We start from the raw sequence: 121896 nt of genomic DNA on the forward strand, positions 1-121896 counted from the left end.
GTATCTCATATACGCGTGAGAGAATATGAGTGGCAATTAATAAATTAAGGAAATGTAATCATTATTTGTCTTTGTTTTTTTTCAAAGAGAATGTAAGAGATGACATTTAAAACATCTTACTAATATTATAAACTAGTTTTTACCCGCGACTCCGTCCGCACGGAATAAAAAAAAAAAAAAAAACTGGTTAAAAATTATCCTATGTCCTTTTCCTGGTTCTAAGCTACCTGCCCACCAATTTTCAGTCAAATCGATTCAGCCGTTCTTGAGTTATAAATAGTGTAACTAACACGACTTTCTTTTATATATATAAAGATGTGAATTTTTAGATCGATGGATGTTTGTTAGAAGGTATCACCAGAACGGATCTCGCTGACATTAGGCATAGATGTAGAACATAGACTGGAAGAACGCATTGACTACTAAGTTTTTTTTTTTTAATTCCGTGCAGACAAAGTTTAGGGCAACATCCAGTAATATCAATACAAAATTGTCGGCTGTGGCATTACGAAATTAGGGTTACTATATGAATCATAATTTAGAAAACACCTAAATAAACAGGGAGGGATAAGATAAATATTTAAATAAACAATTGATGACAGGGCCTTTTAATAATTCATGAAATAATACTACGGACCTTCGTTACGGAATTGCTTTGTCAAAATGAAAAACGATGCGCGCTCAAAGGTGTCGAATGGGCGGGAAAATTGACAGCTGTCAAATGTGGATTAATTCGCGGGAGCGCTACGCATGAGTAAACGTATTGAATGGTTAAATTGGTTGTAACATTTTATATTGTAAAGGTTTATATTGGATTGAATAGAGTCATTGAATACAAAAATTTATATATTAAAGCTAATTTAAATCTTTGTAAACTAACAACATGCCAAAGAAAATTCACCAAAAATGTTAGTTTTATTGTAACAAATTTAATTTCTATTTATTTGTTTATAGTGAAATTAACTTCACTAATCACACTAATAATCTACAGTTATTTTTTTATTTTTTTAAAAATTCTTAAACAAATCCATTTTTAATAAAAACAAAAATTTTAATTAAAATAGTTTTTCTAATTTGACCATTGGAATAAATTTGAAGTGAAATCTTTATTCGATTGTCATCGAAGGAGATGTCGACCATAAAATTTTACACCGTCGTGAGAGACGTGCTATACAGAAGTCGATGAAGGCATATCATCCGCTCCAGATGCAACTCTACATATGCTGACCACGATCCTAAGAAATGTGGGACCGATATAGAGAGAGAAATCTTTATACATTTCTCGCGATACAAGCTTCGCTCAGTGCGAGGATACTAATCACTAATAAACCGACCTTTTGTGTTCACAAATAGTGTTTCTTAGCGTACAGTGTATGATTTAAACTCAATTTTTTAGATTGATTAACTATTAAGGTACTAAATAAATCGGTTTGTAAGGTATGTTGCACACCTACTTAAATTATTTGACTTATATTAATCTATAATAAAACTAACCAATCACGAACCTCCATTACCCGCTGACTACAATATACACGGACGCCATCCTTACAAATTTGGTGTCAGAAGTGGGATCCCAGGAAAATCCATGAGTACTGGGATCTGTTAGGTGTAGGCGTCGCGAAATCTCCACTCGTCTGCACCATTATTCGTTGGTTCCGTGATGTAAGGTCCTTTTTTTTTTAAAAAAAATGACACGCTTTGCTAACTGCTAATTTATTTAGAAACAATATTACATTGGACTACTGAAAATTGACTGTTGTGAATTGACTGCGCGCTGTATTGCAGCGAGTCGGACAATTTAAACATTTAATGACGTCAATGACGTTTAAGGGGTTTCTGCAAATGTGGCAGTTATGCCCTATCGTCAATTGTTCATAACAGAACGCTATTGTTTAGTAGACTATCGAATGCATTTCGTTTTATACAATGTTCGAATCTCAAGGATTGTATATTGGATTCGTCTGTTAGTGAAACACTTTTGCCTTTTTTAATTTTAAAAAAGGTTATTTTATTAAGACTTTAGCAAATTCCCATCCTGCCCTCACGAGCTCTATTAACCGTGTAATTAACACTTTCGAAGCCATTTTCCACTCGTTAAGCTTTTTCGGGGCGAGAATAAATTAATTTAAAGCGATCATTATCTTTTTATTCTATTTAATAAATAAATAATTCTTTAAGAATGAAATTTTTATTTTTTGTATAATTTTTTATTTATATTATTTTTTGAGAAATAATAAGTTACTAGATGTCGCCTGCGACTCCGTCTTCGCTTGATAACAAAAAAACACAATTAGTTGCCTATGTGTGTTGTTTCAAACTATGTTCTACATCTTTTCCAAATTTTATCGAGATCCGTTCAGCCGTTCTGGAGTCACCTTCAAATAGACATCCATCCATCCAACATTAGCATTTATAGTATAAGTATGAAGTATGATGTAATTTATTAGTAGAAATAAAAAAAAACTATCTTGTACTATTTGTAAAATAAATTTTATTTAAAAAAAAATATACAGTACACACCGAAATGTCTTTGTACGAACACTATTCTTTCTGGATTCATCCGTAGATATTAATATCGCAATTTTTGTCATACTCTATTCTTACCTTAAAGTTCTTCGTACACACGGCAACATAAAATTTGTATTAGAATAGTCTCGAAGCGACTAACACAATAGAATACCATGGAATTTCGTATAAAACGCGTCGGATACATTTCTATCTGTCATCCCCAAAGACAGTCGCTTGCAACCTGTTTGTCAAGGTCGTTGTGAGAAAAGTTGATGGAATTTTCAAGATGGCGGAACAAATTTATACAATTTATATGTACGTATATAATTGCTATGCCTCTACTGATTGAAGAATGACTGACTTACGTTGTAGAATCAACGTTGCAGCTCTCGCGCAACGCGACTCTCGCGACGCGACCTTGCTATAACGTTGCGATGTGTACGAAGACCCTAACAGTGCGTACATTCAACTCTGAGATTTGCTCTTGCATTTTAATTTAGTATTTTCTCCTCGAACACGCCTTTAGTAAAATGTATAACTCCAAAAACAATAAATTTTTCCAGTCGAGTAAAAGCGCAGTAAACTTTCCTCATCGACAATGTATTTAGAGCGGCAGGTTGTATAATTTAGTGGGTAGTCGTGAATTATTCAAATATTCTTAGAAACTGGTGCTTATACGCTATAGTTTAGATGCAAATTCTAAGAAATCAACTTTACGAAACAGTCATTTAAACAGCGTTGAATATAACTTGACATTATAACTACACTAGCATTGTTTCCCGGTTTTGTTCATCGGAAACTCATAATTAACCTACGTTGTGGCTAAGTAGAATATAAGTTAACCATTCTTATCACTAAATAACAAGTCTAGTTTAATCACCCCGCACTTCAAGTGGATTATTAAAACAGTATGTACTAAAACTGCTGTAACTGACGCAGTGATGCAAAGGCTTTTGCAGAATATCAGCGCTTATTTCTGAAAAGTAATAAGCACAATGCTGAGTAAAGGCCTTGTCCATTCAGCATTGCCAACCTAGTAGGAATTTTGATTTTTTATACTTGTTAATATGTACAGGTCTGTTCCTTTTTTTATAGTTTTTGTGTTTTTCCCTCCTTTCAGCATGTTTTTTTTACATTATTATTGTTTGCTTATTAAATAAGTTTATTATTATTATTAAAATGTTTATGTAGAAATGTGTAATAATTTTATAAAAGGTAGTTTTAGTTTTCTTAGATGGCAGCACTGCTCGACCCCGCCACTCTTTTGTGACAACTTCCGGCGAATGGATTGAGAGTGGTGGGGTTGAAACAGCGTTTGATTATTGAGTCAGGAGCTCGGCCAGTCGTTGGATATCCGTCGATGTGATAAGTCGTCTAGTAGAATTGACCGTTAGAAATGTTGAAAATGGAATAAAGGTATTCACTGTGCAATGAATTGGAGTTTTTCTTGACATTTCAGAAGTGGGATATAAAAATCCAGGTATGAACGCCCTCAGAATTTTAAATACTAATTTACATTTAAAAAAAAAAATTACTTTAAAGTACAAAGTAGCTATAACGCTTGTTAATTTTTTTATTTTTATTTTTTTATTTTATTTTCGATACTGCACAAATATGACACTGTCATACTGCATTTGATCACGGCTATTTTCCAAAAATACAAATTATGCATATCTTCTATATATCTATATATATAAAAGAAAGTCGTGTTAGTTACACTATTTATAACTCAAGAACGGCTGAATCGATTTGACTGAAAATTGATGGGCAGGTAGCTTAGAACCAGGAAAAGGACATAGGATAATTTTTACCCCGTTTTCTATTTTTTATTCCGCGCGGACGGAGTCGCGGGTAAAAGCTAGTGTTACAAAGACTTTTTATTGAGATCATTATTTACGTCATTATTAAAAATATTTATTTAATGACTTATTGATTTATAAGTATCGAATGTGATTTTAACTCGTATTTTCACTTTACTTTATTTATATTTATGCTACCTATTTTGAATTCTTTAGAATTTAAAACGTTTTACGGGATATTTGGAAATTGAATATGGGTAATGATTTCATAGTTATACAAGCGAGACCCCCCCAGGGAAATAAATAATAGAGGTTTCTATTTTATTATGTATGAAACTTTATTTGTGTGTGAAGCATTTACTTACTTTTTATTTTTTTTGTATTTATGTCTATTGAAATTACTCGCTTCGAACGATTAAACAGTGGAGAAATATCATGTTTTTGGGATACCGATTGAGCGAACAATGAATGTTCGCTGGATAATGATTGAGCGAACAATGATGTACGCTGGATATTGATTGAGCGGGCAATAATGCTCGCTGCACTGTAAGAATCGACTGAACTTAATGACTGAGTGAACAATGATGCTCGCTGGACTATAAGAAACGACTGAACTTAATGATTGAGTGAGCAATGATGCTCGCTGGACCGTAGGAAACGAATGACTTTAAATTTGACTGAGACTGAACTTTGATGTAAATAAGAGAGATTGAGACATGATTCCAGGGATTTAATACATTTAGATATGACGTCAGACGATGACTAAGTTGGAGGTACGCTACCTACAACTCCACCAAAGAAGCGTAAGTACGCAAAACGGAGGAAAGTAAAGAGGAAAAGAGCTCCTTCGACGTCATCTACTTCGACGTCGTCAAGTGAGAACAAAAGTAAATGTGTGTATGTAAGGACGCTTGTTGGGATGAATGTGTATTGATGTATGATTGCGTGTGTGTGTATGTTTATGTACGTTTATAAAAGTAAAGTTCTATGTTTGTATCAAGGATTAAAAGGTTCTATACAATTAAATCAATGAGTATAATATGAAATAATATCTTTTGCATTTGAAAGAGGTAAGATTGGGCTTAAGAAGTATGAAAATTTTCCGGAAAACGTAGTATGAACTCTTGGCACTTCACATATATTATGTGCGGAGCGTTGAATGAAGATTAGCTCGTGATTGTATGTAATTGATGAGTGATGATGAAGGATAAGAGCCGGTATATATAGTTGCCTTACTGTAAGAACTTTACATTCCCTGTACAGGTTAGCTGTTGGATATCTGTATGGGCGGTTTGTGCTGCATTTTAGTATACCGCGTTGGGCTCTCTCGAGTGGAAAAAGATTTATTTTATTTGAACCTCCCCAAGACGAAATACAATAACTTAGCACAGACTGACATAGGGAGTAATATAACATTTTAATGATGTCTTTTATATGCACAAACCCTGATGTTTTGAAAACTGCAGTTAATTTTCTGATTCGCTGAGTTAATTCATTACGCTAAGATATCTAATTGAGGTAACTTTTTGTATGGTCTGGCATTTAAACATGATATTCGGGAACCTGTTTTGGCAGGTAGATGAGGTGTGTGCAAGTAGAAAGAGGGACTCGAAATTCTGCGGATTCTTAATGGAAAATGTTACATGCTTTGTTTTTTCTATATTTAATGTTAATCTATTATTTCTGAGCCACATTGAGATGTTGTTAAACGCTCCTTGGGCTGATGCAAAAGTCTCAGGCCAGGTGTCTCCTTGGACAACTAAAACTGTATCATCAGCATAAGTGATCATGATACCGCGATCGACTGGGAGGTTGCAAAGCTCGTTTATATAAACTAGAAAGAGGGTAGGCCCTAGTATACTGTCCTGCAGAACACCACAGCTAACAGTTAAGGGGTCACTTATATGAGGTCCTATCTTTATGCTCTGTGTCCTATCCGAGAGGTAGTCTTTGAAAAGGTTAAGTTGAACATTTTTGATTCCTTGTTTTTAAGACCTTCTAACTTGTTTAAAAGTAGCGGTATTGGCACAGTGTCAAAGGCCTTTGCAAGATTTAGAAATAGAGCAATACTCTTCTTTCTGATAGTTTTTGGCGACATATTATGTTAATGTTAGTACAGCATTTGAAGTAGACCTATTTCTTCGGAAGCCAAATGGATTTTTAGAGAACATGTTGTTGTGTTCTAGATAACTGACCAATCTATTGTTAATTATCTTTTCAAAAACCTTCGATAAATATGTTAATATGGAATTGGGCCTGTAGTTACCAACAATCATTTTATCATCACTTTTGTGCATAGGTATTTTTTGCCATGTTTAAGAGATTTAGGAAAGACTCTTGACTGTAGGGAAAGATTAACAATGTGTGTTATGACTGGTGCAAGTAAGTAACTATTTTGGCGTAGTACAGCGGAGGGAATATTGTCCCAGCCCATGGAGCTATCGATTTTTAACGCGTTAATGGTGTTCAGAATTTCAGGTATATCGGCATCTGTTAGGATCACGGAATTTAGTGTTGTATTAGTTGGCTGTAGACTATTACTTATATCAGTGTCGGGAGCAATATTTTCTGCGAGAGCTTTACCTATATTAACAAAATAACTATTCACATCGTTGACTGCTTTTTTTATAGTTGGTTATTTTCTAGAAGATCTTGTGATACCTTGGGAATTGTTTTAAAATGTGTAATTTCGTTTATGATTCGCCACGTTATTTTCATATTTTTCGCTTTACTAGCTTCCCTCAGACGTTCTATTTCATAATTGGCTTTTGCTTTTCTAAGAAGGGTTTTACAGTGATTTCTATAACGTTTATATGTCTCAATAAAAATAAAATTAACAGGTTGATTTCGTAATTTCATATGCATTCGATCTCTATTTTTCATGCACCTTAATAGTCCTGTCAAGATCCAGAGTTTTTTTTTAGTGTCTGGTAATTGGTTTAGATATATTATCTAAAAGATAGTTTGTGGCCAAGTTACAATCAGTAGTAATAAATATTTTTGAGAGGTCTGATGCTTTGATTGTTTCAGAAACTTCTTTTTAATTAGTCTTGGTAACAGTGATAGTGAAAAAGGGTTTTGTTTGGTTAGTATCCATGACTAGGAAGGAATATGGTATCGTGGTCGGTGAGAGCATTTTGAACATTATGTTCATATCACCTGTTATTACGATGTTTTTTTTTATAATTCTTACATGAGATTAATAGTTCTTCTAATGATTTAAGGAATGGTATTACATTATGAAATGATTGCGATCTGTTAATGGACTTTAGGATAATACCATTTTTTTATTTGTTAATACAGGTAGCATCTGAAAGTTTATGTTCAAAGGAATCAGTGTAAATAGTTTTTAGTGTATATCATTATGCCATCGTTTTGGTTTTTTTTTAAATTCTAGACTACTAGTATTGTACCCCTTTATTTAAGGGATACATAAAGAATTGTTAAACCAGCATTCTAATAAAATAATGGTGCCAGGACTTATTGCTATTCTGGAAAGAAGTAATAGGAAACCGTTAAAATTGCACAATATACTCTTTATATTCTGTGTTGAGAGAGTTGAGAGTTGAATTCTTTAGATGTGCAGGTTTGTGCCTTAGATGGTACAATGTTGTCGATGTTATCATTAATTATTGAGATTGTGTGGTACATTATTTGTATGTCGGATATAATTAAGGGTACATTAGTACTCCTACAAAAAAAAATGAATGGATATAAGTACTACGCTTAGGGCTGTTTGTTTTGTAAAACATCAGAGTGCCTTAGTATGTGTATACATAATACGACATATTAATAGAGGTTTAAATTGATAAAACGTATGTTTTGATTTTGTAAACAAAATTCGTGCTTCGTTATTAAGTAACAATAACAGTTTTCATGAAGTTGACACTATTGGAGGAATGATGTTGTATTTTTATTGTCATGAGTTTTAATAATGTTAGTTGATAGTGTGAAATTGATATTTATGTATATCATTGTATATAAGATATTGTAGATTAGTAATATGACACGTATATTGCAACTTTTATTGTAACTTTTCATAAATTTAGTGTACATGAGTAATATATAATGTTCTCGAATGGTAGTAGTAATAGGCCGTACAGTGTGTTGATGTTTACACAGTACCAGTATTTACAAATTAAGCAACCGTAATATGGAACATTAATTTCAAGGTTAGCATACTTGTATGATAAAGAAATTGGAGAACTAAGGTGAATTTTATAAGTATGCCTGGCATTGTACACTTCTATGATGCGGTGGTAGTATGTGTGATAAGAGTAAGTTGATTGTTGGCAGTTAATTGTATTATTTTGGGAGTGTTGATTTTTATGTTTTAGTAAAGTGTGTCTACATATTACATTTATAAAATGAACAAGCAAGATAACATTATGGACGGAATATGTTATACAAATGTGTTTAAATATTGTACTACGTAGAATATTTTATTTTGTGTCCGTAATGAATGTAGTTGATCTTAGTTTTTAATGACAATGCCCCTTCTGTTTTTCGTAAAAGTATTTTACCATTTTTAACCCAGCTGTGAGCGTATTTTTCTGCCTCTGCTAATTCTCTGGCGAGAAAATGTACTCTTCTAATTTTTGTTAATCTCTTTTAATCTTTATAACATGTAAACTGGAATGACTTCTCCGACGAAAGGAAGTTGCTTGGAGTTTAGTTCGTCAGTTCTGTTTTTTCTGTGCTTTTGACAGACGCTAGCACATCCATTTCAGTCCAAGTATTGATAAATTCGACAACGACTGTAGACGTTGTGGAGTCGGCTCATTCTCCTCAATTTGAATATCCAAAGTATTAGTTAGGCACTCAAAAGTTTGTAGGAGATTGGATTTGGATTCTGCTTGTTTACCAGAGACGTTTCTTATTTCAACGGCTGTTTTTAGAGGAAAACGTTCCAAAGTATCTAATCGCTCTTCAAGTAGCGATGTCCGTTTTTCCAGATCGCCTCCTCAGCTAACGTAGATAACTTACCTTCAATGTTTTTTAATTGGTCCGTTAGGAAGTCTAGACTTTCATCAAGCTCTTGGTTAGATTGATCGACTTGCGATTTTAAATCTTTCATAAGAGCTTCTACTTGAGTCTCTAATAATTATTACGTAGGTTGAATACTTTTATGAGGAAAATAGATACTTTTATACCGTTTTATAATATTGTATTATAGTTATATTGTTAAATTAAATTAAGATTTTATTATGTTGGCTTCAAAATTATAATAAGTAACTTAAGTTTTAGTGTGCCAGGAGGCTACACATTTCGTAGGATGGCCGAATGTAATAATTTTATAAAAGGTAGTTTTAGTTTTCTTAGATGGCAGCACTGCTCGACCCCGCCACTCTTTTGTGACAACTTCCGGCGAATGGATTGAGAGTGGTGGGGTTGAAACAGCGTTTGATTATTGAGTCAGGAGCTCGGCCAGTCGTTGGATATCCGTCGATGTGATAAGTCGTCTAGTAGAATTGACCGTTAGAAATGTTGAAAATGGAATAAAGGTATTCACTGTGCAATTAATTGGAGTTTTTCTTGACAAATGTATATCTCCGGCTATAAATTATTTACTTAAATCTCTTTGATCAAAACATAAACTAAATATAGAACAATACACTATTGTAGAGTATGTACACATCCCGCTAACCGCAATAGAGATAGGGCGGCGGAAGATCAAACGGTTCACAGCTTCCGAAGTGTTAACCACTCGTAACATCCCGTCGGAACTTATTCATTATATATTGTTGTATATTATAGTTTGTAATGTACTTTAAAGATTCACAATATCTTTAAAATGATAAACAAAGAAAGATAACACTTTTTAATGGTTTAATACTTTTTGATGCTTTCAAAGTGACAAAATTTAATTTTTTTAATTTCAGGGATTGTAAAAAGGTTTATTCATTTTATTATTTAATTATTAATTTAAGGAGAAATGTTGTATTTGTTTCTTTTATTTATCAGAAACGCAAATACGTTTTTATTGATGAAGATTACCGTTATAAACATATTAGTGGCAGAGTCCGCAGCATTAGTCGCTGCACGAATCACTTAATAGGTGCAATAACACGACCACAGAGAAAACACGCTTCAATTGTCCTGAGGCCATGTTTGATAGATTTAGTCCTCTTCCCCTTCTCAGGCTTTCAAGTAAAGGATCCAAACGCAATTAACTGCCTAGTATTGAAGCATATTTAAAAAAGACATAGTTTAAAACATTATCTGATGAAAAAGTAGTTACTAACCTCTTTGTTTAAAGTAAAATGACCACCTAAACTGGTCAAACATGTATGAAGAAATATTAGGTACCCTATTACAGGTAGCTATCACACGTGACTCCGTCCGAGCGGTATTAAAAAAAAAATTAGTAGCCTATGTGTACCAGACTATGTTCTATATTTATGCCAAATTTCATAGAGATTCGTTTAGCCGTTGTGGAGATACCTTCTAAAAAACATTCGCCTAACCATTCTCAAATCCCAACAAATCCCATTGCGATACTAGTAAGCTACAGAAGTCCATCTGACGTCAGATTAAGCCGCAGCGACCTGCGCGGTGGCTATTGTTACAACTTATCTGTGCAACATGACTTATGAAAACAATTAGGGTATGCATCCACTAAAGCGAAATTTAACTAAAAGGAATAAAAGCACTTACTTCAATTCACTTGGATACAGCGGTGATATACTTTAGCGCAGGGATCCCCAAACTATATTGGACAAGTGACCCCCTTTCCCAAAATGAACTGTTACCTCAGACCCCCATGGCCAAATTACCTACATTTAAGATCAATTATTATTATTATTATTTTTCATTCTGACTCAATAGAAGAAGACAGAGTGAAAATTAGGAATGCTTTAAGTTCAATATCGACCCTTTGGGAATCCCTGCTTTAGCGGGTAAAGTAGTAAATGTAAAGTTGAGGGTTTGCAAGTTGTAGAACTATTTTGCTGGTTTCGGACCGGCTTTTGGTTATCCAAAACCAGCAAAATTTTGAAGGGAGTACTAGAGAAAGTTGAGGAATCTCTTACCCCTTGATATAGCGTAGTGAAAATAGATACCATCAAAGGAATTTAATCACCAGCAAAATGCACATTCAAATATCTTCGTACTTCACGATCTATCATTTTTCGAAATTATTTCTTCGTTTATTATTGGAAAAAGTTCACTCAATTTAAGACAATTCCATATCAAAAACAATAAACATACAAACAATTTTTTTCATTCAATCAAAAATACAATAAAATAAGCATTGTTTACTTAAAGAAAAATTTTAATCAAGTTCATAATATTATCATTATTTTACAGGAAATGATATTTCGCGAAACAATCGCGACCCACTTGAAAACTTGTTTCCAGTTTGTCGGCTGAAATTTAATTAAAAAGCCTCGCAGGCAATACGACATGGATCGCTGGCTGTTATTAAATATAACACGGTGCTTCGATACCAATACTCTGAGTTAAACAAATTAAAAAAAAACGTTGTCACATTAAACATGGTTTTAACTTCGACGAAAGATAACAAATGCTTGTTAAAATAATAATCTTACTAATATTTTAAATGCGAAAGTTTAGATGTATGGATGGATGTTTGATTGAAGGTATCTACGGAACTGCTTAATGGATTTTAATGAAATTTGGCACAGATGTAGAACAAACTCAGGAAGAACACATAGACTCTATAAGATTTTTTTTAATTCCGGACGGACGGAGTTCGGACGACAGCTCGTTATTAAATAAATAAAGTTAATATTGCTGTGAGTTCCCACTGCTGAAATATTCAAACAAAAAGTACAAAAAAAAACATTATATAATTAATATTACAGATTCAATAAAAGTTCAGATGTACACAACTCACGCCTGTAACCCAGAGGGGTAGGAATTGATCACGGACCCCATTTGGCGTGGTCAAACGAACCTCCGCAATTCACTTTTCGTCATTCCTGAAGACGAACCGTCGCAGTCTTTTTCTCCCGAGAATTTACACATATGTGAGGGTTGTATCGCGATGTTTTCCTTCACCGTACGAACGTCGGATAAATGTACATATGTAAAATGAAAATCGAACCCAGGACCCAGGATTACAAGTTAAGTGCTTAATCCCTGAGCCACCGACGCTCTCAGGTTCAGATGTAGTATAATATTATCACAACTGAAGTATTTACCAACTCGATTATTTGCAATACAAACATTTACAATAATAAACGACTTAATAACAGACATTTGTAATAATATCTCGGTGTGCCCCTGGCCGTTTATTGCTTTCTGTAACAGCTAAACTTTGCCTATAATTTCCACAAGGGGACAAAATTATTGACATAAGTATTGAACTTTGATTATTTAGTATTAATATTATATTTAGGCAGGTCAAAATAATAAATAAATTAAACATTGACTTTTAAAAGACAAGACCTATGAAGCGCGCGCAAATCTCTGTGTCAAATAAAGTGAAAAATAAATTCGAAAATTGCATGCTTGTATACGTCCATAAAGACGTTCCAATTTCACGTAAGTGACAGCATAACATGCCCACGTGTGATTGTGAGCGGCAGAATTGATTTAGTACAACGGCTACACTTTGCATATAGTCCGTTTTTCTTTATTCAAAGTATTCACTATGTGCCGTAGAAGACGGGTTCAGGACCCGCGGCACAACCTGCCTTAGACTACGCGTTTCAGTGGATGGCGTAATATTTTAAATAGATGAAGTGGCACTTACCAACTCGATGCCCCATTCACCGTCTGCAGATGCCTAGTCACTCTGTCGGTGTCAATCGAGTCAAATAAGTCACAGTCAAATACTCTATAGGCGCCAGCGACGCTGCACTATTGCACCCGATGAACCGCTTCCCGTCAGCCTGCTATAGACGCGTCATTATCGAACCACATGCAGAACCTAATATCCTAGAGACTGTGTACGCTAGGAACCCGACACATCCAATATGTAACAATTTTCGAGTAACTTCCATCGACTCCTGATGTTGACTTTTCGAACTCTTCCAACTCTTCTGTCTTCCCCGCACAAGTCGATGCCGGCCCCAAAGGCCCCGCGACCGACCGTAGTGGTGAGGAATTTCAATCTACATTACACCTACATTAAACCTGTAGCCGCCAAATATAAAAGTATAGTTCAACATTGAAGACAACGAACCACAGTACATCTGTACCGAACACACTAAATGTTTTTTTAGATTTTTCTCGCCGTTAAATTTTTATTTTGCTTGAAAGTCGACAGCCCTGGTTAATGTGTACCAATAACCGTTGATAAGCAGTTAATCCAACAATCCAGCGCTACGGCGCTACCGTAGCTATTACCGGCGTCTGATACCGCTGCACGGAAGCGCTTCATCCGCTGCGACTTCCGACATTGGGTTTATCAGTTGATATTACGTTGGAAATGTTCGAACTTCTAAAGCTAGGTGCTTAGTCATGTGTTAAATACACGCTTGTGTTTTTCATAGAAAACGAGGGGTCAAAGGAATGTACTAGCTGTCGCCCGTGACTCCGTCCACGCGGAATTTAAAAAGAAACATAAGAAGTAGCCTATGTGTTCTTCCAGACTATATTCTACATTTGTACCACATTTCATCATGATCCATTGAGCCGTTCCAAACCTACATATACCTTCAAACCAAAAAACTCGCCTCAAGTGGAAATAATTCCGCGTTTAGTCTGATGAGTTTGCGTCCACGAGGCCTAATTTTAGTCCTGTTTCCCTACCAACCTTTTTAATAAGAAAGTGGTAAACATCGAATAAATCATCGTTTGCCAACTCCTTTTAACTAAACTAACTAACTAGGGTGAGGCAGTGACCCAAAGTGGGCCTTGGCCTCCGACAACAAAAGTCTCCACTTTCTCCGATCCTGCGCCGTCCCGACCCAGTCTCGGACCTATAGGTCCCGAAGATCCCTACCACCTCCTTTTATAAAAAAAATACTAACCGACTGAATGACTATGACAATATAACTTAAATATTAAGGTGAATATACACTAGATTATTTTCTCAAGCATTTATATGTAATGTAACGTTCTTACGAATGATATAATATGATTAAAAGCATAGTTTCCAAAGCACGTCTGGTTCGTGAAAGTGTGATACACTAGAACATATCATAGAGCGGCTTGTTGTTTTTACAAGTAAATGCTCTAGTCTATAACCACCTTTAAATTGTGAATTTTTGAAGTACAAGCAATATATCAGCAAAGGTAACCCGGACTTCATATATTTTAATAAGTTGACGAGGGTTCATCTCTGAGTTATATCTCATTCTCGGGATCCAGAGGACTAAAGGCTAAGATACAATACATCTGGGTATTCCCTACAAGTGTTTTATTACTTAAATTATATTGAATACAGTGGACCTAGCACGAATATTTGTGACAATCATCTTCGTTTTATCATCGTCAATTATTTCAAAATTAGTGTTAAGATTTTTGATGTACTTTTAAATTTTTTTTAATTCCTCGACTTCGACATTGTATAATTGTATAATTTAAATTATTTTGACCATTGGTATTTCATTTATAATACATACTAGCTATCGCCCGCGACTCCATCCGCGCGGAATTAAAAAAAAAACCTAATAAGTAGCCTTTGTGTATTTTATTTTTATTTTTATTATTTTTATACCCGATGCACATTTCAACAAGGGGATTACATCATTAACTTCATACAAACCACAAATATTTCCAACCAGAAATCTATAATTCTAATTCTATAAAAGTCAATTTATCTTGAAATATGACTAATTTAAATTTTTAATAACATCTTTATCTTGAACTTTGACATAAACTAAATAAAAATTGCCCATATTCGCTTTTTATTATGTTACATTTACCACACTAATATCGTGCAGCTCTTTGGTTGTAGGTAATTGTAAGCTTGTAGTTTTTAATATCAAACAACTCTCTTACTGAAACCCTTTAAGATCTTTAGCATATTAATACGTACTTATTTATTATTATTAGTACTATTTAAGTGGTCATCCATTGTTCGAAATATAAACGCAAATAATAATCAAATATTTATCTATATTAATTAAAACTAATTGTATCCACTTCTTCTCCACGTTAACTTTCAAACACATTCTTCCGTTCGCGCGATGTCCATAAAAAGGCATACAAAGTTTACCCTCCATATCTGTCTATATCTATATAAAAGAAAGTCGTGTTAGTTACACTATTTATAACTCAAGATCGGTCGAACTGATTTAGCTGAAAATTTATGGGAAGGTAGCTTAGAACTAGGAGACGGACATAGGAACTTTTTATCTTGTGTGCATTTTTATATTCCGCGCGGACGAAGTCGCGGGTAAAAGCTAGTCTGTATATATAAAAGAAAGTCTTGTTAGTTACACTATTTATAACTCAAGAACGGCTGAATCGATTTGACTGAAAATTGGTGGGCAGGTAGCTTAGAACCAGGAAACGGACATAGGATAATTTTTACCACGTTTTCGATTTTTTATTCCGCGCGGACGGAGTCGCAGGTAAAAGCTAGTTTATGTATAAAGTTAGGGTAGTTTCATTAGTCGATAACTCGGTGTTTAAACAGCATGCAGTCACCGAATATCAGCTAACAAATAAAGAAAACGATCGGTCGATGTAATCGTGTTGTTTGGGAACTCAGTTGACGAGTATAATGTTCAGTACGGAAAAGTAAGGACATCCAACGCATGCGGCGCTAACGACTGATGGAAACGGTTCTCGCATACAAGCTCTATGACATGCGTGAACAAGAAATCTCTCGCAAAATTTCTATATGTATAACGGCCGTGTTATTGACTAATGTAACTGCGACCTTAGCGTCGAATTCATTGTCATCATTTACGTTTTATTAAAAAAAAGAATCAATGCAACCAAAGATTAATCAACGTCGCTGGACTCAGATATCTTAGTTTCTAGATATCTCAATTATTTCTTATTCCTTATCAATCTCTTACTAACTTAAGATAACACCAAGTTGTTATAACTTTAATGAAATACTAAGCTTCAGAATATCTCAATCTTCAGTGCAAGTAAATCTTTTGAATCGTAAAATAAAAGTTAAGTTTGCTGAGCTTAAAATCTGTATAAATTAAAACAATTCTAGTATTTTAGTAAAGGCAAAGTGCATAATTGTTTTATTTAGTATCCTATATAAATTGTTAACTGTTCAACTTTCAACAAGGGTTAAAACGCAAAGAAGACAGGCATGAAGTGGAAACTCGTCCGCGTTTCGCCTGATGAGTGCACCGGAAGCCTAATTTTGGTCCACTGCCTTTTACCACCCTTTTCTTATAAGGAAAGGATGGTTAGGTGCAGTGGTTTTGACGGAGGTCGGGTCGCGTAGGAAAGAGAAATATTTTATTTCTGCGCGTCCCCTCCTCTGTCAATTAAAGGTAGGCAACGCATCTGCAATTGCGGGTGTCTATGAGCAGTAGTCGCTTCGCTGTTTCGGCGAATCAGATGGCTGCTTGCTCGTTTGCCACCATATAATTATGATATTTAAAAAAAACAGTTTTAATTTTTTTTTTACTGAGCGAACAAAATATTTTTCACTCATGAAAGTCGTTAAATTCATTAAAATTAAAAACATTAAAACTATACAAATTACATAATATACTTACATCTAACTGGATCATAATATAATTTATGAAAACTTATGACACGTTGTTTCGTCAAACTTGATTAATGTGATACGAAAACTTAAGGCATTTTCTATTAATTTTCCAGCCAAGTTTGCGTCGTGGAGACAACTTTAACTGGAATTATTATTTCAAGAACTACTTAAGTTGATTTACCTAAGTTTATATTGCGGAGGTGTTCGTGCACACCTTCTAATATGAATTCCCAAGTAAGTAAAGGCATATACACTACACACGTGCTATAAATTATTACAAGATAAAGGTGTGTACGCACTGCTTTATAAATATAAAGGGGTTAACAGATTTGAATGTTTAAATCGATGGAGTAAATTTAAGAGATGAATGGATTCAGTGTAATCTGACAAGATTAAGAAAGCATTTACGATCGTAATTACCAATGATAGAGATCTTTGAAAACCTGTAAAAAAGGTATCCCTTCTTTTAAAAAATTAAAAATAATAAAATTAAAAATCAAAGAATGTAAAATTGACATCTCATAAAATTAAAAAACATATAATAACTTGTCTTCATTTATAAACAGTAAATTGAAAATACTTTTCACAAAATTATAACGTTCACTTAAAATAATAATCAATTTTTCCTTTTGAAATGTCAGTGGATTTTACCTGTGCACAATTTTTTCAATTACAACTGTGTCACTTGCAGACAACTCATCGCCTTTGTGCAATTTAAATGAAGCTCACTGAAAACAAAACCTTAAACGAATCGAATTAATTAGTAAAAACTTTAATAAAATATTTATCATTCATTTTATTACATTAAGTAAACTCCAAAACATGCAATGTGAACTCGTTTAAAAATATTAAAATAACCTTTTTTTAAATAAAACTTTTTTGTGAATATTTTTTTTTTACTTAAGCACAAAATTATGATCACTGGCAACGATGGCCGTCGATGCTCACCTCACTGATGCCGCCGCTTGATTACCTAATATATATAATTATATATTTCATTTTTAATATTATATAATTCGTTTTTGTCTCAAATATATATAATAGGCACCTTTTATATCACAAAGTGTCAGTGTTCTTTTTATATTATTTTGAAGTTACGCAGACAACAATAAAAACCATATTCAAAATTATCAATTATTGTTTGTGTAATCTATATATATATAAAAGAAAGTCGTGTTAGTTACACTATTTATAACTCAAGAACGGCTGAATCGATTTGACTGAAATTTGGTGGGCAGGTAGCTTAGAACCAGGAAAAGGACATAGGATTTTTACCCCGTTTTCTATTTTTTTATTCCGCGCGGACGGAGTCACGGGTAAAAGCTAGTTACTTATAAATTATAATTTGAGACTCATGTATGTTTCCAAATTATAGAGCGTCAATAAATCGAACATTTTGCTCGTCACTCAATACGACTAAAACGTAAATAAATCAATTCATATAACGAGAAATAACGACGATGTGTAATGGATTACTAAATCAACAATAAACAACAAACTAAGATCTTAAACTTTTGAAGAAAGCATTACATTTAAACTCTTTGTTGACCTAATTTTTTTACATCGTCACACTTTGTGGGTTTTACGACTTTCCCAGTTCCCTGGTCTGTGAACTGTAAACAAAGTTTGTAGTGGTCCCCCTGCGGTGGACAGAAATTGCCGTCGGATTTGGATGTTCACCCCAACTTTATTAATAAAGGCTTTGCATTGCGGCAGTACCAGTTCTGATCTTTTGCCTAAACTGCAAAGCTTTTTGTGTTAAAATGTACGGTTTTAATTATATCGTTTTAATTTACTTTAAGCCTACATTGTCTCACTGCAAGGCAAAGGCTTTTCGTTCATTATTCCCTATCGATTTTTACGAGTAACTTACTAGTGTTAAAAAACTAATTTATTTGTTTAATAAATTAAATAAACTTTTTTAATGCAGTTTAAACGATAAAAGATTAATAATACTTTTTTATTAATAAAAAAATTACGTCAAGAGATTGTGTTGCCACTACCGGAACTAATGGATATTTAGTTAGATAATGCATAAATGTCAAAGCGTATTAAAACAAATTGAACGTGCACATCCTGTAATTATAATTTATATTGATGAAATAATTTAATCAACATAATCTGTAATTACTTCGATATATTCTCATTTATGTTATGTTGACGATAAATTTTACCGCGACCCGAAATTTAATCATTGAAAGATAATGAACGTGTTTACAAAGCCGAATGGTACTTACAGATTTGTTAATTAAATTTCTAGATACACTTTCAATTTCAATAACTTTTTGTGTACTAATGGTAATTAATTTTGCTTACATTTACATTTACATACATATAGCTTACATTTACATACATATAGTTCAGACATTTCTAATTAATGTTTAATTATTATCAATAAAATAAGTATTATACATATATATATATATATATATATATATATATATATATATATATATATAAGATATTTGATGCAAAAGTATTTTAAAAGAATTAAATTAACAGTGAAATAATGAATTTAACTCTACTTCATAATAATCCTCGCTGTAGTATAAACCCAAACCGAACGTAAACAAACAAAAATGTCAGACGTTCCGCAATGACCGATGGAAAGAGACTGCCACGAGCAGCAGCGCACACTTCCTTATAAAACCTTTTGTGAGACTACCCTCAACAGTCCTAACAATATATATATTTTGGTTTTATAAAAAAAATCCGTTTCATTATAATGGATTCGTTTTCATTCGCTGAGTGACACAAAGGTACATTCAGTTGGGCTACATGTTTTTTTTTATAAATATTTAAACCATTTATTTACAGGTAGTTACACAAATTTTTCGCCATTAGTAAAACAACATTTAATTAAATTAAAATAACCAATGTACAAGAATGTACATAGTCGAAATATAAATTCCAACATAAAATATAATGTCAAAACATATTTCATATTCCGACGGTACTCAAACTAAACGAAACATACGTCCACGGAGCGGCATAGAGATTGCAAATTAACTTGTAAACCAAGTTAACGTCAGAAAACTGGCACGACCTGGTTTACAATTCAACATCTGATGCAGTTGGGAAATTGACGTCTGACGTTACGTATACGATAAAGTATGTAAGACACAAACGAAAGCGAACTAAAAGAAAGCTAGCAAAAGCAAACAGACTGCAATATTAGTTTCGGTTTCACGTAGCGAAAATCTATACAAGTTACATTTATAAAACTTCTCGATAGCTTCGCTTCAAGTTCGCTTTAATGGATCTGTGTTACAGGCGCAAAATCGAACTTCGCTTCAATTTCGGTTCGCTTTCGCGGCAACGGCTCGCTCGTTACACTAGTTTCTGTTAAGTTTTCGTACGCTCGTTCGTATTCCAATAAAATTTATACCAATATTTTTTCTAATTTTAAAATTAAAATATTACGTGCGTTGAACATTTAAATACATTAAAAAGAACTTTAGCACGCAACTTCGACGTCGGAATAAAAAAAAATCTAGTAATAAATATAGCCTAAGTTACACAGTGATAATGCAGCTTTCTAATGGCAAAAGAATTTTTAAAATCAGCCTAGTAGTTTTTGAGTTTATTCGTCACATACAACAATTCATAAAATGTTTCCTCTTTTTAATATTGGTACGGATAATACCACAGGTGGGCACAGTTAATCGAAAAGTTAACTTCGTTAATCGTTAATTCGTTAATTAAAAAATTAACTTCGTTAATCGTTAAAGCGTTAAATTCTCGAAAATTTAACGCAAGTTAAAGTTAATCGTTAACAGTTAACCATACCAAAATTATACATACTAATTTCACACTTATGTGGCGACACTTGTTTTAAATAGTTATTTGACTATACTTTCTATAACACATAAGTATTGAGACAAGTATGAATGCAGTATAGTATGTTTCATTACGAATGCGGAATACCTGTCATTGCAAAGAGTTCCGACAAATGTCTACCCGAGTCGAGGCACAGCCGAAGGTGAGGGTTGACAGTTGGAACAAGTTGTAATGACAGTTTCACACGTGTACTAAACAACTATTTTTGATACAGTTGCGAAAAAATGAAGCAATTTAATAGAATAATAAAAACACAATAAACTCAACAAACTAAAATGTTTGGAAAATGGAGCCAACCGTAAAAGAATACAAACAATTTTTTTTTGTTTTCTTCGCTCATTCTGGGTAGGCAAAGGGAACTATGCCCTAACAGTCAAGTCTTCAGTAGGTAATTTTTATTGATATGAAATGAAAATGAAATTTAATGAGATGAAATAAATTGAAACCTAACCTAATTCATTGAATCAAATCATTAAATCTGATATTGTAACAAATTAGGAGCTTCTTTTTAGAAATATTTGCATGAATCATAAAAACTTCATTTTTTTTTGTAAAAACTTCGCGGTTTGTTTTTCTTTTCAACAGACATTATTTTGACAGTTGGGAAAGAGAACGCCTCGTGCGTTCTCTTTCCCAACTTTGGAATAGCTAAAGAAAAAGCACGAGTAAAAAAGTGTTTTATTACGAAGAGCGTTCGGAATGTGGACATACTCGACATACTCGTGCTTTTATATACTCGTAATGAAATATACTATTCTATTTGATTTTGTCCTGTTGTTCACGTCTTTCCCGGACGCTCTGATGCATCACACTTGCACGCGAACTTCACATATATCAATAATCAACTCGTTCGTTCACCATTAGAGTCGCCGACAGTCGCCCAACATAGTTGAACTTAGGAGAGTGGCGTGGCGCGTAATTTAAACAAAATGACAGCACGTCTCTAAGATTCAAAATTAACGATTAACGGACTTTTATTAACGGAAGTTGAGTTTAACGGAAGTTAACAAAAGCGTTAACACTTTTTGAAGTTAACTTAAAAGTTAATCCGTTAAGCAAAATGTTAACTTCGTTAATTAACGATTAACGGATTAACGAGTTAATGCCCAGCTCTGGATAATACACTAAGGAAGTACAAAACAATAGTTAATTTATAAAGCAAAAAAAATGAAATAAAATAAAACCCACTTAAAAGCAATTACCTGAAAGCTTGTTACCTAAGCTTTCAAGCTCTCGACGGAAGCTGCACGCACGAACGGAACATGTTTATTTTGCTCTACAGTTTGAACGGTTCAAGTTTTTAATAGACTGATAGTATGTTTCACTAACTCGTTAATAACACAGGAGACCTGCGGCGTTGTAATGCTGAAGTTTACATATGTACATACATTAATCCGACGTTCGTATGGTGAAGGAAAACATCGTGATGCAACCCGCACATATGTGTGAATTCCCAGGAGAAAAAGACAACGACGCGGCTCGCCACCCGTCACTTTCCGTCTTCCAAAATGGCGAAAAATGGATTGCGGAGTTTAATTTGGCCTCACCAAATGGAGGTCCGTGATCTCTGCCTACCCCTCTGAGTTACAGGCGTGAGTTGTGTAAATCATAATTAAGGTTAATTAATAATATTATTAATTGATGTTTCAAATATAATGTCAATAAACGTCACAATGCAAACAAATACTATCATTAAAACTGAAAAATATTTTTATTTAATGATTTTAATGAAATTTTTATTTTTCATTAAAAAATGTGATGAAAAAAAAGAATAGTTCTGTTACTTTCTTAAATGTAACTTATAACATAACATTTTATTAATCGCTAATTATAATATGATGTGAGATTTTATTGCATTTAATATTATGAATGACGGTCTTTTATAAATTTTATAGGTAAAAAGTACTACTGTAAAATTCATTACCTCTATCGTATAATTTAAAGTTTAGGTATAGCGAGGTCGGCAGCTAAACAAATATGACCCAGCGAGAGTCGAGGTAGTGGAACGTTTAATATTATTACAGGTTTTAACATGATTGCTTTGGTAAAGTAAAACCTGACCAAGTTTCATTAAAAGCATTATAAATTTAATGTTTTTATGTGTATCTAACCAGGGCAGATTTTGATTACCATTTTGGTAGGATATTCTAAGGACGATGGAATGTTTGGATAAGAAAGAAAATAAAAAAATGAAAATTATCTATCATTCTAAAGACATGTTGCGTTCATTTAATTTGTGGCATAATATTCATTATAAAATGCCATGATTCCGCTTAAAACAATTAAAAAATTTATATGTAAAAGTATTTTCTTTTATATAATCACTAGCTGTCGCCCGCGACTCTGTCCGCGCGCAGTTAAAAAATGGGGGGGGGGGGTATGAAAAATAGATGTTGGCGGATTCTCAGACCTACTGAATATGCTCACAAAATTTCATGAGAATCGGTCAAGCCGTTTCGGAGGAGTACGGGAACGAACATTGTGACACGAGAATTTTATATATTAGATGTAATCTTATATATAAGAACCATATATAGTTACCATACTCCTCCGAAACGGCTTGACCCATTTTTATGAAATTTTATATGCATATTCAGTAGGTCTGAGAATCGGTCACTGTCTATTTTTGATACACCTAAATGATAAGGTTGTCAACCGGTAGCATTTTTCTTTTTTTTGTTTTATACGGGAAAAAAACGTTTGCCAAGTCAGCTAGTTATTTAATAAAATGCCAGTATTATGAAAAAACATATAACCTTAATTTTATTTCGGTAGGTAAATAAAATATTAAATAAGCTACTCAAACAAGACCTTTATGTATTTATATCTATCCTTCATCCGCACGCTTCATACCTGAACTTCTAAAAGTTTCAAACATGTATTGAAAATTCAATAGAGCCCCAGGCAGTGGATGGTCGTATGTTTACTATTTCATACGATACAGCCTTGCCTTGTTGACATCAATACTTTGACCTTTAAGTGACAGGACTTGTCAAGCTCACATACCTCTCTGTCAAATGTAAACGATACAATAAGCAAGTATAGTCCGACAAGGCTGCCTGAAACCGTGGGAGTAAAACATACTAAAGACTCCGTCCGCGCGGAATAAAAAAAATAGAAAACTTTGCCTAGTCCATTTCTATACAGTCAAAGTATCAATACCTCAGGTGCTTTTATATGTACGGACGTCCGTTACTTTAAAATGTAGGCAGTTTCCATACGTTCGTATCAACCAATAGTCTAACAGCTCAACAAAACTCAAGTTTTCAAGGTCACAGATTGTAATAACTGAAGCTAATTATTATTTCTATTCCGACCAAAGAGATTCAAATACAATGCTAGTTATAGAGCGGACGTTACGAGTCCCTTTAAACATTTTAAACATAATCACATGTAATCGTCACTACCTATATCTGTTACAAGTCAAACGAGACAACTAAAGCTGTACGGGTATACTTTTGAGAGTATGTTTGGTTCACAATGTCCTGTCTATCCAAATGTATATATAGTCAAGTACAATGAAAATGAGAAATGTTATTTTCACATTTCGATGGCGATTTTAAATATATTTAGGGTTGAAATTACAAATATATTTGTTTTTAATAAGTCCTTTATAAAGATAAAACTGTTCCGACTGGTTTATTTTTTTATTTTTGTTAAATGATTCTTAATCTCTCATCTATATATATAAAAGAAAGTCGTGTTAGTTACACTATTTATAACTCAAGAACGGCTGAATTGATTTGACTGAAAATCGGTGGGCAGGTAGCTTAGAACCAGGAAACGGACATAGGATAATTTTTACCCCGTTTCTATTTTTTATTCCGCGCGGACGGAGTCGCGGGTAAAAGCTAGTTTCCCATAAAAATCTGACACAACAATTTGTCTGTACGGCGTTGTAAAGCTACGGTTAGATACAAAATAATTCAAGCTTGTTATTTATTTTGTTAACCCTACATTTCACGTCCCTGGAAAGCGACAGAATGGGTTAACCGACAAAAACATGCAGCCGACACAAAAATAATAAAACCATATTTCAAAACGAGTAGGCACCGTGTTACAAAAACATTTTTGAAATGTTGCTTTATAAAATGTGGTGAAATATTTGAACTACGCGTAAATGTGAACATAGTTTGTATTACGCCAAAAAAATACTGTAAGACACTGTTTAGTTTTAACCCTTTGACCGCCGCTGGTTGATATTATGTATTTAGTATATATGTACTTGTAATATGATATACACACACTATAAAAAGGAACATAGAAGCAAGCATGTTTAAAACTTGTTGATCGTTTTTATTTGACGAAGGGAATGCGTTTGACAGATCCTGTCTCTTAAATGTCAAAGAAATGTACCAAGAATGTGCGAAGAATTTGAAATTTTGTGCTCCATAGTATTTATTAATATTTCCAAGTTACTTATTGTTTCAAAGACATACTGTATTGTAAATTAGAGCTTGTTTGTGTACTGTATGTAGTGAAGTAAACAAAAGTGGTAATTAGTGCAGAATTCGTGAGTAACAAGTTAAAACGTTTTTAAAGTGATTCGATGTTTTGACAACCGGAGTATAATACAGCGCACCGTATAGCGCTCGCATCTACCCTCACTCAACGCTAGTTGGAATGCTCCCGATCATACAATAGTGTTGTGCAGTCTTATATATCGACATTTATTTATTTAAAATAAAATAATAATGGCATCAATTAATAAATGCCATGGTTGCAAAATTTCTCTAAAAACCAAAGAATACTTAGTATGTGGTATTTGTGAGAATAAGTACGATCTGCTGTGCGCCAATTTGCCGGAAAAAAAATTTTACTGCTTAGTGGACAAACGGAATTGGAAATGTCAAGTATGTCGAAATAAGCAACCGAAGTGCGACAATAGCAATACACCAGTTAGGTCCACGGCCCATGCAGCTGCAGAAACCAGCGCAGACACCCGTGATGATTCGGTGGAGTCACTCGAGGCAAGTTGTAGTAACATTACCGTACGTCCCGGTCAGCAAAGGCGCGCTGCTCCACCTGTCGAGACCGCTGTCACTCTCGACGCCATTAGAGACGTCATTAGACAGGAAATTATGCCGTCGGTTAGAGAAATGGTATCCGAAGAGTTAAAAGGTATAAGAGTACAAATATCCGACTTTCACGAGGCTGTCGCATTTTTTAACAAGCAGTACGAAGATATTAAAAATGTTCTTGAGGACAAATTGGCTACTGTAGCTAAATTACAGCAACATAATGAAACTCTGCAATCTACTGTTAAAGACTTGTCGTTAAGGCTGTGTTCTATTGAACAGAACATGCGAGAAAGTAACTTAGAGATCAACGGTATTCCAGAACACAGATCTGAAAGTTTAGTAAAGACGGTATTGCAATTAGGTAGCGTAATAGATCATCCCATCAATGAAGCTGATATTTTGAAAGCAACGCGAGTTATGAAGTTTAACAAAGATAATGACAGACCTCGGAGTGTTATTGTTAAACTGAAAAGTCCACTATATCGCGACTCTGTAATCGCAGCAGTTACAAAATTTAATAAAAAGAATGCAAAAGACAAGTTAAACTCTCACCACCTAGGCATGAGTGGTGCTAAGGTACCTATTTATGTAGCAGAGCATCTTACACCAAATAGCAAGACCTTGCACGCTGCAGCGAGAAGGAAGTCAAAAGAACTGAATTATAAATTCGTGTGGGTTCGCAACGGCCGGATTTATGTGCGTAAAGACGAGTCTTGCAAAGCTTTGTTGATTCGAGATATCGATAGCTTACAACATATCACATAATTTCCATATACTTACTGTGAATGTTAAGACATAAATCCAGTAAATTCGATTCTATTAACATATATTACCAAAACGTTCGCGGAATGCGAACAAAAACCAGCGAGATAAGAAGAAACATTTTGCTATCAAATTACGACATAATAATATTAACAGAAACATGGCTGAATCCCAGTATCGCTAATAATGAATTTGTTGATACTAGATATAATATATATCGAAGAGACCGCTGCGAAACCAACAGCTCAAAAAAAGATGGTGGTGGCGTGCTAATTGCAGTTTCAAAACAAATCCCTTCTGTTCGAATGAAGAACTGGGAAAGTGACTGCGAGGACCTATGGGTTTGTCTCAATTTAAATATAAGCAGCAAGATAAAAAAGGTAGCTATCTCCGCGGTATACCTTCCCCCCCCTGCACAACATAATGTTCTCAACGATTATCTTCTTAGTGTCAACGATGTTCTAAATGCTGTAGAGGACATTATAGTTCTTGGAGATTTTAACTTAAACTTCTTTAAATGGCAAAAGCACAATGATTTTTCTTGTATGACTCCGGATAATTATAACAACTCTTTAGGATACTGCTTCGTGGACTTTTTGTCTGTTAACGAATTGTATCAATATAATAGTATTCCAAATGTAGATGAAAGAATGCTAGATTTAATTGTAAGCAATATTACTAACGTAGAAGTTGTCAAACCTATAGATGTTCTAACTAAAATTGATCCCAAACACCCTAACTTGTTAATAAAGGTCAACTTCCCTCCTCTTAGTAAACCCTTAAAAACGACAAATAACACTATTTTTAATTTCTTTAAAGCTAATTATAAAGATATTATCGATGATTTGATGGAGGTTGACTGGATGTTGTTATTTTCTCAATGTAGCGATGTGAATGCGATGGTTTCTTTATTTTATAATGTTATACGTAAAATAATTGATATGCGGGTGCCAAAACGACGCAAGATTACCAAGTCGAAGTTTCCAGTATGGTTTAGCAATGCTTTGATCAATCGTTTGGCTGAAAAAGACAAACTAAGAATTAAGTTTCGTCGGTATAGAAATCCTCGCGATCTCATCGAATATAAGATCGTTCGTAGTTACTGCCATAAACTGTACGATGAATGTTATGCTCGTTACATAAAAACCATCGAAACTAATTTAGTAAAGAATTCTAAAGCTTTTTGGTCTTTCATTAAAAACAGAAGGAAAAATGAATCTAAATACCCTTCTGAAATGCGTGGAGCTAATAGTTCTGCCAGCACGAGTCCCGAAATAGCTAATCTTTTTGCAAGTCAATTCTCTTCAATTTATAAGTGTGCCAATAGTGCACCAGATATCTTAGACTATCCTGTAAGTTTAAATGAATCTAATAATTTATCTTTCATTCGCCTCACAGAATCAGATGTTATTAAAAAGATTAAACAACTAGATATTACAAAAGGAGCCGGTCCTGATGGCATTCCTTCGCTGTTCGTAAAACGGTGTGGTAAGGGCTTATCTTTACCGTTGACTCTAATTTTTAATAAATCCCTTAGCGATGGAATTTTTCCAGATGAATGGAAAATTGCAAGAATCATTCCACTTCATAAGAAGGGAGATCAAAGTGATGTGAAGAATTACCGTCCTATAGCTATTTTGTCGTGCTTTTCAAAACTTTTTGAATCCTTAATATTTCCCATTCTATCCGCTCATGTTAGCACAGATCTGTCACCTAATCAACACGGGTTTAGAAAAGGTTTTTCGACAGTCACAAACTTAACACTGTACGTGTCTGATATTTCTGGTGATCTCGATAAAGGATTGGAGGTAGATGCCGTTTATATGGACTTTTCGAACGCTTTTGATCGAGTTAATCACCGTTTGTTGATAAAAAAATTAGAAAACATGGGTATACATGGGTCCCTGTTACATTGGTTTGAATCATACTTAGCAAAAAGACTTCTTTTTGTTACAGTCAATGGCTCCGATTCTTGCCCTTTTGTAGCCAGTTCTGGAGTACCTCAAGGGTCCCACTTAGGTCCAATCTTGTTTTTAATTTTCATCAATGACATTTCAACCGAAATTAAACATTGCAAGTTCTTATTATTCGCTGATGACCTCAAAATCTACAAAACGATTAACTCCATGTTAGATATAAAAAATATTCAAGACGACCTTAACAATATTCAAAAATGGTCTCTAGAAAATCATATGTTAATTAATCCAAAAAAATGCTTCCAAATTAAATTTACAAAAAAGAAAAACACTACATTATCTACATATGTAATATACGGGACAAAGCTTATGAAAGTCAACAAAGTGAACGACTTGGGCATACTGGTCGACGCGGGGTTAAATTTTGTCGATCACATTGACGCAGTAGTCACGAAAGCAGCCAAAATGTTGGGCTTCTTACGTCGTAACACGAAATGTTTTCGTACCGTCCGCAGTAAAATGGCCCTGTATAATGCTCTGGTACGCAGTGGACTTGAGTATGCATCTACCGTGTGGAATCCCTTATACTCTATTCACTCTCAGCGCATCGAAAGTATTCAAAGAACATTCACTAGACAACTGGCGTACAGCTGCCATGGAATCTCGCATCGTTCTTCTTACGATGCGAGATTACTTTTCTTTAGGATGACCTCCCTGCGAAACCGACGCAAAATAATTGATCTCGTACTATTATTTAAGGTGCTCCACAATGTTATTAGATGCAGCGACATCACTCAACATATCTCCATATCTGTCCCCAGAGTAAGTCCTAGAAACTACATAAAAAATATCTTCCACGTTAAATTTGCCAGAACCAACCTCGGTCGCAATAGTCCTTTGGTCCGAATATGTAACGAGTATAACGTCATAAACAGCTCCGATATCGATATATTCAATGATGGTTTGACCTCATTTAAAAACAAATTATACAAATTAGTAATAATATAACTAGTTAGTAAGAATTACACATGTGTCCGATGTAATTTGTACATGCCTTTAATTGGTATACATGTTATCAAAAATGTATCAGTGAAATTTTAATATGTTTCCATTCAATATGTATGCTGTTGGCGTGATTAAATAAATAAATAAAATAAATAAATAAATGATATATACTTGTATACAAGAAGCTAAGAGTATATATAAATCAAAGCTGCTAAAATACATCTATCCATCCATCTATTCAAACTTTCGCATTTAAATTATTAGTATTAAAATAAGCTAAGTAATTTCAATTACGTATTTAATTAAAGTAAAAAAACCGGTAAATAAAACACGTATCTCTGGAACGGCTCAACAGATCTTGATGAAATTTTGCACAGATGTAGAACATAGTCTGAAAGAATACATAGACTACTTATTACCCGTTTTTAATTCCACTCGGACGGAGTCGTGGGCGACACCTAGTCTATAAAGAATTTGATTATTGCAGAGTCTTCAATGTCAATAAAACCGATTTAGGCAGTAAACTAAATAAACATCAAAATTCTCTCAAATAAATTAATTAATTAATTCACAATGTCACCATAACTTGAGAATATGTAACTTAGTTAAGTAAACATGTAACAGAGCCCACTTAACAGCTTCCTGAAATAATGATACTACTTCAACTTAACGTCAGCTTTGTAACTTGTTTGAGGTAATATTACAAGGTGCTAACTTAAACATAACTTAAGAGCGAACTACTGCAATTTACATGTATTTCTAATTAAATACAAATTACGTTGTAATTTCATTATTTATCTTTATTAAATAGTGTTTATCACTTGATATTTAAAAGTAATATTGAATTATACTACGTAGTTTTACAGTGGTAGTACACGCAACAACAATGATGTTTGTTGGGTGCACGAATGGGCCTCGCTCAGTGAAATATCACGACCACACAGAAGACAGGCGTCAAGTGGAAGTAATTCCGCGTTCCATCTGAAGAATTTTAGTCCCTCCCCATCCTTTTCTTATAAGCAAAGTATGGGAAGAGGAAGTGGATTTAACGGAGGAAGGGACGCATAGGAAGGGGATATATCCTCTTTCTGTGCATCAGCTCCTCTGTCGAGTAAAAGTAATAAAAAAAAGTTTGTTGAAAGACTGGACAAAGCGATTTAGCAAAGTGATTTTAAAGACCCAAATTATGATAAAATGAATAAAAATAAATCACCGGGCAGTGATCTTATACGCATGTCTGATTTAAAAATAATCATTGATAAGATTAGCCCTGTTTTATCTAAGCTGATAAATCTATCTGTAAAACATCATAAATTTCCACAAAAATTAAAGGAAGCAATCATTCGTCCAGTCTATAAGAGAGGCGATCGTAAAGTCATTTCAAATTATAGACCGATAGCTATACTATCAAGTGTTGATAAAATTATGGAAAAATGCGTTGTCAATCAAATAGGAACGTTTTTACAAAAGAATAATATAATAACGGAATGTCAACATGGCTTTCAGAAAAATAAAAGCACTAACACCTTACTATCAAATTTTACAGACGAAATTAATGCACATTTGGAAAATAAAAAAAATATTGTAGCTATTTTTTATGATTTTAGAAAGGCTTTTGAAACTCTTCAAACTGAGACCCTCTTGAATGGAATGGCGGAGTGCGGCCTGGGGCAGCCGCTGAACCCTTGGTTCAGCGACTATCTCAGGGCTCGCTCTTATCGTGTGAAAGTCGGCGACACGTTCAGCGAGGAAAAACAGGTAAACTGCGGCGTCGCCCAGGGTTCTGGCTGTGGGCCCGTGTGCTACCTGATGCACGTAAATAGCCTCTGTGGAGTATTACGGCACTGCTCCGCCCACATGTTTGCCGATGATCTTTGTACTCTGAGCGCTAGCACTGACCTCGCGGAAATGTGTCGCCGGGTTCAAGAGGATGTGGATGCGGTAGTTAAATGGTCACATGATAACGGCATCTTATTAAACGCTGACAAAACAAAAATGATAATTATTCACTCCCCGTATTTACGTACTATTGATAATCCACCTCCTCTGATTGCACACAGCTTTGATTGCTTCCATAATAACAAAATCAACTGCACTTGTAATCCTATCGAAAAAGTTAATTGTGTAAATTACCTGGGAGTAAAAATAGATACCTCTTTTTCTTGGGATTCCCACATAGAATACGTCTGTAGAAAATTAAGAATACTACTAGAAAAGTTTTATCACTTAAGTTTTAAAGTCCCATTGCCAATACTAAAATGTTTATATTTTGCACTAGTGGATTCCATAATAAGTTACGCTCTTGATTGCTATGGATTAACATTTAAAACATACATAGATAAAATAGAATCATTGCAATTAAAATTTTTAAAATTACTCGTAAATAAAAAGACAAAGAATCAATGTAAAGGAGATTACTCTAAACTATATAAAATATGTAAAATTTTACCGGCTAGCCTGAAACATAAATATCTTCTACTTGTAAATAACCATAGTAAACAGGATCGATTCGCTAATTTGGTGCAACATAAAACGGGCACAAGGTCTATGTTCAAAGGTAAATTTGAAATACCCATGGTACAAAATTACTATGGAGATAGAATGTTAAAAAAACGAGTTCCATATTTACTCAACAGTTTACCTGAGGACATAAGACGTGAGCCTAAACTTGGTAAATTTAAACAATTATTAAAAAAACACTTGTTAAATTCATTGTAACCATTTAAGTAATGTAAAGCGAGTGACCTGCAGTCAAACTGCGTAAGCAGTTTTGCGGGGCATGTAATATTTGAAAGTATAACTGTGTAAGTGTAAATTTTCCAAAAATAAATAAAAATAATAAATGTTAAACAGTATTTAGAAGATAATCGTCAGTTAAATTTATTTACTTCTCAGAAACATTATAAATACCAAAGTTTATTTATACTTCATTTACTTTCCAAGTTACAAAAAAATTTCCTTCACATATCGCGCGAGTCAAGACTTATTTACTGCCATTTTTTATTACCTGGAATACGGTTGATCGATGTCGATAACTTACCTGAAAGGGTTCTTAACACCACAAATGTTGTTTCATAAATTTATTAAAGCTTATAAAAGAGTTTCCTTCATATTAATAGAACGGTTAAGGTGCGATTTCGTAAGATGCGATAGACAACAAACGATAGCAGCAAGTGACTGTATATACCGACAGAATTACTTTGTAGAATAAATTTGTATGATACCAATTCGACGATATGTGACTGCATTTGTCGCGCGACAGCTGGCCACGACTTCCACTTCCAACGAAATCGCACCTTTAAATTTATACCAGAGATTCCCAAACATGTTTTTCTCGCAGACTTATAGTACAACCTTATCGAGTCTTCTGTGGAAACCAGAGGATTATACCACTTCGGGAATCACAGCTTTTAAACAATAAAATTAAAATATACTATTAATTTTGACTCCAAAACTTACAGTAGAATTCCAGATTTGAAGTGACACTATTACATATCGTTGTCTCTGTTTTATCAAAAACAAATAAAAGGGACGACAATATCTATATCTTATATATATATATAAAAGAAAGTCGTGTTAGTTACACTATTTATAACTCAAGAACGGCTGAATCGATTTGACTGAAAATTGGTGGGTAGCTTAGAACCAGGAAAATGACATAGGATAATTTTTACCCCGTTTTCTATTTTTTATTCCGCGCGGACGGAGTCGCGGGTAAAAGCTAGTACAGTCAAAACCGTTTATGGCGACATCGTTTAGAACAACATACCGGTTAAATTGACCAAAATCAAAGGTCCTGGCTGAATGTTATATACATATCTTTCCTATTAATACCTGTCACCGGTTGTTACAACTATCGGTTTTTACGACTCAATATGAGTAGTCCCTTCGATGTCGTTATAACAGATTTTGACTGTATATTAATATTACCGGGATACTTGTAATGATATTACCGTCCCTTTCACTCTCTTTGACAACAATATAGACAGCAATATATACAAAATTCTACGATTAAGTATTTTGCAATATCAATTTCGAAATGGCTTTGACATCAATAATCCTCCAAAACGGACCAATCTGTCCGTTCATACAAATCACATTTGAATTATTCATGTGCCTTGAAACGGAAACTATTCAAATCTTGTCAAAATGTTTTACGTCTATTTGAAAATTATATCAATTTATTTCCAATAGCAATTGAACGTGACTTCGTCCGCGCGGAATTAAAGGAATCTAGTGAAAAAATATAAGCCTATGTCAATCGGGGTTAGTGTAGCTTCCCAACATTGTAAGGATTTTTCAAAACGGTTTAGTAGTTTTGGAGTCTATTCAATACAAACAAACAATGAAATCATTCCTATTTATAATAATGTAGTATATATTATTTATGAACTGTAATATGCGAAGCAATATTTTTTTTTTTTTTCAAATTTAGCGTGTATTTTCAATTAAAACCATTTAGCGGAAAACCACGTTTATGTTTGAAGATAATTTCCCAAACGTGACATTTCTATAAAATTCTAACTACACTAAAGTTATTAAACTTTAACGTCATATCATCTGGTTTTATTATCCTGAAAACATGTATATGTCACAGTAACATTTTGAATATAGATAATTTTTAATATGCCTAGTCAAAACGGTAGGAAAATTTATAAATTGATCCACACCTATAATTAAATTGTAATATTATCTTATTAGCTAATTTTACAATAGAGCATAATCTGCAGGTCCTGGGTTCGAATCCCGCCTTGTACCAATGTGTTTTTCGATTTACATATGTACAGTTATCCGTTCGTAAGGTAAAGGAAAACATCATGATTGCAAGCCGCACATATGTGTGACTTCCCGGGAGAAAAACCTTCACGTTCCGTCTTCCATAATGGCGAAAAGTGGATTGCGGACTTTCATTTGGCCACACCAAATGGAAGTCCGTGATCTCTGCCTACTCCTCTGGGGTATAGGCGTGAGTGATATCTTAATAGTTCATACCATACCATTCAGCCTTTTAGTTCACAATTTAACAGTTTTTAACAACAACAGTAGGACTATAAACTACCTATGTCTACAATTTTACGGTGACATGTACGAACTCATAAAGTTTTCTCGATCTCGCACCTGACACCCTCGTAAATCTCAGAACAGCAAATCACTACCAAAATGTTGTTTTACAAAACACATTTCTTATTTTTTATACAACCAGAAATATAGTATGTGTTTAAACCAGATTTTTTAATGTAAATTGATGACAATTTTAATGTAAAAGACAACTTTCTTACTTTAGATCCTATGATTTAAAAAAAACGTACAAAGTATACAAAGTAATATCGAAGAATCTGGTGGTATTCCACTTTAAAAGCGACATTCGTTTGAACGGTACCTAAGTATTGACGATACGACGATACGACGACTCAGAACAAGAACCAATAGGACGCACGTTTTAAAATATGTCTGTACGAAAAAAAGGTCGATTAGGAGCACACGACTAATTGCTTTTTACTTTTATGCCATCATTACCACAATTCACTGCAACCTAATCGGTCATTTTGCAAGAAGGGGTAGAGTTTGTCTAGTTGCAAGTAACAAGGCAATATTTCCGTAAGTAGCACACCTCTAAGGGCCCTGACTGTACAACGCTTCGATCTGAAGATACTGTGTTATCAAAATACATACTCTTACATCAGTTACTCTTTCGTGTTGTTTCAATGTAAACCCACGATACAAAAAATATTTTATTATCTATGTCAATAAAGAGGTGTGATGACGTCATACGTCTGTAGCTTCGGAAGCTACGCCCCGTTACAGCTTCCGCCTCCTTATCTACTGCGGTTAGGGAAAATGTACGCTTAGTGTACGATGTTGATACTTTACCTTGTATTTAAGCGCATTATTTTTATAGACACAACAGGGAATGGAATGGATATGGAAGGGGAATATCGTTTTTTAATTAATCTTCTCCTGTTAAAAAAGTTAGGTTATGTATTTATTACGCAAATATGTTTTTGCACTGACATATTACTAAACAAAAAACATACAAACAATAGGATTTCATAGACATATCTACAATATGGTTTTTAAATCGCCTCTCTCAAGAACAACGTGATATTTTTTAAACTTTACAGAAGAGCAATTTTAAACATTTGAGCTTTGATAAATTCTGATTTCATATTGAACTGAGTTTTTTTCTTTTTTGTTTAATTTGCTTTCCGACGGTAAAATTCTCAATATTTAAGAATTTATTTTTCTATTGCGGTTTATAAAAACTTGTTCTTTTAAAGAGGTGAAATGTTTTCTGTGATGAAGAACACACGTTTACATGGGAAAATTTATTCTTGAAAGACTATATAAAATGCTTGACACATGACAGACGTACACTCTTATAAAACTAAAACAGCCAGTGCACATCTCAGCGTCTAAGCAGATTATATTACTCCAACACGCCCCCTTTAATCTGCATTATCTACGAGCCCTAAGCCTTTTACACAAAGTAAATGTTTGGATATTGGCAAAGCTTTAGTAAAGATGTCCGCTATCATTAAATCCGTTGACAGATGCCTTAAGGTTAAATATTTTTCTTTCATAACACGTACAGGATGTACACAACGTTTAGGACATTCAGCCAAACAAATCGCACCTCTATTGTCAACATGCATCACCACTTTAGCAAGTTCATCCAAACCTACTTCAGCTAATAAGCTATTCATATATATACTCTCTTTCATATATATTCTGCCAGGCTCGTATTCAGCTTCCTCATGCATTCAGCTTTCATCGACGATTTAGCTACTGATTTCTGTTTCTTTAACATTATATAACTTCTTAGGCCTTCCACGTTGACCTCTTTGTATTCTCAGTCTTCCAGGCATTCTTTTTAATATAATCTGATTTGTTCCACCAGTTGCATTTTCACTTGCATCGCCATTATCATTTCTATCATTCATATTATTTTCATGATCAATTTCAAAATCATCACATATCGTCTCTTTATTGAATACTATATCAACGATCGATTCATCACTTGATTTCTTATCCTTTTTGATAATCTCATTTCCATCTACATTGCTTTCTTTACTTCTGCAAATTTCATGGATTTTGGTAATATGATTTTCTTGGAATTTCACATCTCGTGCAATAACAACTTTATGTTCATCTGGTATCCATATCCGATATCCTTTAGAAGTTCGTGGGTATCCCACCATTATGCCTTCTCGAGCACGTGCGACAAACTTATCTTTATTAGGCGTCTTGTCTAAAACAAAACATTTAGAACCAAAACATCGCATGTACTCAATATTAGCTGGTTTTCCATACCACATGTTATACGGCGTATCACCACTAAAAGTATTAGTCGGACAGCGATTTATAATATGGCAGGCCGTTGCCACAGCTTCAGCCCAAAAACAATTAGACAGTCCCGAAGACGATAACATACATCTCGCCATCTCTGCGAGAGTACGATTCATACGCTCACTTACAGAATTCATTTGAGGTGTATGTGCTACCGTCAAACGACGTTGAATTCCTTCTGTCCTTAGAAAGACATCGAATTCTTTGTTGCAGTATTCGTCACCGTTATCAGACTGAAGAGCTTTAATTTTCATACCAGACTGTTTTTCAATAAAAGTTTTATACGTTTTAAACGCGTTCAATACTTCACTTTTCTTACTGAGCAAGTACACTTCACACCAACGTGTACTGTCATCTATAAAAGTAACGAAGTACTTTGCTCCACCAAGAGATTCGGTTCTCATTGGTCCAACCACGTCCGAATGGACAATCATTAATTTAGTGTTACATGGGCCTCTCGTCTTCAAGAACGGTAGTGCAGTCATTTTTCCCTTCGTACATGTTTCACAGTCATATAATACATTCATGTCCTCTGTCTTAACATCAAATCCGTAAGTATTCAGTAATTTCATAAGATCTCGTGCATTTAAATGACCCATACGCTCATGCCACAAACGTACATCCACATTCATAGCAACTAACGCGTCATTCATTCTATTTTTCACTTCTCTCACTCTGTATAAGTTACCCACACGATCAGCTGTCATTTTGATAATGCCCTTGTTGTCAGTGACATAAGCAACATCACGTTTAAAAAGAACATTATGACCATTTTCAGTAATTTTCGCAATTGAAATTAAATTACTTCTTAAATTGGGAACGTACAAAGTATCACGAAGCAGAATTTGACGTTTGTCTCGATCATTTGAAGCTACGAAATTAATATCACCCTTACCTTTGACATTTGTCGACAGATTACTAGCTAAGTTTAATTTTGCAGTATACGGAAAAACCCCTTTACCAAAAATTTCAGGATCTTTGCAGAGATGAGATGTGCACCCACTATCTAAAATAAAAGAATTGCTTATTAAATTATTTGGTAAACCATTACAATTAAACGTTTCATAATTGTTTTGTTCTTCAGTTACACATCCTATCTCATGATTTTTCTTCTTTATTTTGCAATCACTAGCTTTGTGACCATAATTATGACATTTGAAACATTTGTACTTGAATGTACCACCGGAATTAGATACAGTACTGACGTTCTTGAATGACTTATGTCTCGTCCCATTTCTCTTAGCATACATAGCTCCTTGTATTTCAATAGCATTATTACTCTGTCGCCTCGAGCTATCCTCTTCCAAAATTTTTATTTTTAATATTTCCACCGTAGGTAAATCATCGCGGGATTCCATTGCACATCTAAAGTTATCATAGCTTGCTGGTAAACTATATAACAATAATATTGATAACAAATCTCTATGTATTTCGATTCCAATATCACTCAGTTTATCTACAGCGTCCATGAATTTTGAAATGTGTTCACGCACATCCTCGCCCTCTTGCATACGATGTAATGTTAACTGTTTCAATAAAATTGCTTTACGTGCAGGTCCTTTCGATGCATATATAGACTCGAGTCTCAACCACACCTCTCGTGCAGTTATGCACCCTCTTACGTGCTTTAACTCACTCGGACTAATTGACAAAATCAGATCTGCCTTCGCTTTTTCATCTGCAGCTAACCAATCATCTAATAATTTTTCATTACCTAGTGTTGAACACGGTCTCACATTTTTCCCACTTACGTATTGCCAACCTTCCGTCTTCGTTAACAATGCTTGAACTTGTATTTTCCACGTTTCATAATTCTCCTTATTCAGTAACTCTATTCGCACTGATTGAGCCGTCATTATGTAAACGTTTTATATTATTTGCCCATAACCTGATAATATTGCGTTTCTGGGCCCATAACCTGATGAAGAACACACGTTTACATGGGAAAATTTATTCTTGAAAGACTATATAAAATGCTTGACACATGACAGACGTACACTCTTATAAAACTAAAACAGCCAGTGCACATCTCAGCGTCTAAGCAGATTATACTACTCCAACATTCTGAACTTTGAAGTTTTCAACACATGTCGACAATCTTAAAATCACAATCATTGTTTTGCGCTCGAATATATCTTATATACATATTTTTTTAATACATATTTAACTCTTTACTTATATGAAATCGTTTAATTTAGAAAAAAAAGATATATCAAGTATTTCATCAGTGGAAATTCCCTTACAACATAAATATAAAATGTGACATAAAAACCTATTCCACAAGTAGTCGGATGATAAGCGGTAACTTCAAAGGTATCTTACTTGAGCGGCGAAGCGTGATGTTCGGCCGCGGGATACGCTCCGTTACTCCAGATGTAACAGACGGTTACATTTTAAACTTAGGAAAATAAGTTTATCTTTTAAGTAAAATATTTTGGGTAGAATATTAGGCACGCAATACAATATTTTGGGTACATCACTAATCAAAAAATCACTAGGAATAAAAATGTGAATTAGGTATTTTATAACAGGGTCCCAGTGCGTTCCTTTGGAGGTCCCAGGACTCTCACGAATTGCACTTGAGGATGGCTATCGAGTTGGTTTAAATGAGTCAAGTCTCACATAACCTTGTCTTTCCCCCAGAAGGCTTGGTATATTTTAAAGGTATTGTATGATGAGCGATCACGCATGAAGTTTAACTGCGAAATCTTCCCAATAATATAAATAAAAGTCTAAATTAGTTAATAGCCGGTCTATGACCTTATTAAAAGTTTTTTTAGAAAAGTGGAACGTTGATAGACAAAGGTTCCCCATCTCTGGTCTAATCCATTGCTTTTTAATAACGCCTAAATTAAAAATAAAAAACTAAAAAGGAACGTCCATGGTGACAAGTACTCTATTTAATTTTTTTTTCAGTAATTTTATAAAAAATCTGCCATCAAAAAAAGTTTTTTTTTATTGCTATAAATATCTCGATAGTTGGCTTAAAATACTATAAAACGAAGTAGATTTATAAATACGTGACTTTCTTGAAATGTCCATCTTGAAGTCCGATCATATCCCGCCCGCATTTCCCTGATCACTTCATAGATAAATCGTTTAGTATCCCAACTATCATTGTGAACGTCAGACCCACACAGAGAGATTTAAATAAATTACTTATAGAGCGGACATTGGAAATATTTTTCTACAAACTCTTCAATTTTCAGTAGCGCAACTGCCAGAGCAAATACCACTACATGCCGACATGACCAACTAGACTACCCAGTGGTAAGTTTTGTAATGGTTTTGTTCCGTCTATTGATAAACATGTTCTTATTCTTTGGTCTCCCTTAATTATTGTATAGCCTAAAAAAATTGGTATTTATAAAAAAAACATTCGTTGACAAAATAACTTATAATTAAACAAGCAATTGACCGCTGGTTGGTCCGCGCGGAATTAAAAAAACTTCAATAGTTTTGAAGCCAATTCAATGCAAACAAACAAACAAATCTTTTCTCGTTATAATAGTACTAGTTGTCGTCTGCGACTCAGTTCACGCAAAATTAAAAAAAAAACTTGAGAGGTGTCAAGGGACACCCGGATGGAACGAAGTTCCTTTCGATTAATTAGTGAAGGAATTGTAATAATTTTTTTCACACTGTTCAATGCGAAATAGAAATGAAAATATCTGGCTTGCTATATAAGAGAGAGAGAGAGAGAGAGAGAGAGAGACGGACAGAGAAACATGCGCCGCCTCACAGCTTACAATAGCTTACTATAGCAAAAAGTGTCGTGACAACTTTTCGTAAGATTTTTTCCGTTTAGCCCCCTTTCACAACGCGGGATAAGGAACTTCGTTACTAAAACAATTGGTAACCAATGTGTTCTTCCAGACTACTACATCTATGCCAAATTTCATTCAGATCCGTTGAGTTCTGGCGTAACCTTGTAACAGTCATACATCCAAACATTCGCATCTTATATATAAAAGAAAGTCGTGTTAGTTACACTATTTATAACTCAAGATCGGTCGAACTGATTTAGCTGAAAATTGGTGGGGAGGTAGCTTAGAACTAGGAGACGGACATAGGAACTTTTATCTTGTGTGCATTTTTTTATTCAGCGCTGACGGAGTCGCGGGTAAAAGCTAGTTTATTATATTATTAAGATACAAATAACAAAGCCAAGCATCTTCGATAATAAAACGTCATTTTCACAAAGTTTTTTAATACGTTTCGTTTGAACAATGAATAGATTGAAGGTTTTAATTTAATCTTTTACCTCAACACCATTAACTCACTCCGCTAACAAAAATATAATTTTATCATCAACGTTTACACAAGTTAAAAGGAACACCATTTGAAGTGAACCCAACGGTTCTCAAACTGTTAAGCAATAATAACAAAAGACCTTTTATTTTATGGAAAACCATTATTTATTCATGTCTTTAAGGTAGTTTCTTTTATAAGAGAAGGGGGCAAACGAGCAGCGGGAACACCAAGGTGTTCATCGACGCCCATGGACATCTGCAATACCAGAGGAATCGCAAATGCGTTGCCGGCCTTTGAGATGGTGATACGCTCGCTTCTTGAAGGACCCTAAGTCATACTGGTTTGGAAATACCGCCGAGGACAGACCATTCCACAACGCGGCCGTGCGCGGCAAGAAATTTCGCGAGAACCGCACTGTTGTGGAATGCCAGCCGTCCAGATGGTATGGATGGTACCTGGCGGTCTGTCGGGCCGTCCGATGACGAAACTCGGCGGCAGGAATCGTTCTAAACAGTTCTTCGGAACACTCCCCGTGGTACAAACGATAAAAGATGCAGAGGGAACTGACGTCCCTCCGCAAGGCCAGAGTATCAAGCCGATCGGTAAGAGCTCGGTCGTTGACGATTCGAGTCGCTCTCCGTTGTATGCGGTCAAATGGAAGAAGCTGGTATTGGGGTGCTCCCGCCCAGAGGTGCGAGCAGTATTCCATGTGGGGCCGAACTTGTGCCAAATAGACAAAAAGCAAATAGACACGGAAATGCATTATTTTTTAAACTTATGAACACATTTACTAAAATGTTTGATAAAATTTGATGTATATAGGTACATATTAACTACTCACAGGACATTGTTTGATGTTAACGCAGTATTTTTATATGTTATTAACCTTTTCTTATGAGGAAAGGATGATAAGGGGAAGTTGATTTGACAGAGGAGGGGATGGGGGGATGGGGCGAGGGGACGCACAGAAAAAAGATATATCCTCTTCCTATATCCTATCCACTGTCGATTAAAAGTAGGCAACGCATCTGCATTTGCGGATGTCCATGGGCAACGGTGGCTTCGCTATTTAGGCAGACAGGTGACCGCTTGCTCGTTTGCCACCTTTTGATATACAAAATGTTGCTATCACCGTAACCACACAATACTAAATACAGTTTCCGCTGTGGTAGTTCACGTATAGAGTAAATATTCAAAAGGTAATTTGGGAACTAAACTAGTTATGAAAACTACTAACTAGGTTGTGCATAATAGCGGTTTATGTCATGGTGGCTTTGTGCTTCATGTTTCGCATTTGACAGAATTCTCTAAAAGATATTTTTTTATCACCTGCTCTCTATACGTCCCCACTGAGGAGCTTGGAGCCTACCCTAAATTAGGAATGACTAGGTAATAGTCAACCATGGGTTTGTTGACTTTATACATATCTTTGAATTTCTTCGCAGGTTGCATTACGATGTACATACTCGTATATGAATCAAAATCGAAAAGCACATTAGTACATGGCGGGATTTGCGTCGACCAAGTCAATTGCTTAAATAGCTTTATTCTCTTCTCCGCAGCAACACAAATTGTCAAATTTAATGTTCACCCGTTCACGCAATTACCTTAAACAGGGGTTAAAAGTGTTCTTTTATAATGAAAATTAAAAAGGGGACAATTTAGTATTATTAAGTATACATACTAGTATAATACTTGACGGCAGTTCAATGAAAGACAAAACTTTAAAATTGAATTTAAACCACAAACGGAATGTGCAGTCCGTTTAAATTTAATTTGTCAATGTGCATCAGTTCTTCTAACTTTCTTGAAATTGTGACGAGTTTCGAAAACTCAACGCGACAGAGCAAATTTAAAACGAGATTCTAGAAATAGCATAGAAATTCGGGTTGGGATGTGTATTATATTTAAATTAAATAATTTTAATATTTAAAAATATACTTTTTTAATTATCAAAACGGTCGAGGGAGTTGTAAGTGGCGGGAAATTTTGTAGGAATATGAGTATTTACACGTGAAGTCGGAACATAGCCGAATTTATGAGAGTTCTTAAAACAGTGTCAAGCGCCTGTCGAAAATATTATGCAAACTGTTTTGTAGTACTCGTACTTCACTTTGGAAGTAAATTACCATACTCTTGTATTCTACGAACTTTTTACGAGTTTTTTTTTTTTATTCTAGCATTTTATTTTATAATATTTAATTTACCCAATTTGTAAGAAAATTAACTTACGAACATTTATTTGCAATTATTAGTCAAGATTTCAAGATGTATATTTCTGTTACTATACATTTCTATTTTTATACATGCTCTTTATTTAACTGACTATGGTATTTTCTAATATAACATAGCAGTAGGATATACATATTTTAATAGATAAGAATCATAAAAAAATTGAGAAGTAAAAGGTTAGCGTGGTATGGGCATGTTATGAGGAAGGAAGAATCACATGTGGCAAAGAGAACGTTAAGTATATAAGAAGATATGGATGGATTGTGTGAAAGGTGACATAATCAAGAATTCAAGAAGAGGGTGACAATGTAGATGACGGCAGACAGATTGATTCGGAGAACGGAAACCTGATGCACCGACCCTAAGTAAATGGGACAAGGCCAGGGAGATGATGAAGAATTATGTAACAAAAATCTCAAAATCGTGATATAACTTTATAGCAACGCCATCTATTGTAACCAGAACTAAAACGGTTATGACCCTATTTATCAATTTTTTTATAAATCCATTTTAAAAATTAAAGTATAAAAAATATAATAACTTAACTTTAAACCTGGAAAAATAAATTAACCCTTGTATATTTAATTTTGTTCAATTCTTACAGTACAGTTGAAAGTTTTCATTAATTTTATATTTAAAAGACGACAAGGTGACCTCTTTGAGTGCGAAAGGAAGCCATTTTGCCACTTCGACTACAAGCGCGCTTGCATATTTAAATGCAAAGACGTGAATTCTTTCCAGTACCTAAGAGCTGTCGTCTGTCCAAGATTTATTATTAATGTACTCTTGCTTCTTTTATTCATCATTAAAATCAAAGCCGGGAAGTGAACTGAATTAAATTGTTTTGTCTCTTCAGCGAAACGTTTACGATTAAAGTTCTCTATGGTTTTGCGTAAAAAAAAGAAGTAAACCCTTCCATATTAAATGGGTTTAAATTATTTCTATCAATAAATTATAAATACCGTTTTATTAAAAAATATTTACGTTGGGTTTTTGAGACCAAAAGCTCTGTATAAAACATCATCATCACTATCTTTATTTTTAAAAAAAAAACAGACATAACAGACAGAGTTTTAAGCTGATTTTTTGATCTCAGAAACCCATGGCTAGTAAGGTAACGGTAATCCAATAACTTAATAGTTTAACTATGTTCTAATAAAAGATAAGACAGTTGTTAATTTGGCTTATTTATATAAACAATTGGCTTATAAATTATAAATATCTAATACTAGCTTTTACCCGTCCGCGCGGAATAAAAAAAATGCACACAAAATAAAAAGTTCCTATGTCCGTCTCCTAGTTCTAAGCTTCATACCTCCCCATCAATTTTCAGCTAAATCAGTTCGACCGATCTTGAGTTATAAATAGTGTAACTAACACGACTTTCTTTTATATATATAGATTAGCTTATAAATATCTAATATGTATACAGAAGTATTCATTCTTCAAGAAGCAGTTTTTATTTTTTCAAATAGTATTAATGAGATGAATATATTTTAATACAGTTGTAATCCCAATCTGATCTATCACATTATACATAATATAAACACATAACATCACAAAGCAGAATTCGTAACAAAGAGATAACACGATTGCCAAAGTTACGTGACCCTTTGAGTTGTGAATAACTCGGGCCGGCCCTCGGCTTTCATCTACAGATTGAACACGAGACCAATAACATTGTTACCAATAGAAAATGATCAAAGGAGTTAAGTAATAACAAATATACACATAAAAGATGCAAAAATCCTACGCAATAAAACAATAATAAAAAAACTTGAGAGGTGTCAAGGGACACCCGGATGGAACGAAGTTCATTTCAATTAATTAGTGAAGGAACCAATGTTTATTCTATGAATAAAAAACTTAAGTCTTCACAAGAAGTACATTTTATTTCTATGAATTTTCGTTATATATTGTCACGTCGTTGCCATGGTTACTATAGCAAAAAGTGTCGTGACAACTTTTCGTAAGAATTTTTTCCGTCTAGCCCCCTTTCACAACGCGCGGAACATAAGGAACTTCGTTCCAACAATAATAAAAAACCGACTGACTTTTTGACTCCTATGACATTCTGGGGAAGACTGACGTGTCGAATGCCACACACGTCAAAATCGGTACACTCATTTTGGCTGTAGAAGATCACAATGAAACTTTATGTATGTTACAAACATACAAACTGACATACATAAAAACAAACTTACATACAAGTGGAAAACAATACCGGAAATTTTGAAATAGTCGGAACACAGTCGGATAACAATATGTTCTTTTTTTAAGAATTGCAACAGTGGAAACCTTGTTGTGTTGGATTATTAATTTTAGTTTGAAATCTTTTCATTTAGTAAAATGTATTTAAACTGTAAAATCATAGATCAAAAATATTAAAGTGCATTGGAATTTAATCGAATCTCGAAACACTTTTGTGTAGGAAATTTAATTTCCGTTTAAAAGATTTCCTTTGTTTAAATTTACAGCTCTCGTGTCTGTTACAAAGCATTATATGAAAATGATTTAAGAGTAATTAATTTTATATAAACTAGTTATCGCCGGCGACTCCATCCGAGCGCCATAAAAAAGAGTTAATAAGTAGCTTGTGTGTTCTAGACAATGTTCTACATCTTTGCTAAATTTCATCAAGATCCGTTCAGCCGTTACAGAAATACCTTCAAAGAAACATCCGTCTATCCATCTAAATTTTCGCAATTATAATATTACGAGTAAAAAGGTATACAGTATGTTCATTCTATCAAATTTTAAGCCCCTCAAAATGTCCTCTTTTATAATTAAAATGATCATTTAAAACCTAAGAAAGAAAGAACTATACAATTTATAGTTACACTTATCAAATGTCTTGACGGATCTTAACTTCACGTGAGTCACTGCGCAGAATACAATTGTGGGTAGCGGGGCGTAGCGATATACGAGGGGTGAGCATTGCGTAACGCACGTCTCCTTGGCCCGTCAAGCTATCTGAAAAGGGTTTTTATTACACCATTTCCATCCTGAAATTCAATAAAATTAAGATTTTTTTTTGACCAATCGTGGTCTAAACAGTGTCTTATGGTATTTTTTGTATTGATAAAGACTATCTACTTCATCTGTAAAAAACTACCTTGAGAATGCAATAAAATATAATGCATGGTCTTGCATTCCACCGTATGATATGAACTTTATACGACATTATTTAGACGCGAGGAATTTTTCAATATGAGTACAGACGCGTCGACGCGTAACCTGGACACCTGGGAATTTAAACGCCGCGCTACAAATATTTTCATTTCATTTTTCTCCTTTACTGTACCACTGCAACGTACAGTCGCATTCAAAAGTCAATATTTTCAGTTAATTAATGTTTCCCGGAGCTTTTTTTACCTTTTATACCAATCGGGGATAAAAATAATATGAATGAAAGAGACATATCTTACTAATATTATAAATGCGAAAGTTTAGACGGACGGATGCTTGAAGGTATCTCCGGAACGGTTTAACGGATCTTGTTAAAATTTGGCACAGATGTAGAACATAGTCTGGAAGAACACATAGGCTATATATAAAGATTTTTTCAATTCCACGCGGATAGAGTCGCAAGCGACAGCTAGTTGCTAAATACTCTCGGAAATTACTCTCCAGTTTGTCGGTTAAGTACCAAAATCTTAGCTCTTTTTAATGAATCTAAAACTGTGATTTTTCGCATTAAAATATATATACAACAATAGCCTTAGGATGCTGCTGGGGCTTCCCCGCCACTGTAGCGCATCCGAGATGTTTGCGCATGCGCACACTGACGGCTTTAACGCCGTCGTGCGCAAACGGATAGCGTCGCTTTTACGCAGAGTGCTGGACAGCCCCAACAACATACTAAGAGGCCTTGGAGACAGGTTTGACTGCCCGATTGTGCGACACTGGGTACGTGCACACGTCCACAAGACCGGCGACAGACTGTCTTCATTATGAGTCTCTTCTTACTATTAGTGCGGGTGTAATGTTTTTTTCCAAAAATTAATGTAATATTTTTATTTTTTCCAATATGTGTTGCCCAATGTTGCACGAAATAAATAAAAAAAAATAAAAAAAAATAAAAAAAAATACTCATGGTACATAATCTTTTCAACCACTAATCCTCTCTTATTTAGAATACTGTTATTTGTCTATTGAAGATAAGATATAAATTAATTTACTTGCCGTATATGTCAACATACTTCTAACGTCAATCATGTCTGCAGAGTATGTTTATCAATTGACATATCGACGCCCCCATCGAATAATCCTGTAATGCACTCTTCTTACTGGGTTCTTGCTTTTCCTTCGAATTCGGCATCTAAAGGTCCCATTACACGTTGTGATTTTTTTTTTATATTTTTCTTAATGTTAATTACGGAGATAAAGTCATTATTGAAACATATTTTTTTATTTCCGATATTATCATTTTTCCTTCATAGCACAGAAAACGCCCGGAATAAATGAATGAAAATTAAATACACTTTAATATGTAAAAATCTATGTATCATTTAACGTGTTAAAGAGGTATGAAATATAAAATTCAATTCTACCCACATGTCATCTGCAAAATTATAATGTAAATAAGTCCCAATACTCTCTCCCAACTTAGATTAACTTAGATAGATGTCGGCCTTATGTTATCGAAAACCCTTACCAATGTATATATTGATAATAATTATTATCAATTCAGAAGAATTAGCAACAGAATCTCTGGAATAAAAAAACCTATTTTTTATTTTAAGACTCTGGATGGATGTTTGTTAGAAGGTATCTCCGAAACGGCTCAACGGATCGTAATGAAATTTGGTATTGATTTAGTCTGAAAGAACACATAGGCTACTTTTTAACTTATTTTTTAACCCCGAGCGGACGGAATCAAGGGCGACAGCTACTCTTTCTAATATTATAAATGCGAATGTTTAGATGGATGGATGTTCAACGAATCTTGATGAAATTTGGCACAGATGTAGAAAATAGTCTGGAAGAACAGAAAGGCTACTTATTACCTTTGTTTTTAATGCAGCGCGGACGAAGTCGCGGGCGACAGCTAGTATAATACTCGTATAAAACAACAACACCTCGGTATCACTGCTTGCTACAGATACAGACGTACTTTAGTTCAGGTTCGATTTCGCGGCCATTTTTGTACAACTATGTTTGTAGACATAGTTGGCAAATGGCCGCGCTTCATGTCTCGTAAATTTAATAGTCAAGGAGACATTTGTTTTCATATCGATCGAGTTTCAATAGTACTATGTACGATGTCTGGAAAGTTTTGCATGTTGGCTTGTTTATCTTTCCAACGGATAAAACCTCAAAGTCGACCCGCCTTTGGTTTGTTTAGTTAAAGGGTTCAAGTGCTGACTGTCAGACTACAATAGGATTTGTTTATATAAAATATTTTGTATCATGTGTCAGACAACAGCTATAAATGTAACCAGCGGAAATAAAATAAATAGGCGAAGTCTAATCGTCTGTTTCCATTGCCGAAATATCAGTTTTTTTTTTAAAGAAAAAAGAAATGGGAGATAAATTGAACCTACGGTATAATTTTACAATCAAACGGTGCTTTCATTATAACGATGGATAAAAAAATACTTGGTTTATATTTTACTAACTTGAACTAAAAATGTACGTGTTAAGTTGTTGGGACAAGTCATCAATAAGTTAGTTAACATAAGTTGTCAAGTAGAATGACTAATACCTAATAAAACCAAGACTACCACAACAATGAAATTCCCACAAATTTTCTGAAACAATAATAGTGTTGTGAAGATAAATTTATCGACATAAAATTCCAGAATAAATACTATTAAACTTATGTAAATATGCATATAAAAAAGTTTGGAAATAAGATTTGATAAACCTAAATATAATTGGGCGAGTATTCTATAATTTTCTGATATACATATATATATATATATATATATAATGTATACTGTTGTAATAATGTTCAATAAAATACATAAAAATATTACTACAACATAAAAAAAAACTTAATTATTAGCGTAAGTGTTCTTTCGGGCTATGTTTTAAGTCTGTACCAAATTTCATCAAGATCCGTTGAGCAGTTCCGGAGATACCTTCAAACAAACATCCATCTAAACATTCGCATTTATAATATTAGTAAGATTAATGAAGCGTATCAAAAAAGAAACATAGGTACTGCAATATTCTCAACAATTTCATCAACACTTAAAATGCATTTATTGAAACAAATGAATTCGATAAATCTAAAATGTTTGCACATCACTACAACGAAGTAACTCAAAGCATTTTAGTGGTTACAGAGAGTTGTGCACATGTGTTATTAATTAATATGGATATTTGTAATATTCAAGGTAAATATAATTAAATATGACCACAATAATTTGATTATTTCTGCAAGTTAATAACAAAAATGCTTAACTTTTTAACCCAGATTAAATAGTTGACGGTTTCGTACTTTAATTTCGAAGTTACTACTATATCTAATATATACAATTCTCGTGTCACAGTTTTCGTTCCGTTTCGTACTCCTCCTAAACGGCTTGACCGATTCTCATGAAATTTTGTGAGCATATTCAGTAGGTCTGAGAATCGGCCAACATCTATTTTTCATACCGCTATTAAGTTTTTTTTTAAATGCGCGCGGACGGAGTCGCGGGCGACAGCTAGTCTAATATATAAAATTCTCGTGACACAGTTTTCGTTGCCATACTCCTCCGAAACGGCTTGACCGATTCTCATGAAATTTTGTGAGCATATTCAGTAGGTCTGAGAATCGGCCAACATCTATTTTTCATTTTGTTTTTTTTAACTGCGCGCGGTCGGAGTCGCGGGCGACAGCTAGTACTACTATGTTTGTAAGGTATTTCCAGAACGGTTGCATGGATCTCGATAAAATTTGGCATAGATGTAGAACATAGTCTGAAAGAACACATAGACTACTACATAGTAACAAATTATTTCAAATTCACTAATATTCCTTGTAGTCCAGTCATTTAAGCTTAAATTAGGTAAGAATCTCGGAATTCGAGATACCCAGCTGTAAGTCTGTAAATACTTGTATATTGACACCCTAAAAGTTGTCTCAAAACCTACATATGGTAGGGTGTAAGCAACCATTAAATTTCAAGGTCAAAGGTCACAAAAATCTGTTTTCCGCGCTATTTTTGGAAATATCTCATTTCCTATGGGTTTTTTGCTATTTGTATTTCTCATCAATATTGTAGAATACAAAATTCTCTACAAATTTTGTTCAAGAATTTTTTTTATACGGTGAACCGTTTTCGAGATAGAGGGCGGAGAGCGCGCGGTCACAGCATCACTTCAGCCTCCGGTCGAAAACGCGCCATATAGTTGATGAACTATCAATAAATCAATTATTATAAATATTTGTCAAATTAATTAATTACTGACAAATTTGGATGAACTAGCTGCAGCATTTGAGGAAGAAAATTGTTCGGCCCAGAAATTATTAGAGAGTGGAACTCAAAACTTATTGGCAGTCTATAATGCTCCGAAATCTGTGAAAAGTCTCGATCATCTTCGTTACATGCATTACGTCAAGTCTACAAAACTTAATAAACCTGTGCAGCTTTCAAATATTCCACCAACAAGTGCAGCTGCTCATCAACATTTCAACCGTGTATATTATCAAGTTCAAACTTGGTTAGGACATGATTTGGAACCCCAGGTATGGGGTTGGGCAATGCGAAACGATTTTCTGGAGCCTATCATGACAATTTTTCCACCTGCTCCAGAAGATTTGCGAAATACAATTTTCTGCAACTGCAAGAGTGGCTGTGGTTCGCGATACCTATGCAGGAAAGCGGGCTTGCAATGCTCTTAACTTGTGGCCAATGTAATGGGCAAGCTTGTCTCAACGCTCTACCATATCAGAGCGACATATAATTCCTATATTTTCATTAACAATTCTGCAATTACATGGGCAGGTAAGTGTTGTTAAATAAATTAATACTGAATAAAAAGTGGATAAGTTAGGAAAAAATGATAAAGTAGAATATAACAGTTAATAAAAAATTGACAATTATTTATAATAATTGATTTATTGATAGTTCATCAACTATATGGCGCGTTTTCGACCGGAGGCTGAAGTGATGCTGTGACCGCGCGCTCTCCGCCCTCTATCTCGAAAACCGTTCACCGTATAAAAAAAATTTTTAAACAAAATTTGTAGAGAATTTTGTATTCTACAATATTGATAAGAAATACGAATAGCAAAAAACTCATAGGAAACGAGATATTTCCAAAAAAAGCGCAAAAAGCCGATTTTTGTGAACTTTGACCTTGAAATTTAATAGTTGCTAACACCCTACCATATGTAGGTTTTGAGACAACTTTTAGGGTGTCAATATCCAAATATTTACAGACTTACAGCTGGGTATCTCGAATTCCGAGGTGAACTTACTAAAATGACTGGACTATTGTACCATTTCAACTAAAGTATATAACTAGCCTTGTGCATGACATGCTTCACGACATGGATGGACGGGATTCGAACCTTACAACACGTAATAGGTTGTCTATACCCTTAACAAGTAGGCCATTGGCGCTTATAAAGCTATGTTTAGATTTGCCAATTAAATATCACACATATACGCACGCGCACACACATGACTGAATGAATGGCTGAACTCTCAACTGCACCTGTACTAAATTTTCTGTACCTTGTTAGGGTAACTACGGTAAGGCTGAAAACCAGCGCGGCCTTCAGTGACAAGCTGGAGAAAGCATTTATTTTTTTACAGCAACTATTTTTTTTTCTCTTTAGTTGATATCTTTATGTGTAATTTGTTTTCTTTTTGGTTAATAAACTAAATATTTTTTTTATAATTGTTCCAATTTTTTTTGAATCAAGCCCTATCTTACGGGTAGGCTCAAGCCTGGTGGGGACGAATTTGAGCTGAAGATTATTTTGTTTTATAATTATTTTATCTAATACTTTTATTAGATTCGCTATGAATCACACACTAGCAATTAAAAAACCAGTTTCCGTAACCTTGAAAGTTATCAAACGTTCACAACTATAAATTAAGTCCATTGTTTTCATAATGTTAATTAACTCAAAGATAAAGATAATTAACAATTTTTAATAACACGTCTTATACATAACTATCTTAAAAAAAATTAAACCTTAAATGCGAAAGTTTAGATGGATGGATGAATGTTTGTTTGAAGATATCTCCGAAACTGCTGCGTGGATCTTGATGAAATTTGGCTCAGATGTAGAGCATAGACTGGAAGAACACGTAGGCTACTAATTAAGTTTTTTTTATTCCGCGCGTACGGAGTCGCGGGCGACAGCTAGTAATTAATAAATCTGTAATAACTATTTATAAATATATTTCATATTTTAAACTGATTATCTTATCTACAAATTATATTATATCAATATGATAAATCCATTGACAATAAAGGAACGGACTAGGGAAAGAGTCGCCTTAGGACTTAGACATTATTAGTTAAGATAATTTCGAACGAATGGCGCGCTTACCAAAACTTAGTGTCAGATAGCTGTAATGAGGGGACGTAAGCGTTGATATTTTTGTAACCCGAGGGTTGCGCCGATACACCGGTACAGTGTTGATTTTCTCTTAAACAGTACTAAAAAAAACTTTCACTTTCCTCGGGGCGCACTAAACAATTACACATGTGCATATCATGCACTTACGTGAAATTATCTCTATGGACACATTGACGCACTTCACACGTGATAAGAGCACACAAGCAAGCTACTTTGGAACTTTGTTTTAATTTGACAGATGGAAATACGCACTAGACAGGTCCTGTCTTAAAAGTTATAGGATTCCAATATCTACGTCAAACAAACAAATTCAAGGTTGACAGTTGATAACAGTTGAATAAACGTTTATTTTCGCTGAGACCGGACTCACAGGCGATATGCAAGTGTTGTGCTGAAATCAGTGGTATTTGTTTTAAAACAGTGTGTATCCAACATGGAAATATCAGATAATCGAGGTCTGTCTAAATATTCTTAATGCATTATTCATCTTTAACATCTATATATATAAAAGAAAGTCGTGTTAGTTACACTATTTATAACTCAAGATCGGTCGAACTGATTTAGTTGAAAATTGATGGGGAGGTAGCTTAGAACCAGGAAAAGGACATAGGATAATTTTTACCCCGTTTTCTATTTTTTATTCCGCGCGGACGGAGTCGCGGGTAAAAGCTAGTTTTTAATATAAGATTCTAAATAATTGATTATCTTTTTTACCAATATGACTAATACGTCTTTTATAATTTACCAAGTACAGTCATGCACGGAAATAACGTCCAATGACACTGCGTCATAGTTATTTGTAATGTCTGGTTTACATTATACTCGTACAGTAGGTCAATATCGCTGGCCTGGAATTACTTCATGGACCTGAATTTAGGTTCACATGCACCAGTTAGTTTACATTATACAATATGCATTCAAGTGCTGATTTTGAGCGCTACTGTCCTACTGTACTGGAATAATGTAAATCAGGCATGGTCAATATCGCTGGCCTGGAATTACTTCATGGACCTGAATTTAGGTTCACATGCACCAGTTAGTTTACATTATACAATATGCATTCAAGTGCTGATTTTGAGCGCTACTGTCCTACTGTACTGGAATAATGTAAATCAGGCATTCATATTTTTTACTATGTTTTTTGCTTGTCGTATACGATATTCGATCCTGAATTGGAAGCGATATTAATACTTTGACTGTACTTTAATTTTAACCTATTAAATACATTGTATTTTTGTTAATGGACTTATCCTTTTTGTCTAAGGGCTATAGTTTTGTATTTAGAAACGTATGCATTCGTGTTAGTTTCGGTACAAAACGTAAAGGTTTATAAAATAAATTATTAAACCTAACTTTTTTACACAAAGCCATTCAACATAAGCTATCAATATTATAATGTTTAACTACATATTACCTTCAAGTTATCCAAACAAAAATTTTTTTTTTTTCACACTTTTTTATTTTTTAAACTGCAATTTTATGCTTACACGAAAATCATTATTTAATCAATGCATATTTCCTGCGTATTTCCTAGTCTGGATAAATTTTATCTTATTAGGTCCAAGATTTAATAGTCTATATCCTGCCAGTAGTGAAGTTCTTAAACTTGAAAATAACGCGTGTATTTAAAAAAAATAATGTATAGAAAAATGTTCATTCAATTTCTATTGTTTTAGTTAATATTAGGTCCTTACATATGAAATTGGCGTTTTGTATGGGAGGAACAAAAAGTCGAATATTTTTTAATATAATATATTTAATTAATCAAAGTATGAACCATTATTTTCTATGCACTTTTGCCATCTCATAGGTAGTTCATTGATCCCTTTACTAAAAAAACCAGTCGGACGGGAATCAATAAAATCTTTGAAGGCAATTTAGACTGCCCCATCGGAGTTTAATTTTTTCCCTTGCAAGAAGTTATCCAAATTTCGAAAAAAATGGTAATCTGTTGGAGCAAGGTCCGGGAAGTACGGAGGATGTCTTAGACTTTCCAATTGAAGCTCTTCTAATTTAGTAGCCGTCTGTTGCGCAGTGTGTGGTCTAGCGTTGTCGTGAAGCAGCAGTGGCGTGGAGCGATTGACCAGCCTAGGTTGTTTAGCCGCTAGCTTTTCCATCATGGTTTGCAATTGCTGACAATAGACATCAGCCGTAATAGTCTGGCCAGATTTGAGAAAACTGTAATGAACAATACCGGCACTAGTCCACCAAACGCTTACAAGTAACTTTTTTGGGGTTAATTTTCGCTTGGGGCAGGATTTGGCTGGCTGGCCAGGATCCAACCATTGCGCTGAGCGCTTCCGATTATCGTAAAGAACCCATTTTTCATCACAGGTAATGATTCGGTTTAAAATACCTTCATTATTGTGCCGGTTTAGTAATGTAACGCAACAGTCGACGCGCGTTTGCCGGTTTGCTTCAGTCAATTCGTGAGGTACCCACCTTTCAAGCTTTTTAATCTTCCCAATTTGCTTCAAGTGAATTAAAACAGTTTTATCACTAACATCGCAGCCTGCAGCTAACTCGGACGTGGTTTGCGATGGATCCGCTTCCACAATAGCCTTCAACTCTTCATTATCAACTTGAGTCTCCGGCCGTCCACGGGGCTTGTTTTGCAGATCGAAATTTCCAGAACGAAAACGTTGGAACCAAAAACGAACTGTGTTTTCTTTTGCAACACGACCGCCATACACATCATTCACCCTTCGAGTCGTTTCCGCAGCACTAGTGCCACGGCGGAACTCGTACTCGTAAATAATGCGATATTTTAAGTTTTCCATTTTGTAAAATGAGTGACGCAAACAGAAAAAAACAGATGAAAAAAAACAAATGAATGACGCTCATCGAACCACAAATACATGAGTCTATAGCTGTACAAATTTGAATTTGGAATTCCTTACCAAAGAGGAGAAATTCGTGATTAAAGTGGCCAGTACGAAAAACGCCAATTTCATGTGTAAGGACCTAATATTAACAAGATTATCTGTAAGTACATAGTTCAAAAATATTATTATTATTTGTTAACACACTGGCAGCTAACTAACTGATGCGTGTGTCAAATAGTTTGAAGATATCTTGTTTGTCAAATCTGTTTTTGAAAGTTTATTGTTGGAGCCATTACTACATTCTCTTGGAGTTATACGAGTTATGGAGTTAATATGTAACCAATCAATGTATTTAATATAATAAATATCTACTTTTTGAGCATATTTAACTTATATTGGAAGAATTCCATTGTCCCAATACACTATTAATACTTATAGATATTCAACAAACAATAACAAAGAAGGAAATTCTTCATTACTCATTAAATCTTGAAACGGGGGAAATACAAGACTTTGTTGGACAAACTTAATTATGTTTCTTTTGACATTTATTTTAACTCAAGAAATGTTAACTAATTTTGGTTACAAATTAAATATAAATAGACATAAATTTCAATTTATAAAACCCTTTACAGATTAACTTTACATTTGCATTGTTATAATTATACGATAATCTTTAAAAATGCAATAAAAATCTTGTATATTTATTTTCGGAACGTTATCTTTCTAAAAAAATATTTTAACTAATAACATACCGTTGTATGCTCGACCTTGAATAGACGCGGTTAACATCACCAATAACTATCTGTTTATCACAAGATACGTAACTTAAAGAACGTTACGCGTCCACGTTGCGACAGTTGTTTTTTTAATTTCTCTAACCAGCCAGTGGTTTTTTTTTTCAGTGAGAGATTTTTCTTTTAATTCGTAATTTTCGTTTTTTGAGGTGTTACTTTTTTGAGTGCCAGTATTTTAATTTTAAATCGATTGGTTCAGTGTTGATTTTCCTTGTCCGGACTTTGTGTGTTAAAAATAACTTGACTCAGTGCAGTTAAATACAAGGTCAAAATGTAATAAATATAATGAACCGATAGTATAAATAGTTAAAAATGTGCACGAAAGGAGTTTTTTCTTTATTCAATAAAGGCAAGTATGCTATATCGTTGTGCCAGTGTGTTTTTAATACATTTTTTAAAATGTGAAAAATATTAAAAAGATATTTTTGTTAACAGGTAAAAAATTCTCACGACGTTCTAAAAACATCTACTTACTTAAATTTATACTACACATATGAATTTAAATATTTTCCTGGGAAAAGAATTCACAAAGATATTTAATATTAACATATTATAAAGTTCAATGAACCATCCTCGAGTAAAAAGAATGTGTTATTTCATTCATTCATTCGAGATAATAATTTAAAAAAAAGTTCAATACTGTTTACACTGCCAAAACACAAGTACAAAAAACAATGTTCTCATTTATTTTTTAAAGAGAATGAAAGAGACGACCGTATGTATTACAAGATTCCACAATGGAAACCTTGCGGTAAATGCAGACAATATTTGCATTTATATTCACGGCTTTGTGTCGAGCGAGAAAAGTACTTGAGATGATGTCATACCATTAATACCTGCCACAATATTTACATATTGTTGTGAAAATATTAGTGTGGATACAAAATTCAGTTCAGTTCAGTCTGTAAAATTTTAGTATAAGAAATGTACAGGGCTTGCGTTAGGATAGGCTGCGGTAGGACGACCGCCCAGGGCACTAGACAGAACGGATCGTTACAAGTCTACGTATTACACAATCTCGTAAGCCTAAGCCCCAAAGCATGGTAAAAAGGGCGCTGCAGAAATCTTGCCCAAAGCGTTTTTTTATAAGAGAAGGGGGCAAACGAGCAGCGGGAACACCAAGGTGTTCATCGACGCCCATGGACATCTGCAATACCAGAGGAATCGCAGATGCGTTGCCGGCCTTTGAGATGGTGGCGCTAAAACCGACTCTGGGATTATTTTTATCTTTTGTAAATCTTTCTCTCTTTTCCTAATCCTATCTTTCCAATTCCTTTTAAGATTTTGAAATCTCTAAACTTTAATATTTTTTTTGTTGATTTATTTTCATTTTAGCAAATAAATTACTAAGTTTAGATTAGCTTACATAAACTACATTTTCTTTATTTTAACTTTATCCTTTCTCTCTCTCTCGTCTCCCATAATAAAAGATCTATGTTATTGCTTGATACTAACATTATTTCCATTTCAGACGTAGAAGAAGGTTACAATGAGGATCGAGACAACCTGCAGCCACTCATCAACATAAATAACCCACATGACCGCCTTCGACCCAATAGACCACAACAGCTCGGATTCGCTGATACGATGTAAGTCACGACTGTACTTCTTATCGTTGGTGTCCGAAACCAAAACATCCTGTATAAAAATATCGCTATCGCATTCCATAATCTTTGACATAACAGAAATAACATTAGAAATATTTTATACAAGGATTTTGGTCTCAGACACCAATGATTAGTCAGCTAAACAATAAATAAGTTAATTCACAATTTTGCTAAGTTTTTATAACGTCTAGTCCCAATTTAAATTCAAACTCAGACTCAGTTCAAAATCGACGTACTCCTATCTGATTTCTATTACAAGAACTTTGATTTGAACATCTTGCAGTAACCATCTTTATAATTTTTTTACAACGGCAAAATTATGCTTATTTGAAGATTTAAGAAGGTCCAACACAATAATCATCCAACGAAACGATTTAAATACGTAGATCAATTTATTCCAGGCCTGAAATCCAAAAGATGCACATCTACGATTCATCACCATCAGTCATGTCCACGCCAGATGTAACTCCAGCACCAGAAATAGAAGACATATGGCCGAGAAAATTTCGACGGAGCGACCGACGGCTCAGAAGACTGAACACTGAACTGCTAGAGGCGATAGAGAACCATGAAGTGGAAGAAGTTGAAAGGTATATCACACTTAAGGCCGTGAACAAGAGCACTCTTATTCCTGACGTACCAAATATGATATGGCAAGCAAAAAAAGCATAGAATTCAAACGATGTAAAGTCACCATTACTTCAGACTAGTAGTTTTTCCAAACAAATGTATTGAACCTGGGAACATAATATCTGTCAATCAACCTTCAAACAAAACGCCAAATGTATTTTAAATTCACAACAATCAATCATAAAGTCATCGTACTTAATAGTCGACTTCTAAATCTGTATTGACTTACATATCACTTGATCTATATACTTTAAACAGCATTCTATTGTTTTTCATTCACTCTACTATTACCAGGTTGCTTCATTCCGGTGCAAATCCAAACGCAACATGTCGTCTAGACCTTGTATCGGCTTGTCATATAGCTGCTATAACTGGTGGAGAAGCACTCGGTCTGCTCGTCAAGTTCGGAGCTGAGAAGCATCGGTTAGACCGACTGGGTCGGACCCCATTACATTTGGCTGCATTCGCCGGCAATGCGAGACAAGTTGCGATAATGCTGGACTTTCCAGAAGGTCAGAAAGCTCAGTTAATACCCAACAATAAGGACATTTAAAATTATATACAAATAGATAGATCTAGCGCTTGGGTATACCGCCAGGGAATAAGTACACACGTAATGTAAAATATTGTACGGAATAATATACTCTTACAAACAGTTACACCGATCGTCATGATCTTAATTCAATTGTTATAGCCTTCAATTAGCTTTAATCTATATATGAATTTGCTTGGATAGTTTTCGTAAATACGGGTAGCATGGATACTTAAAGGCCAGCAACGCATCTGTGATTCCTCTGGTATTGCAGATGTCCATGGGCGTCGATGAACACCTTAGTGTTCCCGCTGCTCGTTTGCCCCCTTCTCTTATAAAAAAAAAAAACATGGCATGATATTATACAAAGTATTTATAGGAACAAGCTTAATACTGATTTGGAAATATCTTGATCAAGATCTGATTATCACTAAAAAGTGAAATAACAAGTATATTGTCACTAGTCAGTATATTTATCGTCTTCTCATAAGGACAATCAAATGGAATTCTTTATCAGGTACAACTACTGCTTCCGTCTTCTTTGAGACCATTCTTAGGACCATCAGCTCGTCTGTTACGTCCTGTTAAAATGAATACTCCGTTAGGTATAGAATTAGATAAAAATAAAAACAATAAACAACTTCACAAATAAAAGCAAAATCATACAGGAAAAGTAATTAGAAAATGAAGAAAAGATCTTCTATAATTCAGAAAATTGCTTTAAAGTTACAAGCATTTGGATAAATATCTCACAATTTCTTTAAGCGCGTTGCTAGCAAAGTGAGATAGATTCCTCATATGTGTAGAGTAAGTGGCCGCAGTCAAACTGTCCAATGTGGTCGTCTCAGGAAAACCTTCACAATTAACGATGATTGTGCCCACTACGTTTCCATTTTCATTGATCCGAGTCATTGTGTTTGTAGCTCCCGGACCCTTTAATAAAAATTTTCACAGACAATTTAGGTAAGAAAATTGTTAGAAAACCAAAAGGCTAGTACATACTATCTTTTGGCCATATCACCGCTAACATCAGTGGACCTAGCACGAATATTACTGATAATCGTCTTCGTATCATCTATATCTATATATATAAAAGAAAGTCGTGTTAGTTACACTATTTATAATTCAAGATCGGTCGAACTGATTTCGCTGAAAATTGATGGGGAGGTAGCTTAGAACTAGGAGACGGACATAGGAACTTTTTTATCTTGTGTGCATTTTTTTTATTCCGCGCGGACGAAGTCGCGTGTAAAAGCTAGTCTATATATATAAAAGAAAGTCGTGTTAGTTACACTATTTATAACTCAAGAACGGCTGAATCGATTTGACTGAAAATTGGTGGGCAGGTAGCTTAGAACCAGGAAACGGACATAGGATAATTTTTACCCCGTTTTCTATTTTTTTTTATTCCACGCGGACGAAGTCGCGGGTAAAAGCTAGTCATCGATAAAATTTGTATCAAAATTTGCCGAGCGATTTATCGTGAGTAAAGTCCACAAATATCTTATACCTTTTAGACATAATTGAAGATTACGAAGGCGACAAATAATCATGCTAGGCCAGATGTGATCGCGCTAGTTTATCCATTAAAAAGTCATAGAGAGCCAATTTGAGCTGGAACATCTTTACCCTTCTATATTTCTGGTATTTCTTAGATATACTGATTCATAGACAAAAAATTTTGTATTCTAATTATATTTCAATAAATCTCAAACATATTATATTTACCATATAATTCTGTGCAATTTCCATTTTATCATCGAAGTAATTTGATGTACACTATATAAAAATACCAACTTTCTTTCCTACTTTTCTCAACTGACAACTTTAAACGAGACAGATTCATTCGAAAAAGAAAAATACAAAATTGCTAAAAAGTTTCCATTCCATGAAGTTCTTTAATTGATATTTCTGCTTTAGAAGATTAATCGGAACTTTGCAATTTCTTAGGACTTCGTAGTTGTAAATTCTCGCCTACTTAACACTCTTACGTATCACAAGATGAATTCATTTTTTCTTTAACTTCTAATTCATTCGTGTTTAGGTCAAATAAAACTATAATTTTTCCGTTACAAAATACATAATTGTTAATAATAATACTTCTACCTATACCATTTTAAACATAAACCTATACTTTAACTACATTTATTATTCTGTCCCTGATTTTTCAAAGGTAATGGGAGCATTAACAGTATTTTACACTTGTAAATTCTTTTAAACAAAATTTATCAACAACCACTTCTAAAGGGAAAACTTTTAAAAAGTATAAACATCTTCCAGAAATGCAAGATCGTGTCGAAAGCGATATGTCTTCTGATGCAGAAGAAGACGTAAAAAAGATGTGTCCAAGAACCAGAGACATGGTGAACGTGCGCTGTGACGTAGGCGATGTGAGGATATTACTACCCAAGACATGGAAAGATAATATCGATCATAACTGCAAAAATATTGAAGGAACTGTAAGTTGAGATTATTTCACATCTAATTTTGATAAACTTTAAGATATGACATTCTTATAATAACAACTAAGCCACAAAAAAGACTCACGAATTAGATGTTTCCTACTAAACTAAAGTGGTGAGTAGACTCTCAATAAGCTGTTTCATCTCTCCTCCAGCTACCTCTTCTGCAACCGGGCTGGACACCGCTTCATGTGGCAGCGGCATGTGCTCGCATGCACTGCACCCGGCTGTTGCTGGCTGCGGGTGCGGACCCTAACATTTGCGACGAGGCCGGCAGAACCGCCCTTGATGTTGCTGGTTATGGATATTACTTCAACCGGAGTATTAATAAGAAGAAGTAAGTTATACACACAAGTTCTTTCTTACTAGAGAACCTGGGAGTGATTTGGAAACAATCTAATCCTTATGTATTTTCGCTGTATCTCTGCTCACTTCTTGGATTATTTTTCCATGGTTTGGATTATTTTAATATCATAGAAGCGAGCTCTACACTTCAGCCAATCTATGAACTCACTCGATATTAGGTTATTCATTTCTTACTTGTTACACTTTCGTCATTGATTCGTGATATCTGCTTTCAGCTTCCTATCAGTGCTACAGATGTTACTTAATGCCGGTGGAACACATAACACGATGAAAACCAAAGGTATCAATAATATAGACACTCCATTACACACAGCAGTCGAAATGGATGATATCGACAGTATAAATGAGCTCCTTGGATCCGGAGCTTCTGTGAAGTGTTTAAACTCTTCAGGTCTGACACCTTTACATGTGTGCGTTAAAAAGGAACTAGAGGAAGCTCTGCAGGTCTGCTTTAGTTCATTGCCTTCTTTGGAATCGTTCTTTTGGAATATTTATTTTTTATTTTAATTTGTACATCTTTTTTTTTAGGTTTTAGCAAATTACAACTACAAAGATGCTGATCCATTTATGGCTATGGTGGATGTAAAAGACAAAGATGGCCACACAGTCCTTCAAGCAGCTGTGGAGGCGGCCTGGGTGCCCGGCGTGTGTGTCGCCCTGGAAGCTGGGGCTGATGTAACTTTAAAGGTAAATACGCTTTCAGAATATTTCCAATTTCACTCTTCATCAATTGGCTAATGACAGACAAGTAACAGAAAAACAGATAGTTATTAACCACCTTGATAAACATTAAGATCCAAAGCCTTACACTTCACTTCTCAAGCTTTATACTAACTTCTACGATAACCAACGACAAATAATTTGTTTGTATTAAACATCATAAAATATTAATTTCAGGCAAATGATGGAGAAACTCCAATCCACTCAGCAGCAGCTCTTGGCAATTTAGATGTTTTAACAGAAATTCTTAGCTTAGCAAAACAGACTAACTTCATAGACTGTCAAAATGAAGAAGGCGAAACGCCTTTGTTTAAAGCTATCGTTAACGAGAACCTTGACTGTGTTCAAGCTATACTCCAAGAAGGTGCTTCAATAAAGCTTACAATGCCAGGAGATGTCAATGTATTCCACGTGGCAGCAGAAAATGGCCGTTTAGATATATTAAAAACACTTTTAGAATACGACGATGATGTTACTCGTAGTATGATTAATTCTCTAACAGCAGGCGATAGAAGAGGTTTCGGTCCAATACATTTTGCAGTCGCCAATAACCACTCGAAATGCGTACAACTTCTACTATCAAAGAATGCTGATATAAGACTTCGAACAACGAACAGTCCCCACGGTAGTTCAACTCCTTTGCACATAGCTGCAGTGTACAATCACATAGAAATAGCTAATGTTATACTAAAATTTGACAAAACAACTATTCACGAAGTTAATGGTTTGGGATGGTTCCCTTTACACACTGCAAGTCACCATGGCAGTCGCGATGTTATAACACTATTACTTCAAGAAGGCGGTGATCTATCAGGTTACACAGATGGTCCAAAGAAGTATAGAAGAACAGCTATAGATATGATAGTCAACAATCTCTCCAAGCCAACAGATTTCTTAGAAGATGTATTCGATTCATACATTTCATCGACTTGTCAAAACTTCAAAGATGCAAATTGTGAGATCACAGTTGACTACAGAATATTAATGCCGACTATTTGCGAAATGGAACAGATGAAAGTAATCGAAGCTCTTCTTAAAACTGGGAATAGATACGGACAGAAGAGATTATTGGTTCATCCACTAGTGGAAAGTTTTCTGTTTTTAAAATGGAAGGCGCTTTTGCCATTCTTCTACACAATAATTGCGGTGTATTCTCTGTTCGTGACATCTTTGACTATATTTATTGTGTCTGTATTCTTTTACATGGACACAAAGGAAACAGCACCGATATGGTTGAACCAAAATGTCTGGGGATACATCGTTTATTCAACGATCTTTCTAATTCTCGTTCAGGTTAGTGATATTTTAGAAAACACAAAAAAACTTGAGACACAATATATTATTTTAACACTTATATTTATTTCAGGAACTCTTATACATGAATATTAAAAGTAGCAGGTATTTATTTCAAATAGAGACGTGGATAAAATTTGGTTCTATAGGATTGGCAATGATTTTACCTGCAGCTGTCATGATGTCATCATGGTTGACTGCGGAGTGGTTACGTCACGTCGCGACACTAGCGCTGCTGTTGTCGTGGGTGGAACTAATGTTTCTACTATCGAGGTTCCCAAATGGAGGGTACTATGTCTTAATGTTTGGTAAAGTAGCTTCGAATGTTATACGGGTAAGTTTTTTTTGGAGATATTTTGATAAACACAAATGATTACTTAACAAAGGGAAGGAGAATGATAAAAGGGATTTTAATTATTGACATTTGTTACTATTAGCAATGATTGATGACGGTGATGATGATGATGATTAATTTTAACCTGTCTATATTATATACTAGCTTTTACCCGCGACTCCGTCCGCGCGGAATAAAAATAGAAAACGGGGTAAAAAATTATCCTATGTCCGTTTCCTGGTTCTAAGCTACCTGCCCACCAATTTTCACTAAAATCGATTCAGCCGTTCTTGAGTTATAAATAGTGTAACTAACGTGACTTTCTTTTATATATATAGATTTAAAGTAAAAAGGTTCAAATTGAAGGAAATTTATTACAATAATGCTGTTGAAATGCAAATCTTCACACTTGTAAATTTATGATTACTTATATTCTTATTTCTGTTTTCTTTTCAGATAATACTCACATTTGCCTTTTTAATAATAGGATTTGCATTAAGTTTTATGATACAGTTCCACTCTCAAATACCCTTCGAAGGTCCGTGGGCTGCTTTCGTCAAAACAATGGTCATGATGACATCTGAGTTTGATTACGTTGCATTATTTGATGCGGAACATTCTAAAGATCTTGCCACTTCACTAATAATAGTACGAGTTGTCTTTCTTATATTTCTAATCCTAGCAGCAATTGTACTAATGAATCTATTAGTAGGAGTAGCTGTAAATGATATTAACGATTTAGAAATACTAGGAAATATTAGAAGACTAGCTAAACAAGTAGAATTCCTAAGTACATTAGACAATCTAGTGTATAACAAATTTTTCACTAAAATTCTACCGAACAGGATAAATAATCATATCAAAACTAAACGAAGAGTTATAGGTACGATCATGTTGTGTCCGGGGAAACCAAGATGGCGACACAACAAAGTAATGCCAACACGAATTCGTGATGCAATAATGAATAAAGCCCAAATGCAACAAAAGCAAAGAGAAGATGAATTAGGATTGCAAATGTTTAATGAAAAATTAAACGCAATGTACGAAATAATAACAAAACAAGATCGTGAACGAAAAAAACAATCTGAAATAGATAAAACTGAAAACACAGATAAATATAAAATGAGACATGATAACGTAATGAAACGTTTACATTCCGTAGATAATGAAATGAAAGTTGTTAAAGAACAAATTAATACATCTATAGAAAATTCAGAGTCGTCCGTGGATAAACTAAACGTGAAAATAGATCAAATGTCTTTAGAAATTGAAGAAATTAAACAATTTCTGAGTAGACTGGAAAGTAAATTAGATAGCCTATAAGATTTATGTACAATCGAATTCAATGGAAAAGGGAATTTTAACAAACCTTTCTAAATAATTTTACCTTTATAAGTCTTTAATTACAGACTTATTAGAAACAGAAATGTTTGTATCAATTTCAACTCTGAAACTTTCCAAAATAATCCATTTTACTCTTAGTAATATTATAAATGCGAATGTTTGAATGTACGGATAGATGGATGGATGTTTTTTAGAAGGTATCTCCAGAACGACTCAACGGATCTTGATGAAATTTGGCATATATGTAGAACATAGTCTGGAAGAACGCATAGACTATTAAGTTTTTTTTCAATTCCACACGGACGGAGTCATTGGCGACAGCTGAATAGACAACAAATGAATATCTCAGTTTCCATTTCCATTGATTTCGACAATAGAGCAATATTTTATAACAGATTGTTAAAACTTTAAGACTGACTAATAGTTGTGCGATTACTTTTTTTCATTCACATTAATTAGTTAAGAAATTACACACTATCAATAAACATCAAGATCAAGATCCCGACAAAAATAATAAATGTCAACCCGCACTGTGCCAGCTTTGACTAGACTATAGTTAACGCGCCCAGTGCGAGTTGACCTCACACATATCTTTGAATTACTTCTTAGATGTATGTAGGTTACATCACGATGTTTTCCTTCACTGTAAGTTTAGTGAATAATTAAGAATAAATAAATATAGTTTATATATGTTAGATAATGATTTATTTGTTGCCTTATCCTCTTGATATTTGGACGCGAATATCAAATAACCATAAATATAAACAGTCATAGACAAAAATGAAAAGCTATTATAGATTAAATAATTTATTAATCGTCGTGTTAGTTACACTATTTATAACTCAAGATCGGTCGAACTGATTTAGTTGAAAATTGATGGGGAGGTAGCTTAGAACTAGGAGACGGACATAGGAACTGTTTTATCTTGTGTGTATTTTTTTTATTCCGCAAAGATGAAGTCGCGGGTAAAAGCTAGTTCTTTATAAAACAATATTATTAAACAAACCTAACCATTTATATAACCCAAATATTAATGTTATAAAAAGCAATATTAGTTATTTCTATAAAATCGGCCCAAAGATAATATTTTTTTGGAATATTCCAACATCGTAGATCAAGTGAAAATTAAAAAATATGAACGTTAGACGTGCAATAAATTCAAATTTGTCCCCGGTATTGCGTTTTTTAATCTCAAAGAAATTTCTTGAATAAAAAACAAATGAAAGAAAGAAAAAGTTGAAAAGAAGTCGGAAAGTTGTGAAGTGAAAAATTAAACAAAAAAAAACAAAGAAGTAAGTCGTAATATTGAATTCAACAAATACAACATCTAGATATTCTATTCTATTTATTTTCTAACGTATAATAATTTAACGTAAATAATTTAAAACTTAAACATTTATTGGTTACATTCCTCGAAACAACTATTTGTTTACATGAATCTGAAACAATCAAATAGTTCCAAACATTCATCTTTTGTGTTTCCATTTGAAATTTGCTAAACTTTTGTTATAAAAAAAACTCTTGTATGTTTTAAATTAAATTATTAACATTAGTTACTATTATTGGAAATGTAAATTATATTTATTGATATATTTAAGTTATTATATTCTCACATTTCCATGTATCTTTCAAACATTTTTATCATACAAATGTCCTTAAACAAAATCCAAAAAATAATAAACGCACGATTCTAAAATATTGTGCAAAGACATTTGGCAATTGAATTTTATTAATATAGAATTATTATAATCCTACCAATATTATAAACTAGCTTTTACCCGCGACTCCGTCCGCGCGGAATAAAAAATATAAAACGGGGTAAAAATTATCCTATGTCCGTTCCCTGGTTCTAAGCTACCTGCCCACCAATTTTCAGTCAAATCGATTCAGCCGTTCTTGAGTTATAAATAGTGTAACTAACACGACTTTCTTTTATATATATAGATATAGATAGATAAGATGCGAAAGTTTAGATAGGTACATGAATGGATATTTGTTAGAAGGTATCTCCAGAACGGCTCAACGGATCTCGATGAAAGGCATAGATGTAGAACATAATCTGGAAGAACACATAAGCTACTTATTAAGTTTTTTTATACTTCACACGGACAGAGCCACGGGCGATAGCTAGTTAATTAACTAATTTGACAAACGCGCACATAAACTAATGAATCATAATTTCGTGTGTCAATTACAGTACTATTTCGTCTCGTTTCATTAGTAAAAGGGGTGATAACAAATGGATTTCCTATGTTAAATGTCGACTCGATTAACAATATTTTATAATTACAGTTTGATGTTTTAATGTAATAAGTCACATATAAACTTAATTTGAGTAAAGTTAGAACCTAAAACTAAAAACCTTAAATACATAATATAAAAACTATTAACTAACTATTAACGCTTGTCCGAGATTCGATGTCCATGTTCATGTTCTCTTTATACAGTTTAGCTAAAATATTGATCAATTCTCACCTATTTATGAATTCAGCAATAGCCTGGTCTGTACATATTAGATGAGCTCCCGAGTTGTCATACGTTGTCAACAGTGGGCGCTCCTATGTTTGAAATGGACACGATCGAAAAGGTTTACCTCCAGGTTCAAATTTCAATAGCGTTAGTACACCGAGTAAAGCTTTGTAAGGATTAAGATTTAATCCGATTGCTGGTACGTAATAACGAAAATCCATAAATTGTGATAAAGTTTCTGGAATTCACGTGATCTGATAAAATCACCTGAATTCATTATTGATATAAGTCCCTAGGACTATTATTTTAATAATGCAAATAAATTTAAATTGTTTTCTTAATCTTATAACATAAATAGAAAAATACACAATGTAATTTAGGTCCGTACAACAACGTTTTGAGTAAACAATGAAATGTTCCTTTCAATAATTAATAGCAAAGATTCCATTATAAAAATTTGCGAATTTTTTTTTAGTAACAAATTTTCCGTTCATCTGATTCATCCGATCTGATTCGGTGAGAAAAAGTTAATTATGTTTCCTCGCATTTCCATTTCTTTTCAGATTCTCTGTAATTCTAATATCAAAGTTTAATTTTTCGTCTGAACGATTTTAATGATTCCTTTTACAATATTTCAATGAAATGATAAAATTTTAGCTTAGATGATTTTACAAACAATCTTATTTATCACTAATATGTTCACATTAACGGATATTTCAAACATACATGTTCTAAAACCCTTAAATTTAAAATATATGCACTATTCGTACTAATATTATAAATGCGAACGTTTAGATGGATGGATGTTTGTTTGAAGTTATCTACAAAAAGGCTCAACAGACCTTGATAAAATTTGTTACGGTTGTAGAACATACTCTGGACGAACACATAGGTTATAAAGTTTTTATTTAATGCCGTACGGACAGTGTCGCAGGCGACAACTAACCCAAAGTAAAACAAAACAGAAACTTCTAAACCGTTCGACAATTTGTTATTGAAACGACAAGGAAAAGATTTATAGTAGTCTTACAAAGTTTTCAATCTGTTTAAGAAGCAAAAACACTCTCCAAGTATCTAATTACTTAAAACAACTTCAACTTCTGGCATCAGAGGTATCGTTTATGTCAAAACTAAGTTAATGGTAATCTCAAAGTTAAAAAAAAGAACTTGTGTCGTTAGCCAAGTAATTAAGTTTTTAAATTTTTTTAATAAAATGAAATATTTCTGTCTATAAATATGCCTTCAAGCCTATAATCTATAGAGGTGGGCTGAGACTACAGATTTATATTTAAAGTTTTAAAGAAATTTACCAAGGTTGGGATTCTTAGGTTTCCGACATTTCAAATCAATTGCATATGTTACAAAATCAATGAAATTATGCGCTATATGAGAATTACAAGGTGGCCACATGAATTCGCCGATATGGCGAAGCGACCGCTGCCCATAGACATCCAATTACAGATGCGTTGCCTACCCTCAATCGACGAAGGAGACACACAAAAAGAGAATATTTAACCTTCCAATGCATCTCCTCCTCCATCAAATCCATCTCTCCTTCCCATCCTTTCATTATAAGAAAAGGGGTGGGAAGGGAAAGAGGACTAAAATTAGGTCTCCGGTACCACACTCATCAGACTGTACGTGGAATTACTTCCACTTGACGCCTGTCTTCTGTGAGGTTGTGGTATTCCACTGAGCGAGGCCAATTCGTGCAACTGTTGTTGCTGGCGTCTACCACTGTATGTTATAAACTTGTACTAGCAATACAATCATTGTTATTGCCAATCTAAAGTAATAAGACAATGAATAGACAAAGAAAATGTCGGTTGCTTATATGACACGTTCGTAGACTTACCATAGCAGCGCCATCTATTGATTACTTACTCAACCCAGTCGAAAGGTATCGACATCTGTAGAATCATTTGGAGTTAACAGATAATTGTGACTGTCAAATAATAACAGACAAATAATTAGCAATAAATTAAAATTGCGACTATAATTTGAGATTTAAACTATCCTATCTCTCAAGTTGGATCGAACTGCACATGGTGTGCGAATTTTATTATAATCGGTTAAGTGGTTTAGGAGTCCATTGAGGACAAACATTGTGACACGAGATTTATATATATTAAGGTTTTTTGAGCATATTCAAGTGCAAGCTGTAGACCAAAATGAGTATTGGAAGAAATGTCATTCAATTTTATTCTTCTCGTATATCATAAGGGTTGTTTGGGTTTTTTGGGTTTATATTGTACATAAATAAAACTACATTTTAATACATTATATACACTTTATTTACTTTTTATTTACTTGAAATTATAATTTAAATTCATGTAGATCCTCACATCGGGGCGATCTGTAAAATAAAAATATTAATATAAGAGAGAAATACAACCGTCTTCAAACTTTCCAAGCATATATATTTTTAAATAGTATAAAACCACAGACGAAGCAAGCAGTCACAGGAATTCGCTAAAATAGCGAAGTGACCGCTTCCGTAGCCATTCGCATTTGTGGTTGCGTTGATCAAAAATCTACTAGTCTTCTAGTTATTTAAAAAAAAAAACAAAAAAATGGGACCAACCTGCTAGCACTTCCTTTCGATTAAAATAATTTTTATCAAAATCGGACCAACAGGGACGGAGATTCGCGGTAACACACATAAAAAAAAAAATAAAAAAAATTCAGTCGAATTGATAACCTCCTTCTTTTTGAAGTCGGCTAACAAAGGAATAAACAAACTCGCAAAATCCCATAAAAAATACAAACCTTTTGTCTTTGTTAGTCCGAGTTTCAGATTTCCGCTTTGGTTTCTCGATATCTATAAATACAAACAATTTCATTTATAACCTAATAATAAACTAAAACAATAAAAATGGGTTAAATTTAAACCTAAATTTTAAATCTGTTAGTTAATCTATTCGTGAGTTCACACTGCCGAAACATTATAAAAAAAAAACATATTTTATGTAAACTCAGCATTAACGTGTTGACATCTTAATCTTACTAATATTATAAATGCGAATGTTTAAATGGATGGATGGATGTTTGTTTGAAGGTATCTCCAAAAGGGCTCAATGGATCTGGATGGAATTTGGCATATATATATATAGAACATAGTGTAGAACACAGACTACTTATTAAGTTTTTTTAAATTCCACGCGGACTAATTCACGGGCTTTTGCCCGTAACTTTTGCTAGTAATATAATAAATGCAAATGTATGTTTATATGGATGGATGTTTGTTAGAAGATTCAAACTATGATGTAGAATATAGACTGGAAGAACACATAGGTTACTAAGTTTTTTTTTTAATACAACGCAGACAGAGTCGCGGCCGACAGCTTTGTTTTATACAAATACTAGCTTTTACCCGCGAGTCCGTCCGCGCGGAATAAAAAAAATGTACACAAGATAAAAAAGTTCCTATGTCCGTCTCCTAGTTCTAAGCTACCTCCCCAGCAATTTTCAGTTAAATCAGTTCGACCGATCTTGAGTTATAAATAGTGTAACTAACACGACTTTCTTTTATATATATAAATATAGATTTCAACAGTGTAAACCCACAATAACGATGGAGTTTTCAATCACTTACCATGGTGTTTAGACTTGCGTTCATGTCTTCTCTTACTCTCATGTCATGACTTCCTATCACCGTCAGAGGCTTTTTTAAAACCTGTCAAATTATTAAACGTACTTATTTATAAAACAGTACGACGTTTTGATTGGATTAATTTAATACTAATCGTGGGTTTCTGAAGTCAAAATCTCTGTTTTATCAAACACTAGCTTTTACCCGCGACTCCGTACGCGTGGAATAAAAAATAGAAAACGGGGTAAAAATTATCCTATGTCCTATTCCTGGTTCTAAGCTACCTGCCCACCAATTTTCAGTCAAATCGATTCAGCCGTTCTTGAGTTATAAATGGTGTAACTAACACGACTTTCTTTTATATATATATATATATATATATATATATATATATATAGATATATATATAGACAATGGACAGATATGACGATGTTTTATACAAAGATTTCGGTCTCAGAAACCCACGGTAAGATTTTTATAAATTGGAATTTAATTATTAGATTCGTTGTACATTTTTATTTTCATACATCTGTTTGTAATATATACTACTTATTTTTTTTTTTAATAATATTTTATATAAACATACATAAAAGGCTGTAATCTTCTGACGTAATATAGAAAATTGTAACACCTTGTATAAACTTAATTGTAAAAAAAGTTTTTAAGTTTTTTTTTTTTTGACGAATTTTTTTTTTCAAGATTTTTATTAATATTTTCATCACTTTATAGATTTATCACTTACCTTGTTATTTCTGATCAATAGAGAATTATATTTTATGGATTTTTTTATCCATTTTATACTTGACTTGTTCAGTTTCATTACTTATTAATATTTTTACGTAGTAGTTATTTCAAATTTAGTGGCCATTTAAATTTGTATACAAAAATAGCTCCCAGACATTATTATGATCTATATCTTAATGTGACCTGAATTAGTTTTATTTCAAAATCTATATTTTGGTTAATAAAATAAAAATAATTATATATTTTTTTATATTTTATCTTTACTAATATAATAAAGAGGAAAGATTTGTATTTTTGTATGTTAGGAATAAACTAAAAAAACTACTGGAACAATTTCAAAAACTATTTTGCCATTAGAAGGCTATATATTACTGAGTAAAATAAACTATATATTTATTACTAGATTTTTTTTAATTCCGCGCGGATGAAGTCACGGGCAAAAGCTAGTTTTATAGTAGTAGTAGTATATATATATATATATACAATGTTCTTGTTTTAGTTTTTTTTTTTATTGAAGTTGTGGTATTTTTAATGTAAGTTCGAAATCATCCTTATAAAGATATTTTTCAATAATTTTTTTTGTCGTCAATAATCTATTTTTCTATCCAGTCTATATTTTATATCCTGGATTGTGATTACAACGGAGAAGGGGAACAATCAAATCCAGAATTCATCACCAATTCTGAACAATTTTTTTTCATGTTCCCATTAACAAAATTGTTTTGCTTCCCACTGAAAATGTCACTGGTTTTCTGTACCTTGTTACGGTAGAATCTTGTCATTAAAAGTTTTTTTTGTGAGAACTAAATTAATATGATTTTGCAAAAAATTATAAGATTTTAAAATTTTTAGCATACGACATTAGAAATAATTTCTTTAATAAGAACATTTAATACTTATTTTATGCTATATATTTGTCTAAATTTAAAGCTTTCTGTCATATTCAACATTTTTTATTTTTTATTTATTTAAATGAACAAAAAATTTTATAAAGTGCATTGTTTTTTTTTTCTTTTGTCTTCCATCATTATTCTGGTGCTAATTTTGAATTAAAAATCACGGTTTTCTGTTTTAAAAGTTTTTTATTATTTAAACCTAGTCACACATTAAATTCTACAAACTTTGATAGTTTAAACGAGAAAATACAAACTATGTTTAATTTTTTCTTAATAATTTAAAATTTTAAGTGCTTTTTTTTAGAAATTAAAAACATTATCTTAAGTAAAAAAATTTATAATCTAGATCTGAATTTGTAATAATTTCATACTAAATAAAAAAAAAGTTTTCATCGAAAAATCCGATTATTTAATAGCCTAATACATAATGTAAGCAAGTTTTTTTTTTACAATTTTTTGAGGTGTAAATATTTAAAACATAGTTTTATTTTTTTTAAAGATAAATTATACTTGTTCGTATTAATGAGAAAAAATTTGAAACACTTTATCGGCGGTGATTTTTTTTTTTAGTAGCAATTTTTTTTTCTTAATTTAGATTAAGATCTTCATTTTTTTTTGCTTCTTTTTTTACTGGATTTTTTTAACTATGCGTCCATTGGTTTTTTCTTACTCACCGCTCGTGTAGTGTTCATGTTTCTTACCTGCGCTCCTGTGAAATAAATATTTTTATAGGTTTTTTTTATGTTCCTCTTGAAAAAAAAATAAAGTAAATTAAAAAAAATATGCAATTAAAAGAAAAACTAATTGAAAGTTAAGAAATAAGCAACCAAATAAAAAAAAAAGTTTTATAGACAATACCAAGGTTACGAAGTTATAACAAGTTAACAATCACTTATAAATTATTTGTCTATCGAATCATATTTTGTCCCCGGAGCTTAACATTTAGGTAGAAAATCAGGATTATAGTTATTAATAACTAGTTTTTCTATTACCTCCTATAACTAGACATATTGACCAATCTAGAAGAAAGACATTCCAATATCTTTTATCAATTACTATTATTTCTTACTAATATTATAAATGCTAAAGTTCAGATGATTGGATAGATATTTGTTTAAAGCTATCTCCGGAACAGCTCAACGGATATTGATGAAATTTAGCATAGATGTAGAACATAGTCCGGAAGAACACATAGGCTACTTATAAAGTTTTTTTCTAATGTCGCGTGGATGAAATCGCGGACAAAAGCTAGTAATATTATAAATACAAATGTTTGAATATATAGATGGATATTTGTTAGAAGGTTCAAACTTATAGGTTACTTATTACGTTTTTTTTATACCGCGATCACGACATCTAGTCTAGAATAAATGTTTAAACCTTGGTAATGCCTATATTATGAAACATACGATCTACTTAGGTGGTCGTGCGTAGGGAGCAGCTCGCGGGTATCGTGGCGCACGTCGGCTACCCACATCGCGTACAGGCTTGTACTCTCTATCCTCTTTATAGTAAGGCTCTTCATAGAATCGATCCTGACCACGTTCGTAGTAATAATCTTCAGGTGGTGGCACACCGCGTGGCACACCACGGACCTACAAAGAAAAAATTTGAAGCTAAATTCAAAATCTACTAGACTTCTAGTTATTTAAAAAAAAAATGGGACCCATCTGCAAACACTTCCTTTCGATTAAAATATTTTTTATCAAAATCGGACCACCAGGGGCGGAGTTTCACGGTAACACAAATAAAAAAAAAAATACAGTCGAATTGATAACCTCCTTCTTTTTGAAGTCGGCTAAAAAATAGAAAAAAATCATTTAAAAGTGTTAACGCTTTGACTACTATTGTATTTATCTTAATGGCTCTTATTTTTATGCAACTAGTAGCACAGAACATAACTTTAGATGTAAATAGTGTAGCGAGATCTTGGGGAAGGACACTGAGTAACACACCGAAGACATTGAACTGTCAAGATATTTGAAAACAGTAATAACTATTCTATAAAACAGACATTTCTAAGCTTTTTTCTTGTAAATCTGCAAAGGATTGGAATAAGTTGCCGGAGTCAGTTTTTCCATCCAAGTACGATATGGCAGCCATCAAGAGTAAAGTGAATAGGCATTTACAAAAGCGCGTACCATCTTTAAACCTCATCATCACTTCATCAGGTGGGATCGTGGTCTAGCGCTAGCTTTTTTCAATATAAAAAAAATACATATCAAAGTAGTCTTTTCAATAAACTGCTGTTAACATCTTCTGTCAGGTCTTCCGCTGAGGAGGTGCACCTTACAGATTTTAGACTAACCGATAACAAAGAGATTATTTCATACTAACCGGAGGTTCTGGTACAGCATAAGGATCCTCATATGGATACGAAGTCTCCATAGCAGTGCGCGCTCTGTCCAAAATACTCAGCACTTTAGTCTTACCAGGCGCACCCCGGTTCATTGGAGGACGACCGCCAGGAGCTAGAAATAGTATAAATTATATTATTCACCATTATAAAAGACTATAGATAGACTAGACTATATAATGCAGTAAACAAGCTATAACTCGATGGGTCCTAAGTATAAGGGTCTAAGGAACAAATTGATAAATTTTAAATTTTTATGTTAAAAGGTACCTCTTAGTTTAGTTAACAACATGCACTAAACAAAATACACATTTACATATGTAAATGTTTTTTTTTTGCTGAAGTAAAAGGGCGTATGCGAACTATTTTCATACATCGTTGAAACTTTAAGAGCCTCTCCTGTAAAGTTGGCAATTTGCACATTGGCCCTTATTTGTAGGAGCCATCAAACTAGTTCATAAAATTACTCACTTTAGGTTTAACAATAAAAAAGCTGATTCAAACATCTGATACATTTAGGATCAATTATGGTCTGTGGCAGTTAAAAGGTTACCAAACTCTGACCTACAGAATACTTGGATGCCATTGTGACAAAACTTACTAATATTTGCAAATGATTGGATGGATGGATGTTTGCTTGAAGTTATCTCCAAAACGGCTGTATAGATCTAGATGAAATTTAAAACAGATATAGAACATAGTCTGGAACGACACATGAGCTACTAATTAAGTTTTTTTTTTTAATTCCGCACGGACGGAGTCGCGGGCGACATCTAGTATTAAATAAAAAAAAATACAGTAAAGACCAAAATCGTTATTCTTTTGAATAAATAAAATAAATAAAATACTGCACTTTGATTGTATCAATTATAAAAATAGGACAAAGGTGAGAAAAATAAAGATAGTAATAAATTATGTTATTTACTGTCCTTTTATCTCATATAATATGTTCTTTATACTTCTGATATAATCAATACTACATTGACCTTGTTCAAAGTTCATTAACTCAAGTTTATTCACCTTAAGATGCCATCTCTTTACTAATTATCAAATTATCAAAAGAAGAAATTCTTAAAAAAAAGGTTTAAAAGCAAACTGTTTTTTCCTAAAAACATTTCATTATTTTAATTTGAGTCTTTTGAATGTGTTGGATATTTTTTCATTAATCTTACTAATATTATAAATGCGTATATATAGATGGATGTTTGTTTGAAGGTATCTCCGGAACGATTCAACAAATCTTGATGAAATTTGGCATAGATGTAGAACATAGTCTGAAAGAACACATAGGCTACTTATCCTTTTTTTTTAAATACCGCGCGGACAGAGTCGCGAGCGACAGCTAGTATTATATTATGATAAATACATGTCAAAATTTAATGTGAAAAATTAATTTAAAAAAAGTAATATAATAAAAAAGCAAAGAATACCAGAATTAAGTGGATAAGATACAAGTAAAGTAAAATGATACAAAAAAAAAGCTCTTTTTATGTTTTCATATTGATTACATTATGTCATCACTCCAAATGTCTTTTACGTAATTTTTTAGAACACAGTTTTTTTTAAGATTTCACTACAAATGTAAATGTAAATGTAGTAATTATTATGTAATAACTTTTCTTCATACTTTAATAATTTGAAACGTATTTTGGATTTATTTTAAGACCATAGATCGGCCATTGTATGGAACCAATATTGGTAAAAACTGTAAATAATAAAAATTGGATTGAAAAAATCAAACATACCTTCAGATTGGGTATTAAGGATTGGATCTCTGTAGGAGAAGGACCGCTTTGTAACGGTGCACGCGCTGTACATAACATTCTTTGCCCTTACTTCAGGACCCTCGAGTAAGGCCCGACGTCCCGGCCCAGGACCTGGCCCCGGTCCTATACCGGGTCCTACATCTACAACAACAAACCATTATAGTTAAAAAATGTGGTTGTTGCAGATTTTTTTATCATAAGGTGGCAAACAAGCAAGCGGTCACCTGAGTCTGAGACAGAGGAGGGGACACACAGAAAGAGTATATATCCTCTTACTATGCGTCCCCTCCTCTGTCAATTTCATGTAGACTCAAATCAGGCCTTTGGCACCACACTCATCAGACAAAACGCGGAATTGCTTCCACTCCACGCCTGTCTTCTGTGTGGTGGCATTTCACCAATCAACCCGGCCTATTGGTGCACCCAACAAATATTGTAATTGCGGGATCTACCAATGTAGATTTTGTTGGGCAACATTTCTTAAGATGTTTAGGAATTAGTTGTAAACATAAAATAAAAACAGATTTAGACAATTTGCTGTTCGCATTCGCACAATTCTTTTATATAAAATGTTGTTTTCAACACTATATATGTATGAATAAGACTAGAAAATAAAAGGAATTTGTAAAAAAAAACATGAATTAAAAAAACATAAATGAAATGCATAATAAACCTCATCAAACTGCAATAAGAGGGCCTTTAAAACAGGCTGAACAGACAAATTCTACTCTATGGTATAGCTATTACAAGAAAATACCCTTTCAGCTAGATTCTAAACAATGTATTTTTTAAAATAACCCTTTAAAAGAAGACAAGTACTACTTGATGGTTTGAATCATACAATAAAATCAATATGAACACACAATGACATCCAAGTAAGATTCACTCAAATCTTGCCACCATACTAAGTTCTAGCAACAACATGAATGACCTAACAATACGTAAATCTTACTAATATTATAAATGCAAATGTTTAGATGGATGTTTGTTTGTTGTTCTCTGAAACAGCTCAACAGATCTTGATAAAATTTGGCACAAATGTGGAACATAGGAAGAACACATAGGCTACTTTTAACGTTTTTTTTAAACATCGCGCAGAGTTGCGGGCAACAGCTAGTCTCTCAATAAATAAAAACTCACCTCGTTCAGTCATATCACGCATTTGATTCTGTCGTATAAAATCATTTGAATCCGGTATCAGATATTTCTTGACTTCAGCTAGAGCATACGCAATCCTTGCATGTGCCTCCGCAGGCGGTGCTAACGCAGATATCTCTACATGAAGCTCGTCCATCAGATGTGCGTATTTAGGGTCCAATGAATTACGTAGTTCTTCTTCCTTTTGCCTAAAAGTATACATTGTTAGTTGATTTCCGTATTTTGAATATAAAATTTATATATATAAAAGAAAGTCGTGTAAGTTACACTATTTATAACTCAAGATCGGTTGAACAGATTTAGCTGAAAATTGGGGAAAGCTACCTCCTAAGTCAGAACTAGGAGATGGACATAGAAACGTTTTTTATCTTGTGTGCATTTTTTTTATTCCGCGCGAACGGAGTCGCCGGTAAAAGCTAGTTCTAAATAATGATTCATAGATTTCTCAAAATAAATCAGCTCTAACAGACGTTAATTACAAATTTTCAACTGTGGAAATCATCATAAGCAACCTGCCCTTCTCCCTATGGAGGGTTGGCACAGTATGCTCTACTCCGCCATACATCTCTATCAGCCGTCATATCTGAAATTACCCCCTCTTACACATATCCTCTTTCACACAATCCATCCATACATTCTTTAGTCTTCCTCTACCTTTATAGCTTCATTTTCATTACTTTACAAATTAAAAACTGGTATTAAGATACAAATATTTTCTATATTGACTAGTAATATTACCTGTCTCTAACCGATCCCCGGCCAAGTACAGCCATTTTACACATTGTCTCTTCTTGGAGTTGTTTCATTGTGTTGCCTTTTGGCCCTAGCAGCTTGCCAACAAAGTTGAACTGCAACGGAGACATACATGCATATTTATTGCCTACAAAATTTACTTGTCTATAGCTAAAATGGATCCCCATGGAGACCTTAGCCTACCGTACGTTGCCTAAGGTATGTATAATATGTTATTTGGTACAATTTTTTTTTTAATGTGACAAGTTAACGAGATTTTCCATCCTATACAGGTTCATTATTTTATTATACAATACATTTTATTAGGAGTATAATAATAGTTCACAGTAGACAGGATTTAAGTTGGCATGTAAAGAACAAGTGTATTCTTCTGTCTGATGTGCTGTGTACTATATTTCTACACAACTCACCTTTGGATGGTCCTTTACCGGTACCAACACTTTGACAGTCACTTTTACCGCCTTGTCTCTATATACATCTACGTATTTGGAGTCATTTTGTGGTACTCTACCGTTAGCTTGCACTCTGACCACCTCTATAAAAAAAATTCCAAGACATAATTTTAGTTTTAAAGATTTTATGGACAGGTAGTTAATGGATTGAACGTCAAACACCATAAAGGAACCATAATTCAAAGTATCAACCTATTTCCGTAAAAATTATTCCATGTGATACAACTTGGGACTCAAATAGAATACACAATCTTTTTATAACCTTGTTTATGGCATAACGTAAATCGATCTTTTTCATAATAAATAATTTTTACCTTGATCGAGGAGCCTTGTCGATAATGGAAACTTTCCATTATTTAATTTAATCTTTTCACTCAACAACTCGCGCATATATTCACCGGCTTTTTCGTTAACTGGGTTGTTTTCGCCATCTTGATCCCCAAGATTTTCAGCGTTTGGCTCTTGGTTAGAATTACGTTTGAAATCACTACTATTGTACCCATTTTTATCGTATTTCTCAGACATTTTTATAACTTGATGTTGATAGTAAATAAATTGAGTTAAATCATTCGATATTAAAATTAATTCATCAAAATATTACACCACATAACAACCGAAGTAGTCGCTACCAAGCTACTAAGTGTTGCCATCTTGCCATTGCCGAACTAGCCAAACTATTGATATAAACTACAAATTACTACCAAATTACCAACAACCAGTAAAGGAAATTTCTAAACAGAGTACTACCTATAGGATGTCCAGGAAAATACAATTCCTTAATAAATTGCGGAAAATTTACGGTTAGGTACTTTTAATTTCTGGTAATAGCAACAACAGCCATCAAAAAAATCGTTAACATGGTTTCCATTCCCTCCTCTGTCGATTGAAGGTAGGCAGCATAAAGTATAGTATAGTATATCATCTGCTGATGCAGATTATTTGGGTAACATCGATATTTAGGCGAATTCAAATTTCCGTTTGCTAGTTTGCCTCATTTTACTATAAAAGTACTAACAAATATTTATGTTGTTCAGTATTTAGGTAGATAATTGAGAAAAAAAACAAGAGTTTACAAGTTCAAATTGTAATAAATAAAATAATGTTACCATAGCTTAAGACATAACATACAGAAAAAATTGAAAGAAATTATTTAACTGTATGAATATTAATTACATATCAGAAAATATCAAAATTAGTATGTAAGAAATATTATGAAGTGTCAGGAAAGTGTATTATTTTAATAACTACTCACAATAGATGCAAAAAATACATATCTTCTAAGCATATTATAATACCTTTTTCTTGGACACTAACATGTTTAAAAGCCTACTTAAGTCCCCCTATAGATTAACGTATATATATAATTAATCATCATATTTTAGAACAAGTATGGCTCTAAAATAATAATTTAAAAATATATATATCAGATACACTTGTGAAGATTATTGAGCAGGTAAAAAATTTACTTATTATAACAAATTACAAATTAGCTAAAGCTTTTTGAATAAATTTACCTTTTCTTTTATCTGTTATTGATGAAATAGTGTTACCAGATTGACATTATTATTTTCTACTAAAATAGAAGCAAAATTGGTGAATAAGCTGTTTAGTACGACTAAAAACATCCATAATCACTACTTTCTCCTGAGTTATAAAAAGTTATTGCCTTATTTCTAAAAAAGATTAAATGCCTCATTAATGACTGGCATTTCACATATAATTATTTAATCTGTGCAGGCTGAATATCAAAATATAGTGCCACAAACTTATCTCAACCCAGAAAGATGCGCAGTTATTGTGGTTGATTCTGTCAGAAAATGTGTAAACTCAATGTGACAAGACAGCTACACTCTGATAAAATTCTTGTGACCATTGTTAAGGGGGTGCCAAAAGTTTTAAATTAGTTTCGTTCTCATGGGGCTAGATAAGTATGTCGGTCTATATTTGGTAAATATGACTAGTCTGCTGTATTTTGTATAACAATCAGAATAAATTCCCTATCAGGAGCAATCAAAATCTCATGCCTTCTGCTTCTGACTCGGAGGAATGTTAGTTCATTTGTTGAATCCTGAAAATAAATACATAATTTAAAAATTAATAATTTCGTTGAAAGATGACAAAACAAGAGTGACTACATTTATTAACTTTATATTGGTTTTATGTGTTTAAACAATCCTGTGACAATAAAATTTTTAGTTTTTTTTTTCAATTCCGCATAAAAAAAGTTACACTCAACAACTCGTAAGTAATTAATGTCCTTACCATTTCCCGCACAACATTTTTAGCTTTCTCTGTTAACTGACCAATTAAACCAGAATATAATACTGATGTAGCATTGTCTAGAGAGCTTTTAATGGGTATGCCTGAAAAAAAAAAATAGTATCTAACAAGTACAAGGAATATGAAGATTTAATAGTATGAAAATATTGTTTGACATTTGTTTTCTTATAAGACCATTTTAATCCATGTTATAACCCTTATAGATTTTAGGAGTGATGTATTTTTTCAGTTGGCCTAAGTTCACTTATCTCCGTTGCCATGGCTTTAAATAAAATTGATCAAACCTTCGTGATTCACAATGATCACTCCCATGACACCTTTGTGAGCTTGAATCCTTTTGATGGTTTCTTCTACTTCGGTTGCCTGCAAATATATTTAATACTTTATATCATAAGATAAAATTTTAACTGTATTATGTAGAGACATACCATGATTGTTGTTTTTATTCAATAATTGAGATAGAAAGTGCAAAGCAGGAACACAGCCGAGTGTACAAATATGTTTAATGTCAATTGTCAATTTGACAAATTCAAAATCAAGTAGTTTGACAAAGGGAATACGGAAAACGGTAACTTTATTTGTCTACAATTTAAAACATTTTTATTGAATTTTTTGAACGAACCTCAAAATTTTGTTAGTCTATTCAGTTTTGTTTTAAATAATATGAATATCATTGACAAAAAAATCTTTTTATGAAAAAAATCTTTTTGATCTGTTCACTTTAATTGAAATGACGTTTCGCTGTCAAAATCACAGATAATAAATTAATACAATAAACAGAAGAGAAGATATCGAACGGGCGATATCTATAATATTACTAAATTAAATGCCGAAATTCGCTTTTAGCGATGGCTTTGTGATATTTAGTATATTTGGTTTTGTAATATGTATGAAAAGATCTGTTTTCAACGATTGAACTTCTGATAAGATGCTTTTAAATTGATGTAACAATGAACGATAGCGGTGCCGAATGCTCTGAAGCCTTAGATCCTCGAGTGCAGGTATATTTAATCGATAGTTTCAAGGACATATCCGAAAAGGTCAAAAAATAGTATAGTTTTCATTTAAGTCTGTAAACAAATCATGGCAGTGTTAAGTAGTAAAGAGAAAAGTAAAAAAATATTTCTTTTCATTTAAACTCACGTAATTTTGTAACCTTTTTTTTGAAAGTACATTAACTATTTTACAAATTATAAATTGAAATAACTTATTATGTAAGAACTGTAAAACTAATTTTACATAAAAATTCCTTATTTTTATGGTGAATTACTAGCACATCTTTTTGACTTATATGTTTTTTTAAATCCCAGATTGAACTTGAGCGTTTAAACACAGCCACAGATGAGATCAACCGCTTGGAAGTTGAGTTGGATGAAGCAAGACTAGCCTTTCGTCGTCTTCTTGCTGAAGGACATCTACGTATACAGCAGTTGACAAAGAAACTTGGCACCAGTGTACATAAAGCAAGGCCTTACTATGAAGCCAGGTTTAGAGCAAATATTGTAAGTATTGTTTATAAGACTTCTTTCAATTTGAGTTAACTGTCCATTAACTCACAAATTTACTTTTACATACAAATTATAATGCAATTGACCATATTATCAAGGTCCTGACATATCTCTCTCGCTTCTTCTACATTCATATCGACGCTGGAAAGCATAAACGCTGTAACCCTTGAAATCGCGAATATGTTTTTCACACGTTAATAATTTCAACCATTATCAAACGATAATGATTTTATTATAGGTTAGCACAAACTACACAACATTGCTAAATACCGCATGCTTGTAGACGTATCAGCTCACGAGTTATCATTTTTTGGCTCTCCTGTAAAGTTCATACTTTCGGGGTTACAGCGTTTACGCTTTCCAGCGTCGATATTTGCATTGGCTTTTGTTGCTTTTCTGAATATCTGTTATTTTCTGTAATAGAAAATCATAAAAAAAAGTTGTCACTGGAGAGTGTTTCTGTTGTGTTATTAGGTATATTTTATTTTTAAATTTGCACAGACATCTCAAGAGTTACAAGCGGCAACACTGGCTTATGACAAGGCTAATAGTGCACATGCAGCAGCAAGAGAAATGGTGTACCTCGCAGAACAGGGTCTTGCCAGGCTTGCAGAGGGCTCTGAAGGTGGACTTACCCTCGACCCAGCATGGCAGGAAATGCTCAACCACGCTACACATAGGGTTAACCAGGTATGTGAAAGTAGGAAGATATTATCATAAGTATGGATATTTAATTGACTAAAAGAGAATAGAGTAGATATTTGTTGCTGTTAAAAAATCTTGCTTGAAGGACCAAAAAGTTTTTGTACCTAGAATACAAGTTATAATGGTCACAAATAAAATAAAAGTTAATATCACATCTATGAAATAGGATTACTTTCACAGGCTCTCATGTTTTATTTGTACACTAGCTATCGCCCGCGACTCCATCCACGCGGAAACCATCACCTAGACCAGAATGATCTCAGTGACTGACAATACGGATTTTGACGAAATCGATCAATAAGAGACCTTCTAGTGTACGCCACTCACATAATAGGCGAGGTCCTATATAGGAACGGGGAGGCCATTGCTGTCTCTTTCGTCATCTCAAAGGCTTTTTTTCAATATTAAAAAAAAAAAAACTTTATAAGTAGCCTATATGTTTTTCCACACTATGCATGTACCAAATTTCATCCATGTCTGTTGAGCTGATGTACAAAATACCTTCAAACATCAATCCAGCCATCTAAACATACGCATCTTCTATATATATATAAAATAAAGTTGTGTTAGTTACACTATTTATAACTCAAGATCGGTCGAACTGATTTAGCTGAAAATTGATGGGGAGGTAGCTTAGAACTAGGAGACGGACATAGGAGCTTTTTTATCTTGTGTGCATTTTTTTATTTGGCGCGGACAGAGTCGCGGGTAAAAGCTAGTTAATAATATTAGTAAGATCTCTATCTTATCAAACCGCAAGACATTAAAAATGTACAGGAATAAACTATCTTTAGAGTAATAAAATATAACAATTAACAAATAAATAAAATAGGCTGAAGCAGACCGAGCAACTGCCACGGTGACACAACGCACTAAGGCTGCGGCACACCGCGCCGCCGCAACCCTCGTACAACAATTGCAGAATGGACTGAAAAGACACATTGCTAAGTCCAGGTATATAACTTTTTTAGAATAACTAGTGAGAATCAGGACCACAGAGTATGCCTTCGCTGACAATACGTGTCTTAAAAAGTTCTCAGATGGCCGAAAAAAATTAGTTAGCTTTTCTCATATAAGGTACATTTAATATTTCTAATTTGGGATTTTAATCTTAAAATTACAAGATTTAATTTCACCTGCATTTATTTACTGTTATCTAAAATACTCTACTGCATAAAAAATCAGTTAATGAATGCTACCAAATGCTTGCATTTTTTTTAGTTTATTGGAACGAAGTTCCTTATCGCGCGTTGTGAAAGGGAAGGGAAAAAATTCTTACGAAAAGTTGTCACGACACTTTTTGCTATAGTAAGTATGTTAACGACGATTGAGCGCTACTTCACCATGGCAACGACGTGACAATATATAACGAAAATTCATAGAAATAAAATGTACTTCTTGTGAAGACTTAAGTTTTTTATTCATAGAATAAACATTGGTTCCTTCACTAATTAATCGAAAGGAACTTCGTTCCATCCGGGTGTCCCAACACACCTCTCAAGTTTTTTTAAGGCATTGTATATCGGTTTCCCTTTAGCCTGTCTTGAAATTACCAAATGCTTGCACTTTAATAAGTATTGCCATAAACAAAAATAAAATTTTCTACCAAAATCAACATAAAACTAGATTTAATAATTTATGCCTGCTTCATAACTAACATTACGGATTATATTTCTTTTGTACATTAGCTTGCACAATTACTATCTAAGCTTGCATAGTTTGCACAGAATTATTTTTTTTCTTTCACAGGACGCTCCACTTCGCCCGACATGCAATTCACACGTTTGGTACCATTTTTTATTTATTTCATTTTATAATCTGCATGCTTTCTTTTATCTAGTAAAGTATTGGCTATGAGTAGTCTATGTAAATAGATTTTGCATGTACTGTCCTTTTTTAGATAAAATAGTGTACATTTTATAGCTTTCTTTTCAGTAGTTTTTTTATTTCATTATATCTGTACTTTTCTTTTGTTATGTATATACCACCATACTAGCTGTCGCCCGAGACTCCGTCCGCGCGCAGTTAAAAAAAATGGGGGGGGGGGGGGTTATGAAAAATAGATGTTGGCCGATTCTCAGAGCTACTGAATATGCTCACAAAATTTCATGAGAATCGGTCAAGCCGTTTCGGAGGAGTTCAAGTTCGAACCACGTGACACGAGAATTTTATATCTATATATATAAAAGAAAGTCGTGTTAGTTACACTATTTATAACTCAAGAACGGCTGAATCGATTTGACTGAAAATTGGTGGGCAGGTAGCTTAGAACCAGGAAAGGGACATAGGATAATTTTTACCCCGTTTTCTATTTTTTATTCCGCGCGGACGGAGTCGCGGGTAAAAGCTAGTTAGATATAATTTGGTATATTTTAATGGACATTTTTTTCGATCTATGGTTTTTAAAATTTAGCCAAACACGGTTTAAATACACAAGGAAAATATCTATATTTGGAACATCCATTAAATTATTAGATATTCAAAAGCGAAGTTATGGTTTCAAGTTTGAAAAATGTACTGTCATATATTTTTGGTTCTTCGAGCGGGATTGTTTATTTTCAGGCCATACTTTGAAGAAAAGGCGCGCATTAACACAGCACTGGAGGCGCAAAAGGCTCGTATACAAACATTAGAGGAACAAGTTGCGGAAGCGAAACAGCAATATTCTTCAGCACTTAGAAATCTTGAAAGAATTTCCGATGAAATACATCGACATAGGTCAAGGCGACAGTCTACGAGAAATGGTGATATTATTTTTCTTTCGTAGATTAAAGTTGTCTAATAGCTTTAAAAGAAATTGCGGTTATTTTCTATTTGTAAAGTGCTTTTTTTCATAAGATGGCAAACGAAAAAGCGGCCATAAATATCCGCAATTGCAGAGGAATTGCCTATCTTTATTCGATGGAGGAGGGTACGCTCTGAAAGAGGATATTTCTCCTTCCTAGGCGTCCCATACTTCGTCAAATCCACTTCCCCTTCCCATCCTTTCGTTATAAGAAAAGGGTGGGAAGGGAAAGTGGAATAAAATTAGGCATCCGGATCGTACTATCATCAGACGCCTTTCTTCTGTGTATTGCACTGGTCGAAAGCGGTCCTTCCATGCAACAAACGTTGATTTCGCTGACTTCTACCACTATTAAATACAATCATGTGATTTCTAATAATAGATGATGTCTTGATATTGAAAAATTTCGATATATTCAATACTAGCTATCGCCTGCAACTCCGTGCGCACGGAATTAAAAACAAACTTAAGTAGTCTATGTGTTCTTCCAGACTATGATCTATATCTATGCCAAATTTCATCAATATCCGTTGAGTTTTTTCGGAGATATCTTCAAACAAACATCCATCTAAACCAGTGATTGTCAAACTTATTTCTTTCACCGCCCCCTTTGAAAATAAATTATATTTCAGAGCCCCCTAATTTTTATTCAGCCCTAAAACTTAAAAACCATAATTTCATTACTTTAATTAATTTCAATGCCCCCCCATTTTTGAGTCCCTTATCGCACCCTCCTAGGTTTCAAATGCCCCCAAGGGGGCGTAATCGCCCACTTTGAGAAACACTGATCTAAACATTCGCATTTTTAATATTAGTAAGATATAGAATAGCGTTCATCAGAAGAGAATGATATTTATCAACAGATATAGATCGTTCAACGTTCACGGATACAGCGAGTGAGTCTAACACCAGTGAGAATCTAGAGGAGCTTTGTGAGCACAGTACAGACGCGAGTGTGCGCGAGTGGCTGCGTCGTGCGGCTGACGCGCAACGTCCGCGTATACCAGACTCTGACACCTGGACAGAGATAGATCTAGACTACTCCAGTCCTGAAGAAGTAAGAACCAAGTTTTTAAGTTTAAGTATTCATTTAAAAAAAAACATTCTTAATACATTTTTTTTCCACCGGAATGTAATTTTTTTTTGTGTAGAGAAAACGAGTTGAAATTTTATTTTTTTAATGAATGTCGTTAAAAATGTTGACTGTCTCATCCAAAATTATTTACTCTAAAATTGATTTTTCATAATATATTTAATTCAACAAAATCCAACGACGTGACCTTGTAATGGCGGGCATAGAATAATATTTATTTTTTTGAAGTTAGAACTACACAATTGCTTACCTTTTTATTTTACTTTGCGACTCCGTCCGCGTGGAATTAAAAAAAACTTAATAAGTGTTATGTGTTAAGTGCCTATGTGTTCTTCCAGACTTTATCTATATCTTTGCCAAATTTTATTAAGATCCGTTGAGCCGTTCCGGAGATATCTTCAAACAAACATCCATCTAAACATTCGCATTTATAATATTAGTATGATGTCAATCGAACGACTTTACAATGTTGTGTCAGTGAACTCTTTTAAAAAAAATCCCATTTAAATGTGTGAAAATATTCGACTCACATATGTTTGAAGTTCGTATCGATTTATTCATTTAAATCGATGTTTTAAACAGATCACCTCAATATAAGCTAAAACTAGATATAAAATATGACCTATAAAAGTGGCCCTGCTATATATATTTATTATCATTTTTATCTAGATTAGCTTCGAGAAATGTTCTCTCCGACCGCGGTCAACTCCTGAGAAAACACCGTCACCGCCTAGTCCTTTAGAATCCAAAGTGTCCGCAGCATCCCCGAGACGTATTATACGATCTGAACGGACTGCGCTTAGGAACGAACTGAGACATGAACTAAGACATGAACTGAGGCACGAGTTGCAGAACGCACGGCGACAAAGTTTGGACGCCTTACTTCATGATACAGGGGAAAGAGTGAAGGAGATGTTTCAAGGTCAGTTTTTTTTTCGTTTATTACTAACAGCTTTAATTTGTTTCAACACAGGTGTTTTTATAAGGTGGCAAAAGAGCAAGCGACCAACTGAATTCGCCGAAATGGCGAAGCGACTGCTACACATAAGACATTCTTAAATGCATATGTGTTGCTTACCTTAAATCAACAGAGAAGACGCACAGAAAAATAATATTTCCCCTTTCTATGTGTCCGTTTCTCCATCCAATTTCCTTCCTCTTCCCATTCTTATAAGAAAAGGGTGGGAAGGGTAAGAGAAATTGCTGTCATCTGTAAGTCTAGTTTCTTTAGTAGAAAGTGAACTCGTAACAGGTTTGTCCTTGTTTGGTGAACGTCGAGGATCAGGGTCTGCGCCGCGAACTCCACGTCGTCGTTCTCCCACAGCATCCTCAGCATCATCTGATAGACATTCAGACACTGATAGTCTGCCCAGGTAGGTCTACATCTATATTTAGAAATGCTAACTTTCCCTTCGTTAAATAAACTATATCTCCTTTAATTCTTCAAAATCAAATAAGCACAAAATACCACAACTTAGCCTTTCCATGTATAGCGGACAGTTTAACAGATTAAAAACAATTTACGTCTTTAACCCAAAGGGGTAAGCAGAGATCACAGAACAGATCGCTGTCTTTTTCTCTCGAGAATTCACACATATCTTTGAAATTTCTTTTTGCTGATATCTACATAATAAATTTACAAATGTAAATCGAAAAACAAATTAGTGGGCGGGGATTCGAATCCTGGGTCTGCAGATAACAAATCAAGTTCCTAACCAATGAGCCACCGAGGTTCTTATTTTACCATTATAAATGCGAATGTATAGATGGATGGATGTTTGAAGGTATCTCTAGAACAGCTCAACAGATCTTGATGAAATTCGGCACATATGTAGAACATATAAGCTATTTGTTATGTTTTTTTTTAATTCCTCGCGGACATAGTCGCGGGCGACAACTAGTTAAATATAAAATATTTTTTTTTATATTTCAGTGTGGAAATGCTGACGGACGATCAAATCGCATCATTAATGTTGGACGCACAATTGGAGGCGGTATGTGAAAGACTTGCGGGAGTGGCTGTGAGACAGCCGCGATCACCTCACTCACCCGAGGCACGATATTGAACCTTATTTACATAATGGTAAGGTAGAAATTTGAATGACATGTTGTATAAGCGCGATAATGAACCTTAAAACTATCGGATTAAGGTAGGATTTTGATTGACACGCTACATAGCGAGAGATGGTTGAAATTGAACTATACTACTTTGTTGTTAAGGTTGTATTTTGATTGAATAGTTAATTGATTTTAAGGTGTAATTTTCAATAACAATTGTTATAACAGAAGTGCGATATTGATTCTTAATGCACATGCTTTAAAGTAGGATTTTAAATGACACTCGTAATGATTTTCATAGAAGATATTGAATCTTGTTTTCATTGTATTAAGGTACAGTTTTGAATAAAACGGAACATTTGGTTATAAAAAGAGATATTAAACCTTATTAGTATAAAGTTAAGGTAAGTTTTCACTTGCCACGTGTTACGGAGATTGAAATTTGCTAAAAACGTTATCTTACTAATATTATAAATGCAAATGGATGGATGGATGGATGGATATTTGTTTTAATCCAGAATGGCTGAATGGACTCCGCTGAAATTTGAAATAGATGTAGAACATAGTCTGGAAGAACACATAGACTACTAGTTAATTTTTTTTATCCCACGCAGACGGAGTCGCGGGCGACAGCTAGTATTAAATAAGTAGTATATTTAAAAAGCTTTACTATTTTTATTGATTTTGGAAGGAACATAAAAAAAATTAGTCGCAATTACGTGGCGTGAAAAGCTTCGTAATTTTGAACTTTAACACCACGGCATAAGTGTCACAATAAATACCACGTGATATTACTAGCGTTAGAAATTGAACTTTAAGTATTAGGTAATAAGAGTTCACTTGATACGTAAATATTTTGTAATGCAAGTAGTGATGTTCGATCGAATGTTTAGATAGCGAGTATCGATATTTTTTTTTTTAGGTAAATCCGTAAAATTTTCGAGTTAAGTTATAAAAACCGTAAACTTAGCGATTTTGGTATTTTATGAACTTGGAAAATGACTTGCCAAATTCGATATTCGCAGTCGAAGTTTGATAAAACGGGTCAAATCTTGCCCAATGTGTATTATTTTCGGTCGGACTTTTAGTGGTTTTGAGGAAAAAAATGGCCTAAGCTTTCATTGCCCTTTAACTTAATTGGTGTTAATATTTTTAATTGATAGAGGCATTAACAAGAAAAATTCCTACTTAGTGACATAACGTTCAACTATTTATTTATTCGACTCAAAATAGTATTATTATTATCAGTATTATTTATTTTATTTTAATTAAATTGAATCTCATATTTTTTTTATCTATTATTTAATAAATTAATATTTTTTGATTACTAAATTTTTTAACATTCATAAGTCACACTTATATTGTAAACAAATCAAAATACGTTATTTTTTTCATAATTTCAAAAGTTTTTTGCTATTTAACAATCTAGAGCCCACCTAATTTCTAGAAAATAAGCAATCAGATGTAGTGAAAGAGAACCGAAATCTTGCCGTCGGTTTCCACTGTCAAAATACTCTTATAAAAAAATTAATCAAATTATATGTTTGTTACTAGTTTATTGGCAGTGTAAACTCATGATTACTCAAACATTCCTGCATTTATTTTTAACTAGAACATAATTCATGAAAATACGTTTCTTTTGTCTTCCAAAAATAATCTAATACTGTTGTTTAATGAAATCTATATTTCTTCATTCAAATATTTAGATCAAGGAGTGTTGAAAATTGTTAAGAACGTCTCAGTTATCTGTTAATTAAATGTTAGTCGCCAATGCTATAAATAAAATAGTTTACCTAAATTTTTATTACTTATTGTATAATTAATTAAAACAAAAAAACGGTTCGGAAAATTAATTAAATAATTAGTAAATTATCGATAACATCACATGCGCATCACTAGTTTCACTCATAAGTGCGAGTGCGAGACACCGTCGACATATTTCTTTCTTTTTTTATATAACAAGGTGGCAAACGAGTAAGCGGCCACATGAATTCCCCCAAAATGGCGAAGCGACCGCCTGTCCATAAACATTCGCAATAGCAGATGCGTTACCTACCCTCAATCGACGAAGGAGGAGACGCACAAAAAGAGAATATTTAACCTTCCTATGCATCTCCTCCTCCATCAAATCCACATCCCCTTCCCATATTTTCCTTATAAGAAAAGGGTTGGGAAGGGAAAGAGGACTAAAATTAGGCCTTCGGCTCCGGCGGTTCTTTTTCGTTACTCGCTACTAGTGTTGCCGATTAGTATAAACTTTGAGTAGGTATAAATTATAAATAACAATAAATAATTTCATATCAAAATTGGACAAATCTAGCAATAATTAAGACTTATTTTACAAATACATTTACATATAAAAATTGTATTGCATTTAAATTTAATAATACGTCTTTATTTTATATTTTTATTCAGTTTTGAAACTCAATTTGTCCTTGTGTAATTTCCTTTTTATTTATGTCTATAAAGTTTTTTTTAATCGATTCCTAAGATTAATGAAAATTTTTGGCTATAAGTCGAAATTCTAAATATATACATTATTAAAATTGAATGCGAAACATAATAAATACGAAAATAAATGCGAAAAATATCTGGTGTAACAAATCCTAAGCAATAGTTTCCATCCAGATTTTTTTTTTCATAATTACTAATAATAAAGTACAAAATAATGCGATCTTTGATGTCATATTAAATAAGTTAAAGAATACATTGTTATTTATTAAATAAGATTTAATAATAATATAATTATTGATAATGTAGTTTGTAGTGGCGTTTGTTACTACGCTTAAAATGTTTCTGCACCAGCTAAAATTGACTTTAGGAAGTAAATAGATGTTACGAAATATATAATATGACAATTATAGTGCAAAAAAGGAAGCTAGTCTAAAACAGGGATCCCCAAACTATTTTGGACAAGTGACCCCCTTTTTCAAAATGAATTGTTTCCACAGACCACCCATGGACAAATTATCTACTTTTGAGATCTATTATTGTTATTATTTTTCATTCTGACTTAGGACAATAGAAGACAGAGTGAGAATTAGCAATGCTTTAAGTTCAATATCGACCCCAGGGGGTCGATATCGACCTCTTTGGGAATCCCTGGTCTAAAAGATGCCCCAAGACCAACACACATATAAAATAAATTATAATTATTAATTTTACTTATTATACTAATTACGGATATTTAAATTACACGGACACTTAAAGACATCTATATATATAAAAGAAAGTTGTGTTAGTTACACTATTTATAACTCAAGATCAGTCAAACTGATTTAGCTGTAAATTGATGGGGAGGTAACTTAGAACTAGGAGACGGACATAGGAACTTTTTTATCTTGTGTGCATTTATATAAATATTTTCTAATAGATGTCCGTCATTAAATATCCTTCTCTGTTGGTTCTGGGGCCACCAATGTATGGAAGATGAACATTGTCCTTTATTTGTCTCGGTGAGATGGGCTTTAGTTTTGTCAGAAAACACCTAACATTTACATTTACATAGCGTAGAAAATGAAAGACATTATGACATGAGGGGGGCGCTAGTGTGACATTGTCATTTTATTTTTACTTATGTCCGCCGAGTCAGAATCTTATAAAATTCTCGTGTCACAGTTTTCGTTCCCGTACTCCTCCGAAACGTCTTGACCGATTCTCATGAAATTTTGTGAGCATATTCAGTAGGTCTGAGAATCGGCCAACATCTATTTTTCATTTTTTTTTAACTGTGTGCGGACGGAGTCGCGCGCGACAGCTAGTATCTCTATAATTATGTCATAGAATTTTTTTATAGTATGTTATATTGGATGTTTCTTTTTTATTGTATAATTTGTTGGTAGTTATTATTATTTCAATTTGTATAAATTTTGATACTTTTAAAAATTACCAACGCAATATTCTAATTTGAAAAATCTATCATTATAGTAGAAAGTTCAGATTTTTTTTTTAAATAATTGAATATTACAATTTTATTTTACAATTATAGTATTTTTTTTTCATTGGATAAAAAACTAGAAACATTTTTTTTGTGAACTTTAATATAAATAATGAAGGATTGTAGCTTTAAATTAATATTATATGTTCGCATTTGTGATATTGTTGTGTACAAACGTTAGCCATACAATGTATTGTAGTTTGTATGGAGGGTGCGCGCCCTCTTGCGGACTGTCGACGACTTGCCTTCAATTGAATAAATAATTTTAAGTAGCTCCAAATGTCTTTCATTTTTTTTCTACATGAAATTCCTTTTTCTGAAATGTTTTGGTTTTTTATCTATACTTAGTACTGGTTAAGTAACAATTAATTACGATTTCAAAATTTATTTAGAATAGGGTTAAAAAAAATTAAAAAAAACGTCACATTTGAATATTTTTTTTAATGTTCATTACTTAATCTAAAAGAGTTCCAACTGGGGACGGCAGATATTTACATTAACAAAATTGCAAACATAATTATGAATACTAGATTTAATAAATATGATTTAAAAAAATATAATACACCATTTTTTTTTCTTTTTTGGTTAACAAATTTGGCAAATTGAATACTGTATACAATTTTGATGGGAATAAAATATTTCATATATTGAACTAAAATGTAAAAAAAAAATACTTTTGAAAAATTTGCAAAAAAAAATTTTTCATATTATTCCCACAAATACTGCTCACTAATACAAGGAAAAAAAATTCTCCATCGGAAGCCTGAGTTATTATAAGTACTATTTTTTTTACCTAATTTAATTACAGAATACCGAAGAAAAAAATACACATACTTGATGTCATTTTATCAAAATATTGCACCACATCTAAAACTGGAAAAACTAGACACTGAATATAATTGTAAAACGTTTCAATCTATTTGGCGGCTCAGTCATCTGCGCACTGCGCAGTACTCCCCCTGTCTGTGCGCAGCTATACCTAAAATTGTGTTCTGCACAGACAAAATATTTAAAAACTACTATACATATAACAATTTGAGTGTTGTCATTTTATTTATCAAATTGTTGCCATTAAAAAAAATATTACACATAAAAGTCAAATACAGGATGTTTTTTTTGACCTGTATTATTTTTAATCGAATATAAAATATTTTGAATCTAATCGAAATATGTTAGTACTATAGATGTAGTGCTATATTTAAAATCTAGACTAGACTACAGCAAACTATTGCACTAAAATCTAGATTCTAGTAATCGGGACTATTTCATATTAAATATACAACAGATTTTTTTCCTAAACATAATTTTTCAACAAATATTATGCACGAATAAATACACTTTTATAACAACTATATTAATACAAACTTACATCAAACAATTTTTATCGAAATATAATTTTTACTAATAATTCTACATATAAGATATACACAAAAATAAAATAACGTTGAATACCCGCATTATGTATACCATGACGTCATCTCAACGAAGTCTTATGTTATTAGCCGCGTACCCACCTAGCGCACAGGCTCACGCGGCACCCTCGGTGTCCGGATCGCGAGCGATGGCTCCTGCGGCAGCCTCAGTAGTTTTGTTCCGCGTGGCCGTGGCCGCCTCGCGAGACAGGCTGAGCCATCATAAGTCCGCGAGTATTCGTAATGGACAGTCGTGTATTTTTAGCTGCAGCTATTTTCCTAGCTGCTTATTTAAAGAAACGAAAACAGTCACGTATCAAAAAAACCTACTGGACTCCTCCTGACTGCCCATGATATCAAAATTACAGAAGACAAACACAGCAAGGGACAAAACTTGAAGTAGCTTCGCGCGCGAGCCAAAACATAACCGTCCCCACCTAACGCACAGCGCTCACTGAGCTCGCACCTTTGAGCGCGTCAAGTTTACCGACAACAGATGGATCGGGGCCGAGCCGTGCTCGGTCGAGCAAACGCGCGCCCGAGGCAGGCCGAGGCACGTCCACACCAGCCGAGGCATTGGCTCGCGAGGCTGCCGCGCGAGCCTGTGCGCTAGGTGGGTACGCGGCTATTGTTAACGCATAGTAAACAAAAACATATAAATTGTATCTATATTTATACAACAACTACACATATACATTATACATTATTATATTTAAATAACAGTCAAAGAAAATATCACAAATTATCTACATTCTACATTATTTTTGGAAAAATTCTATAATAATTAAAAATATCTTAATTATAAATATATATATCTTTATTATAATTGGTTTGTCAATAAATAAATTTTGTAATAAACAAAAAAAAGGTCTAGATAGAAAATTCAAGAAAGATAAAAACATATAGTACAATAAAGACAACATTTCGCAATAATTTGAAATCGAAAATAAATTGATTTACTATGGGTTTCCACTGCTGAAACACTTGTATAAAAACATAGATTTCGACACTAAATAATTCACGATCAGAAAATGATAGAACTGAAAAAAAAATAACTTCACACCAAACTTCAGATTAAAAAAATACAAATTCTGTACATAATAAATATATAAGTAAATATGAATATATGAATTCTTTATTAAATTATTATAATCAACAATTGGCACTAATATAATACAATTTCACGCTATATATATATTTTTTAAAATTGAGCAAAAGACATAAAAAAACAAAAAAATTAATATAGATACACCTTATAACAAACTAAATAGAAATATATAGAAAATTACAACATATTTCTACAACCAAAAATATATATGTTTATTATGAATTAAATTTAAGCGTATCCACACTATTTAAAAATATTGCACATTTTAAAGTTTTTTTCATCTTTACTATTAATTAATTATTACGCTTTTAATACTGTAATTGTTTTGAGCAACATTTAAAATATTATAAAGTATTTAAAATTCAATATTAAATGGTTTGTGGAAAAATGTAACAACCTGTATCTCACATGTTCCGTGTTCGTAATATTTAGAACATCATGTATCTAAAGCCACTAAAAATAACTTTTATAAGTTTTTTTAGATACTAAGTTTGTTTTTACAATTATTCTAATTTCTCTATTAATTAAAATGTCAACAATAATGTAGGAAAAAAAAAACAAATTTAATTACCATTATTAAGTTTTCATAATTTAACTTCATATTTTTAGTTAATAATTAAAAAAAAATTATTAGCACAAAATAAATTACATTTAAATTTCTTTTACATTTAAATAATACATCACTATTAATTTATAATTCATTTTAGCGATAAAATTTAAATGAATAAATAATTTTTTTTGGTATTTTTATTTTCAATTTACAATACCTTTTCCTACAATCTGTTCTATTTAAATTAAATATTTTTTTATATTTCTAATAAACAAAATTAATTAACAATGAGCATAAAATTATAAATAAAGTGTTATTTCTAAGTCAATAATTTCAAGGTTAAATAATTTAATCTTATACATATATAAAATTCGACTTAAATATTATTTTTTGGTTACAGTGTCCATCATAGCCATACACTTTAAGTCCATACACTTTTGACGTTTGTATTTGTCATACATTTTTGAACATTTATTCACCTGAAAAGTAAATATATTTCAGGAACTTTTTATGATGAAAGTTAAGTCTATACTGTGTTTTATAACAAAAGGTGACAGATAAACAAGCGGCCACATGAATTCGCCGAAATGGCGAAGCGACTGCTGCCCATAGAGATTTGCAATTTCAAATGTGTTGCCTACCTTTAATCAACGGAGGAGGGGACGCACAGAAATAGAATATTTCCCCTTCCTATACGACACCTCTTCCGTCAAACCCCCATCCCCTTCCTTCATAAGAAAAGGGTGGGAAGGAAAAGAGGACTACAATTAGGTTTATGTTTAAACGTGTATATATTTTACTTATAAATGAAAAAGTTTAGATGTATGGATGGATGTTTGAAGATATCTCCGGAACAGCTCAACAGATTTTGATGAAATTTGGCACAGATGTAGAACTTGGACAGCTAGTCTAGGTACATATGTGTGTACTGACCCCAGCTTATCGCGTGAGGGTGGGGGGAGGTCACGGGGCGGAGGCGGGCTGGCGACAGTCGGGGCAGGCGGGGCGAGGGGCGCCGTGTCTCTCCACCTGCAGCGTGGCCGCCTGCACCACGAACTGATCGCGCACCACCGCCTGGCACTCGTGCAGCACACGCTCACTCTCAGATAGATCATCTATATATATAGATATAGTCTAAGAGTCACTATAAATATATTTTACTTGCTTTAGCTTACAAAAGTTATAATGAGCAAGATCACATAAAGTGGACCCCCCTTTTCCACTTGATTATTCAATTTAGGTATAAATATTTGTTCATGAAATATTTACTATGAACAGTTAATTCCCAGAACAGTTTTTAAAAATATTTACTTTTACAAAATTTTTTTTGTGAACGAAAATTGTTATGACTTTTAAAAATCAATAAATAAAGAGATATTAAAGATATTTTAATGACACTTTCAGGATTTATTGTTTAATAGTTGTACTTTGATTAAAAACTTTGAAATGTCTAAATTATTTATTGATTTTCATATTGTTAATTAACTTTTTAGTTAACAAATGAAAATATATCAATGACTTCTCCCTCGAAAAACATTTTTTTTCAATATGCATTAATCATTTAAGTAATAGAATCTGCAAATATCTTACTCGAGGTAACTAGACCATAGTCAACCACGCTGGCCTAATGCGGATTGAATTTATACATATTTTTGAATTTCTTTTCAGATATGTGTAAATTCACCAAAAGAATGAAATCACATTGGTATATGATGTTTAGTCCGGTCCAGTCAATAACTTAACAAATACGCCACAAACGCTTTGAATTTTAATTTACAATGCTAATAAGAAGCGATTGGATGTACCTTTAACATTTCATGGAAAAATGGAAAGTGCACACCCACATTAATATTATCTAACAAATAAAAAATATACCACATACATACTCTATGAAGTACATAACATTAACACATTCAATGCCACCAGTCAGTCAAAATTAAAATTAATTTAAAGATAAAAACTAACCATGGTTTTCTGATACCAAAATCTCCGTCTAAAACATACTATCTCTATTTTGTCAAAGATAAAGATAGGGACGACAATATGTTATACAGAGATTTTGATCTGAGAACATATGAAAATGAATTCCAAGCGATACAATATCAAAGAGACATTGAGAGTGTTAACACTAGCATTAAATGACATACCGATAGCGATGTGTGCGGTGAGGACGAGGTAGTGTGTGGAGAGTGCCCACACGTGTAGCGAGTGCACGTGTCGCACGCCGCGCACGCCACGCAACGCACTCACGCACTCGCGGTACCTGCCGCAACAACCGCACATTTATCCTAACCCACGTTCAAATTAACGTATCGTAACAGAATTCGATTGAAGTGACGTGTATAAATCATAACCTTTCATCCTTTTCGAAGAAAAAATAGATATAACAATATGTTTTAATACAAGTATGGACCGAAAAGGATACTTAAAGCCCGAAGGGTATAGAGTCAATTTGGAGGTTGAGATTAAATTCTAGTCCTGTTTCCAAGTATATGTAGTCTATGGACATTAATTCGCTATTTTAGCGAAATCAGATTCTCATTTGTTTTTCCCTTAGTAATTTGAACTTCCAAATAAAGGCAAAGGACTCATATCTAAAGCGATATCTGAACAGATATATTAGTCACCTGAAGTTAGCGGGCACAGCCTGCATGAGCATGGCGAGTGCGTCGCGCACCACACGCGCTGACGTCAGCAGCACCAGCACGCTGAACACAAACGTGCAGATCGGATCCACAACCTTCGCGTCCGGCTATAATGTGTATTCATTTATTTAATGCCGAAAAAAAAGACAAAAAAAGGATATTGTGTCATTAAGATCACCGCAATCTTTTGTTAACCGGATAAAAAGGAATGATATTACGAAGTATAGACCAACAAGGATATCTAACCCGGTGGGCATAAGTCAAACTAAATTATAACAGCACACTAGCGCCCCTCTGTCACCGTCAAAAAAGAATCACAAGAACCTCTTAATACGGTAGATGTCTTGTTATTTTTTGCTTTACGTCATTTTTTTTGCTAGGTTTTGCCGACCCAGATATCCTTGTTTGACTATAATAGTGGAATACGAAGTAATAATGTATAAAACACGTACAAAATTAAGTTAAACTTACATAGAACTTAATAAGTACAGAGGCAAGCAGCACGCCACAGCTCTGTATGAGGTCTCCAATCACGTGGATAAGAGCTGCACGTAGGTTAATGTTTCTGAAAGGCAAATGGTACAATCATTTGGTGTCTTTTCCTAATTTGGGGATGCAATGACGTCACTTACTTGGTCCTTGCATTAACATCAGCCTCAACAGTGGCCATATCTTTCAGACTGTAGTCGCCGTTCACAAGTCCATTATGCTTGGAGCGGCGGAACATTCTAAAGGCGATGCGCGGCCGTTGCTCCTGTGAGTGCGTGTGCGCGTGCGTGTGCCCGCACGCAGCGCCACCGTGCGAGTGGTAGTGAGCTGTGGTGGAAATTGAACTTTATAGTTGTAATAATAAAAGTTGAAATGCAGAAACCAGATCGATCTGTCTTCCATTATTTCAGCCATCACAGTTTCAGTTAAATTACAATAGTCAACAAATCTCACCTATATCAGAAGCGCATCCGTGCAACACTAGCGCCAATACGACATTGAAGGCAACACCGCATCCTGACACTATCATCATCATGTCGGGCTCGATGCTGTATTCGCCGGTGTGAATTCTTAATGCCGCCACATACACGAAGATACCGGTCAATGCCCAGATGAGAAGAACCGATGCCATCGCACCCAGCACCTCTGGTGACAAATAGTCTTTACTATCTTCACCAAGATATAGACCAGATAAAGATCAGTCTTTTAGCATGCATTTGGAACAAGGGGTAGTTTGGAAATGAACATTTAAAAAGGCGCATCAAGTACTAAATTTTTTTACTAAGGGACTTAAGGTAGGTACCGTTAAACAACAAACATCCTCATAGTTTAAGGATAACTTAAACAAATCCCACTAATCAGGTCTTGCGTAAAAAAATTCTAGAAGCATTTGTTTGGCTACACGTACCAGCTCGTCGATATCCATACGACATGGTGGCATTGGGTGGTCGGCGCGCACACCTGAACGCAAAGAGTGCGAGAGCGAAGCCCCCGCAATCGCTCAGCATGTGCGCCGCGTCCGACATCACTGATAAACTGCCTGCGAGATACCCTCCCACTAATTCGCATACCTGGTAGAACACCATTGTTATGAGAACCAAGATTTAAGGTCCTTCAAAAAAAAACGTACTTATGCCTAAAAGACTGACAACTCAATTAAGGCTTCTCTAGAGTTCTGAATATCTATGGGTGTCGGATCAATTACGTCATCCTCTGCTCTTTTTTTTTTTGTTTTGTATTAGATGGAATACGAGCAAGCGGCCACCAGGATTCGCTGAAATAGCGAAGCGACCGCTGCAAATAGACATACGCAATTGCGTTTTTAAAGTTTATTCGCTGTACTGTTAAATTACAAGGTTATTCGCCGTACTGTACTGTACAGTCATGCACAAAATACATTTACATAAATTATTTTTAATTTTATGCACAAGATAACATAAGACGGCTAAATACTTACTTGTTTTTATTTAGAATATCAAATCTACTATGGATTTGTTTTATTAATTACTAGCAGTCGCCCGCGACTCCGTTCGCGCAGTATTAAAAAAACATAAAAAGTAGCCTATGTCTTCTTCCACACTATGATCTACATCTATGCCAAATTTCACCGAAATCCGTTGAGTTATTCTGAAGATACTTTTAAACAAACATCCATCAATCCATCCATACAATCTGTCTGGGATACAAAATTTATAATAAATTATTGTAAAAAATATTTTGCTCTCATAACATTTCCCACATATTTCTACAATCATTTAGTTTATATCAATAACGCTTTGTTCTATTGCTGTATTATTTATTATAAATTGTTTAAAATAAAATGTAAACTTTAGACGCACAAGTCTGGTAACTATTGCATCATCGTAATTCCTTCCGCATTAATATGAAAAGTTATGTTCTGATATTATCTAATCAGAGCCAGCAGAGACTTCGTAAGCGACGTTTAGTTAAACCTACGTTACTCAAGGATAATGTAACTGTTTAATTGTGAAATAATTTATAAAATCGTATTAGTAGTTTTTTGTTTAATCATTACAAAAAATCTACTAGTCTTCTAGTTATTTAAAAAAACAAAAAAATGGGACCCACCTGCAAGCACTTCCTTTCGATTAAAATAATTTTTATCAAAATCGGACCACCAGGGACGGAGATTCGCGGTAACACACATAAAAAAAAAAAAAATCCGAATGACCGTACGGAAGTTACCAATCGAATAACACCTTACTCGTCAAAATTGATATTCATTTATGCTACAAGAAGATGGTCCAATGGAATTGACATACAAACATACATACACATTATAAAAAATACCCTTCTGTGTCTATTTTATAACGTTAGTGTAGATTATATAAAAAGAGTTTATATTTTCTACGTGAATGTACAGTAAATGAATCGCATAGTTGTAAGATACAGTGGATCTAGCACGAATATTTGTGACAATCGTCTTCGTATGTCGAAATGATTATGAGATTTTTGGTGTATTTTACGTATTAATACTCGATAAAATTTTTGTCGACGACGATCCGATGGCGATTGTCACATATTAGGTCCTTACATATGAAATTGGCGTTTTGTATGGGAGGAACAAAAAGTCGAATATTTTTTAGTATAATATATTTAATTAATCAAAGTATGAACCATTATTTTCTATGCACTTTTGCCATCTCATAGGTAGTTCATTGATCCCTTTACTAAAAAAACTAGTCGGACGGGAATCAATAAAATCTTTGAAGGCGATTTGGACTGCCCCATCGGAGTTGAATTTTTTCCCTTGCAAGAAGTTATCCAAATTTCGAAAAAAATGGTAATCTGTTGGAGCAAGGTCCGGGGAGTACGGAGGATGTCTTAGACTTTCCAATTGAAGCTCTTCTAATTTAGTAGCCGTCTGTTGCGCAGTGTGTGGTCTAGCGTTGTCGTGAAGCAGCAGTGGCGTGGAGCGATTGACCAGCCTAGGTTGTTTAGCCGCTAGCTATTCCATCATGGTTTGCAATTGCTGACAATAGACATTAGCCGTAATAGTCTGGCCAGATTTGAGAAAACTGTAATGAACAATACCGGCACTAGTCCACCAAACGCTTACAAGTATCTTTTTTGGGGTAATTTTCGCTTGGGGCAGGATTTGGCTGGCTGGCCAGGATCCAACCATTGCGCTGAGCGCTTCCGATTATCGTACAGAACCCATTTTTCATCACAGGTAATGATTCCGTTTAAAATACCTTCATTATTGTGCCGGTTTAGTAATGTAACGCAACAGTCGACGCGCGTTTGCCGGTTTGCTTCAGTCAATTCGTGAGGTACCCACCTTTCAAGCTTTTTAATCTTCCCAATTTGCTTCAAGTGAATTAAAACAGTTTTATCACTAACATCGCAGCCTGCAGCTAACTCGGACGTGGTTTGCGATGGATCCGCTTCCACAATAGCCTTCAACTCTTCATTATCAACTTGAGTCTCAGGCCGTCCACGGGGCTTGTTCTGCAGATCGAAATTTCCAGAACGAAAACGTTGGAACCAAAAACGAACTGTGTTTTCTTTTGTAACACGACCACCATACACATCATTCACCCTTCGAGTCGTTTCCGCAGCACTAGTGCCACGGCGGAAATCGTACTCGTAAATAATGCGATATTTTAAGTTTTCCATTTTGTAAAATGAGTGACGCAAACAGAAAAAAACAGAAGAAAAAAAACAAATGAATGACGGTCATCGAACCACAAATACATGAGTCTATAGCTGTACAAATTTGAATTTGGAATTCCTTACCAAAGAGGAGAAATTCGTGATTAAAGTGGCCAGTACGAAAAACGCCAATTTCATATGTAAGGACCTAATATATTCGTGCTAGGACTCACTGGATAAAGTTCGTTCGTGATTCATGAATTTCCAACGAAATACAAAACTGCCCGGGCGTATAAATTAAATTGACAGACTATTTCCCGTAAAGCTTTTACATATTTATGAAGGCTCATAGTTTAAAATACTATTGATTAAGACCAAAGTTTTAAATGTTTTCAATACCTATAGTAAAATAACCGAAAAGTTAACGATGATTTTTAAAATGCATTTCCACTGCCGATTACACGAATATATATAAAAACAGAATGAAAATATTCTCACTGTCGATATTAACTTATCGCAGGTTTCTGAAATCCCTGCTTAACACGTTATTTTTAACACGTTCCATGTCAATAATTTTCTGTATGTAAATCAACGTGTTAATACGAAAGCAAATCTCAACACAGGAAATATTGTAATCATGCCAGAAGTTTATCACACGCAACACATATACATATATGTATATTATCATATTTCTCACATAGTTATTACACATATACAATAAAATATAATGACGTCCGTATAATTTTATATGCATGTTGACTTTATATAAAAACTGTTAAAAAAACGAAATTAGAACATCACGTGAAGGGGATTTGTATGAAAACAATTATCTATAAATATATAGGCTATAAATCGTGGTATTTTGTGCCTATTTGATTTTTTTATGGATGATAGCGGTGATGAGGATTTGGACTAATTCGGCATTTAAATCGGAACGAAGCACAAGCTTTTATTTCCTAACCTAACCTATTTACCTATTTGTATATACTAGCTGTCGCCCTCGACGCCGTCCGCGCGTCATTAAAAAAAACTTTATAAGTAACCTATGTGTTCGTCGAAACTATGTTCTACAACCGTGCCAAATTTCATCAAGATCTGTTGAGCCGTTCTGGAGATACCTTCAAACCAACATCCATCCATTCATTAATTCATCCATCTAAATATTCGCATTTATAATATTAGTAAGATTAAGTAAGATAGTGGTCGACACTAAATGCGGCAGTAAATTTTTAATTTCTTAACCTAGTATATATCAACAAAACTAGACGCGGACAAAAAGGGAAGAAAAATACCCTCCATTACACAAAATAAACTAGAGGTCGATGTGTTCCATTGTAGAACTGAGAACAAAGGTTTTTAGAGAAATAAAATATAACCTGACAACTAAGGAGGTTTTACTGAAAACCTGACCTTATTATATAGCGTCACAGTATGGTAATCGTTACCTCCATGTGTGTCATTTTTATCTCCGAGTGCATTATAATTGAACCCCGTATATTACATAATATGTTATTTACATATACAATTATTTACATAAGGTATATTGTCACAGTCAGCAGAAAATACCGAAGGCGAACGTAATACTTGACATACATAAAAATAGCGTTATTAGAAGTTTGTCTTACCTAAGCATAAATACGTAAATAAAACATGAAAAATATAAGAATATATTAGTTCATATTAAGTAATTCGTCAGCTCATTTATGTTCCTATTCTCGAGGTTCGAGCCTACCCTAAATCAGTGACTACGCCTTAGTCAACCACGCTGAACCCGTGCGGATTGGTTGACTTCACACATCTTTAAATTTCCTATATACTATACTTCGGATACTCCTATACCTATACGGCCTGACCGATTCTCATGAAATTTTGTGAGCATATTCAGTAGGTCTGAGAATCGGCCAACATCTATTTTTTTTTTAACTGCGCGCGGACGGAGTCGCGGGCGACAGCTAGTACTACATATATACTATACTTCGGATACTATTTAGGTACACCGTTGCTATCACTGTTTTTTTTTTTTTTCAAAAAGGACTAGAGAGATGGCAACATTGGAAATTCATCGTAACACTTACCATGAACACAGCACAGAGTAATAACGCGGCAAGCAATTGTGGTACTGAACTGGGTGGTTGATTTTGCGGCTTCCAATGACAGTGGTGGTCCTCTGTTGACGTCGTCTGCACTTCGCTGTATGTCTCCTGGAAATCAGTACAACAGTTATATGAGATGGACAGTACATACTAACTTTTTATAATAAACAAAAATAAAAAAGGCAATGTAAGCTCTAGTAACCGTGATTGTATTTAGATCATCGTCAACTCATACGTCCCTGTTGAGTGGCTCAGAGCCTACCCAATTAAGAGTGACTAGATCAGTCATGTATTTAGATCAGTTATCTCTAAATCAGATTCCCATACAGTTTTTCTCGTAGACTCTTTTAAAAACTTCATTGCTTTAGGTTAACGCTCAGCTGCTTCATTTTTTCTTCAACGTGATCATCATCAGATCACTATACGTCCCTACCGAGGGGCTCAGAGCCTACACTAAGTCAGAGGTGACTTAGTCATAGTCAACGCTAGCCCAATGCGGATTGACTTAACACATATTGAATTTCTTCGCAGATGTGCAAGTTGCAATACAATATTTTCCTTCATCGTAAGAACGTCGGATAAATGTACATATGTAAACCGAAAAATACATCGGTACATGGCGGAATTCGAATCCAAGACCTACAGATTACAAGTCAACTGCTTAACCATTGAGTCACCGACGCTCAGTTTCTTTAACTCGGGAACTTTTAATCCCTGCCATTGTACACCCTATCTATATAAAAAAAAAAAAATGGGACCCATCTGCAAGCACTTCCTTTCGATTAAAATATTTTTTATCAAAATCGGACCACCAGGGGCGGAGTTTCGCGGTAACACACATAAAAAAAAATACAGTCGAATTGATAACCTCCTTCTTTTTGAAAAGTCGGCTAAAAATCACAGAGGGTCCACAATTGGGAGCACTCTAAATACGTTTTTACTATTATTTCAATCACGTGTATCGTATAACATTGGTTCGTTTTGCATCACCTTGTATAATTTTCAATCATCTCTGATTAATGTATAGTTCACGGTAAAGCGACCGCGTTAGCCTTTAGCTACGGATAACATTAATATGCATGAGGATAATCACCACCATACAAAGCCATCATGTTATACTTATAATGTACTTAATACATATTGTCATACCATTCATACCCTTTGAAAGAAAAGGGACAACTATATGTATCACAAGTGTCACTGCAGTGGAATTCAACTGTTGAATTTCACAAATAGCAAAGAGATTCAAAGTTATAGAGCGGACATTTAAATTATTTCCATACCAAAAACTTCAAAAATCAAACTAGATTTATTACCTAGTGATAATAAATCTTTGACCAAAAGATTTAAAACAAAAGATAGGGAAGACAACTTTATTTCGTATCCATTCTTTTGGTTCATTTTATGAGCAGTTAAAGAACTTAATAGAACACTTTGTTCTAGAGTTGAAGTCAAAGTTTCATATTAATTCTGTTACAAAATAGCATATTGAAGCAAGAATATTATTTGACGCCCATAGTCATCGAGGTCAAATAGTAAAAAAAAAAGAAACAAAAAATACAGTTGAATTGATAACCTGCTTCTTTTTGAAGTCGGTTAAAAACTACGAGCTATTACGTCAAAAAATTTACGATAATATGATATTTATTACTAACTAGCTTTTACCCGCGACTCCGTCCGCGCGGAATAAAAAATAGTAAACGGGGAAAAACTTATCCTATGTCCGTTTCCTGGTTCTAAGCTACCTGCCCACCAATTTTCAGTCAAATCGATTCAGCCGTTCTTGAGTTATATATAGTGTAACTAACACGACTTTCTTTTATATATACAGATAGATATATTTCCTTTGTCTTTAGTCTAGACTCTATAGATGGATGTAGGTTTACTGAAGGAAGGTCTGTTCATACGACTCATTCCTTTTGTACTAACTACATAAAGATCGATCTACGACCCACCAAGGCCATACGTCTTCAAACTTAACCAAATCTAATCCACCAAACAAAAGAATATATAGTCTGGAAGAACACATAGGATACTAATTTAGTTTTTTATAATTCCGCGCGTACGGTGTCACGGGCGACAGCTAGTATTAAAATAATATCAAAAGCAGCTTCTATTACATCAAATAATTTCGCAATTTTAACAGATAATGCGTATCTATTGATTATTTACACATGAATCTATTTCCGAAGAAGCCTTCAAAGTCCACGTGTTTGTTTGTTTGGGTGAGTTTGTGTGGCTTCGGAGCGAGGTAATGTCATGGCCTTGCTACTGGCCAGAAGAAAATCTCTATGACGTCTATGGTACAAACACAAAACATTCGTACATACCTGAGTTTTATACGTAAATACGTGAAATACGGATATAATGACGAAATTAGCTTTAAATAGTTTTTTATTTCGTAACTCTTATATTAATACTTATCAGAAATTGAAATTTAAAAAGTAAACTGCTCAGTTTTGACGTTAAGAATATATTTAAGTTTATTTTAATACTAGCTGTCGCCCGCAAATCCGTCCGCGGGTATTTAAAAAAAACTTAATAAGTAGCCTATGTGGTCTTCCAGACTATGTTCTACATCTGTGCCAAATTTCAGCGAGATCCTTTGAGCTGTTCCAGAGATACCTTCAAACAAACATCCATCCATCCATCCAAACATGCGTTTATAATATTAGTAAGATATTTAGTAGCGCTCTTAATTTTCTTTATATAGAAGTAGATGACAATTTAGAAATCAAATTCAAAATGACTGTTCAAATAGTGCGCCTAGCAAATTGCAATAGCATTAATTTCGTTCATCCCATCTATGCAATAAAACTAGATAAACTGCGCCTATCGTTCCTAAAATAGACAAATCCTTTTGTCCTAGCGCACCGTGTCAATGACCGCAACAATAATATCTACAGAGTTATAAATCACTCAGACCTGGCATTGAAGGTTGAGAGATAAAAATATACATTAAAGACGTGCTTGGCATTCGACCCAAACATTTTATTACGTTCTACGTTCCTCAGCCCGAAGGTTATAATAGGGCTAATATGCAAGACCAGTACAAAGTTAATTTGAAAATTTTTATACGTCATTGAATTGAATTTTAAATAAAAAAAACGAACATTGCAAAACGCAATTAAAACGTGCTACTATCTCTATCTAATATATAAAATTCTCGTGTCACAGTTTTCGTTTCCATACTCCTCCGAAACGGCTTGACCGATTCTCATGAAATTTTGTGAGCATATTCAGTAGGTCTGAGAATCGGCCAACATCTATTTTTCATTTTTTTTTTAAATGCGCGCGGACGGAGTCGCGGGCGACAGCTAGTTTTTTATAAGAGAAAGAAAGGGATGATTATACAAATGTTACAACAATAGAACCACACACTTAGAAAAGCACTATCGGAAATATCTTAACGTAGTTGGTCTTCAAGAATAGCTATTGTGTGAGATACGGGAAGTGGAATTGATCAACGATAACAAGCATTCTCAAGTCGCTTCTAATCGATTCATAAGCTATAGTTAGTCATATTTTTTGTGTGTTATTTTTACCGATATTCAAGTACAAAAACCAACCTAATTTTTTGTATTAACACCTTTTCAGATAGAACCTTCTTGAAAAATGTTAATAATGATAGTTGTTTAAAAAAGTTACTTAGAAACAGCTATTGAAACTAGGTCTTATGTATCAAATTCAACCAACTTATATACGGCTTTAAATGTTGTTATACAATTGTTACGACAGTGTAATCTCGCATCAGTTTAAAGAAACATTTTTTTATGAAGAAACGTCTTTCGAACAAAGGAATACATTACGGTCCGTATTCGTTTCATTTTCTCCCGCAAGCTCGGTCCTTTCAATTTACAAAGATAAGATCCCAGACGGGTCCATTTGTAAGCTTTTACGAATAGACTTTCGGCTTAAATATTTTTTTTTTTATAAAGATACAAAATGTTTTTCACAACAATTCTATCTTTCTGCATTCTATCTTCTATCTTACTAATATTATAAATGCGAATATTTGGATGGATGGATGATTTTTTGACTAGCTGTCGCCCGCGACTCCGTGCGCGCGAAATTAAAAAAACCTATTAAGTAACCTATGTATTCTTCCAGACTATGTTCTATTTATATCTGTGCCAAAATTCATCAAGATTCCTTAAGCGGTTCCGGAGATACCTTCAAGCAAACATCCATCTATCCATCCATCTAAACATTCGTATTTATAATCTTAGTAAGATAAATTATAAGGTATCATACCAAAGTGTCGATCTTCAAGTCTTTAATACGATAAAGTCGCTTAAATCTTTCGTAAAATATTAATCCTACTAACACTGTATTTAACTTTGTTAAGTTAATCGGATAATTTATAATTCATACCAAAATATTATGAATACAAATAAAAGACATGTCTAGACGTAGACTGACCTTTAACCTAACAATATACCTCTTTGTTTGAAATAGGATCGAAATTAAATTACCTATATATTATATGAGTATTATATAGCGTAAAATAATAGTTATATACCTTGATGTTAAGGGTTTAGGTAATACGGTATATGACTGAACTAAAACTAAAACTGTCAATACTTGTTTACAGGTTTATTTACTTGTTCATATTTATTTGTATCTAGCAGTCGCCCGCGATTCTGTCCGCAAGGAATTTGAAAAGAAAACTTAATAGCATATGTGTTCTTCCAGACTATATTCTACGTCCCTGCCAAATTTCATCAAGATCCGTGAAACCGTTTCGGAAATACCTTCTAATAAACACGCATCTAAACCAAGGATTCCCAAACTATTTTGGACAAGTGATCCCTTTTCCAAAATGACAGACCCTACTTTTAAAATCAATTATTAACGACCACTTTAGAAATCCCTGATCTAAACATTCGCATCTATATATATAAAAGAAAGTCGTGTTAGTTACACTATTTATAACTCAAGAACGGCTGAATCGATTTGACTGAAAATTGGTGGGCAGGTAGCTTAGAACCAGGAAACGGACATAAGATAATTTTTACCCCGTTTTCTATGTTTTATTCCGCGCGGACGGAGTCGCGGGTAAAAGCTAGTTTATAATATTAGTAAGAATTAAGATTAGATATTTGTTTACGTAAACGTGATTAGATATTAATAAAATTAAATTATAACTCACTTCTAATGGTATCATCTTGAAGCACAAAAGTATTGTATAACATGCAACAACCAACTACACTGCTAGTCAAACTGGATTGTAAAACTTCGTTAGATAAAGCCGGCTATTCACGTACCATACACGGTTACTATACTTAAGGGAACATTACTTATATGTTTTTGTAAAGTTGAAATTAATCTTACTAATATTATAAATGCGAAAGTTTAGATGGATGGATGTTTGAAAGTATCTCCAGAACGGCACAACGGAACGTGATGAAATGTGGCACAGATGTAGAACATAGTTTGGGATAACACATAAATTACTTATTACGTTTTTTTTCAACTACGCGGAGACAGAGTTGCAGGCGTCAGCTAGTTTAAAATATAAATAGGAGAATGATAAATTCCATTCAATTAAAGTTACAAAAAAAATCCTGATCAATTGAATATTTGCAACTACTTGACATGACATTGTCTTTTGGACATGATCATCAACAAATACAGGATGTACCATTACGTCAATTCTACTTTTCATCTCTGAAAACATCTATGTTATACAAGGTGTTTCAACTGTGGAAATTCAGCGATATTTTAAAGATGTTTAAAGTTTCATCGATAACATTGTAAAGCTGTTGTCAAGATCGCTCTCGTGGTCGCTGACAACTCGTTAGCCGCTCTTCAAAGCCGTTCAGCTTGGGAATGAATAATTTCTGTGTCAAGACCCTTCTTGTATATCAAGATGATGATGTTGGTATAAAATTCATAGCGACACAATTTTATTAGGGTTTTAAGTTAATCCAATTTCCCTTTTAGAAAGATACTAGCTATCGCCCGCTACTCCGTCCGGGCTTAATTAAAAAAAATACGTAAAAAGTGTAAAAAACGAATAAAACGAATGTGTTCTTTCAGACTATGTTCTACAACTGTGCCAAATTTCATAAAGATCCGTTGGACCGTTCCGGGGATACCTTAAAACAAACATCCATACATCCATCCATTCATATAAACATTCGCATACATAATATTAGTAAGATTTTAACTAATCCAACAAAGGGTGTATAATCTTCCACTCACACTATTACACAGTACTAAAATAGTTAGAAATTAGTACTAGTTCTATTACCGGTGTTGGGCTTTATGTATTTCTGGGTCTACACCATCTATTAGATTATATATAACTACAGTCAAAATCTGTTATAACGACATCGAAGGGACTACTCATATTGAGTCGTAAAAACCGATAGTTGTACCAACCGGTGACAGGTATTAATAGGAAAGATATGTATATAACATTCAGCCAGGACCTTTGATTTTGGTCAATTTAACCGGTATGTTGTTCTAAACGATGTCGCCATAAAGGGTTTTGACTGTATATACATATTTATACAAGCCCCTATTTTATTCCACGTGTGACTTATAAAATGTCATAGTAAACAAACAATATTTTTACAATAATTAAAAATGTTTACGTTATATTGAATCCATTAAAATATTTGCGATTATAATTTTACTCAGAATAATTTGCGAGAATCTACGGGCGTGGATGGCGACCTTTATGTATAAAACATAAAGTCGGGTACATGGAGATATTATGTAAATGAAACTTCGCAAGACTTGTCCTACCCTCGCAATATATGTTAAATCTATGCCAGTTTAAGATTATATGAATCTTGACGTTTGAAGTCCTAGATTTCTAACGATTTTTTACAGTGGAAGACAACATCCGTTGCACGAATGGACCGGCTCGACCGGTGCAACAGCACAACACAGATGACAGGTGTAAAGTTAAAAAAATTCCGCGTGTGGTGTGTTGAATGTACATGCTATATACTCACGAGACTTATCCATAAGTAGAGTGTTGCCAGTCTCTCTAATACAAGAATAAAACTATAAACCCTCGACACTGGCCCAATCCGCTGAGGGAGAGCCATAATCAAGAAACTGAACTGAACTGTACATGCCTGAGGTGTTTTTATAAGGGAGGGGGAGTAGATTTGATGGAGGAGGGGACGCATAGGGAAAGAAAATATTCCCTTTCTGTGCGTCTTCTCCTTCGTCGTTTCAAGGTAGGGAAAACATCTGTAATTGTGGACATCTCTGCACGCGGGCACTTTGCTATTTCGGCGAATTCAGGTGGCCACAGGTTTGCCAATATAATGTATGCAAAAAAGGTACGATAACACGAAATCTTCTAATTGTCTCCTTTTTTATTCTTGCAGTACGGTATTAATCAATTTCTACTACTTTGTCTGTCTATCTTTTACTGTCAAGCCTATTCCGTATATGATATTACGTAACTACGCTGAATTCTAAAAAAAACCTTTTTCAATGTTCCTTTTTATGAGAAAATTATATCTAACTAGCTGTCGCCCGCGACTCCGTCCGCGCGCGTAAAAAAAAAATTTAATAGGGCTATGAAAAATAGATGTTGGCCGATTCTCAGACCTACTGAATATGCTTACAAAATTTCATGAGAATCGGTCAAGCCGTTTCGGAGGAGTTCAAGTTCGAACCCCGTGACACGAGAATTTTAAATATTAGATGTAAAGTATTTTCATACAAAATGTTAAAAGTTTTTATCTCGCCTCCACTGATAAAGCCTTTCCGCAACAGTAAGCGTGCTCGTTTTTACGACATTCAATATTTATGTTTTATTTCAATGTAAAACTGTTGTGTAGAAATCTATGACATATTAAAATAATCTGCAAATAGAAAAGCTGGAGGGCGATGACAACGGCCAGAGGCTTCGTTGCTTAGGCCACCCAGGCCTTATGGGAGAGGATCGTGGAGTCAAAAAGGCTTATCTCGGAATACCGATTGACCGTCGATCCATCGGCCAGGCTAAAAGCGATCAGGCGGCGTTGTTGATCTCTGGTGTCGGAGGCCAAGACTCACTTTAGGTCTCTGCGCCAGCGCATTAGATACACTTCATAAGGTTAGGTAGGAACTGATTTAAGATATGACGACTAATAAAGATGTATGGATGTATTTATTTATATTGTAAAGACATTACACAGCGAATGGTAATTAATAAAATGTACTTTAATAATATTATACAAAATAAACTGTAGTACTTAATCTATGTTATTTTTTTTACGTGAATAACAATTTTTAAATAAATAAAATCCATTCAATACATTAAAAACTATTTTAATTTTTCCATATGAAAGTTTCATTTCGTACTTTAAAATAAAAAAAAAAGTTCAAAAGATTAAATACCGTAATCTATTAGTGCTAAGGTTTAAATTACAACATAACTGATATTTAAGTTGTGGAGGTTATTTTCCACTTTGAAAATAATTTGCATTTCAAGCATCAAAGTACTCAGCCGAATGTTTCATTCTTTGCTAAGAGTTCAGTACTTCAGTTGGACCTTTTATAAAATGTTTCAAGTTACTCGTTTAAATACTGCATTTATCGTGGGTTTCCGAAACTAAAATCCCAGTTTAAAATACATTGCTATATCTGTTTTGTCAATTTTGAAAGGAAAATATGAAATGGCAATATACTCTATACAGAGATTTTAATCTCAGAAACCAACGGTTAGTACTGCACATTTATTTTAAACTAATACTACAAAGAAAGGCTTTAGGCAACTGAAATTAGTGACCATCGGTACCTATTAACAGCGGGTCTTTTTTATACTAGCAGATTTTTGTTAGTTTAATTCCATTTTTTGTACTACACTAAGTTCTAGACTTGTACTAAGATATGGTTTACGACAATAGTCAAATGGCGGGATTGAACCCTTAACCATATGATCTGGATCCCGTACCTTTAACCATTGAGCTATTGGAGTTATCAATTACCACTGTTGATAGCTTAACACATGTGATCGTTGCTTCTATGGAACGCATTTTTTTACGATTTTTGACAAAAGAACTGATATGAAAATCACTAAATTTAACCACGTAAAATGAAATGCCTGGATAGATGAAATTCTGATACAAAATGCTCATACAACAAAGGGAAATGCACAAATATTTGCCCCAAATGAGAATCGATCCGCCACTACGGCGTCAGTCTGTCTGCCAACTTGGGACGCAGTTACATTCTGGACCATTTACCGTCTTGTAGATAAAAATACGAATAACTATATGCTTATATAGAGCGTCGGTCGCTCAGAGGTTAAACACTTGATTTGCAATCTGCAGGTCATGGGTTCTAATCCCGCCATATACCAATGTGTTTTTAGATTTTCGATTTACATATGTACATTTATCCGACGTTCTTACTGTGAAGGAAAACATCGTGATGCAACCTGCACATATCTGTGAAGAAATTCAATGATATATGTGAAATCAACAAACCCGCACTTGACTAGCGTAGGTCATAACCTAGTCAGTGGGGACGTATAGTGAGCTGATGATGACACGCTTATATACCATATAAGGAGTTATTCATGAATACACTAGACTTTCGGTGGCAGACGACAGAAGTATATAAGTTTTAATAAGCTACATGAGTCCTGTTGTAACTTTGTATAAGTCTTAGCCTTAGTCTAGACTCAAGTAGATAATAAACTCTAAACTAAGCATTTATTTGTCATACATGTTAACAATATTATATCTGTTGTAATACGATACGAAAGTTCTCATCTCTCTCGCATATACCAGTAAAATCGGATCAATAAAACCAATAAGGTTTCGCTATCTCTTTTCCTTCTCTTATAAATTTACGAAACAAAAGATACAAATCAATTCCACCAATAGCACTGCAAAGAGAATGCGGGTTCGTTGTTTGTGCACTGATGCGTACATGTCTTATATAAGCGACACACGTTAGGTTTTGCATTACGGTTTTAACATGCATAAATATAGAAAATCTTACGTGTGTTACAAAAACATATAATTGTTTAAACTTTCGTGAGATATAACAATAAATTATTTAAGAACGGCAGAACCATCGGAAATATGGACCCCCGGAGGGTTCGAAACTAGTCGGTGCCGTAACATGAGTTAAGCCGTTCTTAAATAAATAACATATAATTATGAATTTTGAAGTTCGCTTATGCCTGCAAGAATAAAACAGTCATACAAAACCTAACGTGTGTGGTCTATATTACATCGCAAGTTACGATAATTGACGGCTATAGTTCCTTAGTAGGCGTTAGTGCTACCAGAGCCCTGGACGAGATTTCTACGACACCCCCTTTTTTACCATGCCTTAAGGGGTTTAACAGGGTAACGTGAGGCTGTGTAATTCGCAGACTTGTAACGCCCCTTTCTATCGCCATGGGCGGTCGCCTAAGCGTACCCTACCCTAACGCTAGTACTAGTATTAGATGGATAGTTAGGGTGCGACTACATTGAAGATTTTTTATTTTGTGTGTAGTCGTGTTACACCGAACGAGCGGGCCCATTTGTAAAAAAGATATTGCTGGCTCTACCACTGTTAAAAAGAATTTAGGAAGCTAACCAATTTAAAGTAGGCAACGCATCTGCGATTGCAGAATGAGCAGCGATCACTTCCCTATTTAGGCGAATTCAGATGGCCGCACATTAGCCACCTTATAATATAAAAAAATAGAAAAATCTTACATAATCATCACAAATATTCAAGATACAGTACATATACATTGTAAAATATGTACATAAAGATATAACGTCGCAATTTAGTCAAGTACATATTTGTTATATTATAAACAAATATAAAATATATCTAGAATGTACGTCAATGTTAACGCCGCTATTATTGACATATTACACTGGCACTAGCACCTGTATAAAAAAATTGTCATCTCTATCATTTACAATTAAAATTAATGAGATAACAATATGTATACTAACATGTGTTTAGACAATGGAAACTCAGAGAAGAGACAATATATCATACTAATGATATATCTTTAAACAGTATATCTATATTGACAAATGATTTATTATGATATAAATTTATATATATATATATATAATATTAGGTCCTTACATATGAAATTGGCGTTTTGTATGGGACGAACAAAAAGTCGAATATTTTTTAATGTAATATATTTAATTAATCAAAGTATGAACCATTATTTTCCATGCACTTTTGCCATCTCATATGTAGTTCATTGATCCCTTTACTAAAAAAACCAGTCGGACGGGAATCAATAAAATCTTTGAAGGCGATTTGGACTGCCCCATCGGAGTTGAATTTTTTCCCTTGCAAGAAGTTATCCAAATTTCGAAAAAAATGGTAATCTGTTGGAGCAAGGTCCGGGGAGTTCGGAGGATGTCTTAGACTTTCCAATTGAAGCTCTTCTAATTTAGTAGCCGTCTGTTGCGCAGTGTGTGGTCTAGCGTTGTCGTGAAGCAGCAGTGGCGTGGAGCGATTGACCAGCCTAGGTTGTTTAGCCGCTAGCTTTTCCATCATGGTTTGCAATTGCTGACAATAGACATCAGCCGTAATAGTCTAGCCAGATTCGAGAAAACTGTAATGAACAATACCGGCACTAGTCCACCAAACGCTTACAAGTAACTTTTTTGGGGTTAATTTTCGCTTGGCAGGATTTGGCTGGCTGGCCAGGATCCAACCATTGCGCTGAGCGCTTCCGATTATCGTAAAGAACCCATTTTTCATCACAGGTAATGATTCAGTTTAAAATACCTTCATTATTGTGCCGGTTTAGTAATGTAACGCAACAGTCGACGCGCGTTTGCCGGTTTGCTTCAGTCAATTCGTGAGGTACCCACCTTTCAAGCTTTTTAATCTTCCCAATTAGCTTCAAGTGAATTAAAACAGTCTTATCACTAACATCGCAGCCTGCAGCTAACTCGGACGTGGTTTGCGATTGATCCGCTTCCACAATAGCCTTCAACTCTTCATTATCAACTTGAGTCTCAGGCCGTCCACGGGGCTTGTTCTGCAGATCGAAATTTCCAGAACGAAAACGTTGGAACCAAAAACGAACTGTGTTTTCTTTTGCAACACGACCGCCATACACATCATTCACCCTTCGAGTCGTTTCCGCAGCACTAGTGCCACGGCGGAACTCGTACTCGTAAATAATGCGATATTTTAAGTTTTCCATTTTGTAAAATGAGTGACGTAAACAGAAAAAAACAGAAGAAAAAAAACAAATGAATGTCGGTCATCGAACCACAAATACATGAGTCTATAGCTGTACAAATTTGAATTTGGAATTCCTTACCAAAGAGGAGAAATTCGTGATTAAAGTGGCCAGTACTAAAAACGCCAATTTCATATGTAAGGACCTATTAATAGTTTGTTCTTTAATATATTTGTAACTGGCTGGCTCCATCTGCACGGAATTAATAAAAAAAGAAGATAATTAGTCTATGTGTTCTTCCAGACTATGATCTACATCTGTGACAAATTACATAGAGATCTCTTGAGTTGTTCCATACATACCTTCAAACAAACATACATCCAAACATATGCATTTATAACATTAGTAAGATAGTAAAATAAGAAGTAAGATTTCACAATTTACTTGACACAAGTTTTTGCTTGACTGACATGGCAATAATGTTTTTTATTATGTCTATATTAATATTAGCATTTGAGTGTGACTTCCACCATACAGATTTAAAAAAAAATAGTCAATATAGCCAATATCACCCGGGGATAGTGTAGCTTCCTAACAGTGAAATAATTTTTCAAATAAGGTAAATAATTTTGGTGTCAATTCAATACAAACTAACTTTTACTTCAGTATTAAAGAAAACAAACTTTTAAGTCAACAAATAAAACCTTTTTAAAAGACAGATATAGATATTTTTTTAATTTCCTGGCCTTATCCCACTTACGTGGGGTCAGCACACAAGGTTTGAACCTTAAAGTTTTGGCTAAGTTTTTACAGCCTGTCGCCAACACTACTTGGCTTGGATTTTTTAAAAATTTAATATAACATAATAGATAAATAATTCTAAATTAATTCTAAAAATACACCAAAAATAAAAATTAGTACTACACCTAAAATGTAAAATATTATTTTATAAGACAATTCAAAATACTGATATACCCTGTATTTTCATCACCAAAATACTTGTACAAAAACATCATCATTCTTTATTAAGAGATAGTGGGAGAGACAACAATAAAAAAAAGTATAATAATGTTTTTTTAACAGTGGAAATTCAGACTTAGTAACTTGAAACTTTCACCAATAATCTTATCAAATGTAATTATTTTATATGTGCATAACTAATTAGGCGTTAATAATTATAATTTTCTGATAACCCATACTTAAGTCGATTGGAATCCTTGTTACTTAATAAATAAGTAGTTTGTAAGTATATAGCCAAGAGGCCTCAATGGAAATCTAAAGCAAAGTTATTTTTTATGGAAACTTTTTATAGACCAGATTACAAAAAATTAAAAGTAACTAAAAATATATATTTTCTGCTAGTGACCTAAGTAGAATTTGAATAAAAAATAATAATTGTGTTGTTTAATGTTAATCGATTTTATTATATTTTTCGAAATAATTAAACTTTCAATTTTACAAAAAAGCTATCAGTGACCAAATTTAAATTTAAATATGATTTAAATTTTGGACAAAAATGAGGCTTTATAATATTTAGTTATCTAATCGAAAACGATGTTATTATCTCAGGAGATTTAAATGTGTTACAATATTTATCAATGACTACTTTGTTCAAGTGTAACTATTTGCTTCTTAGTGTTAAATATTCATGACACGTTTTAAAATGAATGAATACTAATTTAAAATATACACACAAAGTTAACAGTCATATAATTGTATAAAATACAAATAAATATTTCACGAGCGAAAATAGTTCGTCTCGAAATAAATTTTTACTTACTTCTGACAGTAACGGGGCTCTATCTAAATGTTCTGTAGATGCAAATGCAGATTCAAAATATGAGCCTCGACTTCTAGAATCATACCGAGTCCCTTCATCTTCCCACATCCTCGCTTCTGGTTCATCAGACATTCTGCCGCTTTGGTATCGCAAAAAATACTATGTCTCTATTTATTGTTTTAACACATTTCCGAATAATAATATCCCGAGATAATTTACACAAGCAAACACCACAAATCACTAAAGAATTAAAAATGGAAATAATTCATCACGAATTTCTGTTTTTAATTCACAATTTCGCAACAAAAACACGACATCATCACACAAGACCTAACAATAAATAAAAATTTTGCACAGTGAAGTTGAAGAAGTCAAAGCAAAGATTTGTCAAAAAGAATCGTTCTAAAATGAGTGTTTACTTTTTTCCTTCACTGTCTTTCGAATTATTTTATTAATTGACTCATAAAAAGACTTCATAACATAAGACTTTTTAAGGTGTTTAAATCTGAAATGCTATTCAATTAAAATTAATTTTTATAAAAACCCAAGTAACTGCAAGTAACGTCTACTGCCAGAACGCATCATAAATATTTTAGAACGAAAAAGCCACTGCCTCGGCAAACCATTTGTTACGCACTTCAGATTCTAGCGCAAAATTTAGCGGGATCTTGAAATTTTATTCGTATTTCTCACTTTTTTCTTCCCTATGTTAAATTGTAACGTGACCTATTTTTCATAATATGGAGATAATTTACAACACTACCATCAGCTGATAAATTTTTTGTTATTTCGTACTCCTTGTGTTTAAAAATCTACACTAATTAGACCCATAAATAGACATTCTATGAAAGCAAACTATGTGATCACTATAACATGAACTGTAAGACGGAGAGGTCAGGGTAAACGACTTATATTTGTTCTGATTCGTAATTATATTACTCATACTGTCGAGAAGGGCAGTTGTTACACAGACTATTTTTTTTTTTCAAAATACTGTAGGTACTATTTAATAAACTGACATAATGTTAAGATAACCAAATTCGAATAAAACAATAAATAGGGTTAAAACTTTATTTCAATAATTTTACATAAAACAACACACGATTGAAACTTACACAATCACAAGCCAACTCCCACTATTTATAAATTAATTTTAACTTATTTCGGATGGAATTGTGCCGTATAAAGTCTAAAAGTGTCTATAAAAACGGCTGACAAATACATTTTTTTTCGAGTAACATTTACATTGAAATTGCAAGCTTTATTACAGTTTACATTAATTAAGTGTAATTTATACAGTTCTATTAAAAATTTGTATCAATAGAAAAATAAAAAACCTATTTATTGGTCGTAATATTAAAAATGTAGTTATTTTCTAGCATTTGTCACTTGTAGTTGTAAATTAAAATTATTTTTATTAAATGTTTGAATCACGTAAACCATGAACTACGTAAATCTTTTGGTGTTGCTATTTTTATAATACCAACACTATTGTAAAACATTAAATACGCTGATATCAATGTTTTAAAAATGTTACGATAATTGGAATCTCCATTTGTCAAAGTAAATCATTAAAAATATTTTCACTTGAAAGAAACTTGTTTTGTAATATTATAAGCGATAGGAAAATAAAAACAAAATATTCTAGGATACAAACATTATATTTCTTAAGTTTCATAGTAAGGACATGTTTCATAATGTCCAAGTAAATACTGAATAAGCTACTTGGAAGTTATTTATCAAATAAAGATCCATATAAGTTGGAATGATATAAACTATTAACTAGAAATTGTCAGTTATT

General features: G+C 33.7%; 6 protein-coding genes across 9 annotated transcripts; 3 read left to right on the forward strand and 3 right to left on the reverse strand.

Moving 5' to 3' along the window:
• The first annotated feature begins 31102 nt into the window (after window positions 1-31102).
• LOC106719761 lies at window positions 31103-31758 on the forward strand. The gene is made up of 2 exons (XM_045684350.1): window positions 31103-31668; window positions 31731-31758. Exons 1-2 carry the CDS (start codon window positions 31103-31105, stop codon window positions 31756-31758), a joined length of 594 nt encoding a protein of 197 aa, XP_045540306.1.
• A 24882-nt stretch (window positions 31759-56640) lies between these two features.
• Window positions 56641-65924, forward strand: LOC106717393 (transient receptor potential channel pyrexia). The gene is made up of 11 exons (XM_014511252.2): window positions 56641-56788; window positions 57911-58028; window positions 58448-58636; window positions 58971-59188; window positions 61489-61667; window positions 61826-62007; window positions 62252-62480; window positions 62565-62723; window positions 62934-64049; window positions 64123-64383; window positions 64840-65924. The coding sequence occupies exons 1-11, from the start codon at window positions 56752-56754 to the stop codon at window positions 65704-65706; spliced, it is 3555 nt and encodes a 1184-aa protein (XP_014366738.2). The 5' UTR covers window positions 56641-56751; the 3' UTR covers window positions 65707-65924.
• Window positions 65925-70971: 5047 nt separating this feature from the next.
• LOC106717391 (KH domain-containing, RNA-binding, signal transduction-associated protein 2-like) lies at window positions 70972-80550 on the reverse strand. Of its 4 annotated transcripts, XM_045684449.1 has the most exons (10): window positions 80228-80550; window positions 79872-79996; window positions 79447-79556; window positions 78691-78896; window positions 77530-77691; window positions 75766-75899; window positions 74845-75023; window positions 74130-74137; window positions 71792-71872; window positions 70972-71017 (listed from the first exon to the last, which is right to left on the reverse strand). In XM_045684449.1, exons 1-9 carry the CDS (start codon window positions 80436-80438, stop codon window positions 71835-71837), a joined length of 1173 nt encoding a protein of 390 aa, XP_045540405.1. In that variant the 5' UTR covers window positions 80439-80550; the 3' UTR covers window positions 70972-71017; window positions 71792-71834. The 4 variants fall into 4 exon arrangements, with proteins under 4 accessions (XP_045540405.1, XP_045540408.1, XP_045540407.1 ...); XM_045684452.1 differs by lacking the exon at window positions 71792-71872 and having other exon boundaries at window positions 74838-75023; XM_045684451.1 differs by lacking the exon at window positions 70972-71017 and having other exon boundaries at window positions 71815-71872; window positions 74838-75023.
• Window positions 80551-81438: 888 nt separating this feature from the next.
• Window positions 81439-82705, reverse strand: LOC106717392 (dynein light chain roadblock-type 2). The gene is made up of 4 exons (XM_014511251.2): window positions 82622-82705; window positions 82478-82556; window positions 82176-82276; window positions 81439-81981 (listed from the first exon to the last, which is right to left on the reverse strand). Exons 1-4 carry the CDS (start codon window positions 82622-82624, stop codon window positions 81871-81873), a joined length of 294 nt encoding a protein of 97 aa, XP_014366737.1. The 5' UTR covers window positions 82625-82705; the 3' UTR covers window positions 81439-81870.
• A 271-nt stretch (window positions 82706-82976) lies between these two features.
• Window positions 82977-90449, forward strand: LOC106717387 (SH3 domain-binding protein 5-like). The gene is made up of 9 exons (XM_045684550.1): window positions 82977-83194; window positions 83504-83695; window positions 84203-84391; window positions 85239-85360; window positions 86969-87150; window positions 88055-88248; window positions 88954-89206; window positions 89537-89657; window positions 90218-90449. Exons 1-9 carry the CDS (start codon window positions 83144-83146, stop codon window positions 90348-90350), a joined length of 1437 nt encoding a protein of 478 aa, XP_045540506.1. The 5' UTR covers window positions 82977-83143; the 3' UTR covers window positions 90351-90449.
• A 7283-nt stretch (window positions 90450-97732) lies between these two features.
• Window positions 97733-120424, reverse strand: LOC106717386 (zinc transporter 2). Its single transcript, XM_045684543.1, has 10 exons — window positions 120096-120424; window positions 106174-106299; window positions 101391-101553; window positions 100937-101128; window positions 100627-100810; window positions 100466-100559; window positions 99977-100101; window positions 99497-99612; window positions 98283-98464; window positions 97733-97828 (listed from the first exon to the last, which is right to left on the reverse strand). Exons 1-9 carry the CDS (start codon window positions 120225-120227, stop codon window positions 98313-98315), a joined length of 1284 nt encoding a protein of 427 aa, XP_045540499.1. The 5' UTR covers window positions 120228-120424; the 3' UTR covers window positions 97733-97828; window positions 98283-98312.
• Window positions 120425-121896: the final 1472 nt, after the last annotated feature.

This window comes from Papilio machaon, chromosome 26 (genome assembly GCF_912999745.1).
Source record: "Papilio machaon chromosome 26, ilPapMach1.1, whole genome shotgun sequence".
In the NCBI taxonomy this organism is placed as follows: domain Eukaryota; kingdom Metazoa; phylum Arthropoda; class Insecta; order Lepidoptera; family Papilionidae; genus Papilio; species Papilio machaon.

Excerpts from the sequence above, each read along its gene's own strand:
- LOC106719761 (XM_045684350.1), top strand. The coding sequence starts at position 31,103 with ATGGCGGAGTGCGGCCTGGGGCAGCCGCTGAACCCTTGGTTCAGCGAC. Across the intron at positions 31,669-31,730 it reads TTAAGAATACTACTAGAAAA|TGGATTCCATAATAAGTTAC; the intron begins GTTTTATCACTT and ends ATTTTGCACTAG.
- LOC106717393 (XM_014511252.2), top strand. The coding sequence starts at position 56,752 with ATGTGCACGAAAGGAGTTTTTTCTTTATTCAATAAAG. Across the intron at positions 61,668-61,825 it reads GCAAAAATATTGAAGGAACT|CTACCTCTTCTGCAACCGGG; the intron begins GTAAGTTGAGAT and ends TCTCTCCTCCAG. Across the intron at positions 62,481-62,564 it reads AACTAGAGGAAGCTCTGCAG|GTTTTAGCAAATTACAACTA; the intron begins GTCTGCTTTAGT and ends CTTTTTTTTTAG.
- LOC106717391 (XM_045684449.1), bottom strand. The coding sequence starts at position 80,438 with ATGTCTGAGAAATACGATAAAAATGGGTACAATAGTAGTGATTTCAAA. Across the intron at positions 77,692-78,690 it reads GCGTGATATGACTGAACGAG|ATGTAGGACCCGGTATAGGA; the intron begins GTGAGTTTTTAT and ends TTGTTGTTGTAG. Across the intron at positions 75,024-75,765 it reads ATGCTGTACCAGAACCTCCG|GTCCGTGGTGTGCCACGCGG; the intron begins GTTAGTATGAAA and ends TTTTCTTTGTAG.
- LOC106717392 (XM_014511251.2), bottom strand. Across the intron at positions 82,277-82,477 it reads GATCATTGTGAATCACGAAG|GCATACCCATTAAAAGCTCT; the intron begins GTTTGATCAATT and ends TTTTTTTTTCAG. Across the intron at positions 81,982-82,175 it reads AAAATGTTGTGCGGGAAATG|GATTCAACAAATGAACTAAC; the intron begins GTAAGGACATTA and ends ATTTATTTTCAG.
- LOC106717387 (XM_045684550.1), top strand. The coding sequence starts at position 83,144 with ATGAACGATAGCGGTGCCGAATGCTCTGAAGCCTTAGATCCTCGAGTG. Across the intron at positions 83,195-83,503 it reads CCTTAGATCCTCGAGTGCAG|ATTGAACTTGAGCGTTTAAA; the intron begins GTATATTTAATC and ends TTTAAATCCCAG. Across the intron at positions 85,361-86,968 it reads AGACACATTGCTAAGTCCAG|GCCATACTTTGAAGAAAAGG; the intron begins GTATATAACTTT and ends GTTTATTTTCAG.
- LOC106717386 (XM_045684543.1), bottom strand. The coding sequence starts at position 120,227 with ATGTCTGATGAACCAGAAGCGAGGATGTGGGAAGATGAAGGGACTCGG. Across the intron at positions 100,102-100,465 it reads CTGTACTTATTAAGTTCTAT|CCGGACGCGAAGGTTGTGGA; the intron begins GTAAGTTTAACT and ends TACACATTATAG. Across the intron at positions 98,465-99,496 it reads CACCGCACACATCGCTATCG|ATGATCTATCTGAGAGTGAG; the intron begins GTATGTCATTTA and ends CTATATATATAG.